Source organism: Miniopterus natalensis, chromosome X (genome assembly GCF_054644295.1).
Source record: "Miniopterus natalensis isolate mMinNat1 chromosome X, mMinNat1.hap1, whole genome shotgun sequence".
NCBI classification, from domain to species: domain Eukaryota; kingdom Metazoa; phylum Chordata; class Mammalia; order Chiroptera; family Miniopteridae; genus Miniopterus; species Miniopterus natalensis.
In genome coordinates this window covers 14,029,123-14,173,301 of record NC_142103.1, presented here as the reverse complement: position 1 = coordinate 14,173,301, position 144,179 = coordinate 14,029,123, and the positions used below count along the sequence as shown (strand labels likewise).

The following is a 144,179-nucleotide window of genomic DNA, read 5'->3' as shown; positions in this document are numbered from 1 at the left end:
AACCCCGATCGCCTGGATCCTAGGTCGACGCTCAACCGCTGAGCCACACCGGCCAGGCGATAGTGACATCTTTATGTTCCAGGGTAAGCACATTTTTTCTGAATGTTCGGCTCCAAATGGAACCTGAAATGGAATATGACACTATGAGTATAAATCAATTTTTTTTTCTTAAGCTCCATTTCAATTCTGTCATTTTACGAATATGTGTGACGATTTCAACATATGAATCTCAGGTAAAAGCTTTCCTTTCCTTCCTCCCAACCCCATAAGTTCTGTCTGTACTACCTGGGGGGCAGAGTTTCCTTTCACAGAAACCATTACTTGAAGCATTTCTAACGGGCTTCAGTTACCATCACTAAACTGGAATTTTACCGGAGTAAAATATCCAGAGAGTGGGTCAATTTTACTCTTATTTTGCTGATAGGAAACATTTTCCTATGGGAAACATTTTCCTTCAAGTGGAGTAAAAAACACACAAAGAGGACTTTTATCCTCCTTGACACACTGTATAGCTCTGCATGTTTCTCACTCTTAAGTGCAGAAAACTTGAAAAGTATCTACTTATATAACATTTTTGAAATGACAAACTTTAAGAAATGTAGGACAGATTAGTAGTTGCCAAGGATTGGGGAGGGGAGGGCAGAGGGAGGCAGGTGTGGTTATAAAAGGGCAACTCAAATCCTTGTGGTGTTCGAACTGCTCTATCTTGACTGGCAGCAGATACATAAAATCTACGAGAGTGACAAAATTGTATATAAATTAATATAGGCATACATGTGGGCCCACACATAAATCAGCACAATTAAACTGGGGGTGGGGTGTGAATAAAAGCAGTGCATTATATCAATGCCAAGATTCTGGTTGTGGTATAATACTATACTTTTGCAAGATGTTACCATTGGAGGAACCTGGGCAAAGTGTACAAGGGATCTCTCTGTATTATTTCTTAACAACTGTATGCAAATCGACAATTATTTCAGTTAACATTTTCAATTTTTAAAAAAGTTAACCAGGACTTTTCTAGGCCCCACTCAAATAGCACAGTTAAGGAGACAAGCTACCCATGGCTGAGACAAAGACAAGAAAGCTGGACCCTGAGAGGTGAGCTGTCCTCCGAGGATTGAGTGACCCAGAACCAAAGTTTGATAAATCAGAAAAGAAGGGGAAAAAAGGTTTTTGATTACAACTTAACATTCCATGTAAAGGATTTAGGTTACAAATTAGTTTAAAAAAAAAGAAAAAAAAGATTCTGGCCCTGGCAGATGTGGCTCAGTTGGCTGAGTGTCGTCCTGTGCACCCAAGGGTGGCTGGTTCGATTGGGTGCGATTCCCAATCAGGGCACATGCCTAGGTTATGGGTGCGAGTCCCAGTCAGGGTATGTGCAGGAGGCAACTGATCGGCGTTTCTCTCTCACATTGATGTTTTTCTCTCTCCCTCTCCCTTACTCTCTAGAATCTATTTTCTAAAAAGATACTGAGTTGTGCAATATTAATCTATTTTAAACATTGGTTTAAGAAATGAACTTTCAAAACAAATAATGGCACTCCCTAATGCCTATTTAATTATTTTATTATATAATTGTTTTATGAATAAGGGTGGAGAAATCATGTCAACTTTTGGCAGAAATTCGCCTTAAACCAGGTGTCATCACTGTAAAATGCCTGATGCAGATTCGTTTTGAGAAATAAAGAAATCTTATAAAGGTTAATTTTTTACACTAAAAGTATCAAGTTACAGCAAATTTTATAGATACAGACTTTTTTGAAAGTGAAGAAATATTAAGTCTAGGTTTAGAACATATATATTTGAACCAAAAAGGTAGTGAGAGGAGAAAGACTAGTTGTTGTAGCCATAGATATTCTGTTAGATAATTATTATCCTGAGGGAATAAATAAGAGAAACCAGTTCAGCCAATCTGTTTAAGTATTAAAACCTTCTTCAAATAAATTATTCTGCGTGAGTCAATAATGAGGTAATTCAGATAGAATCAAACTAACAAACACCATGATATAAAACTGAAAAGGATTCCAGGCCAAAGTCAAATCTCTGCCTAGTATCCTATTGGTATAATAAATAAGACTAGGTGTGACTAAACAATAATGAATAATGCATTTGCCGAAAGTCCAACTACTGTACAGATATTCCTGGCAAATAACAGCATTCTTGCAAACAACAGCCTGAAGGCTCAACAGGATGATATTTTCCAACTCTACAAAGACTTGAAGAATATCATCCAAGCAAGAAGGAAAATAATTTCCTGGAGGCTGAGTTAGGGATCTCAGTGCCAGGGTGGAATAGGAGAGAACCCATAACTTAGCAGGCACAGGCTCAACAGGACCGCATTGGGGGGAAACTTGAGAGAAAGGGGCCCGGCCGGGCGTGGCTCAGTGGTTAAGTGTCGACCTAGGATCCAGGCGATCAGGGTTCGATTCCCGGTCAGGGCACAGGCCCGGGTTGCGGGCTGCAGCCGATCAATGACTCTCTCCTCATTGATGTTTCTATCCCTCTTTCTCCCTCTCCTTTCCTCTCTCGGAAATCAATAAAGATATATTTAAAACAAACAAAACAAAAAAAACATGAGAGAAAGGGAAGGGCTGCCCTCCTAGAGGTTTTCAAAGACACGTGGGCAAAATGGAACTGTTAGCTAGATACCTTATAAAAGAATTAAAGGGCAATATGGTAATTTCTAATGAGCCAGTAGAAAGACTGGGTGGAGGGAATTGAAAAGAAATATTGAAAGCAAAAAAGAGAAAAGAAGCTGGTCGTGGCTCAGCAGCTGAGCATTGACCTAGGATCCAGGAGATCGGGGTTCGATTCCCGGTCAGGGCACAGGCCCGGGTTTCGGGCTCCATCCCCAGCAGGGGGCGCAGGAGGCAGCCGATCAATGACTCTCATCATTGATGTTTCTCTCTCTCTCTCCCTCTTCCTTCCTCTCTCGGAAATCAATGAAGACATATTAAAAAAAACAAAAAGAAGCAGCAATGAGAAGCTTCAGATCCAGAGGCTGCAAGTGTTAGCACAGACCTGATTCCAAGACTGCCAAGTGGCTGCGAAATTATACATGAATGAAAGAAATGTATAAAATATAGACCTCCTCCTACGCTGTGAGAAGGAAATCAAGGGACAGTAATTAATAAGAACTTAAAAATGAGGATTTCATAAAAGTATTCCATAGGAACTAAAAAGGGAATCTGGCCATATGTAGGTTGGCTTTTTTGGAACACAATTTACATCGACATTCAAGTATTCCAGGTGGTCTCTAACCAAAGCTGATTGTATCAAGCCAATAAGTTTCATGGCCACTTGAAAACCTGGGGTGTAATATTTCAGAAACAAATAAAGGATCTTGGTGGCAATTGTCTCTGTAAATACAGTATTGTCTAGATAATAATAATTATATGAAAACCTCCCTTTCTGGGATGAAGCATGCTGTATTGTCATTTCCTACTGCCTGTCAGTTTCACCAGATACACTATAAACTTCTAGAAGGTGGTTTACTTTTTCTGAATCCCAAGTGCCTGGCATATGCTAAGAATTCAATAAATGCTTGCTTCTTTAATAAATGAACAGCAAAGCAAACTTAGCAAAAATGGAAGGCACTGGACAGGCAGCTAAGTTCCGAAAATGCTTCCTAGCAATCTCCACGTGATGGCATTGAAGGAAACTAGATAATGACCTAATAATTTATTTGAGGAGGTTTGGGAGAAAACAGTTCACAGAGGAAAGGAACAGTACAAGAGAAGCCCAAGTCTTGTGTGACGTTGTAAGATGCGAGATAGTCAAAGCTCAGCATTAAATTACAACTGGTTGCAACACCTTTCCCTTCCAGACTTAGACCCAGCTTACCCTTCCATTAGCTGCCCCCTGCAGTGCGCCTTCTGTTTTTCCTTTAAGCACACAACACCACTTGCCCTTCCTGAGAGAGGCTGTGCACTCTCACTCCTCTGCGCCCTTGCTCACAATATCCACTGGGCCTGAACTCTACTTTCATCTATTATCTTCCTGGAGGACTCCTCCTCGCCTTGCCATTGCCAGCTTGTCTCACTTACCTATAGCTGCGTAACAAACTCCCCCAAAACTGAGTGGCTTAAAAACAAGTTGATTTATTATTTCCAAAGATTCAGTGAGTTGGCCTGATACTTCTACTGGTCTCACTTGGGCTCACTCCTGTGGCTGTCATCTGGGGACTGAGCTCAACTGGGACACGATCACACCTCGTTTTCTCTCTCCATGTGGTCTCTCATCTTCCAGGGCCTCACTCTCCACATGGCCTCTTTCCAGCAAGGTAGTCTGGACTTTTTTTCCATGGCAACTGGGTTCCAAGAGCTAAAGCTGAAACTTCTAGGTCTCTTAAGGCCTTCCTAGGCTCAGAAACCCCACAATATCACTTCTGTTGCATTTTGTTGGTCTAAGCAAATTACATAGCCCAGGTTCAAGGAGGGGGGAACTAGATAAGAGGAGCTGCAGAATCATATTGCAAAGGGACATGAGCCCAGGGAGGCATAGTTCATTGCGATCCATTTTTAATAATCATATAGCTGAAATGTCACCACTTCATTTGTGATATATATATATATATATATACACACACACACACGCACACACACATGCATATATATTCATGCATCATTTAACAATGGTAATACATTCTGAGAAATGCACTGCTAGGCAATTGCATCATGCAAACATCATAGGGTGCACTTACACAGACCTAGGCCATATGGGCTAGCCTATTGCTCCTTGGCTACAAACCTGTACAGCATGTTACTGTACCAAATACTGCAGGCAGTTGCAACACAATGGTAAGCATTTGTGTATCTAAACATATCTAAATATAGACTATGGAAAAGTTAAAAATGGTGCACCTGTATAGGGCACTTACCATGAATGGAGCTTGCGGGACTGACGTTGCTCCGGGTGAGTGAGTGAGTGGTGAGTGAGTGTGAAGCCCTCGGGCATTATTGTACAACACTCTAGGCTTTATAAACACTGTATACTTAGGCTACACTAAATTTATCTTAAAAACATTTTTCTTTCTTCAATAATAAATTAACCTTAGCTTACTGTAACCTTTTGACTTTATAAACTTTTAATTTTTTTTTTTACCTTTTCAACTCTTTTGTATTAATACTTCACTTAAAACGCAAACACATTGCACAGCTGTACACAAATATTTTCTTTCTTTGCGTCCTTCTTCTACAATGTTTATTATTATTATTTTTAAAACTTTATTGTTAAAAACTAAGATACAAACACAGACTTTAGCCTAGGCCTATACAGAGTCAGGACACCAATATCACTGTCTTCCATCTCTACATTGCGTTCCACTGAAAGGCCTTCAGGGGCAATAACACTATGGAGCTGTGATCCTGCGATAACAATGCCTCAGGAACACCATCTGAAGGACCTGCCCGAGGCTCTTCTTGAGGAGATGTCACTCTTTTCAGAAATATGTCCGTGGGGGTTTGTTTAGTTTGTTTCTGTTTTTTCATCATAGATTTGCTTGTAAGCAGATACTGCATCATGAACATTCCTCTCTATTCATGAAAACCCTTTGGTGTTGGAGTCTATCTTTTCAAATGTTTTAAGGAGCTTGTTGCGGTCTGCAAAAGCTCCTGCTAAAGCCTTCAGTGAATTTTCTTGGGGGTTCTTATTTCAGCTATGTTTTCCTGCTCCAGTTCCAACAATTCCTCATGAGTCAGTTCCATAGGATCTACCTCCAGGAGCTGCTCGATGTCATCGTCATCCACGCCCAGGTTCAGTTGTTTGCCAGCTCAGCCGCAGCCTCGTTGATTTAGGCAACCCATTCATCTTTGAGAAACCCTTTGAAGTTGTGGGTGAACCTCTTGTGTGTCTTCTTCCTCCTGCCATTCATGCACTCCTTGGTGACATCACCGCAAGCCTAAGCGAGGTTCCTGATGCACTCATACATGTTGTAATCCCTCCAGAATTGCATCAGTTACAGCGATAATCCACACAAAGGTTCTCCTTGAAAGCTGAGATAGCCCTGGCTGTTTTGGCTCAGTGGATAGAGCATCCTGCTGACTGAAGGGGCCTGGGTTTGGCTCACGTCAAGGCCACATTCCTTGGTTGCAGGCTTGATCCCTGGCCCTGGTCGGGTGTGTGCAGGAGGCAACCAATCGATGTGTCTCTCTCACATTGATCTCTTTCTCTCTCTCCTCCCCCTTCCACTCACTCTCTGAAAAGCAATGGAAAAAATATCCTCAGGTGATGATGAAAGAAAGACAGAGAGAGAGAGAGAAGGAAGGAAGGAAGGAAGGAAGGAAGGAAGGAAGGAAGGAAGGAAGGAAGGAAGGAAGGAAGGAAGGAAGGAAGGAAGGGGGGAGGGGAGGGGAGGGGAGGGGAGGGAGGGAGGGAGGGAGGGAGGGAGGGAGGAAGGAAGGAAGGAAGGAAGAAAGAAAGGAAAGAAAGAAAGAAAGAAAGAAAGAAAGAAAGAAAGAAAGAAAGAAAGAAAGAAAGAAAGAAAGAAAGAAAGAAAGGAAGGAAGGAAGGAAGGAAGAAAGAAGAAAGAAAGAAAGAAAGAAAGAAAGAAAGAAAGAAAGAAAGAAAGAAAGAAAGAAAGAAAGAAAGAAAGAAAGAAAGAAAGAAAGAAAGAAAGAAAGAAAGAAAGAACTGCTATAACTCCTTGATCCATTTATTTGTTGGATCAATGAGGCGGTGTTTGGAGGGAGGAATACCACTTTGATATTAGGATGCAGATCACCAGTAAAAGGAGAATGTCCGGAAGCCTTATCAACAATAAGCAAAATCTTGAGAGGTGTGTTATTTTCCAATTAACACTTCTCCATTTTGCTGGCAGAGCAAATCAGGACGGCATCTTGGAAGTGGAGCTGGGTCATCCATGACTCTCATTGCTCCTGTGGTACACTGACAGGGTGTGCTTACTGATATGCTCAAAGGCCCTGGGGTTCTCACTGTGTCAGATCACAAAGGGTGTCAATTTGCAGCCTGCAACATTGCCCCCAAGAAGGACTATTATCCTGTCCTTAAAAGCCTTGAAACCTGGCACTGACTTGGCCTCCTTACGGGTGAAAGTCCTTTAAGGCATCTGTTTCCAGAACAGGGAGGTTTCATCCATACTCAATATTTACTCTGGCAAGTAATTTTCTTCCACAATCAGTTTAGAGTTTCCCAAAATTCTTCAGCTGCCTTCACATCAGCGCTCACCAGTCACTTTCACTTGATGTCATGAATAACATTTCTTGAGTCATATCAGCCACCCAGGGCTAGCAGTAAATTCAATGTGGTAGGTGGGTCTGACCTTTTCTTTCAACGTTGCAAACAAACTTCTCGCTTTGGCCATGATCTCATGGTGTTGAGAGCAATGTGCTTCTGTGCACCCAGGTCATTAGAAGCTTCTCCATGTGGGATACAGGCCCTTCTTGAATTTTGGTCTGTCTCATTGACTTCCGTGAGGCAGGTCCTTCAGCAGCTCCCATCACTTTGTTCTTGCCCTTCGGGGTGGTAGCTGTGGTGGAGTGGGACAGGCCCGACCGGCGAGCAATCCCCATCACTGATTTTCCACCATCATAGCCTTAAGCAATTAAAAAAATTGATTGATTTTTGAGAGAGAGGAAGGGGGGAGAGAGAGAGAGAGAGAGAGAAACATTGATTTGTTGTCCCACTCATTTATGCATTCATTGGTTGCTCCTTGTATGTGCCCTGACTGGGGATCGAACCCAAAACCTTGGTGTATCAGGACACTCTAACCAAACTCAAAAACATCTTCCCTCCCCAAACTACGTCTCCTATATTTCCTATCCAGGTGAATGGCAGAAATGAGGACTCACATCTTCCACCTCCCTCATCCAAATGGCCTCCAAGTGCTGCTTATCACAACTCTCTCTTGACTCGGTTCCATCCTTCCATCTACACTGCCATAGCCTTAGTCAAGGGCCTCAGATTTCTCCTTTGACCTATTGTCACAGCCTATTCACAGGCTTTCCTAAAACTAGTCTTGCCTCCTTACCCATCCTCCATCCTTCCAGCCAAATCATCTGGTGATGTTAGCCCCCTCATTATTAATCTTCATGGGTTTCTACTGCTCTCAACATAAAGTTCAAAGTCTTTTGCTCTGACTTGGCCTCTGCCTAATCTCCCTCTACAGCCCTCTGCCCTTGCGCTTTATGCTTCAGCAATACCAAACTTTTTATAGCTCAATTCATGCCATGCTCCCTCTGTTCTTGATGCTTTTGACCATGCTAGATTCTGTGTCAAAAACAGTCGCCCCCTTCTCTGCTTGGGTAACTCCCTGCTTTCTCTCAAGACTCAATATCTGGGAGCACTGCCCTTTCCCATACCCTCCTCTCACTCTGGGCTACATGCTTCTCTTCTGTTTCGCCATAGCATGAAGTAGGCTCTCGTAGTGGCAGGTAGTAAATCCCAGTGGCAGCTAGGATTTGAACCCAGATGCCCGGCCCAAGTACCTACTGTTGAAACCACTATACTTCTTTCCTGCTCAGACACAGCACTCATCACACTGCATTGTAATTGTCAATTTGCCTGTAGGTCTCTTCAACCTATTGTGAATTTCTTGAGAGTAGAGATTATGTCACATTCATCTTTTGACCCTCAGAACCTAACACAGTGCCTGTCACGTAATAGATATTCTATATATATGTACTGAATGGATGGACAAATGGATGAATGAATGAATGAATGAATGACTCCTGAAATTTATGGATAATTCATCTTGCTCTGTTGTTTTAGCCATTTTTAAAACATAAAAATACCTATAGAGCCCGGCCGGGCGTGGCTCAGCGGTTAAGCATCGACCTGGGATCCAGGCGATCAGGGTTCGATTCCCGGTCAGGGCACAGGCCCGGGTTGCGGGCTGCAGCCGATCAATGACTCTCTCATCATTGATGTTTCTATCTCTCTCTCCCTCTCCTTTCCTCTCTCTGAAATCAATAAAGATATATTTTTTAAAAAAACTAAAAAAAAAAAAAAAAACCTATAGAACTAGATACTTCAATAAAGACCCAAGTTATATTAAAGAAAAGAACAGAGGACTACTCACAGGTGATAAATTTTCTGTTTACTGATGTTCTGTCAGCAGTTTAAAAATACAAGCAAAATAATTTTATTAAGAGAAAATATGCAACAGTGGAATGAAGAAGGCACTAGATAACTGCAAGAATTTAATTCTTCCTTCAGCTCCTCCCCATTAAGATAAGAAATGAAATGAAACCTACTATTAAGAGAAACTAGAGAGGGACACAAAGGCTGTCTAAAAAAGATATAAGCTTGACCGAATGAAGATATTAATTATACATAGAAATATAATAAACATAATACACTGACCGGTAGCTTGGTTGTAGTGGAAAGCACACAGATTTTACATCCTAATAGACCTGAGTTTGAATCCTGGTCCTGATACTCCCCTGTGCAAGTCACTTAAACTCTCCAAACCTCAGTTTTCTCACCTGTCATATGGGGATGATAATATCTACCTTAGAGGGATGTTATGAGGTTTACAGATAAGGTACCATGCTAGCCCAGCGTTTGACATGGAATAGATGGTCAGTCGATGGTAGTTTTAGTTATTATTTACTTGGCCCTTTATATGTCTCAAAGCACTTTCATATATTGTCACAAAGTGATTTGGGGATCGAGAAAGAGTTGTCATGAAAGACTGCAGTATGCTATGAAAAAGCACTGGACTAGAAACCAAGCAGACCTGGGACTGAATCTGGCTCAGCCATTTCAGAGCTTTGTGACCTGGGGCAAAGTCTCTGAACCTTTCTGAGCCTGTTTACATATCTATAAAATAGGGATAACAGTACCTAGTTGCACAATGAGGGATTTTGTTCACTTATATGCAGGCTTAAAAGCTAGCAGAATTCTGAAAAATCAAAGCCCATACTTATGAATGGCAACCAAATTGAAGAGTCACAGTCACCAAAAGGCTCAAACAATCTGGTGTGATCCCAAAGATTTTAAGAAGAGATTTTTATAAAAAGAATATGAAATACTCTGGAAAATACAAAATAAGAATTGCCCTGGCTGGTGTGGCTCAGTTGGTTGGGCATCATCGCTTGCACCAAAAAACTGTGGGTTCAATTGCTGGTCAGGGCACATGACCAGGTTTTGGGCTTGATCCCTGGTGGGGGGTGTGCAGGAGGCAGCCAATCCATGTACTGCTCTCACATTGATTTTTTTTCTCTCTCTCTCTCTGTCTCCCTTTCTCTCTCTCTAAAAATCAATAAAAATATTTTTAAAATAACAAAAAAATAAAATAAAATAAGAATTTACCTGAGGTGGCTCCAATAGTACCTGGATACTAGAAACAGGTTGTCTCAGTGGGTACGCTGACAAAAATTGGGTCCTGGATTTGCAGAAGTGGGTTTTGGACCCTGAATGGTTTCGATTCCCTCCCAAAGTATAGCCACAATGCAAAGCCTTGGTTGGATAGAGAGCTGGTTTCTTGCCATAAAATCTCTTTCTCAAGTATCTATCAAAAAGCAACAATTCACAAGATCACACACAAACCAAAAGACTAGCTTAAAACTTTACAACCAGTTTTCATTAAACTAGTTCTCTCCTATTGAAAAAATTACATATATTGCACATCTAGGTAGAGAAACACACCCATATGTGCACAAAGATGTTTACTATAGTACTGTCGTTGATAGTAACAAATAAAAGACAACCTCAAAAAGCAAAGAACCTCAATGTCTATCAGTAGGAGAAAGACTAAATAAAATACTATACAATAGTTAAAAGTCATGAACTAGGGTATGTGTCAACAGGGATAATTCTCAAAAATATAATGTTGAATAAAAACCACAAGCCACAAGAGGATATGTATGGTATGATACCATTTATGTCAATATACTACAATGCAATACTATGTATTTTTCTATACCTATTTAGATAAAAGTACTTAAAAGATTTATCTGGAAGAATGCTCATCAAACTCAAAAATGGTTATCTATGGGAAGAAGGGAGAGGAGCAAGTTGGAGAGGTGACCAAGGGCACTGTGATGATTAATTTTATTATTTTTTAAAATTTTAATTTATTGATTTTTAGAGAGAAAGAGGAAGAGGAGGGGGAGGGAGGGAGAGAGAGAGAGAAAGAGAGAGAGAGATTTGTTGTTCCACTCATTTATGCATCATCGGTTGATTCTTGTATGAGCCCTGACGGGATTGAACCTGCAACCTTGGCCCATTGGGATGATGCTCTAACCAACTGAGCTACCTGGTCAGGGCTTGTGGTGATTCATTTTATATGTCAGCTTGACTAGGCCACTGGGTTCCCAGATATTTGGTCAAACATTATTCTGGGCATGCCTATGAGGATGTTTTTGGGTGAGATTAACATCTGAATCAGTAGACTGAGTCTAGAAGACTGCCTTCCCTAAGGTAGGTGGGCTGCATCCAATCAGCTCAGGGCCTCAATAGAACAGAAAGGCTGACCCTCTCTCCTACCTGACTGCTTAGGCTGCTCAAACTGAAACATCAGCTCTTGTTGGGTCTCCACCCTGTTGACTCTTGGACTGGAACTAGTCCACTGACTCTCTGGAGTCTCCCTCCAGCTTGCTGACCGCAGATCTTGGGACATCTCAGCTTCCATAAGTGTGTTGATCCAATTCCTTATAATCAATCAGCCTCTCTACATATAGACATCAATATAGATGTAGATATAGTCATAGACAGAGATATCCTGTAGGTTTTCTTTCTCTGGAGAACCCTAATACAGGGATTTTAGCTTTCCCTTTTTAATGTTCCGATTTTTTAAAAAGGAGAATGGATTCACGTGTTATATTTATTATTAACTTTATCTTCAAAGAACCAAAGCATGTCAAGCCTGTATTGTTATTCGCAGTTAACAGATAATGAAACTGAAAGGGTAAATGACTGTGGCAGCCCTTCCCCTTAGTTCCCACATGCACAGTTGGCAGGGAAGTTGCCAAGACAAATGCAGCATAAAATCAAAGTATTTGGAGCTCCTTGTTAGGGTGCAGAAATTAAAAGTATTATCATTTTTTGCTTTTTCCTTCTCACCTTCTTTTTTCAGATCTTCCACACCAAAGGGATGAGCTCAGGCGCATGGAGAAGGAGAGAGGAGGCAACAAATGTCTCATAAACATGGTAATTAACTCGATGTTACTTTCAAGATTTGCAGATGTGCCAAAAGTTGTCTGACCCCCAGAGTGTGTAGTGAATACTGCTTTGGAAATCATTGAGAATCAATGCTTCAGAAACATAATTTATGGGCACAGTAGCTAGACAGAAACATTTGCAGTGGAAAATTCCTTTCACTCCCCAGTTAAAGGATGGGGATAATTCTTCTGGACAGGAAAAATGTGCTTTGAAATATGTAAGTAAGAGGAAGGCAGAAAAAAATTAAAAGGGGGAAAGCTACGTGAATATTTATAAAATCCTGATCTTTCTTGACTGTTTTGGGGAAAGATATATTGACATAAAATCTATTTGGGGGCTGTTCTGTTTTACTTAAAAAGAGAAAATAAGAGTAAAGGTGTTTGCTTCTGTTGTCAACAAACACAGAAACCCCCTTTCCATCAAATTAAGAAAAAGCTACTGAGGGACCTGGAGAGTATTGAGCTAAGCGAAATAAGCCGGTCAGAGAAAGTCAAGTAGCACATGATCTCACTCATATGTGGAATCTAATGAACAAAACAAACTGACAAACAAAATAAATCCAGAGACATGGAAGCATGCAACAGACAGGAATCTCAGAGGGAAGGGGGCGGGGCGGGAAGAGATTAACCGAAGAATTTATATGCATATATGCATAACCCATGGACAGACAATAACGAGGTGAAGGCCTGGGGGAGGGGCGGGAGTGAGGAAGAGGGGGTCAATGGGGGGGGAGGAGACATCTGTAACACTTTCAACAATAAAGATAAATTAAAAAGAAAAAGAAAAGCTACTGTATCTTAGATCTTGGGAGGTCTTGTGTAACTACTTGAATGTCTGTAAACATGGAGATAGAATACTTTCTCTTCTTCTATGCCTCGCTCCAATTCAATGGCTTGACCTTTAAATTAAAAATGTATTAGTTGTTACACAAATAAAATGCTCTGTTATTCAAATAGAATTATGTATCTTTTCAAACCTGATTGTTTATCAAGATATTTTTGGAAGCTATTTTCAGAATTCTTCCTTGATTAAGTACAAGTTTCTTTAAACAATGTAATTTATAAAACAACAATATTGCATTTAAGGAATTCCAAAATGGTTATGTTGACTTCTGATTTGAATTTGGATCTGGTCTTTCAAGAGACCATATACGTGGTGCTTATGTGAATGTATACTAATAATACTTTATTGTGAAGACTTCATTTTATCCGGAGAATCTAATTTTTTAGACTGTATCACTCAACTTTTATTAACTATCCGAGTACATTTCAACTGAAATCAAAAAGGGTTTCTGAATTTCCCAGAATCTTTATTTTGTGTCATTTGTATAAATATTTAAAATTATAATCAGAATTACTACATTTGGGATCCAAGACAAATATTCTATCTTTATATTATATCTTTTCATTTTTTTCTTATTCTTTATTGTTGAGGGTATTACAAATGCCCCCCTCCCCCCGCTTTTCCCCCTTTGCCCCCCCCAGTTCCTGTTCCACCCCAGGCCTTCACCACCCTATTGTCTGTGCTCACCGGCAATGCACATATGCATATAAGTTCTTTGGTTAATCTCTTTCCTCCTCCCCCTCCCTCTGAGATTCATCAGTCTGTCTGTTCTGTTTTTTAAATTATGAAATGTTTTAAACACATACAGAAAAATATAGAGACTACTATAATAAACTCCCATGTATCGATCACCCAGCATTGTCAAATCTTATGTTTCCCATATTTACTGAAGATATATTTTTAAAGATTTTTAAATTAAATTTATTGGGGTGACATTGATTAATAAAATTATATAAGTTTCAAATGTACAATTCTATAATACATCATCTGTGTATTGCATTGTGTGTTCACCACCCAAAGTCAGATCTCCTTCCGTCACCATATATTTGACCCCCTTTCTCCGTTACTACCCCCCACACCCCCCTTTCCCTCCGGCGACCTCCACACTGTCGTCTGTGTCTATGAGTTTTTGTCTGTCTTCTTTGTTCATTTGTTGCTTTCAGTTTTATATCCCACATGAGTGAAATCCTATGCTTCTTGACTTTTTCTGTCTCACTTATTTCTCTTCGCATGATATTCTCAAGACCCATCCATGATGAAACACTGCCCTCATTTTTTTTTTTTTTTTTTAAAGAAATAAGACTTTATGGCCCTAGCTGGTTTTGCTCTGTGGTTAGAGTGTTGGCCTGCGAACTGAAGGGTCCCGAGTTCGAGTCCAGCCAAGGGAACGTACCTCTGTTGTGGGAGGCAGCCAATCAATATGTCTCTCTCATCTCTGTCTCTCTCTCTCTCTCTGTCTCTGTCTCTCTCTCTCTGTCTCTCTCTCTCTCTCCCTTCCACTCTCTTTGAAAAGCAATGGAAAAAGAATTATTCTTGGGTGAAGATTAAAAAATAATAATAATAAAAAGAAAAGAAAAAAAAGAAATAAGACTTTATGGATACAGTTCAAGTTTCCTGCCCCCATTCATTTCCCCTGCCTCCCTTTCTCAGAAGTAGCCACAATAATGGATTTGATGCTTTTCATATCCATGCATGTTTTCACATTTTTACCACATACATGTCTATGCACAAACTGTATGGAACGTTGCTTTGCCAATTTGAAGGTTTATTAAATGACATCAATAGCACAGTGGATAAGCCCACAAACAGAGGCAGAGGCGGTCTGGAGTATCTGCTGTAGCTGTTACTAGCTTTGTTACCTTGGAAAAATCACTTAATCTCTCTGAACTTCATTTTCCTCGCTATAAAACAGAAAATCATAATAATACCTACCACATAAGGGTGCTTTGGGGGTTAAATGAGTTGATACATATGAAGCACTCAGAACATAATACACTAAGCATAATGTGTTAGCTGTTACTCTGCACCTTGCTTTTTTTACATAATATTTTTGAGATTTATTCACGTTGATACATGTAGCATTAGTTCACTTTCAAAGCTGCACAGTATCCTATCATACGGATATAATGTAATATATCTACTCTTCTGTGGTGGACATTTAACTTGTTTCCATTATAAAAACTGTTGCAATGAACATCCTTATACATGTCTCCTTGTGCACATATGAGAGCATTTCTCTCTAGTTCATCTTTAGTTAACTATTTCCAGAAAAATACATTCTTATAAAATATGGCCTTGGTTTCTTTTTCACAGCAATGGAACTATGTGTCCAATTTATTCCAATGTCTTCAAAATCAACAGTGTTTGTGATTTTCTAAATGTTTGCAGCCATCCTCTTGAGCGTCCAAATCACAGTTTGGTTGAAGTCATGATGTTAGGACAGCAAGCACTGGTCTTATGAATTAATTTTGATTGCCTCTTAATTTTCACCTACTGCTCTCTGCAAATTGCAGGATAGAACCTGACCTCCAATCAAACAGGATACCATTTTTATACCATGCATAAAAAAATCTGATTGGTCATTATACTTCAAAGGCTTCTGAGGTTTATGTCACAACGGCTGTAATGAATGGCTTTTCAAACTCTGACTGTTTTGTTATTTCTTCTTGGGAAAAGACTGAATTGGTCAAGTGGGTGTTTTATTGGTCTTAACTCGCTGAATGGTGGGCTGTAAACCTTAAGAATGTTTCAACAACTCATAAAGGGATAAAGACCCCAGTTAAAAAGTTCCTGATGATTGGGATCTTAGACTACTGACCTCATTAAGTTTCATCTGGTAGTCCTTTTGAAGACGTATTCAAATTTATAATTTTCTCATTCTGAAGATTGTAGGAAAGTGTTATTTTTTAAAAAGCAGGGATAAAGAACTTCTGACGGCCTTTCTTTTTTTAAGGCATTTTCTTGTGCGGCTAATTGGTGTACTTCTCCTTTAAGAATATCTAAATAGCTATACTGTTTTGCCCCATAAAGTGACTTCAAATTGATTCTCAAAGTATTCGATAAACTATATTTAAATCTGAAGGAATAAAACCTCAGTAAAGACTCCAAGGCTGATCTCATTTTATAATTTGGCACCTAGACATTTGGATGTCCCACCCTCTGTGAAACAAGTCATCTTCTTTCATTGTTGGTAGCTGGCTCTTCATTTACAACTCTAAGAAGGTACTCATCAGGTTTTATAGCTCCATAAATAAATCAAAAAGCACCTTTGAAAAAAAGACTATGTGAAAAGCATTCCAAACGAATGGAAATATCCAGTGTTTACTGAGTACCACGTTTTATTTATTGAGCATCTACTGTGCTAGACACATATTCCTGCTCTTGAAATGGGTAAGCGTATGCACTATGTTTGGCCAGGAAGCAGATTGTGATCTGGTGTCTGCAGCTGGTCTGGAAAGTGTGCTCTCTAATGGTGTAGAAGATAGCCCAGGGCTTGGTGATGAGAGGACTGGGGTGCTGCTCACAGCTGTCACTGGACATCGTGTGACAGTGAGGATCTTCGTCTCTTGACTCTTGAGTTTCTCTTCTGAAAAATAAGGGGATTGGTCCGGATGCTTTTCTATGGATCTTTCACACAGTCCTATGAACTCTGTGTAAGGAAGGAGCCAGTGCTGAATGTGAGACCTTGTGGAGAACATGAGGCCTCACAAAGCTCCGGGAAGGATTCAGGTGCTTGGGAGACTAGCAGGGTTTGCATCTAACTAAACTAGTCAGTCAGTTTAGTTAGATATGTGATCGCTTTTAGTTTAAAGTGTACGGTAACTAACAACAAAACTAGGATAATGTATATATTTACCTACTTTCTTGATAAAGTAAGTTTGAAAGATATCTTCAGGTGATTAGAGAATAACATTTAAAAATATATTACTACTGAATATTTAACAGCAGTAGGTGGTTTGGGATTTTGCATCAACTCAGGTTAAAAGCAAAATAGAGTCCAACCGGCGTGGCTCAGTGGTTGAGCATCGACCTATGATGCAGGAGATCGAATTCTGATTCCCGGTCAGGGCACAAGTCCGGGTTGTGGGTTCGATCCCCAGTCGGGGGTGTGCAGGAGGCAGCCGATCAATGACTCATCATTGATGTTTCTATCTCTCTCTCTCCCTCTCCCTTCCTCTCTCTGAAATCGATAAAAATATATTTAAAAAAAAAAGCAAAATAGAAGAACCTGTCAATTATAACAACACAAAAAAAATTTCATGAACCTGGACATGACCTTTGATTTTGATCCATGGCAAATGTTTTAACAACTGGCTCTCCAGATCTCCCTGGTCTATAGCATTTGGTGATTTTCATGGTGTAAATGCTCCCACGATGGTTCCCAATGTGAGGTAACTAAGTGGAGCTGGGAAGACATGTGCACAGTTAGCTCTTGTGAGCCGGTGCTAGCAGGGTCCAGCACACCGCCAAAATATATACTGTGTATATAAGCAATATATTTACCTTTCTCTCTGAACCAGCTGAGTATAAATTGCTGATGTAATGCCCCTTTTACCCTTAAATACTTTAGTGTGTATGTCTTAAGAATGAAGACATCCTCCTAATGACCGCAATATAATGATAAAAATCAGGAAATTAGCATTAATTCAGTACTATTATATAATCTACTAGACCTTACTCAATTTTTGCCAATTGTCCCAATAATGCTCTTTATAGCTTAAAGAAAGAACCTAATCCAGTATTGTCTATATTTGGGGAATAAAGTGTGTTTTCTCAGAAGTTTCTATCTCTAGCTTTCTTCCACTTTGCAAATCTCCCTTCAGCCTTTCCACAAGCAGTCCTAGCATTAATTTCTAGTGTCGAACGTTAGAAGTGCTATCAGCACATAACAGCAAACGTGCTGTGTTACCGATGATAGACATCAGAAGCTGACAGTGGGTCAAGTATTTGAATTTTACTTAATGTTGGTAGTAACTAGGAACAAATACTGCACTTAAGCTCAGGGAGTCGTCTTCGTTGTCAGTAATGTCCCTCTTAGTTATTAATACGACCTCTGCTTTATAAGCTTGCGTGCATGCCAATAAAAGAGAGTCTTATTGCAGGTTCTGGGCAATGCTAATTTTATTTATTTATTTTTGAGAATTTTTACAGGAGTTTATTTGAGCCAAACTGTGCTGGGGAGCAAGACCTCAAATGCTCCTGCTGGGCAATGCTAATTTTAACCAAATCACTTTCAGTAATACAGGGAAATAACTTAAAAATGTTTATTTTGGGGGGATGTGTGTGTCTGTTGTTCTGCTAACAATAATGTTTCTGCTTCCAAAAACTATTGCCATTTCTATAAAAACTAATACCCAGCAACAATGCCACAAAAGTGACAAACAAAATGAAGAATAATTTAATCATTAAATGTGCATGGGTTTAAAATGATAAATGTCTCCTGAAAGAAAATAGATCCAGAAACATGGAAGCATGCGACAGACTGAGGATTCTCACAGGGAAGGGGGGAGGCAGGAAGAGATTAACCAAAGGACTTATATGCATATATGCAAAGCCATGGACACAGACAATAGTGGGGGGAAGGCTGGGGGAGCAGAGTGGAGAGGAGGGGGGCAGTGGGGGGAGGAAGGGGGACATCTATAATAGTTTTAACAATAAAGGTACATTTTTAAAAAATGATAAATGTCTCCTGAACATATTGAAAAACCATATATCACAACAGGACCTTTAAAGTAACCCATAAGTCTGAGTTGATAGGTCTGCCTGTGCCTTGATCAGTCTTTTTTGTTATTGAATGCTGGCACTCAAAAAAGAATGCAAATGTCATGTGTCTACACAAACAAATCCTGTGACATGTTTAACTCCTTAATACAAATAACTAGACCAGTGCCAGCATTAAGGGATGAAAGAATTAGCTGCTGATAGGAATGAGTGACTTTGGCTCATATTTCTGAAATGACTTAAGCAGAAGGCAGAAGGTAGTTTTTTTCCTTGAAATTTCCAGAGATTCATACCAAGTGTCGACTTTTGCTTCCATGGAGATCTGGCCATTCAGTGAAGGCTGTGCCTCTACGTGCAAAAGGAAAAAAAAAAAAAAAAGCAGGAAAATCAAATGGATTATGAAATAAAGACAGAACAAAGACGGTCAGTGAAATGATCCTCCTCCTTCAGGCTGCAAAGCACATACACCCTGAGCCCTGACTGCAGTTCCACTGCCGGTGCTTAGCCCAAGCCCATCACCTCCCAGACTGTCTATGCCTTTCCACTCCGCCATCCAGAGACATCTTCCTAAAATGTCACACCGAGCATTGCCTGCAGGACACCGAGCTCCTTCCTTAGCACGGGACTCCAAGGGCCCTCTGTGCCTGGGCTCCTGCTTATGCCTCGAGCAGAAACATCTGCAGGTCTCTGCCCCCCACTTTCTAGGTGGTTCCTGAAGGGGCTGCAGGTAGTTCCAGGAGGAGAGGGGCTTTCTGTTTTGACTTGCCATGCCTTTGTTCACACTCCTCCCCCCGGCAAAGCTCTTTATCTTTTGTTTGCCTAATGAATACTATGTTATTTCAACTCTAACCTTCTTTATAAACCCTTTCTGACTCCTGCCCACGTTCACCTTTGTACCCACATTCTGCTTGGTCAATCTTCTATAATAGCACTGATAACACTGATTGGATTTGTTTGATCCTATCTTCTCTAAATGGGCTGCAAGCTCTTTGAGGTCAAGGACCATAAATTATTCATATTTCTATCACCAGCCCCTATCCCATTCTGTGTCTGGCACATAGAAGGCACTCAGTTTTTATTAACCAATGTCACCCCAATAAATTCAATAAAAATAAAAAAATAACATAAAAAGGCACTCAGTAAACACTGTAGAATGAGGAACTGTTGTAACTTGAATTATCTAAGATAGCCACTGTCCAATAGGAAGCCACTAGCCACATGTGGCTAATTACATTTAAATTTCAATTAATTAAAATTAAAAATTCAGTTCCTCAGTCACGCTAGCCACATTTCAAGTGCTCAATAGCTACTGCTGGCTACCATGCTGGACAACACAGATTACGGAAACTGCCATCATCGCCAAAAGCTCTAATACATAGTGCTGATCTAAATAATTCTTTTTTCTCTCATTTTAGTTTAATAAACATTGATTTCTACTATATGCCGACATTTCTGCTAGGCATGGTGGTTATAGCAAATGCTACTAAAACATTTATTATTATTATTATATTATTATTATTATTATTATTTGCAAGGCATTCCAAACCTGCTAGGGAGAAACCTTGCAAAATGAGATTATTTCTATATTGGAACATCGGGGAAGATTTTATAGAGATTTTCTCATTTAAATTGGGCATGATCTCACTCATATGTGGAATTTAATGAACAAAATAAACCGATGAACAAAATCGATCCAGAGACATAGAAGCATGGAACAGACTGAGGGATCTCAGAGGGAAGGTGGGTGGGGAGAGATTAACCCAAGAATTTATATGCATAGATGCATAGCCCATGGACACAGACAATAGCGTGGTGAAGGCCTGGGAGGGGTGGGTGGGTGTGGGGTGGATGGGGTCAATCGGGGAAAAATGGGGATATCTGTAATACTTTCAATAATAAAGATAAATTAAAAAAAATAAATTGAGCGTTTAAGAATGGAATTTGAATGGGGCAAAGCTTGGAAAAGAGAGAAAATAGCATGAGCAAATGTACAGGGGTGGGAAAGCATGAGGAAATTGGGAAGTAATTTAGTTTGCTTAGAATGTGTGGTATCTGAGCAGGGAGTAGTTGTTTAGATCATTCACTCATTCCTTCAACCATTGCATAAGTATTTCTGGAGTACCTCTCCTGTTTTAGGCTCTACACTAAGCGCTGGGGATACAACAGTGACCTATACAGACATTGCCCCAGCAGAGTTTACAGTTATGAGTGATGGTATTTGGATAAGATTGTGGAAGGCACTGAAAGCTACCCTACAGAGTTTGTACTTTGTTCCTCAGGCCCTGACACTCAAAGTGTGGACTTTAGAACAGCAACGTGGGCTGGGCATGACCGGGGAGTTCGTTAGAATTGCAGAATCTCAGGTCCCACCCGAAACTCAGACTTACTGAATCAGAATTTGCATTTTTAGCAAGATCCTTGAGTTGCTCTTAAGCACAGTCAAGTTTTAGGGGCATTGCCGTGGGCCAGCGGTTTTCAACTGCTGCGCCACAAGAATTTTTAAAACACGCAGTACCTGACTATTTAGTCAGGGGCACTGACCTCTTTTCCCTTAGCTTGGCAAGTATAAAAATGACAACAGGCCACACAACAAAAGCTGTCAAAATTACACCTGTGTTTTTGTCAGATCGGCAAAAAATATATTTTTGGGTGTGCCGCAGAATTTTGGTAATTAGTTTGTGTGCCACGAGATGCAAAAGGCTGAAAATAGCTGCTGTAGGCCAACTGAGCCAATTAGATAGCGAGTGAATTAAGAATAAATAAGGGAGGAGAGTGGCGAGTAAGTAAACATAAAAGTGAGTAAGGAAGGTAGTATTCTAATCAGTACTGGGTTGAATGCAAAAGAAACTGGTCATGGGGCAATTGCTGTAGCTCAGATGAGAAGTGGGAGGGCTTATATGTGAGAGACATCAACTCTTTTGTATATAGATATATTTTCAGTTCCATTAACTCATACTGGAAATACTGTATGTTATTCAGAGTAAAAAAAACAAACAAAAAACCCATCAAATTCTGTAGTATGGTACTTGAGATGTCTTGGAAAGGTGCGAGCTATTTGTTCTAGACAAGGCTTATTGGTACGTCTATTTCCTGTTGACGCCACAGGTCCATGGTCTACTCCCAGTATCGAGGTATCAGGCTCTCAACTGTGTAAGTTCATACAGGGGTAATGATAAGGGTCCCGGAAACTGAGTCATTATATCCGAGGTAACAAAAAGCTGATTTGTAAACTAGAAATTCAATTTCTTAATTTACAGCGGAGTAATTACTTTTCTGCTAACCAGAGATTTTTTTCTTTTATTAACAGCATTAAACTTTTTATTACAACTTTTTATTTTGAACTAGTTTAGGGCTCACAAGAAGTTGCAGCTGTCCCCAACGATAATAGTTGACATAACCATAGTATTTGACAAACCCAGGATATCGACATTGATAGAATGCTATTAATTCAAGTACAGACTTTATTTGGATTTCACCTTTTTCCGTGCACTCCTGTATGCGTCTGTGTAGCTCTATGAAATTTTATCACGTGTAGATTTAAGTAAACGCCACCACGATTAGGAAACACAACTGTTCCATCACCACAAAGATACTCCCTCCCATTACTGCTTAATAGCTACACCCTTTCCCCAACCTTAACCCTTGCCAACCACTGATTTGTTCTCTATCACTATAATTTTATCATTTTGAGACAATTATATAGTGCAATCACACAAGTGTGTAACTCTTTAAGATTGGCTTTCCCCACTAAGCATAATACCCCTGAGGGCCATCCAAGTTGTCCCATATATCAGTAGTTCCTTTTTATCGCTGAATAGTATTCCATTGTATGAATGTACCACAGTTTGTTTAAGCACTTACCAGTTGATGGGCATTTCGGTTGTTTCCTGTTCTGGGCTATCACAGGTAAATCTGCTCTGAGCATTTCTGTACAGGTTTCTGCGTAAACGTAAGTTTTCATTTCTCTAGGATAACTGCTCAGGAATAAAACTGCTAGGTCATATGGTAAGTATGTTTAACTACATAAGAAAGTGACAAATTGTCCACAGTAACCAGTATAAGATCTTAAAAATTACGTAATTTATGTAAAAATTACATGCTCACTGTAATAAATTAACACAAGGTAGCAATGTATAAACTGAAAAGCAAAATTATAAGCCCTGAAACCCTGCACCAACTCTTTCCTCAGAAGTAACCATTGTTTCCTGTATATTTTTCAAGAATGTTTTATGCATATGCAAGCGCATATATGTACATGTGAAAAATATATATATGTTCACAAATGGGATCACACTATACACGCTATCTGCAACTTGACTTTTTTTTACTTAACATCTCTTAGACCTATTTGCGTATCAGTAAATAAAGGTATACTTGTTTTAATGGTGGACACAGAATTCCATTATATGGATGTACTATAATTTCTTTAACCAGTCACCTAATGATGCTTTTTCTATTGGCTGTTTATTACAAAAATACTGTAATGAAAATCTTTCTATATATATCTTTGCGTAACTTGCACTAGCATATCTATATGATAGAAATGAAAATGCTAGGTTAATTTTACATGTTGAGATACTTTTTTTAAACAGTTTACACTCCCACCAATGGTATATGAGAATTCTTAGTTCTCCAACATTGAGTATTATCAAAATTTTAAACTTCTGCCAATCTTGTAGAATTTAATTTGCATGTCTTAGTGGCGAATGAAGTTGAGTGCTTTTTTATATATTTATTAACCATTTGCATTTCTTGTCTAATAAGTTAGTTAACTTTTACATCATTTGTCTGTTTTTCTATTAGAGTATTTTTATTTTATTGATTTGTGACAGTTCTTCATATATGAAGGAAATTAGCCTTTTTCATTCATGTAGCAAATATCTTCTCACAGCTTATAGTTTATCTTTGTTTATGGTATTTTGATATATAAAATTTCTGTGAACTCAAATTTATCCATTTTTAGGCTTCTGGATTTTATGTCATGTTCAGAATGGTGTTAGAAAATACAAACTATATGTGTATGCTACCTAGAGTAGGAGACTATCTGGAGAACCTAATTTATAATCAGAAGCTTGCTCTATTTGTATGGAGTCAGAGCAAAGAGAATTGTGGGATGGTTTTTTTCAGACTATGGTAAGGCTGGAGGATTATCTCTGCTACACTAGTGACCAGAATATTTTTGCATTAAATAGTGTCTTGCCCCTTACACAGTATCAAATGTTCTAACTATTCAACTTCCCTCTTTCAGCATTTATCAGGCACCAAAAGCTTCTGCCATTACAATATTATTTCATGAAGGACATGCTACAAATAATTAAGATTAAAACTTACTCTATGTCAGTTACATATTTCATTTGATGGCATTTTCTCACTTTGTTCTCAAATTATTAGGGTGCACTCTGGTCTTTCAGCACCCTAAGAGATAAATTTTACTTCTTAGGATAGGACTAGAGCACGTACCAGTGTGATCTGTACATACTCAAGGCTCAATAAATATTTTTTGAATGAGTTCTAGGAAAAAGAGGGGCTACTGTGAAACATTCAATATAAGTATCAATTTGCTATAAAATTTTTCTGATGTTATACCAGTTATTCTTCTTCAGCGGTATTTTTCTCAAAATGAAAGTAAGTTTGCTAACCGGAGAAACTTGTCAATTTCATTCAAAGTATAGAGTTGTTTCAAGTCTCAGCTGCCACATAGATAATCAGCCAAGAATGTAAATTTATAAAATAGATGAAAAACTGCACCATGTACTATAAATGTGATGTTTAGAGCAGAAAAATCAGTAGTTTTCAGCTAATACTAAAACAGGAAATCATTTCATATCAATTGATATTAAATTGGCACAATTGAACTAAATTAATGTAAAATGATTTGGTACAGAGCCCAATTTTTCTATTACTTTAAGTGGAATTTTGCATTAACTTATATAACTGTAAATTTTCCACTACTCTCTATTTAATGTTCTAGCTGCATCATTCTGTAACTTGAATCTATTAAAAACTGTATAACATTCTACCAAAGATGGTCTATAAAAGAAATGGAAATTTATTTTGAATAGTATTGCACTGCCCAAAGCTTTAGAGGTAAGTAAAAATGTCTCTGATTTTATTTCTTGTTATTGATATTTAGATGTTTCTGTTTAACTTTTATTGTTCACTTGATTAAATATACCATAACTCTTTTTAAAGTCGCAGGAAAAAAAAAACCCAGTAAGCGCACAGGATTGGAGAGAGACCAAGACACAGGCGTGGAAGGAATATAATTTGAGGGCCGAAAATAATCATTCTGTTGCATTAGGAATGCTTTAGACGTGATATCGGGTGAAATCTCCACCATTTACACGGGGCTTACATTATTTATCATTTGGAAAATCTGTCGTTATTAAAGACACTTATTCCTTTTCTTCTAATTGAAAAGTAATTCAACATTAAAGAAATATTTTAACTAAAATTGTAAAAAAAACAAACAAACGAAGAACTAACTAAACGACGACTGTATGAATCTGGAACTTCTATAACAGCAATGGAGACAGTGTAATAGGTCACTTCTTCCTGTCCTAGGAAAAGCGGCGCTTCGGAGGGGACAGGGCCTCCCCGACTTTATCTCCCGGAGTGGAGAGCTCCTGGCAGTCCAAGGGCCCGAGAAGCTGGATTGAAACAAACAAAAATACATACAAAGGGTGAAAAAGACCTAGATTGACCGGGGTCGAAGGATCGGAAGGGGTCCTTTCGCACTTCAAACATCTTGGGAAAGGGGGCAGGAGCCAGGATAAAAAGGAATCAAAATTCTGCAAGTCTGGAGGGCACCCCCGCCCACGTTTACTGGAAGACAGTGGGTGAGCGGGGGTGGTGGGGAAGACCCTGGAGGTCCCAGTCGGGTTCTTTGACCCAAATTTCGCTTTCCCTGCACTTCGCTCGGGCCCGTCCCCCACCCCCCTGGCCCAAGAGTCCAGAAGGAATTGGTCGGGCTCCCGGCCTAGCCTAGTAGCCCAGTTCCCTGGTCTCCCGAACCCGGGAGAGAGCAAGACCACGTTTTCTGGGAGACGGGAAGAGTGAGTTGTAAAGAAAAAAAAAAAATCTCCCCCCCCCCCCCCGCCCCGTGTTAGGTCTTCCTGGTAGAGAATGAGCTCGCTTTCTTCCCACACCCGAAACAAAAAGCACACAAAACAAAAACTCAAAACCAAACCCCCCTAAATCGCTTAGGATCAGGTGCCAGAGTTGGGCAAGTTGAGTGCTTCTGGTGGGAAGGAGCAGGGGCCGCGGGGAGGAGAGGGTGCGGGGACCGGGGCCACGGCCCCTCGCCGGGGCGTGTCACAGGAGGGGACGTCGCAGGCTGATGCCCGCTGAGCTGCTACCTCGGGCAGCGCGGGGGGCAAAGGGGCCCGGGGGCCGAGTCCCGAGCGAGCCCGCTCTTCCCTTTCCCACGGCCCGAGGCTCCGCCGGACGTCCCTACCGCCCCGCCGTCGACCCCTCCCCAGGAAAGAAATCGGAACGGCGGCCCCGGCGGGTCGGCGGCGGAAGCGCTGCCAAGCTCCGAGTAAGCGAGGCGCGGGCACGGCACCTTGTTTACCCCGCTCGGCGGCGCGCCCCTGCGGGCGCCTCGCTGGGAGGCGGCGTCCGAGACGCGGCACCGGGAGGCCGGCGGCCGCGATAGGCTGGCGGCTGGGAGGAGGACGCGAGGTGGGAGGGCTGGGAGCCGGGCGCTGCAGTGCCCGCGCGCGGCCGCTAGATGCCGCCCCCTCCCAACGGGAGCCGGGCGCGGGCTGCCGGCCGACAGATGGCGCCTGCGCGTTCCATTCGCCTCCAAGTCGCCGAAGAGCGAACACCCCAAACAATCCCGAAGCGCCACCAAAAAAAAAAAAAAAAAAAAAAAAAAAAAAGAGAGAGAAAGAAAAAAAAAAAAAACAGAAAAAAAAAAAAAAACCCCGCCGGATCCGACCGCCACTTTCAAAACCCCCCACCGTTCTAGAACCGCGGGAGCTTCCGTCCCCGAGTAGAATTCGAGGGTGTAAAGAAGAGGAAGGGAAAAATCTCTTGTACCAGCCCAGGGGTGAAGGAGCCCCCGGCCTGAGAAAGAAGGAAGGAGTGGGGGAGGCGAACAGTCTCGTTGCTGCCTCTGTGTACGCTGAGGGGGGAGGTAAGTTATAAAATGGCGGAGGCGAAGCTTCTAGAAGTTTGGAGGGGCACCCGGAGGGCGCGGGGCCCACCGTGAGGTGTGTATGGTTGCGATAGGGCGCGGGAGAGGAGTTGGGAGGGAAAGCGATTGGGCGCCCCGCTGCCATTTAACGTCCCCTCTTCTTCCTTTGCCCCCAGCGGGGCCGGCCGCGGAGTGGCTGCCAAGTCCAGGCGGGGGGGACTCCGCTTCGTCCCCGCGTAACCCCCAGCCCTCCTTTCTCCCTTGTTCCCCCCAAGTCCCTACCTCCACACTACCGAGGAACTTCCAGCCCCTTCCTGCCTACCTCCTCCTCCTAGAGTGGCTTCCTACCGCAGGACTTCTCTCCCACTACCCTGGCTGAGGATTTTCTCTTCCTCCCCTCGCCCCTCTCTCCCTCGGGGCCTCTACGGAGACCCCCCCAAGGGTGGCCCAAAATGGAGAACGCGGAGCAGCGCAAGATGGAGGCTCCGCTTCTCTGTGTAGCATTCGATTTAGGTGCCTTTTCTCCGGCAGGCTCCTAAGGCCCGGAGAGCCGAAACTGGAGGTGGGGTGGGGTGGGCTGCGAGCCTGGTCGGGGAGCCTAGCCGGGGAGGCCGTGAGTGGGGGGGGGGGGAGCGCGGATCGTGGTGAGGGGAAGGAAGAGAGCAAAATGGTGGTGCTGGGAACCTGGGGGGAGGGGAGGAGAGGAGGCTCAGTTGTGTATATTTGGGCCTCGGACCGAGGGAGGCGAGGGAAAATCTACTCTGATCACACCCCTCCCTCGTGCCCCCTCCCTTCTCCCTTCCCCTCCTTCCTTTCCTCCCTCCCTCCTCTCCCTCCCTCTCTTCCTCCCTTCCTAGAGAGGGAACAACATTCATGTGACGGGCCCCTCGGCTTCTCCCCCGCCCCATCATCTCCAGCGCGTGGTGGGGAAACTGCTGGGGAAAGCGATTGGCATCGATCTCTCCATCCCTTCCGAGGCCCGACTTCGGTCAGTTTTCTTCGGGCAACAATTTTATAAATAGGTTGGGGTCTGGCGGTGTTGGCCCCCTCGTGCAGCCCTTGCCCCGAAGGGGGCCCTGCCTGGCTGGCATGGGAGGAGGGGGGAAGGGCGGGAGTGGAAGGCTGTTTGTTGGGGGGTTTTGGCGCCACTTTTGTTTTAGTTTTAGTGCTGCTTTTCGTTCCCACCCCCACCCGCGCTGTCTTTCTCAAGACACGAACTGAGCTGATCCTTGCCCCAGGTAGGCAGCGTCTGCTTTTTCCCTCCACACTTTTATTCTGGCTAGGGGTTGACTTTCTTTTTCCTTCTTTCCCGTACCCGGTGATCTGGGGACGGCGATTTTTAGGGACGAAAAGGGTCGGATGGGCAATGGGAGAGAGAAGGTGTGGGAAACAGCATCAAGTAGTTCCGCAAAAACTTTGAGCCCCGTTCCCATTTTCTTCTGGCCTACATTCGTAAATGTATTGTTGATTTCTGTCCCCCTTTTTTTTTTGGTCGCGAGAATGTCTTGTTTTGCCTTCAGTGTTGTGTGTGTGTGTGTGTTTTTTTTTTAAATAAGCCGCTGTACTTTCGACATTTAGTTTTCACTCCCCCTTGTTGTATATGTCATTTTATTTTTAATCCCGAACTGTAATGGGCTTTATGGTTTGTGTTTTTTCGTGCTGCAGTGTTCAGCTTTAATTTTTAATATTGCATTAGTTTCATCCGGTTTGTGACTTTCTCCGTGGCCTAGAAATGTTTTATGTTGCCTACCCCCCCCTTACTTTCTTTTAGATGTAGTTTTTTAATTGAGGGTCCTGGTGTTTGATTAAATGGTTATTTACAGCTTACATGATATATCTATTAGAAACTTTTGATCTGTAGGATTAGGTTTAAGTAAAGGAAAAGCTTGCCGGTTTGAAATGGTTCCTTAAAATGCGCGGGCCGCCCCCCCTCCCGTGTAGCCCCATCTTCCCCCTCATACGGGGAGTGTAAATTCCATACCCCTCTTCTCCCACGGACCGCCGTATTTCACAGCAGCCACACCCTGTATTTGTCTCTGTGGATTGGACTCATTATCAGCTTAATTTAGTGACTCTTAAACCACCATGATGGGACTTGCTTAAGCACAAGCTTCTTTTCCTGTTTAGTCCTAGTGGTTAGTGTCGAAAGAGGAATAATCGGGGTTTCTTGATGAAACCTGGTGCAGTCCAACCTCTGCCTTTTTTTCTGTTGTCTTTTTTCCTACTCCGGGCTGTTGGCGGTGTCAGCACCGCTGCTGGGGGCGGGGGTGGAGGGGAGAAAGAGTCGGGTTACCGAAGTGCGTCATTCCTGGCTCTAGCTGGGCCTGCTCGGGAGCTGCTGGTGTTTGTTACTGTCCTCGCTGCACTTTCCTGCCAACCTTCTCTCTCTGCGTATTGGTTAGGAGCAAAAGCAGGAGGCGGTCTCCTAATTCTATCTGTAGCCTAGCGCGTTGCATTTAAGGGTATATGTGAACTTATTTTAAAAAAACAAAAAACCCCGTCTTGGAAAGTGGATACGTTTCTGTTTCATGACATACAATTCAGGTAGTTTAGACTTGCTTCTTTCATATGTTTTCCAATGACCGGTGGCGTTGATTTTGAACATTTTCAACCACTTAGGTTAAAATGCCTGGTTTTCTTTCTACATTGATATCAGCCTATAATTAGGGATCAGAAGGGCCAGTTAAGGCATAAGTGTTCAGCGGTTTTTCAAGTGGTTGAATTGTGATTTTATGACACATTACGTTAAATAGTGTCTTTATTTTCGTTTTGAGCCAAGGTGCTCCATAAATGCAAGCTAATTGTACATGTTTAAGTTTCATTTTCATCACATGTTCCTATTTATCCCTTTAGATATAATTTTAAATATGTCCTTTAGATCTTATGGACTTTATTAAAATTCTTAAAGATGGCCATTTCTTTGTTTTTAACTGAATTCTTAAATTTACCACCAAACAAGGAGTTGTGTATTTAACAGCTACCTTGTTAAATTCTTGTCTTCTTGCTGTACCCAATGTACTTACTGAGCACAGTGTCTTCCTCTTAATTCTTTTCTAAAGATAATAATTGTGGGAGGAAGCAGAGGAAGGTAGAGATCAAACAAAAGTGGCCTTGAGTTGATGATTGTAGCTGGATTGGGTGAGTACAGGAGAGCTGGTTGTACTGTTCTCTCTAGCTTTGTGTGTACTTAAATTTCCATAATTAAGCAAATTTGAAGAAAATTTTTCAAGTTGTCTTGCAATTTTGGTGTAATGGCTTAAATTTATATTAAAGTATCAAGTTATTTGCATGGGAAACTTGGCCTTGTGTATAGGTAATTATACAATGCCTAATATACCAACTTTCTAAAAAATATTCAAATTGATCCAGTATAGAATGAGCAACATAAATGCTTATAAATTGGTTGAACTTGAAATGTTTGTAACTTAGTTTGAATGTGCACTACTTTGTTTTTTTAATCCTCTGAAAATAGGAAAATTCCATTAACAAATTTTGTAAGTTTTGTTTTGGTGTCTATTTCATTAAGTTGGAGTTACAGTGAGTCAGTATGAAAGGATTTACTATTAATAGGAGGGGCTTTGGCAGTTGGAATAAGTGACAGTGGAAGGGATTCGGGTGCCCTGGGGAGCATTCCTGGTAGGAAGATCTGAGGTATCGGTTGAATTCAGTTTCAGCATTTGGTGTTTAATGAATGGGTAGAGAAAAGGATTGGAAAAGAAATGTACTTATTAGCCATTCTTTCCCACAATGAAATAACTATAGCATTCTAAGATTGGCATCAGAAATTGGCAGTGGGGGTGGGGTGTGCTCTTTAAAAAAAACACAAAACAGCATATGAAAATGTACACATATAAAATGTATTGCACCTCCCTCCTCAAGGATCTGGTACTATAAATAGTTAAAAGTTGATATGTAAAATACTGTGATGTTTTCTATTACAAAAATTCTGACTCTTGCCCATCAACTGTAAAATAAAAGTGCAACGCAGTTAAAACTCTGTCTCCTCAATTAGTGTATTTGTGAATTGCTCCTAAATTCTTTGAAGGTAAGTGCCTTATTTTCTGAAGTTTTGTGGCGGTCAGTGTTAGCCCCCCCCCATGAGATATATTTTTGAATATATGTCAGAGTTCTAAAGGGAATCCAAAATAATGGATATTTAATTTTGGTAAGGTGTGTTTCATAATAGTTATGAAAACAATTCCATCATCATCTGGGTACAGACATTTTATAACTTAATATTAGTCTGTATATTTCATATTCCACATTTTAACTTTAGAAGGATGTTAAGAGAAGACAAATTACATATTTTGAATTCTTGTTCATATGCAAATAATCATAAGCAGATGAGGATTGTGACTTCAGATTTATTTTATTGTGGTGAGGCAACAGCTAAACTACTAAACCAATTATGAGTTTGGTAACTTTGAAGTCTATTTAGTTAGGGTTTTTTTTTAAAGCCCAAACACTCAAGATTTTAATGAAATTAAATTCTACATTCCTTTTTCATTGTTTTCTTTTTCGACCTTACTGACTTTGCTTTCTCGCCTGAGGACCCATGGATTAAAATTGGTGGGATTGGGTGGCTAACAGGTTTCAGGCTCAGATTATCCTTTGGGAATATAGGGTTAGATGTGAAAATACGCATTGGACAGCTTAGTAATGCTTAATATTCTGCATGTTTAACTGATGCCACCCACAGTCATGTGTGGGAAGGGAGTAAACAGTGAATAGCTCATTCTTTTTGCTTTGGGTTCTTTATAATAGATGGAAGACTTAAGTTTTTGATGCTGCAAGTTAGCTTTTGAGCTTAAATTTTACATAAAATGGACACAGTGATCTGTCATACATCTCATTGGGATAACATTTATATCTCTTTAATGTTGTGACTTTTTTGCGTCTCACGTGTTTTTTTAAAAAGATCCCGTACTTGTGTTCCCGCTTTGAAATCGATATTAGTAGATTGTTCAGGGACTGGAGCACGGTGGTTTACTTGCTGTGCAGCGGAGTATGATAGTATCCCTATTTGAGGAGTTGGGAAGCATAGCAAAGGACAGGGATGAGTCCCAGTTAGCTGTGGGTATCAGTATATGGAAATGTAATTAATCATTGGAGAATAAAGAAAAAACTTTAAAGATACAGGTCACTTTAAAAGTTTTTTACATTTTTCCCTTGTAATCTCCTTTCGATATACATTTAGGACTTTCAATTTGTGGTTCAATGCTGTCCCGGTATAATAATTTTCTGTATCTCTGGATATCTTGAGCTGTGGTTATTGCATGTTCTGTTTGGCAAAGATACGTGAGAAAACAAAATTGTCAGTTTGATTTTTTTTCCCCCCCAGTCTCTTGAATTGCCCGCTTTGCATTTAATTTAACCAAATTTTATATATCATCAGTGTAAGTGGTGTTGCTTGGTGGGCTGAGTCTTAATTTTTGTATATGTGCATTTAAAAAAACTACATCTTTTTAGCAGTTGTAATCTGCCTGAATTGTGTTTTTAACGTTTGCTTGCTATAGTTCCATATTTGATAGTGACCAGAAGTTTTTACATATGGTTAGTCTAGCCAAGAGATTGGTGAATTGTTTTAAACTTCCCTCCCCCAAAGGAAGGGAGGGTGAGTAATGTCAGTGGTCAGTTCATTTTTATTATTTTAATTGTATAACACATGACTAAAGCTTTATGAGACAAATGAGAGATTTCTATAAACTGTAATCTAATGTACAACTCAAAGGTAAAATTCCTTTAAAAATAGTTTAAATTCTGTTGAATGTTGCTACAGGCTGGGAAGTAAGTCCTGCTTTTACACTTGCTTGGGTAACCTTCGTTGTAATGGGATTTGACCTATAACTTGTTGAATCCTGAGATACTCCAAGAAAGTCTTAATTTAGTTGCCATTTGAGTTCCTTTTGAACTAATACCTGTGTTATGTGTTTTAATATGTGTTGTTTAATCTCAGCTACCTTGCAGGATAAGGTAGTTATTATCATTTTACAGATGGGGAAATTGAGGCTCTCAGGATAAATGGCTTGTCACATGATAATAATTGACAGCCTGACTTCACACACAAATTAGTTTGGCCTTGAAAACTTTGTGCTTTTTTGTTAAGCTCAGTAGATTCCCTTAACTGGTTTAGGTCTTGGGTTATCTATAACCAGAAAGCATGTATCATTTTAATGTACACAATGAAGATTTTTTTTTTTCATGTGTAGTGCAAGATAAATGCAGATTTTTAGACAGGGTTAGATGAGTTGCAGCCTGGTGAAAGGTCTAAATTGTGTTTTATACTAATAGTCAAAATAGTTGAAATAAATCCGAGCTTTGTTTCTGAGTATGCTCATTATACAAAAGTTTGTGGAATAATATGTTGAATTGTGTTTATTTTTGGTCATACTATGGTAGATAGAATAGTTTCACTGTTTTTTTCCTTTGTCATTTATGCTCTATACTGAATGGAGGCTAAGTGTGTCTGAGAATAGTTCCCTAATCATTCAGTTTGTTTATTGAGTGGTTGGATTTGAAATAAAAATTTAGGTGATCTTTTTATAATTCGCTGCTCTGATTGGTTCTGTAGGGGGATTTTTTTGTTTTGTTACTTAATGGTACTTTAAAAACATTCTCTTCTAAGTGTTAGTATCTTCTCTGTTTATACTTTGTATTCTAGGTCATCTTTTTACTTTATTAAATTTTCTTGTTTTTATCAGGTAATAGATAATATTGGTGCCTTGGATTATTAGATTCATTAGCGATCAGAATCTTGATCTCTCTTTGCTTTTCCTCTTTTTCTATACTGTGTTTCATAAACTAAAATTTTCCTTATCTGAAGAAATGCTAGATGTTGGATATCTGGCCTAAGATAAATTAGTGGAGATGAAGTAAAACTGAATATATTAGTGCTTTTCATAGCCATGAGTCAGATTTATATATTTTATGTTAATCATTCCCGTAGGCTTCATTCTGTAAGAAATAATTTTTGTAGGTGATGCAGCCTTCTACCCACACTCTGTTCAATATTGAGGCTTTTCATCCATATTTCCCCCTTTGTTCTCCAAGAATACCAAGACCTTGGTATTCTGCAACAGAATTATGCCCCAAGGCATCCCTTGTATGTAATACTTTCTCTGCTGTGCATCTAGAAAGATACCAGTTATGTACCGTTCTTGGGAGAATTCAGGAAATTGTCACTCAAATCATTTTCTGATCCTATAGTTAATAGGAGGAACACTGGTTGAGAAAGGCTGCTAGAATATTCAGGGACTTGGTTTGGCACTAACCAGAGTTTTACTTTCCACAGTTAATTTCCACAGTAACCCTAATATGGCCTGTACTAAAACTTATTTATGATAAAATGTGAATGCAATTGATAGTATTGCCATCTCTGTGGGATAAATTGGTTAGTGTTGATGTCAACCAGTTAGTGCTTAGTTGTTTTAAAGAATTGAATGTAGGAAGGTAAATGCATAATTTTATTTGTAAAAAGTGTTTTAGGAGCTCTGTTCATTACACAAAACTTTTTTACAAGAAGTCTTTGACAGTGACTATAACATTAGCAATAGCTAACAGTAACTGAACTCTTACCATATTTCAGACATGTTAGAAATGTCATAGGCGTATTAGCTTACTCAGTCATAACCTTATGAGGTAAGATGACCAGCCATGCGATTTATTCAAACCAGGATACTTATGAGAGTGAAAGGGGGCACTAGCCGTATGGCATGATAGGATAATAGTATAAACTGGGACTGTCTCGAGAGAAACTAGGATGTATGATGACCCTAATTAATACCCACTTTTTCAGAATAGGAAACCAAAGTATAGGGAGGCCATGTAACTTGCCCAATTAGTAAGTGGCAGGAAGGGATTTGAAGCCCCTACAGAGGTTTCTTTGGGTTTGTGATTTAACTTTCTGTAAATTGCCATATTCTGAGAGTTTGTTTACTTTTACTGTTTTGGAGGAGTTTTTATAGGTATGGGGTCGATAGTAAAAGACAAGATATAGTGTTTTTTAAAAGCCGGTAGAATTTCCAGTTGGCTTTTTTCAAGTGACTGTTAAGACTTCAGTAATTATATGTCTTAATGCTAAAAGCAACTTCTCTGAGGTCCGCCTAAATAAAAGAGAAAATTCCAGGATAATTACTTTTACTGTTTACATCTGTGTTTCTTTTCCTTACCTATTATTCAGACCCTTTTACCATTTTTTAAAAAAAGAAATATGAATTGTGTGATATTTCACAAGGGTTCTTACGTGGAAAATTTATTCTGAGAAGAAAGCTGAAAGAAATAATTTTGTGACTAGGGAGATGTGGTCTTAGAAAAGAAAGAAAAAGTTCCAGTTTAGAGACTTATCTGAAGTTAAACTGATTTGATAACATAATTTGAGAGTTAAGTCTTACAGAGATTGGTGTGCCATTTCATAAAATTAATAGTGCTCTTTTATTTTGCGTGACTTTTGTAGTTGCTTTGTGTTCCTGGCCTATTTATGTTTGTGGTACCTCCCACCCCCCAGAAATGATTACTGTAGGCCAACTCAAACATTTGGAGAAATGATTTCAGTATAATCACAGATTTACTGTATTGTAAACTAAGATTTTTAAAAATTTTTATTAATCCTCACCTAAGGATATTTTTCCATTGATTTTATTTTTTATTATTATTTTTTAAACATATCTTTATTGATTTCAGAGAGAGGAAAGGAGAGGGAAAGAAACATCAGTGATGAGAGAGTCATTGATGGGCTGCCTCCTGCAAGCCCCCAACCGAGGATCGAGCCTGCAGCCTGGGCATGTGGCCCGACTGGGAATCGAACCCTGATCGCCTGAATCCTAGGTCGATGATGCTCAACCACGGAGCCAAGCCCGGCAGAGACAGACATCATGTGAGAGAGACACATTGGTTGCTTCCCGCAGGAGCCCCTACCAGAGCCTGGGATCAGACCTGCAACCCAGGCACTTTTTCTTGACCAGGAATTGAACCCTTTGGTGCTGGCTGTTGCTCTAACCAATGAACCACACTAGCCAGGGCTTAAACTAAGAATCCTCCCCCTTTTTTTCTTTCAGTGGGGGTGAGTGGTGTAGAGGTTTGATCTTAAGAGGACTTTGACTTTTGTTTTCATACTTGGGTATTTTAATATTTCCTTGAGGAATTCGTGATTTTCTCCCCTAGCTAGTTTACTTTTGGAGGTTTTGTTGGTGTCACTATTTTACAAACAACTGAGAGGTCATTAAGTAGGTCTATTCAATTTTTTAAAAGTCTTATTTAGTTCATTAAAGCCGTCATGAAGTTGGAAGGGGCGTAGAGAACCGCATTTCTGACCAGATGAAGGAATTTGAGTGATTGGTAGGCAAAGTTTATATCTTGTGGATTTGATTTATTATATGAAATTAATGCAGTTGGTTTATTAAAAAGCTATAGCTGGCCCTGCCCTGCCCTAGTGGCTCAGTTGGAGCATCATCCTGTTCACCAAAAAGTTCAATTCCTGGTCAGGGCACATACCTAGGTTGTGGGTTTGATCCCTGGTCAGTACTGGAGGCTACTCATTGATGTCTCTCACATCTCTCCCCCCCTCTCCCCCCCTCTCCCCCCTCCCCCTCTCCCCCTCCCCCTCTCCCTCTCCCTCTCCGTCCCCCCTTCCTCCCTCCCTCCCTCCCCCCTTCCTCCCTCCCTTCAAAATCAATAAGCATATTGATTAAAACAAAACAAAACTATTGGTGGTTTTAATCGGGCCCATGGATAGTGTAGAGGCGTGAGAACCTTATGAAATTACGTGCAAAATGTGTGTGTGGTTTTTTTTTCAGGTTCTCAAAAAGGCTCATTCATTGTTATATTAGCTGGTACTGAAAAGTGCCTACAGAGATGGGGATATACAATGGCGAACTCTAGATTATATAATCTCTGCCCTCAGGTAACATTGCCAATTGGACTTGATCACTCCAAAAATATTAAAAATAATTCTTTTTTGCCCAGCCGAAGTGGCTCAGTTGGTTGAGCATTGTCCTGTGCACCGAAGGGTTGCCAGTTTGATTCTTAGTCAGGGCACATATCTGCGTTGCATGTTCCATCCCCAGTTGGGGCATGAAGGCAACTAAATGATCAATGTTTCTCTCTCACATTGATGTTTCTCTCTCTCTCTCCCTATCCCTCGTGTCCTTCAGTGAGAGTTAAAAAAAAATTAAAAATAATTCTTTTTTAAAACATTATGTACTGGGATCACTATACATCAAAGAATATTAGGCTAAAATCAATAGTCAATACAATTTGATAGTGTCCTTAATTTGAGATTAGTGACAAGTATTTAACAATAAGGACCTCTCTGGAAAGCTTTAGGGGAAAAAATAACAATTGAGAACTGTTTATATAGCCTTGGCATGCTTCAGTCTTTGGTGGTGGTTAATAAACTAAGTTAAAAGGACCCATCATCATCCCCTGTAACCAGTTACTGTATCCAAAGGTTCAAACCTTCTAAATGATATTCTGGTTCTGTGTAAAAGAGGCAATCAGCAATCACTCGGTTATAGGACTTTTGTGTCTTTTTTATTTATCTTTATTGATGAAAGTATTCTAGATATCCCCCTTTTTCTCCCACATTGATCCCTTCCACCCAGACCCACCCCACCCCAGACCTTCTCCACACTATTTTTTAAAAAATGTCTTTATTGATTTCAGAGAGAGGAAGGGAGAGGGGGAGAGAGAGAGAGAAAGAAACAGTGATGAGAGTCATTGATCAGCGGCCTCCTGCATGCCCCTTGCTGGGGATGGAGCCCGCAACCCCGGCCCCTGGGATGTCCTCTGACCTGGAATCGAACCGCAATCTCCTGGATCCTAGGTCCATGCTCAACCGCTGAGCCATGCCGGCCGGGCCTCCACACTGTTGTCTGTGTCCATGGGTTATGCATATATGCATGAAAGTTCTTTGATTAATCTCTACCCCCTTCACGTTCTAAATACTTGCTTTTAAATAGGAATTTAAATTTATATATACTTTACTTTTGGATTCTTTGTTGGAGTGTTAGTTTGAAATGTCTTTGTAGCCCTATATGATGCTCATTAAATTCATTATATAAGATTTGTATGATGATTTAGGTTTGGTATATTTGAAGTATTTCCATTTCAGAATTGGGATGTATAATATCATCTTTTCTTGGATTTCTAACCTTTTCCTCTTTTCAAAAGCAAAGAGAAGTTTTCTGTACTCACCAGTATATCTACTGCCTTATACTTAATTTGCAAATTTTATGGTGACGAAAATGTTATTACAAAGAACACGTTTAATATCCTCTTACTAAAAAAGGCCTTTTTGTGGTTTAAAGAAGTAGTTTTAAAGATAGGAACATGAACCTTAGAGAATTTCCCTTCTACACTAAAGAAGTAGAGAAAATGTAGGAAATATTAGCAAAGCCATAATATTTTCCCTTTGGGATATGTCCCTCCCTGTTTCCATCTCTCAATTGAGACCAAAAGCCATTCCTCAGATTTTATCCCTGGCAGGAGAATTGAGGAAGTGGTGGTAGTCATGGCTGGCAGGGAAGCAGAAGCATGAAGGTATGTTTTTGAAAAGCAAAATTGTCAATGACAAATGGATTTTTCCAGCACTTAGTATATGTACTTTTTTGAGTTCTGATTAAATATCAATGCATAATGTGCTACTATTCATTGAGGACTATTCAGTAGTTTCATTCATATTTGGGTGTTCTAGATATATTTGAAAAACTTCAGAAGGATTATCTGGACAATACAGGATTATATTAGAAAAGATCTTTTAGTAGGGAATTAGTTCCTAAACCTTTGGAGTAGACTGACACAGCTATCCAGGTTGCTGAAGAAAAATAGCAAACCTAACTTGAGAGTAATTATTTGTGTGTATGTGTGTATAAATATGTAGTGTTTAAATGTATGATATTGGTGAATATCCAATTTATCTCATAATCAAATTGTTAACTTTTTCAGAGTAGGGATTACATTTTTATCTGATTTTGTTTGAATCCTTGTCTTACTGTGTAGTACATATTATAAAGATTACCAGATAATTTTTTTCCAGATAATTGAATTGAAACCTTAGGTTTTCTAGAAATATAACTCTGCATTATAATCACATGATTAATATTCATATTAAAGAACTGTATGTTGGAAGAGTAAATTAGTCAATTTATTTCCTTTAGTTGGCTTTGCATTAATGATAAACTTTAAGTTTGTATCTACAGGATATTATGTAGTAGTTGTACTAGGCTCCCTAACATTTAATTTTTATTTTTTTTTACAACCATGTGAGGTAGCTGATGGTATTCTCATTTACTGAGGTTCAGAATTGGTTAAGTGACTTGCCCAAGATAACTCAGCTAGTAAGTGGCAGAGCTTTCTTTTTAATCCAATTCTAGCATACTTCTTTACATGGGGATGCACTGCCTCCCAGTGGGATGATTTATAGATTTTGTAGTGATAACGTGAAAAAAAAAGTTTTCGTTCGTTTTACAGAGAGGGAAAGTGAGAGGGAGAGAGAGAGAGAGAGAGAAACACATCGATTGGCTGCCTCACGCACATACCCCAATGGGGGATGGAACTCTTAACCTGGGCATGTGCCCTGACCGGGAATTGAACCAGCAACCTTTTGGTACATAGGCTAATGCTCATCCAACTGAGCCACGCTGGCCAGGGCCATAGTGATAACTTTTTTTGGGGTAGAGAATTAGAGACAAGAATCCTCAATTGATGAGACATACTGAGGAGGAAGTTAAACTCAAAGCAGTCAGAAAATTTTTGAAGGGTAGGAGAAATGTTTATTTTCTACCAAGAGCTGATAGAGGCTAAATTATTCTCAGTCTGAAGTTACATGTGATATGTTTCATATTTTGTAATAAACACCAGATAACAAGTAGAAGAGGGTTGGATGGAGGGAAGATGATAAAGTTTGTGATATTGTACTTGTTTTAATCCTCAGTAAAGTGACACTTGAATTAATTTTAAGGAATTAAACTTGTTATAAATTAGGAAACAAATGTTAGCTAAAGCATTGTTGGCATATGTCTCACAAGCAGTGTTCTTACTAAAGGGCAATAATACTTATAGGAACAATCTGTTCAGGTAAATTGGCCTAAATAAATGTAGGCAACATTATGATGCCACTTTACATTATTCTGTTCTCTTTTAATTTTCTTTATTTTATTTATTGACTTTAGACAGAGAAAGCGAGGGAGGGAATGGAGGGGGGGGAGAGTGTTGTTCCACTTATTTGTACATTCATGGGTTGATCCTTGTATGTGCCCTGACCAGGGATTGAACCCGAAACCTCGACATGTGGGGATGGTGCTCTAACCACCTGAGCTACTTGGCCAGGGCCTGTTTTCATCTTCTCCAGCCTTTTTCTGCTGCTTTTCCACCTCTAGTGTTTTAACAATTGCTATAATTCTCCATGAAAAATAGAAATGTTTTGATGGTAATTTCCTTTCTTTTATGCTATCACTACTAATGTTAGATAACTAACTCTATATGCTAGGCACTTCGATATGCTAGGCGCTGAAATAGAAGTGATTTAAAAAATTAACCCATTTAATCCTCTCAGTTACCCTGTGAGGTAGTTGCTATTATTATTTCCTATTTACAGGTGAGGAAACAGGTGCCGAGTGAAAACATAAAATTGCCCAAGGACATGTACAATAAGTCCTCACTTAATGTCATCGGTAGGTCCTTGGAAACTGTGACTTTAAGCAAAATGATATGACAAAACCAGTTTTACCGTAGGCTAATTGATATAAACAAGAGTTAAGTTCCTACAATGTATTTCTGGTCACAAAACCAACCAAATTTCTAAATAAAGACTCAAAGCATTTCTAGCATTAAACATTGAGATGAATGTGAGCTATACATACATTTAAGGAATATTAAGAAAAGCAAGCCCTGGCCCGTGTGGCTCACTTGGTTGGAGCATTGTCCTAACACCAAAGGGTGGTCGGTTCGATTCCTGGTCAGGGCACATATCTAGGTTTTGGGTTCTGGATCCCTGGTCGGATCCCTGTGTGGGAGACAACTGATAGATGTTTCTCTCCCATTGATCTCCTCCCTTTCCCCCCTCTTCTTCTAAGATTAATTAAAAAAAGAAAACAACATTTTTTTCCAACCCACTCTTGGCAGCTCAGGGTGCAAAGCGGGACCCACCCTGGACAGGATGCCCTCCCATCACAGGGTGCACTCACACCCACACTCACTGGGACTGGAACAGGGACAGGGACAGGGACAGTGTAGATGTGCCAGTTCACCTTGTAGACACATCTTTAGGACGTGGGAGGAAACCGGAGTCCCTGGAGAAAACCCAACACGGCCATGGGGAGAACACGCAGGCTCCATAGTCAGTGGTTCTGCCTGGGAATTGAATTTTTTCATCAACATTCTAACAAAATGATGTTGAATGAAATGGCATTATTTGAGGACCTGCTGTACCTACGAAGTGGTGGAGCCTTGATGTGAACCCAGGCAATCTGGCAATGGGGGCCATGTTCTTAATGTTACAACACCATACTGCTGATTAGTTGACATTAACGTGAATGGTTTCCTTATCCTGGCAATATATTTGTCCTCTCTTTAATTGTGGAATTATATTTGTTCATTCTTATAGGAATTTTAAAGGTCAGCAGAGGATTAGGCAAATTTCTGATCCTCAGGTTTCCCAAGCATAACAGGTATAATCCCATTTGCCTTATATATTATTATGGGAATTAGCTAACAGTGTTTTCTGTGTATCGGCCAATATGCTTTGCATGGCATGATAGGCCTCCAGGTAATGAATATTCTCATTTATTGAGTACATTTAATGTGTCAGATACCTGGGGATATTATACCCAATTTTTTTATTCCTCACCGGAGAATATGGTCATTGATTTTAGAGAGAGAAAGAGGAAGGGGGGCGAGAAGCATTGATTGGTTTCCTCCTGTATGTGCACCGACTGAGGATAGAATCTGCAACCTAGGTATCTGCCCTGACCTGGAATTGAGCCTGCAGCCTTTTTGGTGTATGGGATGATGCTCCAACCAACTGAGCCACCCGGCCAGGTAGATATTATACCCATTTTACAGATGAGAAAACCGAGGCCTAAAGGAATTCAGTAATTTGTGGAAATAGGTTCCTACCTCAGAGCCTTTTGTACTTGCTGGTCCCTCTGCCTGGCTTGGTTCCTTGTTTCTTCTGGACATTTTGTTTAAGTAATTGACCTTTCAGTGAAGTATCCCTTGGCCATGCCATGTGAAATAATGCCCTTTGCACCCCTAGCATTCCCTTTCGTCTTCCTCTGCTTTATTTCTTGGCAAGGCTCTTTTCACCATCAGACAGTTTTACATAAGCTGTCTCTTTACCCACACTAGAATGTAAACTCAATGAGGGCAAGAATATTTGTCTTGTTCATTGCCTTAACCCCAGCACCTGGAACAGTTAGTGCTTGGGACATGGTATAGATTGTGTAATATTGAGTGGCTGCATTGTGTGGTATCCTGAGTCACTCACTAGACTTTTTTGCAAGCTGATCTTGAATTAAACTGATTTAGTTTTACTGGACCAAGATAGGTATTCCCTGGAACACAGAAGTGCTGTGGCATGTGCTTGTACCTGTTTTAGGGTGGGAGTGGGGAGGCAGTTGAGTCTTGCATTGTAGTTTTTAGAATCCTATTCTCATGAATTGCCTTTGAATTCCAGGAGGAAGGAGTATGTGCCTTCAGCTCAGCTTCTAGATTCTGTAAAGCTTTTTATCTCTTACTAGAAATCTGCCATTCAGCTTTTTCTTACTGCTTAAATTGCAATCCCACATTTTGCCTAAAGATGCATTTATTGACCAATTATAGTGTATTTGTGATATGCACAGTTTGGAGATAGATGTGAAACAGGGAATTAGTTGGCTTCAAACAGGATTCCTAGTTTTGCCATTTATAAGTTAGTAGGAAATAATATACATACAACATGTGTACAACATATATGTGTGAACATATGTTGTATGTGTTTAAAACTGCCATTATTGAAACTTAATTACATTTTAGTTAATATTTTCATAACACATAAGTCATTTTTTGATATCCTGGGATGCATACCTCTTTGTTTCTACTCAATGTCTTATGGAATGCAGACTGATACAGCCACTGTGAAAAACAGTATGGAGTTTCCTCAAAAAATTAAAAGTGGAACTGTTTTTTGACCCTGTGATCCCACTTCTGGGGATGTATCTATCCTATGAATCTCGAAAGATCAATCGGAAAGAATATATGCATCCCTATGTTCATGGCAGCATTATTTACAATAGCCAATATCTGGAAACAGTGCAGGTGCCCATCAGTAGATGAGTGGCTAAAAAAGGTGTGGGACATTTACACCATGGAATACTACGTGGGTGTAAAAAGGAAGGAACTCTTACCTTTTGTGACAGCATGGATGGACCCGGAGAGTATTATGCTAAGTGAAATAAGCCCTTTAGAGAAAGACAAGTACCATATGATCTCACTCATAATGTGGAACCTAATGAACAAAATAAACTGATGAACAAAATAGAAACAGGGGCATGGACACATGGAACAGACTGACAGCTGTCATAGGGGAGTGGAGTGGGTAGGACTGGATGAAAGAAGGTGAAGGGATTAGCCAAAGAGCATATATGCATAACCCATAGACAGACAACAGTGTGGTGATGGCCAGAGGGAAGGGGGGGCAGAGGCTAGATGGAGGGAGCAAAGGGAGGATCCCTGTTGTACAGATGTGGAGCTGAATCCCACAGAAGACACATCGCTTGCAGGGACCACAGCTTCAGATCTGAACCTACATCTGATTGACCCTAAAGCCTATCTTTTCCTAACGTCTCTGTTACACCCACCACTTACCAGAGGCCACTTCCAGGATCAGAGATGTGGCTTCACCATGCCATTCTAGTCACACACTCCCTCCTTCTCAACTAAGATTAAAAAAATTCATTGCCATGAAGAAAGAAAGGGAGGGGAAAAATTTCTTGCAATGTATGTAGCTGGAACACAGTAGTGAAACAATATTGTACTACTATGCTCTTGAATTTATTTCTTTTTAATCTTATTGATTTTAGATGGGGGGAAGAGAAGGGGGAGAGAGAGAAACAAACCGATTTGTTCAACTTATTTATGCTTTCATTGGTTGATTCTTGTATGTGCCCTGACCTGGGATTGAACCCACAACCTTGGCTTATTGGAATGACGCTCTAACCAACTGAGCTACTCAGCCAGATCTATGCTCTTGCATTTAAATGGTAACTGATTTTGGAAAGAAAGCGACAAATATTATTTTGGATACTTCAATCTTAATCTGATATTATGCAGCTGGAATTCAGCAGACATAAGAGCAGGAGCTATTAGGGATCCCTCTGCATAGCGTACATTGACTGTTAGGAGGGGACTTACAAATAAAGAACAGAGGGTCAGGTGAAAGCCTTGTTTCTTTTCATTGAACTTACTGAGGTGACACTGGTTAACAAAATTATACAGGTTTCAGGTGCACAATCCCACAGCACATCATCTGCGCACTGTATGGTGTGTTCACCACCCCAGGTCAAGTCTCCTTCCCTCACCATTTATCCCCCCTATGCCCTCCTTCATCCCCTCCTCTCCCCAGTAATCACCAGAAAACATTGTTAATTGGGCAGGAGGAAGTAGGACCATTGATGGACTGACTGGTCAGGGAGTTAGGAGAAAATCTAGGAAAATGTAACATAAAATCCATAAACATTTCAAATTTGAAAAGAATCCAGATGGCATGTTCTCCATCTGAGAGATGCTTTTAAATTGTATAGATATAAAAGCTGTTCCATTAAGTCAAGTTGAAATTATCTTTAAAGCTGATATAATCAATGATTATTTGAAAAGGAAAACCTTTTTTTCCCCTCTGTACTTCCATGTGAAATAAATGTGTAGACAACCACTTAGAGTTTTTTTCAAGTTTTGTGGAAAAGCTTACCTTGGGTGGAAATAATGCCAGACATGAGTATTATTATTTTATGAGTACAAAATCTTTTCTGCTGCTTGGGAAAATGTTTCAGAGAAATTGTTGTTATCTGAAAAAACTGCTCATAAATTCTGTCTTCATTCCAGAAGTACTTAATTTTTTATTTTGGTAAAATATACATAAATTTTACCATTTTAACTATTTTAAGTGTACAGTTCATGACATTAAGAACATTCACATTGTTGTGCAGAGGTCACCACCATCCATCTCCAGACCTTTTTCATCACCCTATAATGAAACTGTACCCATTAAGCAACTCCCAGTCTCCTCCACTCTGTTCTCAGACAGTCCCTGGTAACCAGCATTCTGCTTTGTCTATGTATTTGACTGTTCTAGGTATTTCATATATAGGAGGAAGCATAGAATAATTGTTCTTTGGTGACTGGCTTATTTCACTTGGCATAATGTTTTCAACATTCATCCATGTTTTGTAGCAGGTGTCAGAATTTTCTTCCCTTTTAAGCTTCAATAGTATTCCATTGTATGTATATGCCACATTTTGTTCACTCATCCATGATGGACACTGGGTTGCTTCCATCTTTTTTGCTGTTGTGAAAATGCTGCTGGGTACAAATATCTGTTCAAGTCCCTATTTTAAATTCTTTTGTGTATATACCCAGAAGTAGAATTGGTTCACAAATATTTGAGTGACTAGTATTGGCAGGCACTGTGCTAAGCACTGGGGACTTAGTAACGAACAAGACAGGCCTGGTCCTTGCCCTCATAGAATTTATAATCTAATGGGGGGGAGATTAAAAAGCAGTTACAATTGAGTATGTTAAGTTTTCCAAAAGGGCAAGTACTGAATGCCATGTGTATGTTCTTTATGGCTGTAATAATGTATATATTGTTAAGTGAAAAGAATACAAAACGTTAAATGCTTTTCCATATTCCATCATAATTCCCTTCAGCAGCACTCCATTTCCTTACCACATGAAAATCTCTTCTGCTTTTTCCCCACATTTAAAATTTTAACGCATCAGGAATTAATTTTTGACTGATGTCAGGTAGGGCTGTTGTGATACTGTGATTTATAAGAAATACATATTTGGTCTTCCTCCTGTTTCTGGTACAGAGCTCCCCAAGTGCTGAGAGTGAAAAGGTGTCCTTTATATTAATGAAGTGGCTTTTGGAATGCACCTCAAGATGGGGGTTGGTTGGTTACCAGTGGAGCCAACCCTGTGATTAGAGGGTTGGAACTTTCAGTCACATCCCCTGACCTCCAGGGAGGGGAGAGGGGCTGGAGATGGAGCTCAGTCACCAATGGCCAATGTTTTAATCAACCACAGCTGTGCAATGAAGCCTTCATAAGGACGGAAAAGGACAGTGTTCAGGTAGCTTCCCTCTTGGTGAACATGTGGCGATTTGGGGAGAGTGGTGCCATCTGAGAGGGATGGAAGCTCCAAGCCCCATACCTTGCCCTATGCACCTCTTCCATCTGGTTGTTCCTAAGTTATCCTTAAAACTGCTGATCTAGTAAGTAACATTTCTCTTGAGTTCTGTGAACCACCCTAACAAATTAAGGAGAGGAGGTTGTTGGAACCTTGCCAGTCTGTCAGGAGCACAGGTAACAACCTGGACTCTGAAATGAGGAAGAGGAGGCAGTTTTGTAGGATTTAACCCTTAACCTGTGGAGTCTGGTACTGTATCTGGGTAGATAGTGTCAGAATTGAGTTGCATTGTAGGACACCCAGCTGGTGTCTGGAGAATTACTTGGTGCTGTGTGGGAAATCCCCCAACACACATTGGAATTGGTTCCCAGAACCAATTTAGCCATACACACTTTGGTATTTTTTTGGTGCCATACCATGAAATACCTAATTATTTTTCTTGCAGTATATTTTTTCCCTTTCCCCTCTGAGTTTTAAATTTTTTTAATTCTTTTAATTTTTTCTTTTCTCCCTCTGATTTTGATGGCACTATTTCTGTGTGTAGCTCTGTTTTTGTTTTGTTTTGTTTTTTAAAATATGTCTTTATTGACTTCAGAGAGATAGGAAGGGAGAGGGAGAGAGAGAGAAACATCAGTGATAAGAGAGTCACTGATCGGCTGCCTCCTACAGGCTCCATGACTGGGGATTGAGCCCGCAACCCGGGCATGTGCCCTGACCAGGAATTGAACTGCGATCTCCTGGATCCTAGGTCAATGCTCAACTGCTAAGCCACACCTGGCTGGGCGTTTTTTTTGTGTTTTTTTTTTAAATATATCTTTATTGACTTCAGAGAGGAAGGGAGAGAGAGACACACATCAATGATGAGAGAGTCATTGATGGGCTGCAGCCGGCAGCCCGGGCGTGTGCCCTGACCGGGAATTGAACCCCGATCTCCTGGATCCTAGATTGATGCTCAACCACTGAGCCATGCCTGGCTGGACTGTAGCTCTGTTTTTTGTTTTTGTTTTTCTCTCTCTACGTCCAGCATTGTGAACTTTTAAAGCTCTTGGTAAATGAAAATATGTTGTTTCCCAATAGTGTTGTATTCATATTATAGAGGTATGGTTGCTGTGATATATGGCAGCCACATCATCCCTGCTTCTGGAAATGTTATTTTGTGTTTGCCAGTAGTAGTTCAGGTTCTTTAATTTGTGTTTCTTTGATTACTAGCTAGAATGAATATTTCCCCTTATTTTCGAGCAAGGTATTTTGAATGTGACAGACAACACTTAAGTTTAACCTCGGGCGTCTTTTAATTATGAGTATACAGTAGTAGTTTTCTGGTTAATCACTGGTAGTGATGGTTTTTAGTATTAAGTAGATGTATCTAATTATTTTAAATTGGGTCTGTGTATTATTTTGTAATGTCTGTTCACCTTATTTGTAGTTTCAGCTTATTTCAATTTACAAACAGCAGATGCCTAGGAAACCTACAATAATCTATGCATCCTCTTGTCTAGCCCAGTAGTGCTAAGTTGCATTCAGTGGACAGCTTGTAGATAAGCTGTGTTCAAAGTGTTTTGTAAATTGTAAATAGTATATGAGAGAACCAGTGGGAAAAGCCCAGATTTTTTTTCTCACTGCAGTGTAATCTTTTTAACAATGAAGCCTAGAGTGAAATTAAAATTTTATTAGTAGTTCAGCCTGTTTCTTGGTAGTAATGATAATTTTTAGTCATGAGCAGGGTAGAGAAAGTAAAATTGGGTGTTAGACATTCTTTTTTTTTTTTTTTATTCTCACCTGAGGATATTTTTTCCATTGCTTTTCAGAGAGTAGAAGGGAGAGAGAGACAGAGAGAAACATTGATGTGAGAGAGATGCATCTATTGGTTGCCTCCTGCACATGCCCTGACTGGGGCAAGGGATCAAGCCTGCAACCGAGGTACGTGCCCTTGGCTGGAATCTAACCCGGGATTCTTCAGTCCGCGGGCCGATGCTCTAATCACTGAGCAGGATTACCTAGGGCAAGACATCATTCTTAAAATATTATTATATGTTTGCATTCATGGTTATGCCAGGTAGTAGTTCATAGACTTCCCCTACTGAAAATTTGTTAGTGCCAGGCATTGTGAAACCTATGGGAAAAGGTACCTTTTAGGATATTAGAGAATGTTCTGGACTGTCTAATTTTAGAGTGATTAAAGATACACTAGCAAATTTGCAGTGAAAAAAGGTTCAGGTTTGGGGAGAGAAGTTCAGGGCAAATGGAAATATAGAATAGTTAATTTTCAAACACACTATAAAGACTTATTTTAGTTAGGAATGTCACATGTATTATTTATAGCTTTAGTTAAAATGATCGTGTATGTTGTATTATGTTTAAATGTAGTGAATGGAGCCCTGCTCCCCTCTCAGCACAATCACCTTGTTTTATTTTCATGGTAGTTTTTATCACTGCTGGTATTTTCTTGTTTCTTTGTGGTCTCTCTTCCTCCTACTAGAATTAAGCGCTATGGGAGCAGGGGCTTTGCTGTTTATTGCTGTAACCTCGGTGCTACTCAAGAAATATTTGTTGAATGAATGATTTAATAATTTAACTAGATACTGATTAAAGTATTTAGAAATAAATTCAATCCTAGTTGTGAGTGTAACTAAATGTCTGAAGTTTTTGAAATTGTGCAGGGTTGTTTTTTTTTTTAAAATCAGTTTAAGGTGGAATAAGTTTTGAGATCTGAGGTGCTTGTCAGTATTACTGTAGGTACAAGAAATGAGAGGTAAAGCTAAAAAAAGACATAAGTCTCCAAAAGTGTGGTAAATAAATCTTTTGCTGTATGTAACTGGCTGAGCTCATTATCTGAGCTATGACTGTGAGCAGGGCTTCTTCTGATGAGGTTTATCTCCACACGTTAGGACAGGGTTTTATTCCTTAGCATCTGATTTGGTGTACACTAAGTCTTCACTTAATGTCATAAGTGAAATTTATGCAAATTTATGTAACTTTTAGCAAAATGATGTATAACGAAACCAGTTTTACCTGCCATAGGTTAATTGATATAAACAAGAATTAAATTCCTACGGCATTCTCAATGTTATAACAAAATAATGCTGAATGAAATGACACTATTCAAGGACCTGCTGTATTTCCAAATGTAGACAAGTTTCTTTTGCTAATTGCAGAAGTTAAGAAATTTGAAGCAGGTAAAAAAAGAATAGTTAGTGAAGCTACAGTTGACCCTTGCACAATGCAGGGGATAGGGGAGCTGACCCCCCTGAAAATATGAGTATAACTTTTGACTCCCCCCAAACTTAACTATAATAGCCTAGTATTGACTGGAAGCCTTACTGATAAGCACATTTAATTAACACTTACTTTGTATGTTATATGTATTATACAGGGTGTCCCAAAAGGTGTACACATACTTTAACTGCTGTTAGGTCAGTTTTGAAAATGAAATGTATTTTATTTTATTTATTTTTTTATCTTCATCCAAGGATATTTTCCCCCCATTGCTTTTCAAAGAGAATGGGAGAGAGAGATAGAAACATCGATGGGAAAGAGACACATTGATTGGTTGCCTCCCACATGTGCCCTGACTGGGGCCAGGGACTGAGCCTGCAATCGAGGTATATGCCCCTGGCCGGAATTGAACCTGGGACCCTACAGCCTGCAGGCCAACGCTCTGACCACTGAATCAAACCGGCTAGGGCATGAAATGTATTTTTTAATAAACACTGTCTTTATAATTATTCAAAGTGTGTGTATACATTTTTTGGGACACCCTGTACACCGTATTCTTACAATAAAGCAAGCAGAGAAAAGAAAATGCTTTTAAGAAAATCATAAGGAAAATATGTTTGTTTATTGAAAAAGATCTGCATGTTAAGGGGATCTGTTTAGTTCAAACTTGTGTAGTTTAAGGGTCAGTTGTAGATTGCTTTTTTTGCCACCATCTTGTAGGAAGATTGGGGGAGGGTTTGTTAGCACTGTTCTCCAAGGTTGAATGTATTACCTAATAGCAAATTCTGGGTGTGCTGCTCACTATGTGTGTTAAAGGTAGTGGTGAGGATCCCACCATACTTTTAGTGCATTGTAGAGTTTACATAGCAGTTTTCACTTTGTCCTCATGATAGTCCTTTAGAGAGGGAGGTCTTGTGGTATTCATGCTGTTTTACAAATGAAGAATTACCCTTTCAGACAAGCCAAACATGGCCCAAGGTCACGCAACTAGAATTGGTAACAGAAACAGCAGCATACACATCTTGTTTTCTGATTCTGGTTCTTTGTTCTTTAGAACCATAGAGTTTTAGATCAGGAAGAAGCCTTAACTCTATAAATTCCTTTATATATGTACGGGAAATAATTTAACATTACAAAGCTAATATGTAAGGATTCTAACCCAGGTCTGCTCAGATTGGTTCTGTATTTCTAATCTTCCATGTGTTTGATCTTGGAGATGTGCATGCTACTGGATGAATTGGCTGGCAGGTAACAAAGGTATTAGGGTTTCATAATAGTTTTCTGGTTCATGTTTATACTTGTAATGGTGAGTAGCTTCCAAAAACATTTGAATGTATTTTGAGGTAACTTGGAATACTGGAAAGAAGGTAGTAAGCCTTCTAGTCAAGCAGATTTAAGTTGGAATCCTATGACTCCTCTCATTAACTGTTTGGCCTTGTGGAAATTAATTTCTTTTGTTTTCTCATCTGTAGAATGGGCAGGGTATCACCTGGAAATAATTAAAGATAGTGTATTATGTTAAATTTATGCAACATGGAATGTGTTTGATAATGTTAGGTTTATTTTACAAAATGCCAGAGAGATGAAACTCATGTCTTTATGGTACAGAAAGGAACAACTAAGATGACAACAAATTTGGGAAAGCATTTGTAGCAAATATGAGCAAAGGTTTTATGTTATTCAGCATTCAGGTACATTGATGTGAACAACCGTTCTGATTTTAAATGTTAGTGGACATGATTTAATACTATTGCTACCACTTATTCAGTGCCAGGCACTATGCTAAGTGTCATTTTAAATCCTTAGGCAGTAAACGTGAAGAATTGGTGCAAATCTCCCCATTCTACAAATAACAAAAAATTGTAGACATACACCTTGTCTCTAATCAAGAGCCCTAAAATAAATGTTGATCTACTTGAATCTAATGATAAGAAAATAGGAAATAATTCCACATAAAATCTATACACAGGAAGCAGTGTTAGTTATTATAGTGAAATATTGGGGTCAATCTTAATGTCTAATAAGAAATAAGTAGGTTATGATACAGCATTTCTGGTGGAATTTCATTAAACTATTAGTTTTTATTACTATTATAAAAATGGTAGAAATGCATATAGAGATTAAAATTATGCACAATAAATATTTATTCTTTGGTTATAGTTTTGAAAAACCAACACCTAGGCATCCATGCACGTACATACGGATAAAGCCTGGGGAGAAAAATGAAAAATAAGTGATTTATCAGGGTAATGGATGCTGTGTGATTGTTCTGAGTTCTTTAAAGGTAATTTTGCATGTAATTTGGTGGGAGCCAAGGTCATCTGTTTCCTGTGTAGCGTTCACTGAAGAACATTGCTTTACAAATGCTCAGAGGGTTTGACCTAGATGATATCCAGTATATTGTTTCTTACACTTTGGGGGGACTTTAATAGTCTCAACTACTGACTCTTTATTCTTTTAGTAAACTCTGAGCACACACTACCATTCAATCGTTGCATTTTACCATGGAATTTTAGTGTTATTCTTTTCTTCTTGTTCTTGAAAATTATAGCCACTGTAAGTAGACTTATATCTTATATAACTATTTTTGTACCTTAATGGATTTATTTGAGAATCTTCAACTTCTTGATGAAATGAAGGAAGCATGCTTTAATCCAGCAATTTTCAACTGCTGTGCCGCAAGAATTTTTAAAACATGCAACACCTGACTATTTAGTCAGGGACACTGACCTCTTTTAAAAGAGCCCTTAGGTTGGCAAATTAAAAAATGACAACAGGCAACACAACAATAGCCGTCCAGTGTGAATGAATCAAAATTATGCCTATGTTTTAATCAGATGGGCAAAAAATATATTTTTTGGTGTGCTGCAGAATTTTAGTAATTTGTGTGTTCCATGAGATGAAAAAGGCTGAAAACAGCTGCTGTAGGCCGTCCATTGTAATCTCTATGCCCATTGCTTTTTGTGTAGCTTGTCTTGTCAATCAGCAAAGCAAATACTTTACTGCTCTCTGCCTTCTGAATTACTTCATATATTTTATGGTTGATATATTTTATGGTATGTGTGTTCTTTTCTGTTTCATTGCTTCCATTAAAAAAGACTGGTTGAGGTGTTAGTTTGATTCCTTCTCTTTTTTCATTCATCTGTGAGTACTACAAGACACAGTGCGCCATTGATTCTTGAATTTCTCATTTATATTCTGATTTTAAAGGAAGCTTGTTAGAATTTGCCTGGAGAAATGGTGTGACGGTTTAGGTGGTTTGAAAACTTACCAGAGTGCTTTTTCAGTTGTTTCCAGTTGTGTTTCAGTTAAGGACATTGTTAAATTGGTTCATTCTCTCTCAGTCAGTCAGTCTCTCCCTCCTTCCTCCCTTTCCCTCTCTTCCCTTTTTTTTCTCTCTCCTCTTCCTCTCTCCTCTCTCCCCTCTCTCCTCCCCTGTATCTCTCTCCTCTTTCTTATCTAGCTATCCTAGCTATCTGCTTATCTAATTTCTATTTTATTTGTTTTAAATTAATCTTCAGGGAGTATGTCTGCAAGTGAAACCATTGAGAGTTCCCTGTATTATAATTCTTTGGAATGTTTGCCTTTCTTGGTGGTTGTATATTTTATAGAAGCAGCATCTGGGAAAACTTGCTGGTTCTGTAGCATGGTTCTCATGTATTCAAAGGATTTTTTAAATGTTCGGTGCAGGCTGCTTCAAAAGGAGGAAGAACTCTTATTATTACTTGTATAAAAATAATGATTCCTGTCGATGGTAAAAATTGAGTACAAAAGGGGGTGTAGAGTGAAAAATTTCAATCCCTCCATTCCCAGTTTTCAGAGGTAACCACTGCTGATAATTTGTTTGTATCCTTCTAGAAAATTTGTAAGCATAAACAAATTGCATTAAATTTATATGTATTGGTCTATAACTTGTTCTTTTCACTTGATGATACTGTCTTACATTTTATAATATCGGCACATTTTTAGCAGTATATACTCTGTATTTATGAATCTAATCATTCCCATGGCCTTTTATTTTATTTTATTATTTTATTTTATTTTATTTAGGACACAAAGTTTTCTTTAATTACTTTTTGGGGGAAGGGATACCACACTTCTACCCAATTAAGAGAAACATTTTTATCAGTACGGAGGTCTTTTTTTTTTTTTAACACTTATCATGCCATGAATTCATAGGGAATGGGTTCCAGCAGCTCAGGCTCCTTTCCATGGGTTCTCACAAAGTGTGCTTCCCTGGGTGGAGCAGGCTGATGCTTCAGTTGAACCCAGGCACCTTTCTCTTTGGCTTCCTTCTTTTTCTGTTCATTTTCTTTCACACATTTCATTAAGCTATCTTGGCTCTTAAAGTGCGTAATATGCTCAATACACACATTAATTCTCTTGGCAAGAATCTTGCCCTTAACTTGTTTGTTCACAACAGTGCCCACCGCATGCTGGGGGACACTGTAGAGACTTCCAGTTTTGCCATGGGAACATTTGTGGGGCATTCCTTTTTGAACAGTGCCCATTCCCTTGATGTCTACAATATCACCTTTCTTGCAGATGCGCATGTATGTGGCCAAAGGAACAACTCCATGTTTTCTAAAAGATCTAGAGAACATACAGCGGGTGCCTCTCCTCTTTCCCTTTGTGTTGGTCATTTTGGCTAATTACTGGCAGATGGCAGTTCTGGCTGAACGGCCCCATGGCCTTTTAAAAAATTAATTTTTCAATCCTCACCCGAGGACATGCTAAGAGACAGAGACAGAGACAGAGACAGAGGGAGGAACATTGATGTGAGAGAGAAACATTGATCGGTTGCCTTCTGTACCTGCCCCAATGGGATCAAACTGCCTCAAACCCAGGCTGTGTCCTGATGGGAATCTAACCAGCAACCCTCAATGCACAGGACGATGCTCAGCCAACTGAGCTATTCCAGCTGGGCCCGTGGCTTTTTAAAATGCCTACTTTTCTGGGCATACGTGTAATTTAATCTGTTTTTCTTACAGAAAAAGTGGTATTATAATTATATCTCTACACTAAATTAGCCCAGACAGTTTTTAAAAATATGTTTTTATTGATTTTTTTTTTGTGTGTGAGAGAGGAAGGGAGAGGGAGAGAGAGATAGAAACATCCATGAGAGAGAAACATTGATGGGCTGCTTCCTGCATGCCCCCTATTGGAGATTGAGCCCACAACCTGGGCTTGTGCCCTGACTGGGAATTGAACCAGTGACGACGTGGTGCATGGGTTGGTGCTTAACCACTGAGCCACACTGGCTGGGCAGCCTAGATATTTTTTGTTGGGTGGGAAGTTCATGGGGATGTGATTTAGGTCATACTTTATGTCAAAAGAATAAACTTTATTGTGTGTATAAGATGCAGTTTTTATCTTTGAAGAGTCTGTAGTCTTAATACAGAAGGCACCTAAGGAAACAAAAGCATTAAAATACAGGATCATTATTGTAAGTATAGAAGCTTGTGTATAGCTACAGAAAGAGGTGGTGATTATCTGGGAGAGTTCAGGGAGTGTGCCTTACAGAGAGGAGGTAGTGATTGAGGTTCAGTAGGAGTTTATCAGGGAATTCCAAAGCAACCAACCTCCCTCCCTCCCTTTCCTCACATATTGTAGTAGTACCCAACTACTTTTAGTTATGTTAACATACCATGCTGTTTGAAGCCCACTTGTTTCTTTGCTTGAGCTGTTTCTAGTGTCTAAAACACTCATACACCCACTTGCCGGTATAACTTCATGTCCTTCAGATTTAGATAGGGGTCACCTGGAAACCATATCTGAGCTCCCCTTTCCCAGTTAAGAGCCACTTTTCTGTGCCCTGGGGCTTCCTATGCATATTTATGCCAGTGTACTTTCATGGCACTCAATTGTAATTGCTTACAGTACAGTGACACCTTCACTGTACTGTAAGCTCACTTGGGGGGGGCACTACTCTATTTTATTCATTTTCCCCAACATTTTATTATTTTTTTATTTTTAACTTTATTATTATTTTTTGTTAATCTTCGCCCAAGGATATTTTTTCCATTGATTTTTTTAGAGAGAGTGGAAGGGAGGGAGGGAGGGAGAAAGAGAGAGAGAGAGAAAAACATTGATGAGAGAGACACATCGAGTGGTTGCCTTCCACACGTGCCCCCAACCAGGGGCTGGAGACGGAGTCTGCAACCTAGGTACATGTCCTTGACCGAGAATAGAACCCACAACCCTTTGTTGCTCGGGCTGACACTTTAACCTCTGACCAGGGCTCTCCCATCATTTTATGTATGTATGTATGTATGTATGTATGTATTTAATCCTCACCAGAGGATATTTTCTCCATTGCTTTTCAGAGAGAGTGAAAGGGAGAGAGAGAGAAACATCGATGTGAGACACATCGATTGGTTGCCTCCGCATGTGCCCGAACCAGGGCTGGGGATAGAGCCTGCAACCGAGGTCAGAATCGAACATGCCTTTGGTCAGAGTCGAACCCAGGACCCTTCAGTCCATGGGCCGACGCTTTAACCACTGAGCCAAACTGGTTAAAGCTCCCCAACATTTTATTAGAAAAATTTCCAGTATACATAATTATACTGATCACCCATATACCCATGTTTCTGGGTTGAGTAGAAGGGGGAGTCGGTTATGGTTACAGACTGGGGAAACAGAAATGGGAATGAACACTTTTCATGGAATAATGAGACAAACATTGTACTTCGGAGCTGTAGGTTTAACTTCATTAATTAAAAAAACAATGGTTTTTGGTCTCTGGAGAATCTCATTGGGATTGCCAAGGGGCTTGGTGATGTTAAATTATAACAAGTGCCTCCAAAAGGTTATCGTATATTCTTCTAAAACTCATAGTTTTAAAAATACTCTTTTTTATCTGATTCTTTTTCCCAGTTGAGTAAACTTTTGTCTTGGTTTATTCATATTTTCTAGAAACTGGCGGCTCTTGATGTTTCTGTAGAAGATAGAAATTAGAAAGAGGAAGATCCCAGTGGCAAGTTGAAGTCTACATGGAATAAACTTCCTGGAGATTTTCAGTCTTGGTTAGCTTAAACTTGAGCAATATCTTTTAGGAAAGAGATACTTTTTTCTTGTGGAAGGAAGAGTAGTGTGGTCACTATTGGTGGTTTAGGCTCTGGGAAGCTTCTTAAGGACATTCTGGGGAAATAATCATTGAGCTGTGGGTTTCTGGCGTTTGAGAGAATGAGGTTCAGATGATTAAGTGGCCTAAGTCAGGCAGGGGGGGAGTGTGTTTGCTTCTCTTCCCTAACTGCTCATCCCTTTTCTGTCCCTAAAACTGGGTCATCCTGTATATTGGAGGTTCCTGATTCCATGGCTTACAGCAACTTTTCTTAAAGTGAGATATGGACCCACCAATATAAGGGATTTGAGAGTAATACAGATACCAAGACTTGTATACAGATCTGAGTGCTTCCCTAGGTGTGGGTTTTATAACCTGCATTTTATCAAGCATTTTATATGATTCTTAAGCACACTGGAATTTAAGAGAACTACTCTCTTATAGATGGAATTTTCCATTATTGATTAAGTGATCCCCCGCATGTATTATAGTGGAGCTACTACTGCTCCCCTTCAGCGAAGCACAATTACAGGCAACAAATGCCTATTTGCTTTATAATAAGATTGCTGGTAAAGTGCAGCTGTTGGGGGTTTTCGGCTGCTCAGGATTCTACTAGAGATCATTTCGTGTACACAATTGTAAGGGAACTGTTTTTATGTATTGAACAGGGTGTGTATGATATTTCAGGGGTTTCTATGTGATCATTTTAGACATTTACTTAAATATAGATGAAGGAAACTAACACCTCTCTTATATTTGATTTTGACTGATTCAGAAGACTTTAAGGGCAAAATTTCATTTATGTTCTGAAGAGCCGATATGAATTATCCCAACAAGACACCTATTTGTGAAGCACATATGCCTAAAACAAGTTCAAACTGAGATTTTTGCCTCTTACTAGCTTGTGTGACCTTGGGCAAGACTCTTAACTGTTTAAAAAGTATTCAGTGTTGATGAGTGTTTAGAGGAAGTCCATGTGTTGTGGAAACCGTTTTATGACATTACTTGCGTAAGCATTAGCAATATCAGACTTCTGGTCTTACCTAGATAATGTGTGGACATTTTTCTTCTCAGGTGTAATACAGAAATAACAAGGTGAACAGGAAAAAACCCCTCTGTGAACTCTTTTTTTTTTTTTAAAGCATACTTGGAGACAGATGACAAGTGCAGATTACAAAAAATGTGTAAGAGAGGGTAGGCAGTACATGAGAGAAACATGGAGTGTAGTAAGCTAGCCTAGGGATAGCTCATCTCAGAAATCTCAACTGTAAAAGATAATAATATCCTTTGTATGTGGCAATGGGAGCAGATGAAAAGGTTGAGCAGGTTGAAAAAGCCCCTGAGGACAAGGTTTAGTCAGACTAGGAGGGAGAGTAGGGCTGAATGTAACAACTGCCGCACAAAGACGCCATGTTAGCAGGAAGTGATCTGTCTTGGTGGAAGAAGTGGAGAGAATTTTTGACTTATCAAGCTTGAAAGACTATACTAATACATAAAGAGTGTTTTGAAGTCAGCAAGAAAGAGATCAGCCTGTTAGGAAGAAAGGGCAAATGACATGAGCAGAGAGAATTTATGGAAAAGGTACTAAGAATGGCCTGTAAACGTAAGGAAATAAGAGAAGAGCAAATTAAAACTATAGGTATCCCTTCTTAGCCAGACATGTTTGGTTCCTGATTTTCATCAGCAAGAGTTCAGATAATTATGAATACTGCATTATCCAAATCTTGGTTTGAGTTTTGAATAACAGGACTTATTGAAAATGTTTGTTTGGTTCCTAAGTTTGTGAAGGTGGGACTTCATGTAGGGAGATTCAATATACCCTGAATTAACCCTTTTTCACCTTAGCAGATTAGCAAAAATTTGAAAGTCTTGACAACGCTGTTAGTGAATGTACAGAAACAAATCCATACATAGGTTGCTGGTGGAAGTACAATTTGTTATAACCTTTGTCTATGGAGGCCAATTTTGCTATTATTTGTTAAAATTACAAATTCATATAGCCATTGGTCACAATCTTCAATCATATGTCAGTTGGTATGAAGGATGCTTACGTGCTAATTGATTAAAATGGCTAGAGCAGCCCCAGCTGGTTTGGTTCAGTGGTTAGAGCCATCGGCACTCGGACTTGAAGGTTCCCAGGTTCTATTCTGGCCAAGGGCACATACCTCGGTTGCAGGCTTAGTCCCCAGCCCTGGTCGGGGTGCATTCGGGAGGTAACCAACCGATGTGTCTCTCTCACATCGATGTTTCCCCCCCCCCCCGAAAAGCAATGGAAAAAATATCCTCAGGTGAGGACTGAAAAAAAAAAAAAGAGCAGAACAAAGTGGAATTAAATGTTCAAGTGGCTAAAACAGGTAATTTGGGGGTTTCAGTGTAGATATCAAAGAAACTAATTAGAAGATGGACACAGACTTTAAGTTTTATTAAGGTATTATTTACATAAAGTCCAATTCACTCTTTAGTATACAGTTCTGTGAGTTTTGGCAAAGAGGTGAATAAAATCATCACAATCAAGATACATTTCAGTTCCAGTATCTCAAAATCCCTCCAAAACAGCAAACCCTTGATTTTGCAGACCTTGATTTAATGGACTTTGGATTTAATGGACAAAGTTTTCAGTCTATATGTCACGTGAAAGTTAACACTCTTAATTTAAAAATGCTTTTAACCAAGATTTGCTTTTACTTAAATTAGCAGGTTATTGTTTGTTATTAATCTACTTTTAAAAAAAATACATTTTTGTTGATTGCAGAAAGAGGAAGGGAGAGGGAGAGAGAGAGAGAAACATCAATGATGAGAGTCATTGATTGGCTGCCTCCTGCACGCCCCCTACTGGGGATCAAACCCACAGCCTGGGCAAGTGCCCTGACCAGGAATCGAATCGTGATCTCCTGGTTCATGGGTCGATGCTCAACCACTGAGCAACACCAGCCAGGCTTCACTTATTTTTAACAAATTTTAGCAAATAGCCATATGTTGGAAAAAACACTGTAGTGATTTCGCCAACACAAATAAATATCACACATCTACAACTGTAGTCTACATATTTAAATCCAAGAGTCACCACTTGTAAACATTGTGTGAATGATTAGCCTGTGATCATACTGCAGTGCTCGGTCGTTGGTTCTGTTGTCTCGTGGCATGACTTTCTGCAGCAGTTTTCGCATGTGCCCACTGATGTTCCCATGTGCACCAAGCTGCACCCCAGCCGTATGCATTTGTTTACTCAAGGTGACTGGTGAATGCACACATTTACTAGACCTATTCAGTATAAATTTAAAATTACAGTAATACATACAGAAAACACTTCTGTGAAATTAAACTTTTCATACATACTTAATTTTAATTACACTAACTTGTCTACATAAGTAAAAAAAAACCCTTATTTGTCAATTTTTAACATACACGTTCAGAAATCCCACTTTATTATATAATGGATTTTTGGCCTTAGTGGGCACCCCGTTACCCGAATTAGTCCGTTTTATTGAGGTTTTACTGTACTCCTTGGTACAGTCAGTCTTTCTCCCCAACCTGAGCTCCTGGCAACCATTGATCTGTTTTTCATCCATAGGTTTTTTTTTGCCTTTCGACTGTCAGATAAATGGAATCGTACAATAAGTAGCCTATTGAATCTGGCTACTTTCACTTAGCATAATACGTTTAAGATTCAGCCTAGTATGTACATACTGATATGCAAAATAGAATCCATGCCTTCAAAATGGGTAATTACAAATTGTGATAAGTACAAGAAGTATAGCAAGTTGCTGAGAGAACTTACAGTAATACTATCTTTTTCACCTAATTTTTTTATTTTATTGCAGTTTACATTCGGTATTGCTCTGTCTTGGTTTCAGATGTACAGCATGGTGGTGGAAAATCATGCACTCTGCACAGTGGTCCACACAATCTGTTATCTTTAGATGAGAGCAGAGTTTGGCAGCCTTCAGCCTTGGCCTGCTGACTGTTTTGGGACACTCACATACAAAAATATTCATTTAATAAATTAATTATGTATTTATAAAAAAAGATTCAGCCTAGTCATATATGTATCAGATGTTTGTTCCTTTTTATTATTGAGTAGTATTCCATTGTATGGATGTAACAAATTTGCATATCCATTCACCAGTCGAGGGACATTTGGGTTGTTTTTCACCTTTTGGTGATTACAGATAAAGCCGCCCAGAAGTTTTAAAGTTTTTACATTTTAGTCTGGCATTCTTTCTGACTTAATTTTTCCATAGATACAAGGTATGGGTTAAGGAACTTTTTTTGGCTTATAGATATCTAATTGTTTGAAAAGACTGTCTTTCGTTATTGAAGTGACTTGGTGCCTTTGCAAAAATCAGGTGACCATATGTGTGTGGGTCTACTTCAGGTTTCTATTCAGTTGATCTGTCTTGATTACACTCTTTATTATGGTAACTTTATAGTAAGCCTTGGTATAGTGTGAGTCCTCCAAACTTTTTCTTTTTCAAAATTGTTTTGGCTGTTCTAATTCCTCTGCCTTTTCACCTAATAATCAGCTTGGTGAGTAAAAAAGAAAACCTTGCTAGAATTCTGATTAGACATTTTGAAGTTTTACTTTGGTATAATACTATATTCACAGGACGTAGTAAAGTAAATGTAAAGAGGATCATGTATACCCTTCATGTAATTTCCCTCATTGGTAATATGTTGCATGACTATAGTACAATATCAAGACCAGGAAATTGATATTGATGTCATTTACAAAGTTTATTCAGATTTTGCAGTTATATGTGCACTCATTTATGTGGCTTTGTTTATGTATTTATAATTCTGTGCAGTTTCATCACGTGTAGATGATTTAACCATCGCCACCATCAAGATACAGAACTGTTCCATCATCACAGAGACCCCTCATACTACTCGTTTATAGTTATACTCCTTCCCCTCCCTCACCTTCCTCTATTCTGTTTCTAATCCCTGGCAAACACTAACGTGTTCTCCATAATTTTGTCCTTTTGGAGACTGTTATATAAATGGAAACCATGCAGTATATAATCTGTGGAGATTGGCTTTTCCCCCCATTCAAATAATTCCCTTGAGGTACATCTGAGTTTTTACATTCCAACAGTTAATTCCTTCCTATTGCTGTGTTGTAGTCCATGGTATGGATGTGCCACAGTTTATTTACTATTCACTCATTGAAGGATATTTGGGTTTGTATTAGTTTGGAAAGGCTGCCATAACAAAATACCACAAACTGGGTGGCTTAAACAACAAGAATTTATTGTTCCACAGTTGTGGAGGCTAGAAATCCAAGATCAAGGTGTCAGCAGGGTTGCTACCTTCTGTGGGCTATGGCAGAGATCTGTTCCATGCCTCTTCCCTAGCTTCTGGTGGTTTGCTGGCAGTCTTTGGTATTCTTGGTTTGTAGAATTGCCTTGGTCTCTGCCTTTATTTTCACATGATGTTCTTACTTTGTGCATGTCTGTCGTCAAATTTCCTCTTTTTTGTTGTTGTTAATCCTCACCCGAGGATATATTTTCCATTGATTTTTAGAGAGTGGGAGGGAGGAAGGGAGGGGGATAGAAACATCAAGGTGAGAGAGACACACCAATTGGCTGCCTATTGCCCGCGCCCCTAGTAGGGGCGGGGATGAGCCTGCAATTCAGGTAACGTGCCCTTGACCAGGAATCAAATCTGTTGGACCTTCAGTGCATGGGCTGATGTTCTAAACACTGAGCTACACTGGCCAGGGCCAAATTTCCTCTCTTCATGAGGATACTAGTCCTATTGGATTAGGGCCCACACTAATGACCTCATTCGAACTTGATAATTTCTATAAAGACCCTAACTCCAAGTAAGATCACATTCCAAGGTACTTGTGGCTAAACTTCAAAATATGAATTTTGGGATGACACAATTCAACCTGTAACCAAGTTATTTGCAAATTCTGGCTATTACAAGTAAAGCTTCATGAACATTCTTATACATGTTTTTGTGTGGACATAGATTTTCATTTTTCTGGGATAAGTTCTCAGGAGTAAGATTGGTTGTTTTTAATGGTAAATATGTATATGGTTTTTAAATTTAAAATTTTAAAATTTATTGAGATATAATTTACATATAAGTTGTACAATGTGTTGATTTGGTACATTTACATATTACAGTATGATTACCGCCATAGCTTTAGCTAATGTTCTATACTGTCACATAATTATCACTTCTTTTTCTGTGGTGAGCGTGTGTGGTTTTTAGAAAAAACTCCTAAACTCTTTACCAGAGTGGCTGTACCATTTTACATTTCCATCAGCAATAATGTGTGAGAATCAGTTTCTTTGCATCTTTGCTATGATTTGGATTTGTCACTACATTTTATTGTTACCATTTTGACAGGTGTAGTGATATCTCATTGTGGTTTTTATTTTGCATTTCCTTCAATTGAATTTTAGCATTATTAACGTTATTAATGTTTTTAAGATAATTACCTTTTTTCTCTTACATTTAAACTCTTGATTCTTAATATCATTAACATGATTACTTGCTTGCTATTATTTTTTCTTGTTTGCTATTATATAGTAAAAAGAAAATAACTTCAAAAGAACATAATCAGCAGTGCAACAGAACTATTAAGTAAAGTTTAATTTTTATTTATATTTCTTAAAATTCATCTCACTGTAGATAAAGTCTTAATTTTTAAACTCTTACTGTAAATGCTTTTTTTGTATGCTCATGGTATTTATTTGATGTACACCATAGATTAGGTTTATTTTTTCTAATTTTTTACAACCTTATGAATTTAAAAAATTCAGTTTCATTTTTTTGAACAGGTAATTTATTTTCCTAAATCAAAACGTAAAGTTATATAAAAAGGTGTACACAGAAGTCTCCAGAGTCCTGCCTCCTTACTCCTTTCACCCCTTCCTCTATATAGTCATCTTTTTTTTTTAATATGCCTTTATTCATTTCAGAGAGAGGAAGGGGGAGGGGGGGAGAGAGAGAAACATCAGTGGTTCCTTGATCTACTGCCTCCTGCACGCCCCCTACTGGGGATTGAGCCCAAAAACTGGGTATGTGTCCTGACTAGGAATCCGAAGGGTGATCTCCTGCATCATAGGTCAATGCTCAACCGCTGAGCCATGGCCGGCTGGGCTATATAGGCATCTTTAAAGAAATGTTTATTTTATTTTATTATTTTTAGTTAATCCTCGCTTGAGGATATTTTTTCCATTGATTTTTAGAGAGAGTGGAAGGGAGGGAGGTAGAGAGAGAGAAACATTGATGCCCTCGGGCTGACACACTATTCATTTAGCCACACTGGCAAGGGCTAAAAAAATGTTTCTTGTTAATACTTCCAGTATTTCTTTTTTGTCCAGAGAAGCAAATGCATCCATATGTACATTTTTATTTTACACTTATTTCTTCGAAGTAGCATACTGATCAACACGATTTGTTGCAAACATTGATATTAAGTGCCAGGCATAGTAGAAATATTAAGAGTTGTGTTGATGTATTTCATGGTGTGAGAGTTGAATCTGCCACGCTGAATGCTGAACCATTTCATGATGTGTAAGTTTGATCAATATGAGTTAGTGAGGTAGGTTCACTAGTAACTATGTTAATCATTATATAGCCACTTCAGCAGCAGAGAAACTACTTGTTGCTCTGTGACTTCGGACAGAAAAAGAGACAGGTGAAATACCATTGAATACCTACTGAGTTGTTATTGCTGGCCAAAGCAGTTCATACAGGACGGATGTGGGGGTAGGGGCACATGATGAAGTAAAACATTCAAGTAAAATGATATGAGTGGAATAATTGGCAAACATTAGCAGAATAATTTACAAGAAGCAGTTGGAGAAGAAAACCTTTTCCCTTTTTTGTTTGGAATATATTAATCAGGAATGCTAAGCATAATTGCTAATGGTAGAGAGAGAGAGATTGTTTTTCTTGATGAAAAGAGCATTTTGAGCATTTTTGCCAAAGTAATCATAGAATAAGATGGCAAATATTTCTTTTTAAAAATGTTTTTATTGATTTTAGAGAAAGAGGAGGGGGGCAGAGAAACATCAATGAGAGAGAAACATTGTGTGGCTGCCTCCTGCACTCCCCCTACTGGGGATCAAGCCGGCAACCCAGGCATGTGTCCTGACCAGGAATCAAACCAGCGACCTCTTGCATAGGACAACGCTCAGTCAGCTGAGCCACACCAGCCGGGCAATAGAGTAAGATGGGAGACGCTTGCATATAAATAATCTCTTTATACATGTTCTCAGATTTTGCTACATTATTTGGCAGAAACCTTTTTGTGAAGTGGATCTTTACAACAAATGGTTTTCTGTAGAAGAATTTGCTAATTGACAAGTTTCTTTCCTGATTAATGGCTTAGCAGATAAATCATTGGTACAACAAATTATGTCTTAAAAGTAAAGTTGCAATAACTATAAATTTAAGATAGTAGTTTTAAGTTCTCTACAGTATACTTTCAAGTATACCGACCACGTGTAAACATTAGTTCTACTATATGCTGTATTTGCCTTTAATAATGTACAGGGTGGGGCAGAAGTAAGTTTACAGTTGTGACTATGAGAAACAGTTTATTGTATTTTTATTTATTGTATTATTTTCCATATGAACAACTGTAAACCTGCTCATTTCCTTTCTTAGCATTTAGATAATCCTTTTGGGGATATTTTGCAGGATGCATTAATATATTTGTTGTGGTTTAGAAAAAAGGTAGTTTTTTTGGTCTTAGTGCTCTAGGAAAGTTTTAAAATTTCCCTTCATAGAGCTTGGCTTGAGAGTTGTCTGTTGTCTCTTTCACCATTGGATGGCATATATGGAAAGTGGATGAAATACACCTATGGGTTTATAAAAGCACTTAAAATGGAATAGGATACAGGGCAAAATGTGGGGCCCCTTGTAATAATCTAGTACCAGTAATCTAGCTACATATATATAACATTTAGATAATCTCTTAGTGGATTATCTTTATTATGTATGAAAATAATAAGCTCTCTTCCCCAAGTTGGATGGAATCACATGCTGCATTTGAGGGATTGGTGACTCCTAATTCTTAGTATCATCACACGATGCCATTTGAGCATGCTAGCCCTTTACTGCAGCTTGCCTGAATGCTGGTAGAAGGTTGGAATTGCTTTTTTCTGGCTTTAAGTTGTGTGCTGTTTATGGGTAACTTTGAGACTTGTACCATCAAATTTTGAACAAGGGAGAGAAATGTTGAACATTGATTAAGTGGGTTTCAATGATTATTTTCATAACCCTGTGACTGTTAGCTTGCATTGTTCAGGTGGTTCCATGATTTTTTGGTTTTTTTGGAAAAGCTGTATATCTCTTTGGATCCTTTGTCATAAAGTTACATAAGCTTTGGTTCATTTTCACCAGTTTAAATAGGAGACCAAAAAAAATCTGTCAAAATAAAGTATTCTGAGTGTAGGTACCAGTTGTCTGCCTCTTATTTTATAGATTTATATTTCAAAAGATACCAATAGTTAATGGTGTGTAGTATCCTTTTTCAGTAGACAGGTGTTGTCCAGTCATTGGTGATTGGTAAAATCTTGTGAGTCTGTGTGACATGAGGGAAGCTTGTTTGATAAAGGGGTTTAAATTTAATTTATTGCACCCCCCCCCAAAAAAAAAATCACATTTGCCATTTGAATCATTTTTAAGTGGGCAGTTCAGCAGTGTTAAGTAAATTGACGTTTTTGTGAAACAAATTTATGGAACTTTTTTCTTGAAAATGTGAAACTTTATACCCATTAAACGACAACTCCCCCCCTTTTACCTCCCTTATTCCCTGGAAACCACCATTCTACTTGCTGTTTCTATGAATTGGACTATTACTTTAGATATCTCATGCAAGTAGAATCATAGTACAGGGGTGGGCAAAAGTAGGTGTGTGGTTGTTGAGTACACAAAGCTATTGTAATAATCATAACCTGCATGTCTTTTTCCATATGAACAACTGTAAACCTACTTTTGCCAACCCTTGTATTTGTCTCTCTCTGACTGACTGGCTTATTTCATTTATTATAATGCCCTGAAGCTTCATTCAGGTTATAGCATGTGACAGGATTTCCTTCCTTCTTAAGGATGAATAATATTCCATTGTATGTATATACCACATTTTGTTTCTGTATGAAGCTGTTGATGGGCACATGTGGTCTGCTTCCACCTCTTGGCTGTTATAAATAGTGCTGCTGTGTATATGGGTGTGCAACTATTTCTTTGAGGCCCAGCTTTCAGTTGTTTTGGATATATACCTGGAAGTGAGGATTGCTGGGTTATACAGCAGTTTTATTGAAAAAGTTTTGAGGAACTTTCGTGTTTTACGTAGTAGTTGCATAGTTTTACAATCCTTCCGACAATACAAGGATGTTAAAATTTTCCACATCCTTGCAGGCACTTATTATGTGTTGTTGTTTTTTAATTTTAACCATCTCAGACGGTGTGGAATGATATATCATTGTGGTTTTGCTCCAAGTCCTTTGCCCATTTAAAAAATTTGAGTTATTTGATATTTGTTGTTGTTGAGTTGTAGGAATTCTTTATATATTCTAGATATTAAGTTCCTATCAGGTATATGGTTTGCAAATATTTTCTCCCATTCTGTAGATTGCCTTTTCGATTGTATCTTTTAATGTGTAAAAGTTTTGATGTAGCCTGTTTATTTTTCCTTTTATTACCCTGTTCTTTTGGTGTCATATCTAAGAGATTATTGCCAGGTTCAATGTTATGAAGCTTTTCCCCCATTTCTCCCCCCCCCCCCAGGAGTTTTATAGTTTTAGGTCTTACATTTAGATCTTTAATCCTTTTTGAATTAATTTTTTGTATGGTGTGAGATAAGGAACGGCCCAGTTTCATTCTTTTGCATGTGGACATCCGGTTTTCCCACCACCATTTGTTGAAGAGACTGTCCTTTCCCCATTGAGTGGTCTGGGTACCTTTTTCAAAAATTATTTAAATATTTATGCCAGGATTTATTTCTGGTCTTTCCATTGTATTCCATTGGTCTCTATGTCTGTCTTTATGCCAGTCCTACATTGTTTTGATTACTGTAGCTTGGTGATATGTTTTGAAATCAGGAAGTGTGATTGCCCCAACTTTGTTCCTTTTTTCTAAATTGTTTTAGTTATTTGGAGTCCTTTGAATTTTACGATGAATTTTTGTATTTCTGTAAGAAAGTGCTTTTGGGATTTTGCTGGGGATTGTTTTGAACCTGTATATTGCTTTGGGTAGTATGGACATTCTTACAATATTAAGTCTTCCAATCCATGAAAGGGGTGTCTTTCCATTTATTTGTGCTTTAATTTCACTCAGCAATGTGTTGTAACTTTCAGTGTATAAGTCTTTCACCTTCTTGGTTAGGTTTATTCGAAGTAAGTATTTTATTCTGGTGCTATTGTAAATGGAAATTGTTTTCTTAATTACCTCTTTGGATTGTTCATTGTTAGTATATGGAAACACAACTGTTTTTTGTGTGTTGATTTGTACCCTGCAACTTTGCTGCTGTTTGTTCTAATAGGGGGGTGTGTGTGTGTGTGTGTGTGTGTGTGTGTGTGTGTGTGTGTGTGTGAAATCTTTAGGGTGTTTTACATATAAGAACATGTAATCTGTGAATGTAGATAATTTTACTTTTTCCTTTCTAATTTGGATGCCTTTTATTTCTGTTTCTTGCCTAATGGTTTTGGGTAGGACTTCCAATACTGTGTTGAACAGAAGTGACGAGAGTGGGCATTCTTGCCTCATTTCTGATACTGGCTGTGAGCTTTTCCTAAGTGGCCTTTATTATGTTGGGGTACTTTCCTTCTATTACTACTTTTTTGAGTATTTTTATCATGAAAAGGTGTTGAATCTTATCAAATGTTTTTTCTGCATCAATTGAGATGATTGTGAGGTTTATTTGTCATTCTATTTTCTTAAGGCATCATTGTTTAATACAGTGATTCCCAACCCCTTTCATCTCATGGCACACATAAACTAATTCTAAAGTTCTGTGACACACCCAAAAAATATTTTTTGCTGATCTGACAAAAATACAGGTATAATTTTGATTCATTCTCACTGGACAGCTATTGTCATTTTTTAAAGTTCAACAATCTAAGGGAAAAGAGGTCAGTGTCCCTGACTAAGTAGTCAGGTATTACATATTTTAAAATTTTTTCTGGCACATCGATTGAAAATTGCTGGTTAAATATATAATATCCCATGAACACACAATTGATTTTTTTGGGTCCGTCATTCTCTTAATGTAGTGCATTGTAATGATTGATTTTCATGTGTTGAACCAGCATTGCATTCTGGGAATAAATCCCAGTTGGTCATGGTATATTGTACTTTTAATGTGCTGTTGAATGGTTCGCTAGTAGTTAAGGGTTTTTGTATTGATATTCATCGGGGATATTGGTCTATAGGTTTTTTTGGTAGTGTCTTTATCTGGCTTAAAATTAAATTTTTTTGTAAAGGTCTTTTTATTACAGCGTATAGTTATAATTGTTCTATTTGCATTATCTTTGTTGTTTAAAGTATTGCAGATGCCCCCCTACTTTTCCCCCATTGACCCCCTCCTCCCCCTCCCACCCCCTCCTCAGACCTTTACCCCACTATTATCTGTGTCCATGGGTTATGCATATATGCATATAAGTTCTTTGGTTAATCTCTTCTCGCACCCCCCCCCCCCGAGATTCGTCAGTCTGTTGCCCGTTTCCATGCCTCTCTATTTTGTTTGTCAGTTTATTTTGTTCATTAGATTCCACACATAAGTGAGATCATGTGATACTTTCTCTGACTTGCTTATTTTGCTCAGCATAACACTCTCCAGGCCCCTCCATGCTATCTCAAAGGGTGATAATAGTTCCTTCTTTCTTACAGCTGCATAGTATTCCACAGAGCCATGCCGGCCAGGGCTGAATTTGTTGGCTTTTAGCAGTTGAAAATTTTTGTAATTTTAGGGGAGAAAGTAACACACCAGCTGCTTTAAATGCTCAACCTTGTTTAGTGATGGTTGTTTTTTGTAGTTTTTCTTATTTTCTGTCTTGAGACCATTTGGTTTGAATTAAAAGAACTTTGAAACGATTATTTTATGAAAAAAAATCAACAGATTTTACAGAAGTGGAAGAAGAAATTTTTTTTGTTATTAATTTAACTTGGAATCTAAACTTTGAGTAACAGGCTATAAACATATATTCATTATATATAGATAACTTGAAAAGTTATGGTGATCATGTTTCAGCTTTTAGATCTGTTTATAACAAAAGCAGTACCTGTGAGAGTGTTTACTTGAATTTAACATATAGACTTAATCCATTATGACCTATTACTTTTTAATCCAGTAATTATATACGAATGTATTTAATAAACCTTTAATGGCTGTATACTATACACTTGAGCCTAAGGAAGTGATTTTACAGTATATTATGCAACCCATCTACAAAATGTGTTCGCTTACTTTTCAGTAAGGAGAGACAGAAGCTATTTGTTATTGGATATATCTTTTCCCCAAAAGGAAAATAGTGATTGAGAGTTAGAGCTAGTTTCATTTCTATGCTTTACCCTCCAAAGCTGTGGGAATGTTACAGTAGTTACAGAGAATTGGTACATGGGATAAAAATCTCAAAAGTTTTTCCTTGGCACTAGGTGAGAGCTCCACCTTGTGATCTTTGAGCATATTTAAAAAAATTAATAACCTACAGTAAGCCAGAAATAGTGTGGTAAGTTTGCCTGTTTAACTTGTACTTTTATTGAGCATTACATATTCTTACAGTTTGGGGTTTCTCAACTTTGGTCAGATGGTATTAAGTACACTTTTAAATACTTTATTTGTGAATTTTTTAATGTAATAAGTCTTTGGAGGAAGCAAACTGTATTTATATACAGCTGTAGACATTTAAAATAAAAAGGGAAAAATTCTCAGCTCTTCCTGCAGAAGAAGCTTATATTCTTAACCCTTCTTCCATCCCCCAAAAACAGCAGTGTTCACTTACCCATTGTTTCGGCCCCTTAAACTACAAAGCAATTTTAATGTATAATTTTGAGCAATCTCGAAGAACTGTTTTGGTGGCAAATTCGTTATTTAGAGAATGATTAAAATAGTAAAAATTCAGATACATGGAATATAGTGTTCTTATGTTAATTAATTATTATTATTTAATTTTTAAATTTAATTTAAAAAAATATTACAGATGTCCCTTTTTCTCCCCAATGACCCGTTCCACCCCATCCCATCCCCCTCCCCAGTCCCTCTCCCCACCATTGTCTGTGTCCTTGGGTTGTACATATACGCATATAAATTCCTTGGTTACTTAACATTAGGTGGCTGTAAGGGTATGTGCCTTATAGAAAAGAAAAAAAATAAAATAAAATAAATAAATAAATATATATATATATATATATATATATATATATATATATATATAAATTTAATCCTCACCCAAGGTTATGCTTATTGATTTTTTTTTTTAGAGAGGGGGAAGGGGAGAGAGAGAGAGAGAGAGAGACAGAGACAGACACAGTTGTGAGAGAGAACATCTGTTAACCAGTTTCGACCTGGTGATGGAATCCACAACCTAGGTATGTGCCCTGACTGGGAATAAAACCCGTGACCTTTCGTTATATCTGAAGATGCTCCAACCAACTGAACCACACTGGTCAGGGTGGAATAAATACATTTTCTCATTTATTGTTCCAGGTAATTCCATAAGGGCAAGGATCATTACTCTCCTTTTTCTCCACTGTGTGCCCAGTGCCCTGCACTGCATTTGGCACATGGTAGATATTTTTAATTGGTTGGATGGATTTTTAATATTTAGAAACTCTTAAAAACAAGTATTTTACTGGGAATAGAGAGTTGGCCAATTTAATATTTTTTTCTAAATCTGTCAGATGGTATTTCTTTTTAAAAAATAGGCTCCTTGTCTGGGAGACTCGCATCTTTATAAATTCCATTTTTCTTTTGTGTTTGCTTTGGTTTCTAGTTTCCAAGCACAAATTAGTATAACCCTATACTGAGCAAAATAATTTGACCTGACAAGACTTCTTGTACATTAGAAATTAATTTTGTGCTATGTAGAGGAATGTAGTGTATATCACACTACTTATTTTTTATTTAGTGCTCTCTAGTTTTCAGAACTGAGATATTCTTTTGGTCCTTAGGAGAACATATTATGAACTATCTTTAAAGTCTGCTTAAAAACTGTATATTTAAGGAATGCAGCAAGTTTGGTTTTATAAAATGCTCAGAGAGAGTAGTTGGCAGGTAGGCAGACAGACAAAGCAAGCACTTTCCATCTTTTTTTTTTCTTTCTTTTTCTTTTGGAGAGCCTTTATTGCAGGCTGCCATGATCAGTTACAGACAAATATTTGATGTACAGATGATTCTTTAGGGCTTTCAGTTTTGCTCTGTTTGCTCTCTTTAGCAGGTACACACCTCTGACATTCCTAACCAATTTGAGTGCCTAAAAGTAACTTAATTTTCCCTTTTCTGTAGAAGCTCAGATAATTTTAATTTTTTTAATTATTTCTTTATTGTTGCAAGTATTACAGATGTCCCCCTGCCTTTTTCCCCCATTGAATTCCCCCTCCTCCCACCCATGCACCCCAGGCCTCCACCACACTATTGTCTGTGTCCATGCATATATTAATATAAGTTCATTGATTAAGCTCTCCCCAACCACTCCCCCACCCCCCCTTCCCCCTGAGATTTGTCAATCTGTTCCATGCTTCTGTGTCTCTGGATCTATTTTGTTCATCAGTTTATTTTGTTCATTAGATTCCACATATGCGTGAGATCATGTGATACTTGTCTTTCTCTGCCTGGCTTATTTCGCTTAGCATAACACTCTCTAGGTCCCTCCATGCTGTCTCAAAGAGTAAGAGATCCTTCTTTACAGCTGCGTAGTATTCCATGGGGTAAATGTCCCACAGCTTTTTTATCCGCTCTCCCTACTGATGGGCACTTGGGCTCTTTCTAGATCTTGGCTATTGTAAACTGCGCTGCTATGAACATCGAGGTGCATATATTCTTTCTTACTTTGTGTTTTGAGTTTCTTAGGATATATTCCTAGAAGTGGGTTCACTGGGTCAAAAGGCAATTCCATTTTTAATTTTTTGAGGAAACTCCACACTGTTTTCCATAGTGGCTGCACCAGTCTGCATTCCCACCAGCAGTGTACTAGCGTGCCCTTTTCTCCACACCCTCGCCAGCACTTTCCACCTTGCCATTCAGATGACCTGACATGTTGGTTAGAACTTATTTACCTCTATACCTCTCCAGTTCTCTTTAAAAAACAAAATTGCTAACTTTCTTAAAAAATACTTTTTAAAATAAGTTTGAAATTTTAGGAAGCTAGCTGTGTCCTACATGTGATGGCAAGCCTCAGAATTCTGGTGTACTATTAGATAACTTCTTGGGTTACAAGAATAAAACCAGATTAACAATTAGTGGTCTTGGAGGAGAACAATCCTGGGACCATGATTTATTGCAAGGAGAAGACCAGGCTCACAGTCATATCTAAAGATTTTACAATGTGACGATTCTTTAGAATAAAAAGATAAGCTCAAAGTGGTGGTACAGAGAAGCCTCAATTATTCAGGGCTTACTCTGTGGATTACTCATTCTCATTTCTCTTATTACTTCATTATTTTGCTATTAATAGTAGCTTAATTAGAGTAAGCTAGGAAATGCTGTGTTTTGTCTAGCCATTTATGATGTTTTTAAAGATTTAGAATTAATGGAAACACTGAATTATCAGTTTCTTGTATAACGTCTGCTCTATTCGAAGAGATCATTAGAAGTTTATTAGTATGTGATATTTGAACATTTATTTATTTATTTTAAATATATCTTTATTGATTTCAGAGAGAGGAAAGGACAGGGAGAGAGAGAGAGAGATAGAAACATCAATGATGAGAGTCATTGATTGGCTGCCTAGCCTGCAACCCAGGCATGTGCCCTGATCCGGAATCGAACCCCGATCTCCTGGATCCTCGACACTCAACCCCTGAGCCACGCCCGGCTGGGCTGAACATTTATTATTAATTGGACATGTTAAGTCTTATCTGCTTTTTCTTTAGGTGGCCACCAAGTACTAGATGCACTTGGAAAGAAAAGCATAAGAAAATTATAAAAGAAAGATTAAAAGCTCTAGACCCAGCCTATTTTCTCTTTCTTTTTTTGTTGCAGACTTTCATTTGCTCTTAGGTCATTCTTTCATTTAGGAACCGCATCTTTGACCTTCAAAACTAGAAGTCCTACCCTTCCTATGGCCAAACTCACACTGTTGTCCATATGAGATTATTGGTATTAAACTTGAGGGTCAGGGACTAGATCAGAGCTAGCATTTTCTCCCCTTCCCTATTCCACACAATGTGGTATTATCATGAAATGGTTATTTATTAATAAGCCAGGGTTTGCACTGTATGTTTCTTCTACAGTAGAAGAACCTGCTTTTATAGTATTTTAAAATGATATCTTAGGTTTTTTGTTTGCTACTTTTAACTGTACTGTACACTATCAGCAAAAAGTTAAAGAATTTTCAGACATCTTGTATTGTGTTTTAATCTTGTCATAAGGATTTTGGGGCCGATAAAGAGTCGTACCCTGTTCCTGGTTAGGGTATATGTTTTTTAAATCCAGGCTAGAGAATCATAACAAAATTTTAAAATAATTATCTGTAATACAGGCTTCTTTCTTTGTGTCTGTTGTTACTATTGTGGGGCTACAATAGTTGTAACTAATCCATATCTAGAAAGAGCAGTCAAATGCAAGGGACAGAAATCCTTATTTACTGAAACACACTAACAGGCACAGGGGAATTTAGTTTTTGAGTGTAGATGCCCTTCCCAGTATTTTTGGTGTGTTTATAATAGATTTGGCATTCCTCCCCTTTAAAGGAATTGTCTGTCTTAGAAGAAAGAAGTGAACCATTGTTTTACCCACGTAAATATATGAATATATTTCTGATATTGGGGCGTTCCAGAAGATGATAAAGAAATGATAGCAGCTCCAGAAATACCAACTGATTTTAATCTACTACAGTAAGTATATTACGATTATTTTTAAATACTTGTTATTCCACAAAATAGGAAATGTATTAACTTCAGTTAAAATTACTTCTACTTGAGCAGATCTAATACTTAAGATAGAGCATAGTATGTATACTTTGAAACAGTTTATATTAATGCTCATTGGACCCTGTAACTAATTATTCCATGCTTTTTGTACTACATTTTAAATTTATTTTTTAAATTTAGATACTGCACAATTTATTATTTTTGCTGTGCAGTTGAATCCCCAGTTGGTTTTACAATAGCAGTTGTTTTGAGGGAGTGTCATGAAATTCTTAAAAAGTTAAGTGTTCTCATTAGTAAGGACTACATATCATGCAGCAGTACTTAGGATGTAATCTCAGCTTTCTATTATAAAATCAAATGATGATATGCTAAAACAAATCTAGAAAGGTGGGACATGCTCTCCATATTTTTGCAGAAATAATTATATGCTTATTGATTCATGAAGTGACTTCAACATAGTTATTTTCTTTACCCTTGTCTTAAAAGCTGCCTATATTCCTTGTTCAACTTTTATTCTAATTACTCTTTGGTGATGTTGGAAAGAATTTGAACTAGTATATGTAATAGTGGTTTTCATACTACATCTTAGTTTCACAAGATGCCTCAGTGGAAGTGAATCTTTAAAGTGCTTGTGGGTCCCTTTAACTTTACACATACAATTACCACACCATATTTGCTATAAGGGTCTTTATAAGACTTGAATTGAAAACAGTCTGGTTGCTAAAAATTTTGAAAACAACAGGTAGACATCCTTGTACATAATGGTAGTCAGTGTTTGCTTTTGATGGTGTATAGATTTTTATTTTAAAAATAATTGTATTTTCAGTGGACACTCAAGGATATACTGGGATATTGCCAATATTTCAAAGTATGATTTTCATGCGATTTTAATCCCAGTGTATATTGACTCTGTATTAAGATTTTTGAGGAAAATTTCTTGGTTTTGTTTGTTTGAGGGAGGATATGGGATAGTCTGAGAAAATAATTTTTTGTTTGACTATCGTAAAATTATGAATTTCCTATGAATTAAGTGTTAGAGATGATTAAAAAGGTTAACTAGACCATTGACTGTTAGAATATCTTGAGTAAGTAAGGCCTGAAATAGGCTAATGGATAAGAGAGAATTGATTTGTGGAGGCAGAATAGATAGTATTTGTGAGGTAGGGGCCAGGGTAAAGAGAAAAGAATGGAAGATTCAGCCATGTAATAGCTGACTCATGAAATTTCAGCCACTCAAAGGGTAAGCAGTATGTTTCTTAAACATACCTACTTCACCTAGGATAGGTTTTTGTTTTGATCTTAAAAGGAGAGGAAAGCACTGGAGAAAGACAGACTCGAGAATGTTTCTTCTCTGTTTGGATATTTTAGACTCCTATACCGATCACTCACTTCAGCCTTCTTCAGAAGGGTTCCCCAGTGAGTAATCAAACCTCTAGTGCCTCATTCTTCATTTGGGATAGCCTGGAGATGGATTAAGAGTGTAACTTAGCTTTTGATTACTCCGTGGCCATTGGAATATCGTGAAGACTAATGTTTGTTTGCAGACTTACAGTAGTTACTGAGCTAAGAGAGCTGGTGTCCCACAAATGTCTTGGAAAGAAAGAAGTATTACTGTACACCAAGATATTTAAAAACATTTTCAGTTTTTTTGCAAGGCCATATAGGTATATGAGAAGAATATTGATGACAGCAATCTTCTTAAGATGTAACAGGCAAGAGTCTCAGGGTTAATATTACAGTAGTCATTCGGTTTTTTAGTGCATTAACTCTTGGAAATGGTATTTATTACAGGCCCTTTCCTCACAACCTTATAGGACATAGTTAGGATTGCCACTATCTTCAATACATTGTTTAAATTACTTTTGTAGATAAGTGCTATAAATAGTAACCCCTCCCCCATCTTAACCATGACTTTAGATTTATAAAGTATTCCTCCTACCTCACAGCCTCTGGACAACTGGTTATTGTAGCAATAAAAATGGAAATAGAAGAAATGTAGTTAGAGAAGACTAGCTTTAGAAGGATAGCCTTTCACTTTGATCCATATATTTTAAGCAAACCTGGTACTAGGTTTCCATATTTAGAGTGGCAAAACCTTTATCTTTTATGGGTGTGGCTTGATTCTAAAATCCATTGTGACCCAAAAACCAAGTATGCCTTGCCTTACTTAAAGCATTTAAATGAGGGCAGCTTACCATTATTTAGACACATGTCAACATGTAGGAAGCATCACACATATTTAAATTAGCCTGCTTCTGTATGTGTAAGAATATCCAGGTTATACAAAAAACACTCCTTCTACTCCAAAGTAAGGCACAATTCTTTGAACTAGAGGTTTATATCATGGAGACTGAAGAGACTTTAGAGATTTCATTTTTTTCTACATATGCATTGTTTATAGATGAGAAGATTGAAAGGTTGTCACTTGTCCAATACCACATAGTTTCTTAGTACTAGAGCCAGTTCTCCTAACTATAGCTCACCACCTCTTTATTTCTTCATGAAGTATTTTGGTCAGTTAGCATACTTCCCTCCTGTGTTTCGAATGATTTAGTTTGTAAAAATGTTTTATATATATTCTTTCAGAAAAACCTGTTTTGTATAATTACAGGTAGACTTATAAATATTTCTGAGTGAGGTAGTATAGGACAGAGAATCTTTAATATAGTTAAAATTCTCTGGTAAAATTCATCCAATGCCTGGTGTTAAAATAGTTTTCCCTGAGCACCGTGGTCTTTGAATTAGAGTGAAACCAGCCATTACAACAGAACACCATAGTTCCTAGGGTTAAAGTTTTGAGAGCCACTGGTTTCATTTTTATGTTTTGGTTAAAAATTAACAAACTAAAGAAATATTTAGACATTTGTGTTTCAGATTATTGTTTTTGGAGTTGGTTATGTAATTTTATATATTTGGTAATTTGTTAAAGTATGATCTGGAAAATCATCTTAATTACATTTAATGCTGATAAGGAGTTTTGTTAATGAGTTAACCAAACCTTTATTTTAGAAAATATGGCAAAAGTTACAAACTCCATCTATATTTATAAGGAAGGTTTTAAATAATTGCTTATCTTTCTGTCACAGGGAGTCAGAAACACACTTTTCTTCTGACACAGATTTTGAAGATATTGAAGGAAAAAACCAAAAGCAAGGCAAAGGAAAAGTATGTACAGAATGTGACTTTTATTTTGATTTGCAAGGTCTTTCATATATGTATATGCATATATATATAATTATGTATATAATATATATGTATATATATGTAGTTGTTTTAGTTATATCTCAGATGTTATTGTCTCTTAAAAATGCCCTTTTTTCTGATTGGTATGGTAAGCCTTCTGAACATGTGGTTTCTGGGCTTCTAGATCAGGTATCTTTTGATTATTGTCACTGCTGTAAAGTTGAAATTAATAATACATTGTTTCTAGTAGTTTATTTTGTAAAGCACAGTATACTAAGCAAAATGTGATACTCTATTGGCTTTATTTTTATTTACACATGAGTAGTCATATATAAAGCAAAGTAATAAAAATTTCTTCTTCTTAAAGCACCTTAAAAATGTAACCTACAATCAGTTTACATCTAATGGGTTATGATGGACAGTAGTTTTACTCTTTGTAAGTAATTCCAAGTGAAGTTTTCTGAGTCAATAGAATGCAAATTTAGAATATGAGTCGGTACCCTGAGGGCTCTGGATACCCTGGCTAATGGTCAAATCATTTTGCTGTTTGGAAAGTACATTTGACTCTGTGCATGTGTGTAAATACATTGGGCAAAATACGACTTGTTTTTGTTTAGCATTTTCTTAACCAAGATGAATTTTGGATTTGTATTTCCTCATGACATATTTACTTTTAAAAAGTTTAATACAGAAAGGTACAATGAACAAAACAAAAATTTCCCCTAAGCCTATCACCCAGAGGTAATTTATTCTTTAAGCATTTTGGAGAACCTGTGTATAAACATGAACATAGAATTTTACTTAAATGAAATCATACTATGCTGTTTAATTTGCTTTGAAAACTTAATGGTCTGTTGTCAGCAGCTTTCTGTAATTTTTAATGGTGTCATACCATCCCATTTTATCTATGGAACATAATTTATTTAACTAGTTCATGGAATACTATTTTAGAGTGTACATAATTCATTTGATTCATAATTTCATATGCTGTCTTAGTCTTTTAAAAAGTAGATTTGAGAGAGAGAGAGAAAAGTGTGAATGAATAAAAATATTAACTCATGACTGTCCAAAGACAGCCGTAATTCTAGTGGGTATTATGGTAATTCATTAGAAAAAAAATTTTTTTGTTTGGAACCATCTTGCAAAACTGAAACTCTAGTTTTGACTTTGATTTAATTTGCAAATTGGGACAAAACTCAGAGTGGCAACTGCATAGAGGACCCCCCAGAGTTTTTGTGCTAGAGTTTGGTTAACTTTGTATACCCATTGCTATGAGGGAGGTGTTAGGGATCAGATCAGGTATTATAATAATAAGAGCTATCATGATATTTGACACTATATTATGTATGTTCCATACACTGTGGTAATACATTTACATGTTATCTAATTTAATATTTGAACAACCTTGTGGATTAGAAAACTTCCTTATTTTGTAGATAGGAAATTAAGGTCCAGAGAACTCAGTGGCTAAAGTATTCAAACCCACATCTGTTGAAAGATGGTACTTTAAATCCACTATAGCAGTGATTTTCAGTCGGTGTGCCACAGAAATTTTAAAACATGCAATACCTGACTATTTGGTCAGGAGCACTGTCCTCTTTGCCCTTAGATTGTCAAATAAAAAAATGACAGCAGCCAGCACACTAGCTGTCTGGTGTGAATGCCCTGTCTTGAACCGTAAATATATATAGGTAATATAATAGAGTTGCATCTTACTGGTCACATAGTGTAATAAGGTTATGTATGATTGGTTAATTCTTGGTACCAGAAATCCTTATATGCAAGTATAGGCACCTGATTTTTGAAAAAGACATTATGGAGCAGAAAGAACAGATAATAATAATAATAAGTAGTAGTAGTAAATCAATCAAAATTGTACCTATTTTTGTCAGATCGGCAAAAAATACGATATAGTTTGTGGTGTGCCACAGAATTTTAGTAACGAGTCTGTGTGTGTCACGAGATGAAAAAGGTTGAAAATCACTGCACTATGGTATACTACCTCATAGTCTTCTTTAAGATATTTTTTCCCCCTCTACATGATTGAATCCGGGTTAGCATGTTTACTTCTTGTACTTCCCTGTATTATCACTCCTTACACATTGTTTTTTCTAGCACAGCATATCCACTGAGCCATTTCAATTGTACTAATTAGTTTCTCATACCAACAGGGAATATTGAAGCATATGATAGATAAATTGCAAATATATAGCTCCATGTTAATTAACATTAACATTTTATACTTTTCTAGTGTACTCTTTGTAGTTGATCTTTTCTTTCACCCTTATCTCTGGAATTCCTTTTACTGGGGACAAAAGTCTTTCATCCTACAATTAAGAATTAATGACTTAGGTTCACAAAGACTGAATATCATTAACAAAATAATGTAAATTAACCAGTAATATCTTCCAGTTAGGAAGGGATTTGGAGTAGTTAGAGTAGGGTGGTTTTGGACTCTCAGAGGAGGTGGAAGGACCCTTTACGGAGCCAAGTATGGAAGCATACAGGCTGTCTGGGAATAAATTTGTAGACCTGGCTGTAGATCAGGGGTCTGCAAACTATGGCCTGTTTTTGTACTGCTCACAAGCTAAGAATTATTTTTACATTTTGAAAGGTTTGTAAAAATAAACAAAGAATATATGACAGACCAGTTATGTGGCCGGCAAAGCCTAAAATATTTTCTATTTGATACTTAACAGATAGTTTGCCAAACCTTGCTATAGGTCATAGAATGTGTTGGTCTAAAAGAGACCTTAGAAATCATCTATTCCAATCTGTAAAGATTTTAGTACAACTCTGGCATTTTAGAAATGAGAACTCTGACTTGGGGGATGACTTGTTTTCTGTGACAAGGTATAGAAGCTGTGGGAGGTATTTTATAACTCAGGCATATAGGCAGCCCTTTCACTGATTTATGGAGCCCCCACCTCTAATATTGACAACTTTCTTACAAGGGGGCTTCCTTTCCATAGTGTTCACATAAATTGAATTTTCATGATTTAATAAAGATCAGAGGGAGCGCCCAGACAAGAATGAGGTTGATACACCTGTTTATGCTGTTTAGAATTCCTTTGTCAGTGCACTGCATGATTTATAAGGACTAACAATAGGTATCAAGCTAAAATGTTAAACTAAGTATGAGTTACTTATTTGATAAAGCAGCAACCCTGTGAAGTAGGCACAGCTTTATTCTCATTTTACAAATTAGAAATCTCTATGAAGCACAGTGTGGTTAAGTAACTTGCCTAAAATCATGCAGCTAATAGGAGTAGAAGTTTGGCCTTGTGAAGTCTGTCAGTCTGCAGAGGCTGTGTTCCTGACTACAATGTCATGTGAGACGCATGATAGTATAAATGAAAAAAAAATGATACTACAAAGAGCCTGTCACAACTGTAGTTTTTGTTTTTGTTTTGCTTTTTTATATATTTTATTTATTTTTATTTTCAAAAATTTTAACTTTATCTTTGTTGTTGAAACTATTACAGATGTCCTCCCCCCATTGATTCCCTCCACCTGGCATCTACACCACTCTCAGGCCTTTCCCATACTAATGTCTGTGTCCATAGGGTATGCATATAAGTTCTTTGATTAATCTCTCCCCACCAACTCCCCTACCCCTGCCTTCCCTCTGAGATCCCTCAGTCTGTTCCATGCTTCTATGTCTCTGGATCTATTTTGTTCCTCCGTCTATTTTGTTCATTATATTCCACATACGAGTGAGATCATGGGATGCTTGTCTTTCTCTGACTGGTTTATTTCACTTAGCACAATACTCTCCAGATCCCTCCATGCTGTCCCATAAAAATCCTAGAAGAAAACGTAGGCAGCAAAATCTCAGACATCTCTCGTAGCAATATGTTTGCTGATACATCTCCTAGGGCAAGAGAAACAAAGGAGAAAATAAACAAATGGGACTACATCAAAATGAAAAGCTTCTGCACAGCAAAAGAAACCATCAACACAATAAAAAGGGAGCCCACATTATGGGAGAACATATTTGCCAATGACACATCTGATAAAAGGTTATATCCAAAATATATAAGGAACTCATACAATCGTATCGTTTTATATGAAGTGTATGGCACTCCCCTTTAGGTTTCAGCATGATTATGTATCCCATCAGCTGCTTCTCTAGTTTTAATTTGAACTCTCAAAGGTAACGATATAACTTAACCAACTTATGTTTTTATGCAGACTTGTAAAAAAGGCAAAAAGGGCCCAGGAGAAAAGGGCAAAAGTGGAAATGGAGGAGGAAAACCTCCTTCTGGTCCAAACCGAATGAATGGTCATCACCAACAGAATGGAGTGGAAAACATGATGTTGTTTGAAGTTGTTAAAATGGGCAAGAGTGCTATGCAGGTAATGTTTATCATGCTCTTTTCAGCTTATTTGTACATTTTGAACTTTAGTGAGTGATATAAAATATATCCCTGGTTTTTGAAATTGTGTTTAAAAAATTTCTTATACCGATTATTAGAAAAAAGCAACAGATTAGTCAGAAAACTAGGGATGTGTATTCAGACATAAGACCTTTAAGCTGTGTGTTGAATCAATTTCTGCTGCATTATTTTCTTTTACTGGCATATAATAAAAAATTATTTGGTCAAAAATATGCTGATGTAAACCTTGATTATGAGGTTTCAGTTTCCCCTGAATTTATATAGCTGCTATTAAAATATGAAGTACTTTGCCCATGTAGAATTCTAGGTTGAGTGATGTAATAGGATCACCATCCACTTTAGTGAATTGAATTATTTTGATCACTTGTCTTTTACAAACTTGATTACTTGTATTGTTTCTTAACAGAAGAGTAAAAAGTTACATCCATGTTAAATCATCCTAATTTTGTTTCTTCGTAATCTTAGGACAGTAGCATTTAGGTTTTATAATGGAGGCAAAACCCATATGGTTTTTAAGTATTGAATAAACGCTGTATTCAAATAATATACATGCTTAATAAAGTTATTGTTTAATTTATAAAAGCTATAGGGAATAGTTTTTTTCCTTCATAGAGTTAACTTAAATCAATAAAAGGCACACATGGACAGGTTATGGAGAACTAGCCATTTAAGCTTTTTGTTAATGAATAACTGAAATGTAAATCTTGTTTATAAATACGGACTTACCTAAATGTGTGTTGTGTAAATACAATTTTAAATTATTAATTGGGACTAATAAAGATAATTTTTACTTGCAAAACAATAAAGAATTGTTAGTTTCTGAGCTGTCACCAGTTGTGCAGAACATTGTGTTTTCTTACATTTGAATTCACCTTTATTTATTTACATATGGTTTGCTTTCTTACATTGTGATTGGGTGTGGATTTTATTTATTGTTTAATGTTTTGGATGATTATTTTGTGTGCACATTTGATATTTTAAAAAATTATATCTATGTTACTATACTATAGTTTATTTAGTCATTCCCTAATTTAAAAAATTATCCCTTTTTCTTTAGTTCCCATTTTGGGTTAATTTTATCAAAGGGATAAATTATCTTATTTATATTATATCATTTAATTTAATTACTTTCCTTTTTATTTTTATATTACACTTTTTCTCTATTTATTCTGAGTAATATGCATTAATCTTTTTTCTGACATCTTTCATTTTTGTTAATATGCGCATTCTCAACTTTATGTTAATTACACTATTCTATTTTTGTTTAGTCTTAGGGTTTTTGTTTAACTTTTTGTCTCATCTAAAAGTTTTAGTATGAAGTGAGAGGGTTTAGCTTTATATTTAATTATTTTTGTTAATGGTATCTTAGTAGTTAAAGAATGAACATTTTTCTTATTTTTGTGTTGCTTATGGGTTGTTATATATTAAGATTGTACCTCTAAGCCATTTGTTTTTCTGTTTCTAAATGTGATTTCTCTCTTAAAAGCAAAATGTCCATAGTATCTCTGCATTGATTCCCCTGAATTCTCTGTGCACTTCCATTTTATTTTGTGTAATTATTTTTTGTACCTTCTACTTGCGTTATCGAGATTTGATCAGGAAGTCTCCTGTTTACAAACTGTTAAGAGTTCTTCCTTATCTAAAGATTCCCCACTCAGATTTCCTTGGGGAAACTAGCTATTCTCCAACCACTGCATGTATTCTGCCCCCAGGCCTTTTTTTTTGTTTTTCTCTCTGCCTGGAAAAGCCTTTTTTCCTCCTTTCTGTATCTCAGAGGATTGACTAAACCAAATGTCACTCTTCTTTGAGAAGCATTCTTGGGCTCTGTCTCCTCCCATTGAATGTGTTGCACTCTTCATTTTTTGTATCCCCAAGATATATCTATTTCCGTAATTATAAGTGAGAGCGAATAAGTACAAGATAGGCTGTTGGTTTTAAAATAGTTCTTGCATTTTAAGAAAGGAGAAACTATGCATATGCCCCTAGTTATGTTGAATTTTATTTATAGATATTGAATTTTAATGAATAAGTTCTTAACGTACTATTTGATGATTAAAAATTTTAAATATATTTCCATCTGATAGCTTGTATTTTGATTACAGCGGCCTTGTATTTCTAGTATAAACCCTACTTGATCTTCATGAATAACTTTTTAATGTTGATGTGGTGATCTTTTGATAAGATTTCATTAACTATTTTTGTGGCTTTATCGATGAAAATAACCCATTCCATTTTTTTATTGCTGCATAACAAACTACCCCAAACTTAGTGATATAAAAGAACAACCATTTTATTATGCTTAATGATTCTGTGGTTCTAGAATACAGACAGAACTAAGTAAGGATGGCTCATCTGTGTTTCTGTCCACGGTGGCTGGGGCCTTAGCTGAAACAGCTTGACTGCCTGGAGGTGACATAAACAGATAGGGACTATAATCATCTGGAGGCTTCTTTATTCATGTTTCATGCCTAGTCTGCAGCGACTTGAAGGCTGGGCTAAGCTGGACCTGTACCTGAAAGGACTACAACTGGTCCTTCCATGTGGCTGCTGGGTTTGGAGAGAGTATCCCCCCCTGTGCAGGGAGGAGTCTAGTTCTCTAGTGCTCCAAGAACCCAGTGCAGTAGTTGAATGGCCTTCTGTGACCTAATCTTGAAAGCACTGTTATTTCTACTGCACTGTTTATCTCTAGTCAGTTTCTCTGGGTCAGATAAATCTTAGATAATATTTTCTTTTTCTTTTCTGTATTGTGTAATCATACTTGTTTTTGTACATCAAATTGTACATATTTTATTCATTTTTTACCCAGTTTTCATATTTACTGGTATATAACTTTAAACATTTCCCCCTTCTGACTTTTTTGTTCTTTATATTAGCTGTTATCGATCATCCTAATTTTTATTTTTTTAAATATATCTGTATTGATTTTAGAGAGAGGAAGGGAAAAGGAGAGAGAGAGAGAGAGACAGAAGCATTAATGATGAATCATCATTGATCAGCTGCCTCCTGCATGCCCCCCGACTGGGGATCAAGCCCACAACCCAGGCATGTGCCCTGACCAGGAATCGAACCATGATCTCCTGGATCCTAGGGCGATGCTCAACCTCTGAGCCACACTGGGCCGGGCTCACCCTAATTTTTAAAATTTGGTTTCTTTAAAAATTGTTTTTATCTGTTTTGTGGTTTACTTTTCTGTCCACAAAGGAATAAAGTACTACTTTTATTTTTTAGTTCTGTCCTTATTTTATTTTATTTTTTATTTTTAAATATATCTTTATTGATTTCAGAGAGGAAAGGAGAGGGGGAGAGAGAGAGAGAAACATCAATGAGAGAATCATTGATCGGCTGCAGCCCACAACCGGGCATGTGCCCTGACCGGGAATCGAACCCCGTTCTCCTGGATCCTAGGTCGACAACCGCTGAGCCACGCCCGGCCGGGCTGTCCTAATTTTAAAAAATTACTATATTGAGATATACTTCACATACCATAAAATTCACCCTTTTAAAGTGTAAATTCAGTGGTTTTTAGTATATTCAGAGTTCCCCTATCACCAAAATCTAATTTTGGAATATTTTTCTGTATCTCAGAAAAAAAGCTCTTGCCTATTAGCAGTCACTTTCTCCTCATCTGCTACAGGTCTAAGCAACCACTAATCTACTTCCTATAAATTTGCCTGTTCTGGAGTGTTCATATAAAGGGATCATGTAATAAATGGTCCTTTTTGAGTAGTTTCTTTCCTTAGCATAATGTTTTCAAGGTTCATCCATGCTGTGGTATGTATTATAAATTTGTTCTTTTTTATTGTCAATTAATATTCTTTTGTATGAATTATCTATCATATGTTGTTTTATTCATTCATTCCTTGATGCACATTTGGTTTGCTTCTACTTTTTGGCTATTAAGACTGAATAATGCTGTTAAGAGTATTCTCCTACAAGTTTTTGTTTTGACATATGTTTTCATTTCTCTTGGACAATATGTACCCTAGGATTTGAGTTGGAGGGTCGGTATGATAACTATTTAAGTTTTTGAGGAGTTGCCAAACTGTTTTCCCAAAGTGGCAGCAGCATTTTATGTTCTCACCAGCCGTGTTTTAGCATACTGTTTTTTCACATCCTTGCCAACATTTGTTATTGCCTTTATTTTTTATTATAACTATTATAGTGGGTGTGAAGTAGTATCTTACTAAGTTTTTTGTTTTTGTTTTTTTTGTTTGTTTTTTTTTTTTTTTAACATTCTCACCGGAGACATGCTGCGAGAGAGAGAGAGAGAGAGAGAGAGAGAAACATTGATCAGTTGCCTTTCACACACTCCCAACCACACAACCCCAGGCATGTGCCCTGACTGGGAATCGAACTGGCAACCTTTCAGTACACAGGATGACGCTCAGTCGGCTGAGCCATTCCAGCTCGGCAGTATCTTATGGTTTTGATTTTCATTTCCTTGACGGCCAGTTACGTTGAGCATCTTTTCAAGTTCTAATAGCCATTCGTATATCTTCTATATAGAACTGTCTGTTTAGATCCCTTGCCTATGTTTTTAATTGGGTTATTTGCTTTTTTAAAAGGATTGAATTTTAAGTTTTTACGTATTTTGGGTACAAATACCTTATCAGACATATGATTTGCAAACATTTTCTTTTTAATATTTTATTTTTTATTGACTTTATTGGGGTAACATTGGTTAATAAAATTACAGGTTTCGGATGTACAGTCCTACAATACATCATCTGTATATTGTACGGTGTGTTCACCACCCCAAGTCAAGTCTCCTTCCATCATCATCTATCCTCACCTTTACCCTCTTCTACCTCTCCCCGCCCCCCACCCCTGATTTGCAAATATTTTTCCCCCATTCTGTAGATTGTCTTTCCACTTCCTTCATATGGAGTCCTTTGAAGCACAAAAATTAATTACAAATAAATTAATTTTTATTGTGTCTCTTGTGCTTTTGGTCTAATATCTAAGAAGTCTTTCCTTAATACACAGTTATGAAGATTTACTTCTATGTTTTATGGTTTTAGCTCTTACATTTATATCTTTGATTCATTTTGAGTTAAGTGTTGTTTATGGTGTGAAATAAGGTCAGGCAGGCTTCATTCTTTTGCATATAGATATCCAGTTATCCCAGCAGCATTGTTGAAAAGACTACTTTTTCTCCATTGATTTGTCTTGGCATCTTTGTCAAAAATCAAATGACCAACAATGTAAGGGTTTATTTCTGGACTCAATTTTATTCCATTGGATCTATTTATTTGTCTTTACGTTAGTACTATATTGTCTTGATTACTGTAGCTTTGTAGTAAGTTTTCAAATCATAAAGTGTGAGTCTTCTAATTTTGTTCTTCTTTTTCAAGATTGTTTTGGTGGTTCTGCATCTCTTGCATTACCATAAGAATTTTAGGATCAGCTTTCTATTTTGTACTATGAAACCGGCTGGGATTTTGATAGGGATTGTGTTGAGTTTTTAGATCAATTTGGAGAGCATTGTCATCTAGCAATATTAAGTCTCCAGACCCGTGAACTGTCTGTCCTTTCTTTAGTCTGTTGTTAGTCTTCAGTTTGTTTTTCTTATTAATACAAGACTACCAGGTCTCACTGTTGAAAGAAATTATTTTGTTTATTTTCTCACTGATACGGGCATTCACTTCTTTAAGAAATTATTGTCATTCCATTGAAGTGTTAATATTTAAATACTGTTTATTACAATATTTTAGTCAAAAAGGAATATGGGTGTTACTTTTAATATTTTTCTAGGATATCTTTAATAATGTCACTAAGACATAAAAAGTATGCTTTATCAGGTGATAATTTTACCGAATTTGATTATTTTATGATTCAAACTTTACTTTAAATTTTTGTATACAAGTATATATATTATTAATTTGAAGTAATGTGATACCACTTAATGTTGAATTTTAATGACTTTAATCCAGCTTAATTCTTAGAACATTAGAAAAAGCTAATGGTTTTTTTCCCCTTTTACTGTAGTCGGTGGTAGATGATTGGATAGAATCATACAAGCATGACCGAGATATAGCACTTCTTGACCTCATCAACTTTTTTATTCAGTGTTCAGGCTGTAAAGGTAAGATATATTTATTTTTGGAAGCAGAACGTTTTTGAATGGTCTCTTTTTTTTGGTTCCACCTAAAGCTATATTAGCACTTTACATGGAAAACAATGCCAACATATTGAATTGTTTGCTTTATAACCATACACAATGTATAAGGAAAAAGAGCAAAGAACAAAGTAAGAAACTGTTGAGAGAGTTGTTTTCATATGTGAAGTTAACTAAAAACTTAGCAATTTATAATTGTTGTTACTTTTATTAGATATATTTTCCACTTTCAGCATCTGGTTTTAGGAACAAAGAAATGGATTAAGAAGGGAGGAGGAAGATAATGAAGAGATACAGGTTCAAATGGCAGGGAATTGTACAGTTTAGGGAATTAAAAAGTACCATGAATAACAGTAAGTAAGTAGGTAAGTAGGTAAGTAAGTAAGTAAGTGAGTTAAATAAGGTATTGGTGAAGTTTCCAGTTTTTCTTTTCAAAGGTAGAAAAACTGGATTGGGGTGTAGTGGGGTCTTGTTTAAAATATTTTTACTTTGTGTAAAAATATTTTGAAGTAGGAGTGGGGAAAATATAAAATACAGAAATATCTTCCCTGGGACAAAATTATTTAGCACAGACATTGGGCAGGGGGATAAAGTTCTATAAGTTGAGGAGTCTTACATCCTGATCTGGATTATTACATGAGTCAGTCAAGATCATGGGCAGGTTCTGATTTGTCCCGTGTTTCCCTAATACTTGTCCATCCTTGAAATTTTAGAAGATGCCCAGACAAATAAATGTTACATAGTTTTAGAAGGGTGTTGCATTTTTTTAAAGAAAATGGAACCAAAAACCATGGGCATTAGAAGTTAGGAGGAGGGAAGGTTGCTTAAAAATAGATGTAAAAAGTTAAGATGCTAAAGAATGACTGACATATCTGAAGAAAGAATCCCAAGAAACAATTTACTTAGATTTACTCCTTTCATTCTGTTATAGTCCTTAAAAAATACTGTCATTGGAATTGGAAAACAAGTAATATTGTAAGAACTGATGCATTTTATTTGAGGTTGATCACAACATTCAGTGCAGCATGCATATTAAATGTTACGTATGAGGCCTGATAAATATATTAACTTCTTGAGTCTGTGATCTTCATGCCATTAATGTAGTCAGTTTTGAGAAATTCTATAAATTGTCTCAACTTTAGAGTACAGAAAGTTGCCCAGTTGACTTGACTTCTTAGTTAAAAATAGCTACAAATCAATATTAGAAAATTCTACTGACTGCTAATTAAAAGTGTTATAATGACAATATGATTAACCAGATTAATTCTTTAAAAATGGGATGTATTAATATTTTTATTTTGTCTATGTTTAGTCCACCTCTCTGCAGTAGAAGTGTATAAGTACCTGTTTGTTGTGTTATGTAATCAAGGACCATGTCCTTCCCTTTTTATATTCTTTGAAAATAGAAGGTTGATTGCAGAACTACCGAATAGGTGCCAGAAATATTCGATGAGTTGAAATTCTAATATTTTATCTTCAGTATTCCTTCTATACCATAGCTTGGTCAGTTTTAGTTTCCTAATGAGGCTTCTGAATTGTAGTTTTAAAACAAGGTCATAGTTGAAGCATTTTTCCTTTATCAGATTCATTCCTTTCCTGGCATCAGTGTGATTATAAATCAGGAGCTTGCCAACTCAACATTTGGATATACCTTGTCATAAACCAGGTTGTGAAGATTTGTAAATATTCAAAGTGTTGAAAACTTAAATTACCAGGTAGATTTAAAATATTGCGCATATAAAATCAAGGAAGCTCCCTTAAAGAAAATTTACCATATAATCAGAGCTTAAAGTCATTAAGTACTTTCCAAACACATTCAACATTATTTTGATAGGCTTCTTTTATAAATGAGTTAGAAACTTCTTTAAGTATATTCAGTGTATTTTAACCTTTTCCTGTGGACTCAGGATTGTTGTTATGAGCATCAGTTATTTTACTTTAGTTGTGCCTTCTGTGGCTATTGAGGTGTGGAGGGAATTTGCCGTATACCGAATGGCTCTAACTGCTCGGTGGTTGGTGATTCTGTTGTTTACTTTCTTCTTTTCCTGGTCAACTGTCACTTTTCAGTTTACTAGTTTTTAGCAGTCTCACTTCATGCCCCCCACACTTTTAAGACAGTGGGCTCTGGCCTGGTGGTCTGGGGTTATATGCAGTGGGGTTTGTGACAGCTGCTTTCTCTTCTGCTATTTTTGGGTATGGGGCTGTTACATGGCCTATGAGATGAGAGAAAGAGCTTCAGAATTTGGACATTTGTCAAAACGTATTCAGTACGATTGCTTTGAGATTTGTTTACATATAAACATTTATTTCATAGGAATTGTTTCAGGGATTGAGTTACTTGTGCTTCTTTAGCATTGCCAAGTTGATAGCACCTGGGCATAAATTATGGGAAGGTTCTGAAGATATATCCATGACTCGATTAAAATTTAAAAACCCTTCAAAAGATATTTGAGGATGTGCTTCTTTAGCCAAGCAAATCGTGGTTTCTTCCAGATGTTTTAGTATTTTTAAACAGTCATTTGGTTCTTTGATGTTGTGTTAAGTATCGGCTGTTTCACAGCACCACTAGAAATTGATCTCACTTGCAGGTGAGCAGCAGGATGTAGATGAATGTCAGACAAATTATCTAACTTCTTTTTGCCTCAGCCTTATTTTCCTCATCTGTAAAGTCCGGATTCTGTAGTACCTGCTTCATGGGCATGTTACTAGGGCTAATTATATGTGAAGTGGATGGTGCATAGGAAGCTTAATGGATGTTAGTTGCTGGTCTACCCCTGCTGGCTTTGTTGTGCTACTGGAAGGTCTTAAATTGCATGCCCATAGAGAAGGAAGCGCAGGCATCAATTGTTCTTTTCAGGTTTGGGGTTGGCAAGAGTATGATGTTTATTGTTTTAAAATTTATACACACATACAAGTGCATGAATATACAGAATATAGCTTTGCCAATTGAAATAAATATTAATTATATCTAATTTTTATAATAAATTTCATCTTCCTATGCTAAGACATTCTTCTTTTAGAAGTTACTATATTTATGGTATTCCTAGTGATAAAACTGGCAAGGAATAAATAATCCATCAATAGAAATACGGTTTTGAAAACCCAGTTTTTTCATTTTTAAAAACCTGACACCCACCCAGTGGAAATTCATGTACATGTTCCCCCTGCAGTGTCTCCTACTTAAAACTTTTCCCTAGGAACCCCTTTCTGAGCCCGGCCGCGTGGCTTGGAGGGAGTAGCGCGCTTACACCGAAAGCTGCCGGGTTCGGTTCCCAGTCCGGGCGCGTGCCCCTGCCCCTGCCCCTGCCCCTGCCCCTGCCCCTGCCCCTGCCCCTGCCCCGGGTGCTGGTTCCCTCCCTGGTCGGCGTGCACAGGAGGCAGCTCGTCAATATTTTCTCTCTCACGTTGATGTTCTCTTTCCCTCTCCCTCTCTCCCCCCCTCCCCCTCTCCCCCTCCCCCCCCCCCCAAGACAGTTAAGAAAAATCTAAACATGTCCTCGGGTGAGGATTAAAGAGCAGCCCCTTCCTTTCTGATGCTCGAGCTCTGCCTGCTAACCTTTATTCCTCCTCGTAATTCTCCTTTAAAATTCTGAATGTCCTTAACAGATTTCGATCTTTTTTTTTGGGTCTGAGTTATAGCCTTTCTTGGCATTGCCATTCATTAGGGCATTTATTATATACTACCTTAATATTTTATTTTCCTTGCTTCCTTTGTTTTTAAGTCATTCATTCATTCATTCATTTATTCATTTATATCCTTGCCCAAGGACATGTTTATTGATTTTAGAGAGAGCAGAAGTTGGGGAGAAACATTGACGTGAGAGAGAGAGAAACATCCACCGGTTGCCTTCTGTACACACTCCAACCGGGGATGGAACCTGAAACCTAGGTATGTGCCCTCACTGGGTTTGAACCCACAACCTTTTGCTGTATGGGATGATGCCCCAACCAACAGAGCCACCCAGCTAGGACTAGGTTATTCTTTATTTAAACTCCCAACTAGATTATGGGCTTCCAGGGAGGCAGGAACTATAACTTAGGTTTATTTGAAGCTCCTTTAGAAAATGATGGGATGTAGTGGACTTCAGTGGAGTAGCTCTTACTGAAGAAGCCTGGCTGAAGTGAACTCTACCTATTATTAATCTTTCCCTTTAGGTTCACCCTTGAGGTTTTAAATGTTATCCTGGATGCTGCTTCATTCTTGATGATACATGTTTTGTATTAAAGAAACTAAACCAGTGTACATATAGATATGAGTAAAGTAAGTCAGGCAGAAATGGCCCGGGTTAGGAAGAAAGATATCTGTCAGAAGTATATGGTTGCTTTCTTCTGCACATTGAGATTGGGATTTGTGCTTTATTTATAGGGTTGAGTATCATAGTAAAGGTCACGTGATGAAGAAGTACACCTTACTATGTGATTGTAGACATTTTAGGACTGACAAGTTCTCTTAGGTTTTTTTTTTTTTACCATGTATTAACTTCTCACACTTGCAAATTTCAGGAGTTGTCACAGCAGAAATGTTTAGACATATGCAGAACTCTGAAATAATTCGAAAAATGACTGAAGAATTTGATGAGGTAACACTACTCTAAATGTTTTGATAATTTTATACATGTTGAACTTGATTTACTCTTGAAAGTATTCTTAAATCCTTATTATTAATGTTATGAATAAGAACTTTGGCACCAGCCTCAATCAGATGATGGCTATGTGACCTTGGGCAAGTTGTTGTCTTAGCATCAGTTTCATCATCTGTAAAGTGGGCTGTTACGAAGATTGAATTTAGTAATGTTTGAAAAATTCTTTAGCATTTTATAATGCCTGGCACATAGAACTTAATAAATGGTAGTTGTTGTTATTGTCAAAAAATTAAAATTTCAAGGAAGAATGAAATTTAGAGCCTAAGAACATATCTTGACTTCTTGTAAAAGGAAGATTTGGTCAATATCTGGGGAACCGGTAGCTTAGGCAAAGGAATATATATATGTACATAGACACACATATAAATAATTACATTGTTTAAAATCTCCTTTATGTTTCAAATATGAGTAATACGAACAATACAAATAAAAAATAAATAGTAGCTTAGACTTGAGTTTATCCTTTATCAAAATGATGCCTTTGAAGTATTGTTACTATTAAAGACATACTTAGATTTACTATAATGTAAGCCTCAGGACAGGGATTTTTGTTTTGTTCACAGCTGTATTCCAGCACCAGTAGTTTTTGCTCTTCAAAACTTTTCACAGTGAATTTTCAAGTAGAAAGTCTTGTCTCATTTGAATTTTATTTGATCACTTTTACTTACTCTGATGAAGGAGCTTTCAACTATCATTTTAAAAGATACACAAGAATTGTTAAAATGGCCTTTTTGTTGATCACTAAGTGCTATTAATCAATATCCAAGTAGTTAAGAGGTAATTATGAGTAATGGTATTATTTTAGCCTTCTAATATTAAATGTTTTAGTGAGAACCTTCTTACTAAAAGGAAACAGCTATTTGAGGTAAGAATCCTGAAATGTGATTTGAAAATAATTAGCAAACCAAATTGCTAACAATTAAGATGATACATTTTAATATAGTCACTTAGATGAGCCAATCAGAAAATACAGAAGAAAACCTTTTTGTGAAGTAGTACTAGCACCTTGTTCTCAGATGAGAAATAGGAAAACTTATATATGGCACAGTTTAAAATTTTAAAATATTGTTCTAATGACAAAATTTAATTGTTAAAAATTTTTACTAACCTACTGATAAAATGATCTTAAGTCTCTAGGATATTCTTGTCAGAAATTCTTTTAGAAGTTCTATGTGATGTTGGTCTCTGCTTTTTATTTTTAAGGACTTTTAATTATTTATGGAGAATCTCACTGTAACTACATTGAAGAATACTCCCCCTTTGTATGGAATAGTACTCATTACCATTCTTTCTAGGCTATACTAGCTATGTTTCCTTTCTTTAAAAAAGTATCTGGCTGTTTGTGTCTGTTGACTGTTGGATATCCTGAAGCTAATGAAAACATGCATTGTAATCTTTTGATTATTTATAAAGCATACATTGAATCTGTTAGATTGGCTGAGAATATAAGTTCATCATTTTGAATTCATTAAATAATATAACTGGTTTGCTTTTGTTTTAAAGAAATTTAATAAATATATCTTTGCTTATCAGAATAGTGTTTTGCTTTGATGGGATAGGCTTTTTATTTTTAATCTTTGAGTAATTGGCATATATTTCCATTGGTTAAAGTGAATTACGAATATGCATTTTGGTCTTAAATAAAAGCAGAGGTGTTCAAAGGTACTTACTTCTGCCTTTTGCATATTGTTCCCCTGCGTACTTTGAGAATTTCATTGGGAAAGAAAGGTGAGATAGGGGAGTCATTTTAGCTTCTGCCTAGGGAATTGCAAAACGAAGTAAAATTTTATTGTCATGTGTTTTATATGAAACGGTTGTTTAAATTTTTTATTTTAGGATAGTGGAGATTATCCACTTACCATGGCCGGTCCTCAGTGGAAGAAGTTCAAATCCAGTTTTTGTGAATTCATTGGTGTATTAGTACGGCAGTGTCAATACAGTATCATATACGATGAATACATGATGGATACGGTCATTTCACTTCTTACAGGATTGTCTGACTCACAAGTCAGAGCATTTCGACATACAAGCACCCTGGCAGGTCAGTATTTAGAAATATTTTCTGTGTATTTCCTAAGATTAGAGATGAAAAAGATTTCCATTAAAAGAAATTAAGTAATGGTGACATAAGTTAATTAATTTTGTTTATAAAGTAACCACTAGGAGGACACTCACCTCTCCTTCAACCCCCATGAATTACTGGGAACAAGATGGTATTTTCAGTTTGGTTTTATGAAGGCATTCTATATTAGTATATAGAGATTTTCTTGTGGTAAACCTACTTGAATGTTATGTGTTAGGTAGAGCTGCTGTGTCTCCTGCCCTTGGTAGAGTGTCCTAATGTAGTAGCTATTCTGTAGGGTCCAGTGGCACAGCCTCCTCACTCACCCAAGATGGGCACTCCAGGTGTGTCCTGACCCTGTTGGCTGTGTATACCCTCCTGTTGTAGTTAAGCCTTGGTTGTTGTTGGCACATCAATGCGAGGGATTTACCCCCAGGCTGATCTGCAGCAAGGACTGGCTGTGACCAGGGGCCACCGTGGAGGATCAGGTTTGCAGGGGCCCGCGCCATGGAGCAGGAGGTACTTTAGCGGGGCTCTGGTGCTGCTGAGTCCACTCCTTGAGTGCGAGGCTTTTGGAAGTGGTTGGGTGGTGCTTTGACACGGTCTGAAGCTGTCCACTGGGTGCGCTGGCTCTGGGCCTCCCAGGAGGTTCAGACCAAGGTCAGCCACCAGCTGTGTTCTGCCCAGGGCCTCCTGGCATGTGCTACAAAGCAGTCTGCAGATGGCTGCTACTTGTGCTGGGCTTGGAAGTGCCCAGGAAAGGCCAAGCTGCGAACCAAGACCCGGTTTGCTAGTGTCAGGCCTGGGGCTAGAGTTCTGCGGCACACAGAGGCCAGATGCCGCTTGTTTGACAGATTTTAAGAAAGTCTGAAGTGTGAGCCAAGACAGGCCATTTGTATGGAAATCTACTGGAAACCTTTCTTATGTTTCTGAGTAACTTTAGGCTGATTCTTTGATCTTTAATTGTAGTGAAACGAGTTGCACAATTCTAGAACAGTGATTTTTGGTGGTGATGTTGATAAAGTCTTTTGGTTTCTCCTTTATGCTAAAGGTAAAATTGTTGATACACTATTATAAGTTATGTGCTTTTTTTTGTTTTGTTTTGTTTTTTAATCATGACCCAAGGATATATTTTTTTTCTGTTGCTTTTCAGAGAGAGTGGAAGGTGGGGGGGGAGAGAAAGAAACATTGATGTGAGAGAGACACATCGACTGGTTGCCTCCTGCTCATGCTCCAACCGGGGCCGGGGATTGAGCCTGCAGCCGAGGTACGTGCCCCTGGCTGGAATTGAACCCAGGACCCTTCAATCCACGGGCCGATGTTCTAACCACTGAGCCAAACCGGCCAGGGCTAAGATATGTGCTTTTTGAGTTGAGTTTGAATGAATCAAATAGGTGTTAATTACGTGTTACTATCTACAATTCCATATAGTATCTGTAAAAATTTTTCATTCTCTAAGTGTGGGGATATTTTTTCCCTTTAGAGTATTTTCCCAAATAATTAAAGCTGTGATTAAAGATGTACTTCTGCTGAGTGCTCTATTTATAAGAATAAAATGCAGTCTCTCTGTAGGTTTTTTGTTTTTAGATTCAAAGTCACAAAATATGAATGTGATTTTATGCTATGGATTTAAGTAGTATTTCATGTTAAGAACATGACGGGTCGAGTAAATTAAAACAGATATGGTGGTATAAGTCGAATACATTTAGATCAGAATGGCAAACTGGTTTGCTGAGAATGTGAAATAGCTCAGAGCACAAAATTCAGAAGAGAGTCAGTAGCCACAAATTAGGATGGCTTTGTGTTGTTCTGTCGTGCAGTGAACCAGATCTGAGAAACAGTCTGGAATGAGCTAAAGAAAGCATAAAATGGTCAGATACTTCATTTAGTAAGTTTTAAATCACAGGCACTGAGTCTTGTCTCTGGAGCAAGAGTTCAGTTACAGAAGGTGGGGATCTGGAGGAGGTCTGCTGTCAGTTTATTATTAAAATATCATTAAAATATTATTAAAATATCACTTCATTGAGTGATAACTTTTTGTACTTTTGACTTTTCATCTAGATGCTCTTCATAATTTCACCATTGTCTTTATAAAATGTAACGGAGTAGAATGAAAGGAAATCAAATATGGATAAAATTCTCTAACATTTTTATGTACTGTAGGTTGATATAAAGCCCCCAGGCTTTCTCTCTTTTTGGCTACTGAGATAGCTAATTGACTGCTGTATGAACCACAGTTTACTTAGAAGGTGAATCGTGATCTCTGAAAAAGGTCATTGGAGGGGACATACAGCCTGGAGACAGATTACTAAATTTTGAATCCTACTTACATGAACTGTGTAATCTGAGGCAAATTTCGTAATCTCCTTGATCTCAGTTTCCTCATAAATTAAATGGGGATAATAGTACTTAATTTTGAGTGTTGTTGTAAGGATTAGGAGATAGTCTATGAAAAGTACTTGGCATAGGTAACTGACTGACATACAGTAAGTATTTAATACTCATTAGCTGTTGTTTTATTGTCATTTGTGGCAGCTCTACTTTAACTTTCAGAAGCAGAACAGCCCACTTTGTTTTTAATTTCTTTTAATTTGTAAAATTTTTTGTATCTGTGAGGCTAATATCAACGTGTTTTTTTTTTCCCTTTAAAAATAGCTATGAAGTTGATGACAGCTTTGGTGAATGTGGCACTAAATCTTAGCATTAATATGGATAATACACAAAGACAGTATGAGGCAGAACGGAATAAAATGATTGGAAAACGAGCCAATGAGAGGCTAGAACTCCTGCTACAGAAGCGGAAAGAGGTAAACTCATGTATTAACTATTTACACTGTTAATATGTAACCAACTTGCTTACCATTAATGATATAACTTTGCTAGTTCATTAGATAAAATTTTTTGAAAGATTTAAATTTAAATAATACATTTCAGGTTGTTTATATGTCTAACTTAGTTTTGTTGACTGTCTCTGCCAGCAAGACCTTTTGCGTATATTTTCTTTCTGTGTGGACTAGGATTAAGAGTTCAAGGCTTCAAGTAAGGATTCCTGGGCAAGTCAGACAAATTGTTTTAAGCCTTAGTATTATTCATCTCTACTGTGAACATATCTCAGCTTCCTCCTTCAGCTTTTCAGGATGAAATAAGGTTTTCACTTATGTGAAATCACTTTGAAAAATAACTTCTAAGCTATTTATGGTGTCTCAGTTGGTGGCTTTTTTTTGTGTAGTGTAGAAACACTTGTTCAACATTAACGACTGACCGCTAAATTCAGATTTGAATGAGGAAAATGTTTTTAGCCTTATGCTAAATAGTGAATACAATCTTTTGTTGTTGTGTTTGTGAATTAAATTCCTCCTTCGTCGATGATACAATATTTTGCTGATACTAGGGATGTTTATTTTTATTTCTAATAGGCAAAGTCTGATGTTTCAAAAATATTAGTAGTGCTGTCTAGTTACAATACTTGCCATGGTAATCCATAAATTACTGATTTGACTTTGACATGGAGGATGGAGCTATAATTTAAAGTTGGTTATTTCTGAGATATACAACAGCTCTTAATTTTTCTGTGTTCACTGAGATATACAACAGCTCTTAATTTTTCTGTGTTCACTGAGATAGTAACTTTTAACATTGCCTTGACTCAAGAGAAGCCAGAAAAAATTTGCCCGTATTTCCCTGATGCCTAAATACCTCATCGTTTTCATATAGTTTGAAATGAAGAATTGAAGTTTTTACCCTTTAATTTAATTTATTTCATCAGATGGCTTATTAGGTGAACATACTCTTTGAAATTATCGTCTAATTCTTGGGCATAAATGTAAGATTGCGAACATAGAATGAGTGAATTTATTATTTATTTAAAAAATTTTTTAAATTGGCTTTTAGAGAGGGAGGAAGGGAGAGAGGGAGAGATAGAAACATCGATGTGAGAGCGACACATGGATTGGATGCCTTCTCTATGCTCCTTACCAGGGACCGAGCCCGATACCGGGGCATGTGCCCTGACTGGAAATTGAATGAACTGGCCACTCCCTCGGTGTACGGGAGGATGCCCAACCAACTGAGCCACACGGCCAGCGCCAGAATGAGTGGATAAAATTCCTGTACACATACAGGATATTAATACTTCTAGGTTAGGGTTAAATTTTTATTTTTATTATTATTATTATTATTTTTTAATAGATCTTTATTGATTTTAGAGAGAGGAAGGGAGAGGGAGGGAGAGATAGATAGAAACATCAATGATGAGAGAGAGTGTCATTGATCTGCTGCCTCCTGCACGCCCCCTACTGGGGATCAAGCTCGCAACCCGCATGTGCCCTGACCAGGAATCGAACCTCTATCGCCTGGGTCCCTGGTTGACGCTCAACCGCTGGGCGACACCCGGCCAAGCAGGGTTAAATTTTTAAACACGTTGAAAGACCACTTGTACCTTTGACTGTCTGTGCTAATGAACATAAGTTAGCATTATTTGGAAATGCAGGATTATATTCATGAAAAGAAAAAAAAAACCATAAAAGCACAGAACATAATCTAAAAGCTAATTGATGCTTACATTGTGAAAGATTTTTCTCGTAACTCTCAAGCTCTGAAATAATTTTCTCAACTCTCAAGCTCTGAATTGAAAATAAATGGCAATAGGTAAGTCAGCCAAGATTGGAAATGTTTACTTGATTTTTTTTTCAGGTGAGCCTTGTTTCCCTCAAAAGAATTTAGCAGGGAGGCAATTTTTTTTTTTACCAAGTTATCTTCAAATCCCTTTTGTTTTTTGAACAAACACTAATTAATATGACTCTTCTTTTTCAGAAGACAAAGACCAAGATAATAAAATATTATGCTTTTTTGTTATGAACATATGTTATATAATAGATAATCTGAATGATAATAAACTACTTAACGGATTTCTTTACATGTCTTTATATGGTGGAAATTGGTGAGCATTAGAAAAATTAATCTACCAGCCAAACATTAAAAGCCAAGTCAAGTATTCCAGTTATCAAGGGACTTGAACCGATATACAACAGCTCTTAATTTTTCTGTGTTCACTGTTGTCTAGTGGAATTAAAATTTAGATGCCACCACCAAAACACTGGAGAAACCTGCATTTGTACTATAACAAATTTTAGATGTTCTTTCGGTTGTCTTCCATTACCATTGAAAAGAAACGTTTGTTTTTCAGCTTCAAGAAAATCAGGATGAAATAGAAAATATGATGAATGCAATATTTAAGGGAGTGTTTGTACATAGATACCGGTAAGTCAGGACAATTTTTTTTCTATGTAATTTTAACTCTGTTCAAGTTTGGAAGTGGTTTAGACTGCATAAAAGTTAGTGGAAGGAATGTTGGCGTAAGATCAATGGTAGAATATAAGCTCTTTCATGGAATGAGACACTCAGTGCAAGTTATTTAACTGCTCTGAACTTGATGTGTTCTCTCTGAAAAATGGGTTAGTGTTCTTGACTTGTAGCTGCCCAGTAAGTGGAAGCTACTGCTATTATTAGGAGTCAGGGTATAGAACATTTCATTGCTTTTAGATGTATTATGTTAGTAGAGCCTATACACGCTGACTCCTGACTCTCTCCTCTTCCATTTGGGTATCAGTGGGAAAATTTGGATAGATGTGAGATATTTTCTTTTGCTATTTTGCATGAGTAGAGGAAAGACACTGGCAATCTCACCACCATTTCTGCTGTAAGCTGTTCTTTAGATGTTGGTGGCATTCTTACTCAACTTTGTCCTCATTTCCTCAACTTAGCGGTCACTGAATCAGGTTAATGCTTCCTTTGTGATGGTCCTTTGTCCATTCTTTTTATTTTTATTGTCATCATTACCTTTGTCTATTCACTCATCATTCTCATGCCTAGAGATTTCTGATTTTCCTAAAATGTCCTTTTGTTGCATTATTTTTCTGCTAAAAAGCCTTCAATGACTCATCAGTACCTCCAGGATGAATTAAAATAATTTAGTCTGACATTCAAATCCAAATTGAGGTTGGCCTCAGTGTTATGTGTAACTAATTATGCTCTAACTAGACTATTGTGGAAAATTATGCTCGAACTAGACTATTGTGCCTGCTGTCTTCTGAACACACCATGCCCAGCAGGTTCATATGGCATGGTGTGAAAGGTGGGGATCAGCTTTTTTTGTAATTTTATTTAAGTTTAAATATTTATGTGGTGATAATTATGCTTTGCCAACTAAATTGGAAACTTGGCACTCAGAGGCCATGTTTCAGTTCTACTTTGAAATCACCAGTAATACTTAACATAGCGGTATATTTATAGTAGGTTTGAATTATTTGTCATCTCTTGAATAAACAAGTCCTGTGGTATAGTGGCACTAACATGCATCATTTTTTCTTCCTTCCTTCAGTGATGCAATAGCTGAAATTCGAGCTATTTGTATTGAAGAAATTGGCATTTGGATGAAAATGTATAGTGATGCCTTTCTTAATGACAGTTATTTAAAATATGTTGGTTGGACTATGCATGATAAGGTAAGATATGCCTTACAGACTGTCTGCCTAGACATAGCTGCCTGCAGCTCTCATTCAAAAAGAATTATCTGAATGTAGGTATACCTGGGACCACATTCCTATAGGCCTGTCTCCTTCATTCTGTTCTGTCTGGTCCAGGAAAACATCATCTTTATCACGTAAAGTCCTGTTTATTTTTGAATCTTGGCCACTGATTATTTTTATTAATCTACCTTTCTCTGAAGCTGCTTCTTCATTGACCTTGAATTGAAGTTCCTTGTATGTACCCTTTACAAATACTACTTTCTGTAAAGGAAGACTTAGTATGAAATATGCTACTATTACCTTTCATAATATTTTCTCAGATTTTTAAAATTTTTTATTTGATCTACAAAAATGATAACACCGAAGGTATTTAGTCTGACATATATTTATTCCTATTTTTACATTATCAAAGGTGAGTTTCTGAAGAAATGCTACTGTATAGAACATTTAAAATTTTTAAGTAGAAATATGGTATATGTCTTGACTATTCAGATTGAGAGCATGAAAAGTTTTAATGCCTTTTCTCCTCTTGTTTCACTTAGCAAGGTGAAGTAAGACTCAAATGTCTCACTGCTCTACAAGGGCTTTATTATAACAAAGAGCTTAATTCTAAACTGGAGCTTTTTACCAGTCGGTTCAAGGTTAGTATACTTTAAGTATTTACAAATCACCTGTCATTTTAAAATATTTTTCTTTTGCTTTCCCTATAAAAATCTTTATTTTTTTGTCCTTAGGATAGAATTGTGTCTATGACCCTTGACAAAGAATATGATGTTGCAGTACAAGCAATAAAATTACTTACTCTTGTTTTACAGTAAGTATGTATTTATTGCATATTACTTATGTCCAGACATTTAAATTATACATTAGAGAACTTGGTTTCATTTATCTAGATCTAAATTTTAATAACTTAAAGTCATGGGGTTTTATAGCTACAAGCTTTTTTCTTGTAAACTTGAGAAAATAGGAAAAGGAAACCATGGGGCTAATAAAATTCTGAGCTAGGAATTCATGTGTTCTCATTCTCTTGGTCAGTTTCCTTTCCATTTCACTGTCTTAGATGCTCTCGAAATAAAGTTAAAGACCTGAGTGTAATAAATGTGCTTATTGTATTTTGTCACACTTTTAGTAATTAGTATTTACTGAAACTAAACTTCTCTATGAACAATCTGAATTTAAACATATTATGTTAAAATGTAATAGTGATGCAAATAATTTTTTTTAAAAAAAAGTGTGGTACCATATACATAAAACATAACGGCTACCATTGTAAATGCGCACGCCAGGAGCATAATGTACACATTGTGCAGCCTTCACCATTATCCGTCTGCGGAGCTCTTTTATCCTTCATATTGAAACTCTGTATCCATTAAACGTTAACTCATCCTTCCTCTTCCCCCCACCCCTCAATCCCCGGTGACTACTGTTCTACTTTCTATCTTTATGAATTTGACTATTTTAGGTACCTCACATAAGTGGAATCGTACAATAGTAGCCCTTTTGTATCCGGCTTGGTTTCCTTTAGCGTATTGTCTTCAGTGTTTGTCCATGTTGTAGCACATACGAGAATTTGATTCGTTTTTGAGGTCCAGTAATATTCCATTGTATGTTTATACCACATTTTATTTATGCATTTATCTGTCAGTGGACATTTAGGCTGTTAACATGATCCAAATAATCGCAAAAGGGTCCTTTCTAATCAAAGCATCTTAATTCTGACACTCGTGGAAAATTCATCATCTAAGAGTAGCCAACAAATTTCGATAAAAACTAATGAGAGATGACTGTCCAATATGACTTTAAATCATATTGTAAAGCCATAGTAATTTTTAAATTTTGGTCCTGGGCAGAGAGATTGGAGGCACAGAATAAAGAATACTGTAGAGACAAACGCAGTGCATCCAGGAGCCTAGTATAGGGTGAGGGTGGCGTTTCCTATCAGAAAATAAATGGTTTTGTGACTAGATTATATTTTGGGGAAAATAAATTAGATCCCTATCTAATTTCTTATACAAAAATAATTAAATTTGGGAAGATTAAACTTTTTTATTTTGTATGTAAAATGACTGAGCAATATCTTTCTGAGCATGACATAAAACCTAGACATAAAAAAATCATTGGATTAATAACTACATTAAAAATAAAAATGTCTATTAATATATAAAGCACCATAAACTCATAAATCGCAGATTGGGCAAAATATTTGTATCATAGGAATCAGTTTCCATAAATCTATAAAATAAACAGAAACCTAATAGGAAAACAATCAAAAGTTAGTAACCAGATCATTGACAGAAAGTAAAATAAAAACTTAAACATATGAAAAGGTGTTTAGCCACACTTTAGAGAAGTGTATATTAAAATTTGATTATTAGTTTACCTTTTGCTTGACAGAGGTACAAGTGTTTGGTAATGTCCTATGTTGTTGGGACTATAATTTGGTATAACCTCCTTGGAGAAAAGTTTTGCAATGTCTTTTTAAAAATTTAAATACATTCTTCTAGCATAGCATTGTTTGTAATAGAATTTTGGAAATAGCCTGCATGATTATCAATAGAGGAGGAATTAAATTTGTATAAGATAATAGCTTATGTAAACACCTTATATGGCTTATTGAATGCCACAGCAGCCCTGTGGGATGGTGGTGGTGGTTATCCACATTTATATGAAATGGACCACATTGTAGTCATTAACAGGGAGGCGCTTCTAGATATATTGACATTTTCTGAAAATTTACCTAACGGGGGGTATTTTGAACAGTCTTAACTATTATATTTTTCTTTAATTTTTTAATTGGATTTAAAAATTATAAATATATATACATATAATTAGAATATTTAAAAAATCTTGAAATAAATAAGAAAGTAATAGTTTTATTCTCTCTATATTTCTGTAGTTTCTCATCTCCATCCATAATACCTTATAGACATTTTTTCCCCTTGTTTCTGATACTGATATTTTTATAAAGGGTGATAGCCATTTATGTTGGTTCAGCCATGTATATAACTAATAACTGAAACTTAGAAGGAACATTCCTTCTCAAATAGTTAAAATGAGTGAACTGATTTGATTCAGTGTATGTTTTTTTTTAATCATAAACAAGTGATTTTTCAAAAAATGATCTGATATTATACATAGAGTAATTTACATCAAAGGGCTTTTGAAACTTGAATTTTAACATTTTGGTTTTGTTTTTCTCCAAAAGAAGTAACATTTCCTTAAGACTTCAGACTTTTGGAAACCTTGAGCACAGAAAAACCCCCAAAAGGATCTGAGATTCTAAACTAACCACCTAATGTACTTATTAGGCTTTTCTCTCTGAGGTGGTGCTCTGATTCTTAATTTACATATAATGGTAAAAACCTAGATTATTTATCTCACAGTAGACTAAAAGCATATAAGGTTTTTGGCACTTAAATTTTAATTAATTCGGAAATCCATTTCTGTTGCCTTAGATGGTATTCAGTACATGATGGATGAAGTATTCTTCATCATTGTGTGATAACTGGGGTGGTATTATATTTTAATGTTGCGGTATTGTCTCTTAATATTACTGTGAAATATATGCAGTGTCCTTTGTGATTATTAACCAAGCTCTTTGCATGCCACCACTACACTTTATTTTCTACATTAGTTTATATTATTTTCTCTTCATTTTCCTTTATCGTCCTTGTCTCACATTATTACTTCTCTTTACCATATAATATGTCTTCACTTGCATTATTGACTCTAATTTTACCTCCCATTGATTTTAGATGTTCACAAAATACTCAGCTCTCTTCTCAGGGCAAGCTTTTACTGATAGATGATAATCAAATAAAGTTGATGTCTTCTTTTTAATTTTTCTTAACACAATTTAGCGAAAGTCTGAGCATGGATTTTTGTACTCAATATGCTTAAAATTATGCCATTGCTGAAAAGACTGCTACTGCTTATTTCTTTATAGGAGTAGCGAAGAAGTTCTCACTGCAGAAGATTGTGAAAATGTCTATCATTTGGTGTATTCAGCTCACCGGCCAGTAGCAGTAGCAGCTGGAGAATTTCTCTACAAAAAGTAAATCTGTATTTCTGTTAATTCATTTTCAAATATACTTTTAAGACAGTAATTTATTGTGTTATAATTTATATGAAAATATATGTGACTTATTTTTTAAAAATTACTCAGTACATATGTACTTTCACATTTTACTATTTCCTTTAAAAGTTTTGATTTCCCTTCAGTTCCTTTGATTTATTTGTTAAGTCTTTAAAGGGAAAATGTACTACCCATATCTTTTAATGGATATGCTTTAATGTACCTGACTGTATCACAATGTTAAGACCTTTTCCTAATTTTTCACTTTTTCTCTGATACCACTTTCCAAAAAAAACAAACAAAAAAACACGCTTATTTGGGGTGAAGCATTTATTAAAAGGAGTATATGATGTAAAACATTCACACTACAGTTTTCTATTCATTACTATCCAGTGTTCTCTTTTTTATTTATAAAGAAAAACAACCATGATACCCACTGAAAGAGGCCACAAAGTCCAGACTTTGGGATACTTGTGTAAGGGATAGAAGAAAAATATATGTTCAGTTTAAGAGTAATTTATCGTAGTTTTATATGCATAAGTGGTATAGGTTAGTCATTATGATGCTTTTATTAAAGGAAATTGTTGTATACAATGCATGAGTTATAAAAAAATAATTCGCAACTCTGAGTTAAAAATGCTTGGCAGCACCGTCAAGTGTGAGATTATTTACTGGAGCATAGTGTTGGGCAGCATTACACCTACCTCGCCCCCGTTTACTCCTTCATTAGTGCTGAAGTATGGAATCGAGACTGTTTTCTTTTAATTAGGAAAGAATAGTTTTTTGTTTTAAAAGTAAATGTTCTGTGTTGATTCAGGCTCTTCAGTCGTAGAGACCCGGAGGAGGATGGGATGATGAAGAGAAGAGGACGGCAGGGCCCAAATGCCAACCTTGTGAAGACCTTAGTTTTCTTCTTCCTGGAAAGTGAGGTTAGTTGATGCTCATTTTCTGCTTATGCCAATTTCTTGAGGATATTTCCCCTGTTCATGCAGGGGAATATATATTTATTTGTAATGTTTTTGACAGGTTTTGGTATCAGTAATGCTGAACCCCTAAAGTGAGCTGGGGAGCTCTAGGGCTATTTAAACTTCACAGGATGAAGAGAAATAATTCATTTATATATTGGATTGACAAGTAAACGTGTATTTTGTTTTATGTAACCATAATTACTCCCATTCAGTTAAAGTAAATTTGTAGTACATTTTCTTAATTGAGACTATAGGTAACTCATATAATATTGATTTCAGATAGGCTGTAAATATGCATGCATATAATCTTTTCAAAAATAATTTTCATGTTAATGATTATTGCAAGAAATGTTTAATGATACTACCTTAGAATGTGTACTTCTGCAGAGCAAGCTAAGGCAGTTTTTCTCTGTCCTTTCTTCCATTTGACCTCAAAAAACAGATTGCTGTTTGAGTTTGTACATGGTGTCCGAAAAGCTCCCATTCTTTTGAGTTAAGGCTTGTATGCTATTTGTTTAAGAGCACATTGCTCTTTTTTAATTTTAGTTACATGAGCATGCAGCATACCTTGTGGATAGCATGTGGGACTGTGCTACTGAGCTGCTGAAAGACTGGGAATGTATGAATAGCTTGTTGCTGGAAGAGCCACTTAGTGGAGAGGAAGGTAAGAATGTTAATTATGGTATTTTTGTTGTCTAGACAGTTTTGAAAATTCCATTTGTTTTTGTGTTAAAATAATTGAGTGAAAACCTTACTTTGTGAATAATTTTGTTTTCATACACATGAATTTTATGCTGTGTAGACAGATGTAGTTGCCATCAACATTCTTGAAATTTTTTTGTATCTGTGTTCACATTTTTTTTTGCTCAAATTGTGGATCAGTGGTATACAGATTTGTAATGTTTAGGAAGGTTTAACTTGTTTTGATCCTTTCTGTGATACAGTAATGGAATTTTTTTTTGTATATTATAAAAGGAAATGGCCAGGTTCTATCATAGGCAGAAGGAACTCTTATGTAATAATTATAAATGGCATATAGGGAAAAGAAATAGATTAATTCTTTCTGGGTTTTTTTTTTTTTTTTCCAGCACTGACAGACAGACAAGAGAGTGCTCTGATTGAAATAATGCTTTGTACCATTAGACAAGCAGCTGAATGTCATCCTCCTGTGGGAAGAGGGACAGGAAAAAGGGTATGCCAATATATTTTTAGTATTCTAAACTTTGTTTTTCTTTTTTCAATATCTTTTCTAAAGTTATACTTGGAACTATAGAACCAAATTTTTGAATCTTACGTTTTATTTTTCAAGTGATCTTTGCTTGTAAATATGTGTTAGATGTAAATTTTCAAGCATTAGCAGTTTGGGAAATTTCTTCCATAACTTCGTTAGTTACTACAGAGATACAGTGATTGACAGTTCTTGCCTTCAAGACTGAATGTAGTGCACTATTTTAGAATGGTGCATTTGTCTGTTCTGGTTTATTTTTAGATTTGCTTTAAGTTTTTTTATTGATTGATTTGAGAGAGAGATTGATTTGTTGTTCAGCTCATTCATTCATTGGTTGATTCTTGTATGTGCCCTGACCCAGGGATCGAACCCCCAACCTTGGCATATTGGGACGATGCTCTAACCAATTTAGATACCTGGCCAGTGCTTTAGATTTGCTTTTAATAAATAAAACATAATTATTCATTAAAATGGGAAATTCCTGCTCTGGCTAGTATAGCTTAGTTGGTTGCATGTCATCCCATGCACTGAAAGGTGGCGGGTTCAAGTACCCATCAGGGCACATGCCTGGGTTGTGGGCTCGATCTCCAGTAGGGGGCGTGCAGGAGGCAGCCAATCATTGTCTTGATCTCACATCAGTGTTTCTCTCTCCCTTTCTTTGTTAAAATCAATTTAAAAATGACTTAAAATGGGGAAATTCCTATTTCCTGGGATTAGATTTTAATGCATTATTGCAAAGTTCACATATATTTGTATTGTAGACCAACAATTCCATAGGCTTTCAAACTTTTGATTATGAAGCACAAAAATACAATTTTATTTTGTTAACCTAGTACATATCTATATATGTGTTTTTGTGTGTAACTAAACGAAATTTCATCAAATACTGAAACTTACAATATGTGATGCATTCTAGTTTGCTTTCTTTCTGTTTTTTAATTACTGGTAGCAACTTATTATATTGATTTCATAACCCATGGATCACGGCATGCAGTGTAGAGTAGGCTGAAGTGCTGCTCAATCCCATGATTATATAAGCTTATAAACTGGATTTCCTGTTCCTGACTGCTGCTTCTTGGTTAGTCTAATTGGGTATTGATTTTGCCTCCAGAACTATTTAAAGTTTTTTTGTTATTTCAGGTGACTTTTTTTCCTTATAATGTGCAAGTTATTCTTTGTCACTTTTGGGTTTCAAGTTTTGTAGTAATTTTTGTATCCATCATCTAAACTGTAGTGTTATTATTTATTTTGTATATCTTAAACTTGAGCACCTCACAGTGTCTTGGCTTAGTAAGTACTTATAAATGTTGTGTTACTTTAGGTGCTGACAGCGAAGGAGAAGAAGACCCAGTTGGATGACAGGACAAAAATCACTGAACTTTTTGCTGTGGCACTTCCTCAGTTATTAGCTAAAGTAAGTTTGTGTCAGTATCAGAATGTTACTAGAAAATGACAGGTTTTGTTCAGAAGTGTCACACAGAATTTTATTGTAACATTTACTTACCATTATTGTGATGTTTGACTTTTTTTTTTTAATTTCAAAGTACTCTATAGATGCAGAAAAGGTGACTAACTTGTTGCAGTTGCCTCAATACTTTGATTTGGAAATATATACCACTGGGCGATTAGAAAAGGTATGCTGTTTCCTGTGTATTAAAAAACCTTGAAAAATAATTAGATCATCCCGTCATACTGTTTTTTAACAATTTTTAAGATATATTTTTGTAACTTCTAATGTGAAAGGAAACATGGCTTACATGTCTTCTGTATTTTAGATGAGTTGCATTTAGAGAATGGCACTAACGGAGCTTCCCTTCGATTCATATTCACGGTCATCCTCTCATTCCTGCCCGTTATGTGACTATCACTGATTATTTGTGGAGATTGGGGGTGGGTAACAGGACAATAACAGTTACAGAATGAAAGCAGCTAATATCCATTGAATACTTTTACTGTGTTCCAGGAACTGTTGTAAGTTCTTTATATATATTAAAATTCTCACCAAAGCCCCATGACATAGGTGATGCTACTCCTGTTAATGTTAAGGAAATAAGCAGGGATGGGTCAGTGTATTTATTTACCATGACTAGAAAAACACCTTAAAATCCATGTCCTATTTGTTGTAGAGTTACCTTATTTTAAGCTTTTCACCATGGTGGTGTAGTCTTCTTGTGCCTATCACGTATACATTAGTTTTAATGAAAAAAACTGTTGATTTTGCAGCATTTGGATGCCTTATTACGACAGATCCGGAATATTGTAGAGAAGCACACAGATACAGATGTTTTGGAAGCCTGTTCTAAAACTTATCATGCGCTCTGTAATGAAGAGTTTACAATCTTCAACAGAGTAGACATTTCAAGAAGTCAGCTGATAGACGAGTTGGCGGATAAATTTAACCGGCTTCTTGAAGATTTTCTGCAAGAGGTATATATTACAAGTTTTTTGTCAGTTGGGCCCCCTCCCCTTCAGTAACCGAATTATTCACCAGTCCTGGTGATAGTCCCTGGCAGTATGTTGAAAAGATGTTCAGACTTTTTGTTCTGTGATTCATCTGCTACTATTACTCGTCCACCAACAAAGGAAGGTGGTAAAAATCTGTGACTTGGGGAGGTGAACACAAAACTTAACATCTTTTAAAAATTTTTTTATTTTAAAGAAATGATCTGGGAAGTGCCAGGGTTTAGTTGAATATGAGGCTGTTAGGGAACAGAGTGTTAGTGGAACAGAAAAGTAGAGCTAGCCTCTGGCCATGTAGTCTCAAAAAGTAGGGTATTTCTTAGTGTTTGGTCTTTGATATTGTAAAGCCTTGAGAAACCACTGTTATACCCATTGTTGATTTTTGGGTTTCACGTGTTGTTCCTATCATATTTCTAAAGAGGCTTAAAGCGAGGCGCTCAAATGCACTTGTATTTTTATTATGATTTTTATCATTTCTGGAAATACATTTAACAGTTAAGTTGATTTGCATAAAATAAAAATTGGTACTTCTCAAATTAATGTATTTAGCCTTTTCCACATCACTTTTTATCATTATTGCTGCAAAAATCATATGGACTTTGTAATTTTCAGGTTTCTTTTTAAGAATTACTTCTTTAACTTTCTTTTTGTATGTGTGTAACATTGCATGCTCACTAATTTTTGCTTAGTTGGCAGTTCAAATATATTGGTGTACAATGATCACATTATTAGTTAAAATTTTTAATGGCTCTACTCTTGGCTTGATATGATTGTTATTAGGACAAGTTAATTTAAAATCAAGCAGTGTTTTGTTAATTAAATTTAATTACTTTGTAGAAAAAATTAAAGTTTAAAAACAACTAAGCATTATTTGAGAGACCTAGGGTTTGATACAGTAAGTTGGATAGTATTTAACAAGCTTTATAAGTTTCATGTATTAAGACTCATAAAATTTTCAAAACCTTAAGTTACTCTAAATTGGACAGTTGCTATCCAGAAAAGACTGGCATGCCTCGTACTTCCTCAGAGGTTTTTTCCAGATTAATTGTGATTGGCCTGATTCACCTTTTTTTGTGTGTAGGTTTGTCCTTTAGGTGTTGTCTTTATGATGTCTTGCCTGCTCTCTAGTATTTTTCTTTATTGTCTTAATGTATTTATTAATGTGAAAGAGCAGATGTCTTCGTAGTTTTTGTGTCTGGGCTACATAAAGGAAAAAGGGAGAATGTCATTCACTTTCTCTCTCGGGTATAATGTACCTGTGGTAACAACTGTATCGATTCATCACTCCAGCCATACTGCTTTAAATTTGGCCAGATTTTAGGTATTGAATGGTACGGTTAACGTTTTTTATTAGGTTATTCTTTCTTTTCAAGGCAGTATTGCCAGTGTGATAGCCTGAAGTGTTCTACTTTTGTGGTTATTAATGTTCAATATTGTATAATTGATGCTCATAGGGTGAAGAACCTGATGAAGACGATGCATACCAGGTATTGTCAACGTTGAAGAGAATCACTGCTTTTCATAAGTAAGTTGAATCTTAAAGTTTCTGCTAATTTCTTAAAGCTGTAGCAAAACCAGTTTATATGTTTTGGTTATTATGTCAGATTCTTTGCTAGATTTCTTGTGCTTTTGGGGGAAACGTACTTGAATTGGATAATCACTGAAAAATTAACTAACATACTTTTAAAGAAATACACATTTTTTGTTGTGCATGTTAAAAAGTTCACTATATTTTAACAGCATTCTATTAACACTCAAGTCCAAAACAAATGTGATTAAGCTTAACTTTTTAATATAACTTAATTCTTTTTTACAGTGCCCATGACCTTTCAAAGTGGGATTTGTTTGCTTGTAATTACAAACTATTGAAAACCGGAATTGAAAATGGAGACATGCCTGAGCAGGTTTTTATTATTTACAAGTTTCATACTTAACTTTGAGAAGGAAGACTTGTGACTTGTTAATTGTAACTTGATTTTCTCGGTTCTTTTTGCAGATCGTTATTCACGCACTGCAGTGTACCCACTACGTAATCCTTTGGCAGCTTGCAAAGATCACTGAAAGCAGCTCGACGAAGGTTTGTGGTAGTTCAGTGGGGTTTTTATTAGACTAATATCATTAACTGTTGTCAGCCAGCTTATACATTTAATAGAACCAATTTATTTCAATTAAATCTTGCTTACTTCTAATCTACTTTTTAGGCATGTGTACTTTTAAAAACAGTCACATTTGCAGTTTGATGTGTATTTATTGAAAACCTATTTTTGCTTCGGGGTATGATTTAAAATTAAAAATTCTTCACATTTGAAGGTGGCACAACTTATGGATTCCCATATTATTCTCAAAAGTATTGAGTACATAACAGAAATATAGATTTTGTAAATGATGACCAAGAGCCTTTGAAACAAGCAGATGCAGCTATTGGATTACAGAAACTGATGATAATAAGCCAGTTGCCTTGGTGGTGTTTTAGGATCACCTTGTTCACTCAGGATGTCTCTGCTGGTTTTCCAAATTGATAAATCACTTTCTGGTTAAGTGTAATGTTCCAGCTATCATGTCTTAGAACTTCCATATTTTATCTGTAATGGTAGTCCTTGATGTGGTGTTTAATAACTGAACTAAATAAAATAGTACTGCCTTTCCATTTGTAAATTAGAAGCTTGAAACATTGTACTTACAGTAGTGGATGTTGCCTTAAATATTATTCCGGCACATTTTTATAAATACTAAGCAGTATCTGGAAGTTACAGAATTAGTTGCTTATAGGAATTTTCCTCATAAAGGAATTCTCTCTAAAAAAAAATCCAATTGGCTTTATTCAACAGTAAATGAATCGGGCAGTATCCCATCTAGTAAATAGGAAGCTAGCCTGGCTGGTGTGCGCAGTGGTTGAGCACCGACCCATGCACCAAGAGGTCACCTGTTCAGTTCCTGGTCGGGGCACACGCCCAGGTTGCAGCTCAATCCCCAGTAGGGGGTGTGCAGGAGGCAGCCGATTGATGTTTCTCTCTCGTCGATATTTCTGTCTTTCCCTCTCCCTTCCTCTCTCTAAAATCAATAAAAATTTTTTTTTCTTTTAAAAAAGGTGCTCCCAGGAATTCTGATAATAAGTTTGTTTTGTATAAAATCACAGAAAAATTTAAATGCTTAGAATTCCTCTGAGATTTTTTTAAGAACAAGATGCTGTATGTTTCCCCCTTGAAAAAGTAATGCAGTTTTGTTGTTAAAATAGAGTACTTTTTGTCAAACACCCAAGAATTATCAAGCTGATAGTAGAAATTGATCATATTAGTAAATATTTACTTAAATTGAAAGTACTGAGTTAAAAATTTAAATGGGAAAAAAAGGTAATACTTTTAGTAGAGGAAAAGGGGTAACATGAATGTTATTGAATATAAAATTATGTTGAAGCTTGGTTGAGTTTTCACCAAAGTGATGTTCAAGTTAAACTGGGTTTTATTTAACTTGTCTATTACAAATACCAAATATGTACTGATATTCTGTCATTTTGCATTCGGTATCAGAAGATAGGTCAAAGATTATGCCTTAAATAAATTAGTGTGGATGAACTTTACTGAATGGTTTTCTATTTTAAATATTTAGAAATAGAGAAAACACAAGAAAAAGATTCATTTTTTTTTAAATGTAAGTTTGTGAGACATTTAAAATTGTTTTAAGTGGAGTAATACCACAAAGCTGATTTTTGTTTCTGTTTTTAAAAAGTACAACCAGTATCCTTCACATAAGAAATGAAAGATGCAGTTCTTTTTTAAATTAATTTCTTCCATTCATAAGTTGGCCACTTTTCAAATTACAAAGTGAGGATGGAATATAAATCTTTACTCTTTAAGCATTCTGAGGTAATGGATTTATTAAAGAAAGCCGTATAGAGAGTTAGATAAGTTTCTTATTCTGAAGGGCCCAGACCACTTAGGGTATTATCCATTAATATACCTGATAGTTTGAAGGCTGCGATTTTTTGCAATTTTTAAGAAACATGGTCTCGTGTTTTCCTTTCTGATACATAATAAAAAGAATTTAAATCTAATGTATAAGCAGAGTTAATATATTTAAATGTATGACAATGTTTATGTAATTTAAAATATTTTAAGTACTGAGTTTTTTATACAGTATTTTTAAATGTGAAATTTTTTTTCAAGGAGGACTTGCTGCGTTTAAAGAAACAGATGAGGGTATTCTGTCAGATATGTCAGCATTACCTGACCAACGTGAATACTACTGTTAAGGAACAGGTTCGTAACTACTGTAGATAGCAATCTTTTAAAGGAATGTTAATAAATATTTGAACTGATGTAATACTGAGATTGAGCAAAGTAGAAATAACATATCCATCCACGTATACCATGCTCAAAAAATAGCTTAATATATTAATTTCATATGGAGTTTATAAATTGCATTACAGATTACCCTCATGGTATTCTGTGTTATTGTTTCTTTATGACACTCTTGGTAAACAGACCCATATATACAAATTAAATATCTGAAATTACAAATGTTATTCTTGAAAGCAACAAGTATAACAAGTATGCCTCAAGGAGGAAAGGTCCGTACAGTTTTCTCATCTCTGAGAATATTATCAGATACTGACATTCCTGCTTGTCCTGATTGTATGTTATTTTTTCTTATGTGGACTTTGTCAGACAATCATTTTCCTGTCTTCAAAGTATTACCTTCTCACCCCATATACCCTTGTGATTCCAATACTGCCAACTTTCTCATTCTGGAAATATATTGTTACCTGGTACCATAGGTAGTTTTCCCATCTGTAAAAAAAATTCTGATCCTGGGCCTAAAAGCCTATTGAGCTCTAATTTCCTAATAGAGGATTAATCTTTTTTGGACACATGCTTTTTAAATGCTTTTATGGGATAGATGTTTTTATAATCATTTCATAAGAAATATTAATAATGATATAGTCAAAATGCTTATGGTGATTTTTAAGGTTTTATGAACATTTCATTTTGCTTAGCCTTTGTGTATTGGGGTCGGCCCCATTCATCTTTATCAGTGCTATTTTCAGCAGCTCTTGTTATGTTGGGTGCTGTTTATTCTAGTTTAGGGTATATTTACTTCTTAAAGCTACCAAGAAAGTTGTTCAAATATAATAGTCCAACTACGAAGCTACCAAGTTGTTCAACCCTTTCCTTTTGTTTGTCACTTGTCTTTATTTCATTTTAAAAAATGAATATTAAACTAACATTAAAGAAATACATTTGGATTGTTACAGCTAAAACTTACATTTAATACCTCACTATTGGGCCCATTTTTCTTCTTATTTCCAACTCCCTTTTGTCTCTCCAATGTGTACGTGCTTGGGCACAAATAAATTAGAATATATTAATGGCCAACACCCAATTACTGGATTTTGCGTTTTCTTGCAAAAGTGTAAGGTATATTGCCACAATTATTACATTGCTGAATTCTTTTCAGTTTTAAGTATATAATTTTCTACTCTAGCAATAAAGAAATTTGGAAATTCAGTTTTCATCTCTATAAATCAGATGAAAGGAATGACATTTCTAAAGGTAGTAAACTGAGTTTAGAGTTGAACTCTTAAGAGTAGGATTTTAATGAAATATGCACTAATATAAGCTTAACACAATATTTTCAAATGCCACCAAGATATTCAGCTGATTCCCTGTTTGTTTTTTTGTGTTTTTGTTTTTTGTTTTTTTTTTACAGTGTTAACATATTTCCTTACATAATTTGTTGTTCAGGTCTTGGAGATGGTTTGGTCATTAAATAGCTTGTGTGTAGTCTTCCTAACAAGCTTCTAGAACTATGTCCTGGGCAGCTCCCTTGACCTTCCAGTTCACCTAATTAGTAAATATCACCATACTTAGCACTTTGTATTGTTACTGCGTACGTTGCAAAAGTTTCTGTAAACTCATATTCAGAAAGGTATAAAGTAGTAGTGTAGTAGTAAAATAAGGAGAGGAGACTGACAGAAGAGGTAAATTCATAAAGAGAAAAAAGTAAATGTCATTAGTTCCAAAAAGGTAAAACGGTGTTTTCATTTGTATTTCTGGCAGTAGTCTTTCTTTAAATGTAATTTACCGTTGACTTTGTGACCCCCAGATTCTATTTTCATTAACCTTCCCAACAGGTAACTTTTTCCAGTTAACTTCTGACTAATTTTACCAGTGTTTGACTGCATTTAAAACTACTGGTAGAGTTTCGTTAAGCTCCTTGAGATAGAACTTCAGCCTTAAGTTTATGACACCTACCAGGTTTGCCTGATTTGTAGTAAGCAGCCCATACTTGGTTATGTGTTTTCTACTTAAGCACCACATATATTGACAATGAGAGTAGTTAAAAAGTACCATAGACTTTGTGATCCCTCTTCTAAGAAATCATCTATGAGATACTCATCTCCTTGATATCATATTTTTCCATAGAAAAAAAGAATGGTACCAAGTTCATGCATTATTTCATGTTTGAGAATGTATACCACGGGGTATTTTGGTATAGTATATAGAGTGTAGGATTTGGAGTCAGAAAACCTGAGGTTGCACCCTGGCTTCATGTTTTGGTAGTGTTAGCATATTACACAAGTCATTTAAAGTTTCTAAAAATAGCCCTGGCCAGTGTGGCTCAGTGGCTAGATGGTTGATGCTCACACCAAAGGGTCTGGGGTTCAATTCCCGGTCAAGGGCACGTACCAGGTTCCATCCCAGGCACCAGCCTGGTCGGGGCGCATGCAGGAGGCAGTCAGTCAATGTCTCTCATCGAGATGTCTCTTTCTCCCCCCCTTCCCTCCCTGCCTCCCTTCCACTCTCCAAAAAGCAATGGAAAAAATATCCTGAGGTGAGGATTAACAACAAAGTTGCTAAAAATAAAAAAGAATATTTGCCAAATTACCTTGCTGTTAGTAAAGCGTGATGTAAATATTATTAGTAGTCATTATTACAGAAATTACACTGATCAGCTTTAAAATCTTAGGAAAATACTATACAGTATATTGATTTTTCTTAATAGTTCCAAATATAGAAAGTTGGATTCTATTTCTGTGGTAATGTATGGCAGTTGATGAGAAATCTTGATTTATAGCTTTTTTTTTTTTTTTTAAATAGGCCTTCACTATTCTATGTGATATTTTGATGATCTTCAGCCATCAGATTATGTCAGGAGGGCGTGACATGTTAGAGCCGTTAGTTTACACCCCGGATTCTTCGTTGCAGTCTGAGTTGCTCAGCTTTATTCTGGATCATGTCTTCATTGAACAAGATGATGATAACAACAGTGCAGGTAATTTTATGGCCAGCATCTTGTTAAATCTGTGTACCTACCATAAAGCAAATTGAAGTAACAATGATGTCAAGTGTTGTAGTACTATTTCATATTTTATTCCTAAAACTTGAAACACAGGTACGTGTTCTAGAACATTTGTGCTCATTTCTTACAACTTTGTAAAGATAATGTGATGATATGGAGCATAGGTTTTGGAGCCAGATCTTTCCTTCTCACTGGCCTTGAGCCAGCTTTTCTAATTTATAGCTACCTTACAGAATAGTGCGAATTAAATAAATTGATCAAAGTGACTAGTACAGTGCCTGGGCATATAGGTACTCAATGAAATTTACACCCCCTTTCCCTTAATCATTGGTAATACCGGTATTCAGGTAATTTGAGTAGAATGAAGTGTTTAAGTTTTTGTTACATACTTTCACAAAATAGGTTTTTATATTTTAGTGTGGGATATTAGACTATATCTAATTTCTTAATGCTAGAAAGTTTGAAAGGATTTTATAAAAGTCTGGGGTGGTACAGAATGTTCACAGGAAAAATACAGAACTAGCCTTGCCTAGGGTTAAGTTACTCTTTACACCCTTATTGCATACCCAGTGCCTTAAGGCAAGCAAAGGTCATGCAAAAACAAATACTATTTGGTGGCTTATTTCTGTTTGTTTTTTAAAAAGTCAAATTCTAAATGACACTTTTTTTTTGCCTCGAAATGCCTTTTAATGTCCTTTATCCATTTTTCTTGTGTGTGTGTTGTGTATATAATTATTTTTTTTAACATTTTTAATTTTTTAAAAATGTTTTCAGTTACACTTTACATTTAGTATTATTTTGCATCAGTTTCAAGTGCACAGCATAGTGGTTGGACAATCGTATACTTTAAAAAGCGTTCCCCCAATATTTCCAGTACCCATCTGGCATCATACATAGTTATTACAATATTATTGACTATATTCCCTATGCTGTACTTTACATCCTCATGACTGTTTTGTAACTACCAACCTGTACTTCTCAATCTCCACCATTTTTTATTTCTGGGTTTGTTTTTAACCTGAAGGTATACTCGAAGGATAATGTCTCATGAGTATATGGATATACATATATATATCCATACAGAAATGGACACCTCACTGTAAAACAGCATTTAAATAAATACATGTAATTCTAGACAGGGTTCAAAATTCTTAATGTCTTGGTAATTCAGTCTCTAGGGGGGAAAAGTCTATAAATCTCTAGGTCCAGAGGCAGTATTAAACAGCATTGTTTAGAAATCCATTGTAATCACAGTATCATTAAGGAAAAGCTAGCCTATATATTCAGTGTAATCTTTTTAAAAAATAAACAATATGTTTTAGGTTTCTAAGCAAATGCTTTGTTGTTCTGGAATATGCATGGTGATAACTTTCTGATGGTCCGTCTTAAATTCTTTATAATAAAATTTTGTTTTAACTTATTAGCAGTTATCACAGATTATCAAAGACAGGGCTAAATAAATACTTGTTTAAAAGAGCATTCTTTCTTTACACACAATTTTTTTTTATATTGGGAGTCTTAAATTGAAGACCTGACAGGATATGCACCCACTCTTCACCAAAGAGGAAATCTAAATGGCTAAATAAAGGCAAGAAAACCTTACTGATAACCAATGAAATGTAAATCAATATAAGGTGGTGTGTTTTTTGTTTGTTTTTTAATATATCTTTATTGATTTGAGAGAGAGGAAGGGAGGGGGGAGAGAGAGAGAGATATCAATGATGAGAGTCATTGATCGGCTGCCTTCTGCACGCCCCCTGCTGGGGACAAGCCTGAAACCCGGGCCTGTGCCCTGACCAGGAATCGAACCACAACCTCCTGGATTCTGGGCCGATGCGCAACCCCTGAGCCATGCTGGCCAGGTTTTACATAGCTTTTTATGTAAAAGGCTTTATCACAATTTTATTTTCAGTATCAAATAATTAGAAATAGTCCTTTCGTGGTACGTGGAGGCTGTAGTCTGTCCACTTGATAACCAAATGTCAAGATCTCACATAATGGATCAGGGCAGAAATATGTGAAGTCTTACAATGACAGAATGGTTCCTAGGCCAGTCTGAGTATGTGTAATATGGATAAAGGAAGTATGTGTCGATAAGATCTGGGATAGGATTAATTTTGGAAGAGATTGGAGAATTTCTGAGATTGGCTGCCCCCAGGGAACAAAGGGCCTTAACCAACATATTGAATATGTAGATCTCATTGACAAACTATCCTATTAGGGCAGTAGATTAATGTATTCGGCAAGTCTAGCCAGACTTCACCAAACGTCAGTTCCTCTTATTCAACTCCTCTTGTTCCTGTGCCATGTTCACCTAGCAGCCTTCTGACTGTTTATTTGACTTAACAAAAATTTTGCTTATTGGAATGAATGAGCTGGCCATTCGTGAAGATATTGAGAGTGATTTTAATTTTTATTTCATTTAAATGTGTTTTTTGTCTTATTTTGTAAATTCTCCAAAATAAAGATATTTCTGTAGTGAGAATTAAAAACACATATATGGCTGAATTAAAATGCTAACGGTCTAATTTTTGGAACTGCTCCCTCCCTCAGATGGCCAGCAGGAGGATGAGGCCAGTAAAATTGAAGCTCTGCACAAGAGGAGGAATTTACTTGCAGCATTTTGTAAGCTAATCGTGTATACTGTTGTGGAGATGAACACAGCTGCAGACATCTTCAAGCAGTACATGAAGGTAAAGTTTGAGAAATGGGTCACAAGACATTGTTACAATGCTTAACAGATAGCGTAACATTGGCTTTTATGCTTGCCGTTGAATGTTTTAATAGTAAATTACTTTCCTAGTATAAAAAGAAATCTTTTAAAGTATTTAACATTTTCAGTAGCATTTGTCTCATGCCTCTACTCCTCTGTTATAATGGACAATGTGAGTTTGTTAAGTTAGTTTGCATTTGGAATATTGGAAACAGCTTGTCTTACGTTACCTGTTACTATTAGAAGTTGTATTTGTGATTTAGTTTAATACAACAGGATGTTGTCCTTCCCCTTGCTTGATATAGCATTAAAAGTATTATTTTAGAAGTCAGGAGACCTAGATGGTATAGTTTTGGCTTAGTGATTATACAACTTGTGGCCTTGAGCAACTCATTTGTGTCCTGCCTTCACCTGTTCCACTGTGACAGCTAAGGTTCCTTTGCAGGGGTGGGGAACCTTTTTTCTGCCAAGGGCCATTTGGGTATTTATAACATCATTCGTAGGCCATATAAAATTATCAAGTTAAAAGTTAGCTATGAAAAAAGCTCCTAGATTTATTGAATTTCAAGTCCCGCTTGCAGTTGCCTTGGCAGGGCCAGACCAAACGATTATGGCCCGCGGGCCGGACGTTCCCCACCGCTGCTTTAGGGTCTCAAAATCTGATTTGATTCAGAGTAGATTATTCACAGGTTTCATAAATACACAGCAAATTCTCTAATTTTTAAGTAGTAGTAGAAAGGATATGGTTAATTGTACTAATGGAATATGACTAAATATGGTAAGGTAGTTTTTCTTTAATTCTCTCTCAAGCAAAATCTAATTATAAATGTAAACTTTTTAAAGTCTTTCACGAAATAAAATTATAATAAATTTGCCAAAACCTGGTTAATTCTCTTTGGAATACTTCCCTACATGATAGAACTCTAGCACCATTATAACTTACTTTGGAACCTAAGCTATTTGGCATGATAATTGAATTTTTTCAAACTAAGGTTGTTTGTGAAGTCATTTTGCAAGTTTTAAACTTTGAGACTTTAGACTTAGGTATTCTAGTTAGTTAAAGTCAGTTCTATCAGTCATAGGAGCATGGTTATCCTGTTATTTCTAGTAGTTATCCTGTATGCATTTTGAAACGATCTTAAATTAGAAAAAAATTTTCATGTGCAATGCGTGATGTAAATATCACCCACAATAAGTTTTCTCTTAAATGTTAACAGACTATTAGCTTGCATAAGCCAAATTAATAAAGTGGGAAACTGCACATGGACTGCATGCCAGTAGCAATGGATAAGTTATGAGAGTAACTGATTATATTCATTGTCTTAGTTGAACACAAGAAGTTTGTTTATATCCTTTGTGTTTTTCTGAAAATCTGTATAACCTAATTATTGTTTTGTACCATACCTCCTTAAAACCAAGTTTAGAGCTTAATGTGATTAGATCTTAACTGTCTGATATTTCTGAATTTACTTAAGTTAGGAATTGTGTGCTTAGAAATTATCTTAAAGTTTCGGTAACATTCTTTTGTGTCCTTGAAGACATAATTTTAGCCAAATACATACTTACATGATTAACCTAAAATTAGTCTTATTGCCCAATAGTTTTAAAAGATAAAGCTCTAATTTGTGCAAATTTCTTTTCTAGTATTATAATGACTATGGAGACATCATCAAAGAAACAATGAGTAAAACAAGGCAGATAGACAAAATCCAATGTGCAAAGACCCTTATTCTCAGTTTGCAACAGGTAAGACATTTAAGAGTACTAGCTTTAGGCTTACACAATTAACAATAATTTTCAAGGTAACTTTGGGTCAAGCATAATAGACAATTCATAAAAGTAGAAATATAAGATATTCAACTTCACTAGTAGACATTGTGCAAGTGAGATTATTTTTTGCTTTCTGTCTGGCAAGTTTGGCAAAGCCTATAGCTATCTAAGGTATGGGGGAAATAGGGACTATCATCAGTATATATTGGTACAACCTTCCTGGTAGGCAGTTTGGCAATATATGTCAGAATTTATAATGTGTATGCCATTTGAGGCAGCAAATCTACTTTGAAAAATTTATCCAAGGTAATAATGACACGTTTGCAAAAATGGGTGTACAAGATTGTACACCACAACATTGTGTACAACAACAAGGAATTAGAAATAATCCTAATGTTCATCAGTAGGATATTAGATGAATATATTACGTAGTACATCTCTGCATTGGCTGTTATATAGCATTTAAAATTAGTTTTAAGTAGGTCTGTATTCATTAATGTGTAAAGATTTCCACAATGTGTATAGTTTGAAAATACAGTAAAAAAGATTACATTCAGCATCCCTATAAAATTGTACATATCTCTATGTCTATCTGGAAAAAGTAGTCACTAAAATGTTAGCTGTGGTTAACTTGCTTTGGTAGGTTTTAGGTGAATTTTACTTTTTTCTTTGTATATTTCCATATTTAATGAGTATCAGTGTTAATAATCAGAATTCAATAGTCATTTTCATTTTGGCAGTGGCAAGGCAGGTTTAATTAGGTAAAAAATCATTTGCTTAGTATACTTTTGTGTCTAGAGACCAAATGCATGCAAAATATAACCCCTTTCAATTTGATAAACTTTGTTCTTTTCAGAAACCTAGGTATGAAAGTTCTTGATCTTATTTGCATATTCTATATTAAAATTAATAGAATTTAAAAGGTTTTAAAGGTAGAATTTAAATAACTTCTTTTGTTATAAAATAATAGCTGCTTGCTGTAGAAAGCTTAGAAAATACAGCAACTAGAAAAACGCAATTTATCATTAATTTTTTTACTTAATAACGCTTTGTTTTTATAGTCCCCTTAGTTTTTTGTGTTTTTTTTATGACTATATGAAATCTTATTTTTACAACATTAGGTCATTGTGCATTCTATTTTTCAAGGCTGAGCTTTTCACATTAATGAATTCTGAATACTTTCATGCCATTAAACACTTTCCTCAGCATTTAAAATGACTATATAGTATTCCATTCTATAGAGGGACCATAATTTAACCATGATCTCTTCTTGTTTCATGTTGTGCTTTTTGTTTTGTTTTTACAATCTTTCCCATTATAAATGGCATTAAAACATTTTTGTACTTATGTATTGTGCACAAATAATAATATTTCTTTTCGATAAAGCCTGATCACTAGAATCACTTCGTCAAAGGACATCTAAACTTTCACTACATTTTGCCAGATTGCTCTGTAGAAAGGAAGGTTATCTCAATTTATGTTCCCAACAGATCAGAGTGCTCATCGCACTGTGTTCTTATCAGCGGTCCATTATCTGTTTAAAAGCTTGGCAGTTTGGTAGTTGAAAAATTACATATTGTTTTGTTTACTTTACAATGAAAGTTTGGATGTGAGATTCATCATTTAAATGTAAATACCAGGTCATAGTAGCCTCTAATTTAATGGGCTTCCTTTTTCTTTACATTTTTATATGCTACCTCAGTAACCAGTTAATTCCAGCAGAATGGAATTCTGCTGTGACTAATGTAAAGAGTTCCTAATCTCAGTAACTATCTCTAGTGTGAATATCGGAAGTGCTACAATTTTCGTCACTTGTATCATGTGTTTTAAATTTCCATGTATTTGAATAAAATACATTACCTCATTTATGGATCGTCTATTCTAAGTATATTTTAAGTAAAAAATATGTTATTTTAAAAGATGTTAATAATCCATAGTTATCAAAAAAACTTTTAACGTGCTTGCTTTCTTTTTTTCCAAACAGCTTTTTAATGAAATGATTCAGGAAAATGGCTATAATTTTGATAGATCATCCTCAACATTCAGCGGCATAAAAGAACTTGCTCGACGTTTTGCTTTAACTTTTGGACTCGATCAATTGAAAACGAGAGAGGCCATTGCTATGCTGCACAAGTAATCTCCAAATATTTTATTCAGCTTTCCTGCTTTTTAATAATGATTTTTTTTTTACTCTAGCTCTTTTGTTTAGAATAATCAAATTCAATTAATGCTTAATTATTTGTTTACAAATCTGTAGCATATCTCTCTTCTTAAGAACTATAGTACTATCTTTAGTAACATGAGTTGCCACTAAATCTCCTTTCATAGAAAGTCTTTGCTTTAATTAAAACCATACATAAAATCTTTATAAATTATGTGAAGAAAAGCAACATATTTTCATCAGGTATTAGAATATCTCTTAGCAGCTTTTGTCATAATTTCACTTCTAGTTAGAGAAATTTTTGAGATTTGATTCCTTTATTTCGAATTTTCTCTTTCTGGTTCTGTCTTCTACATTGTAGTGACCTTCCCCCTTGTTTTGAGCCACAACCTTTCTATCTGCATATTTTCTTTGCGTTACAAAAATTTATGGCATGTAATTTAGTGATCAATTTACTTTTAAGTGTGAGTGCATTTTAGACCTTTAACATGACCAACACCTGGATATTAATACCCTTGATCTTTTATTTGGGAAAATCGAGAGGCTTGGATTCTTTCATTGAAAGCTTTGTTTTACTCGTGCCTCTTACTAGTCTGGCTTAGTTATGAGCATTAATGTCTCTCCGCAGAAATGTGTTTGCTCTTTCGCGTTAATCCCATACCTTCCCCAACTTTAAAGTCTCAAATTCCTTTTTATGCCTTTTAATGGATTGGATGATACTTTCAGGTAATGAGAAGTAATATGATATTTCCTTCATGTAATAGTCTTCCTTCTTGCCTCCCATTTTCATCTGGATTATTTTTTACACAGTTACATTTTGATGCAGTATAATGTTGGGTTGTTGTCTTGATTAATAGAGGTATTTATTGTTAAATAAATATAGTTAAAATGGGCCCTGCATAGAGTTTAATTTTTAAACTTTACTCTTAAATAGGTCATTACAAATCCCCCCCCCTTCTCTCTCTTTCTCTTTTGGTTATTCTCACCCAAGAATGTTTTTTTCCATTGATATTTAGAGGGAAGGGAAAGGGAGTGGGGAGAGAAAGAAACATTGGTTGCCTCCTGCACACACCCTTACCGGGGCGGGGGATCGAACCTGCAACCCAGGTGCATGCCCTTGACCAGAAATCGAACCTGAGACCCTTTGGTGCTCACCCGAAGCTCTAACCACTGAGCAACACCAGTCGGGGCTGTTTTATCCTTACTTTTAAGTTAGTCCTGTCCTGGCCGGACTAACTTGGCTAGAGCATCATCCAGTGCACCAAAAGGTGGTGGGTTCGATTCCAGATTGGGACACCACTCCTAGGTTGCGGGTTTGATCCCTGGTCAGTGCGCATATAGGAGGCAACCGATCAAATGTTTCTCTCGCTCTCCCTCCCTCCCTCCCTCTCTCCCCCTCCCTAAAAAAAAAAATCAATAAAAACATATCCTTGGGTGAGGATTTAAAACATAAAGCTTAAGTTAGTCCTGTGTGGTATAGTTCTCCTTTATGTCTTAAAAAATACAAAAACTGTATTGATCATGATGTGCAAGCATTGGGGTCATTCTCTGTGGGAGAGAACTGAGGAAAGAATGTCGATGAACCAAACCACATTCTATCTAGGGGCTAGCTGGCGGGCTTGTGTGCCTGTGTGTGTTGTTATTTTGTTTCAAAAAATGTAACAGTGGCATAAAATACAAACATATTTGCTTATTCTCACATTATAGCCTCTTTATTCTCTCTATTCTTCAGGTTAAATGCATGACAAAACATTTAGTAGTGGAGTGAAAGTATAGAGAGAACTTTCCTAAGTTACTAAGTTTTGTATTTTTGTCCCTTAAATATTTGTCTTTTTTTCTTGCAGAGATGGCATAGAATTTGCTTTTAAAGAACCTAATCCACAAGGAGAGAGCCATCCACCTTTAAATTTGGCATTTCTTGACATACTGAGTGAATTTTCTTCTAAACTGCTCCGACAAGACAAAAGAACAGTGTATGTGTTAGAAATATTCTATTTAATTTTGTTTTGGAATTCTTAAAGATCAGTAATTACACTTGATTTCGCCCTTCTGTGCACAGAGATTAGAATTGTAACCTAACAAAAGACAGAACATTTAATAGACCCTGATATAGGTGATCCATCAGGAACATCTTAGTCTGTGTCCAGAGTTATAACTACACTGGGAAGTTGAATTCTCCTTTTTATCTTTTCTTACTTGAACTACTAGTGCTGTTCTCAACAGATCATTTAAACAGGATACTTTTCTGGTATAGTCTCCTAAAATGGTGAATTATATTCTAAGAGGATTCAACAAATGGAATTAAATTTAAAAATACTATTCTACCCTTCCCATCTTGGCTTGTGGTATAAAAGGGCAGAAGAATATGAATAACTTACAGTAGATATAGCCTCTTCTAAAAGTCCACCAGTATTTTGCATTGGAAGATTATATAGATTTTATATAAAATTCTAATGCACACAAAACTAATCTATGGTGATAGAAATGACAGTGGTTACTTCTAGGGTTGGGGAGATTGAATGGGGGAAAGGACCCAGGGTACTTTTTAGGATCATGGGAATGTCCTGTATCTTAAAAGATGTATTGGTTACATGGGTGCTTTCATTTGCAAAACTGATCCAACTGGACTCTTAATTTCTGTGTATTTTATTATATATAAATTTATTCTAATTAAAAATTTCAGCCCTGGCTAGGTAGCTTGGTTAGAACATTGTCCCAATATACCAAAGTTGCAGGTTCGATCCTCCATCAGGGCACATAAAAGAATCAGCCAATGAATGCATAAATGAGTGGAACAACAAATTGATGTTTCTCTCTCTCTCTCTCTCTCTCTCTCTCTCTCTCATCAATAAAATTAAACAAATTTCACTGACACAATCAGAGAAATACAGATTAAAGCAATGAAAAACCATTTCTCATTTAGATTAGAAAAAATTAAAAGAAATCTGATAGTGTCAAGTCTTGCTGAGGATATGGAGCAATAGAGACTTTCAGGCATTTCTGATGACAGCATTAATTGGTACAAGACAACTTCGTGGAGGAGCTATTTGGCAGTATCTAGTAAAGTCTAACCTACCTTATGATCCAGTAATTCTGTTCATATGTAGGTACCCTAGAGAGACTCTTGCACGCGTGTATAAGAACTGTAAAAGAATTTGACTTGTATTGTTTGAACAGGGAAACACTAAATATCAACTAGAAAATGGAATACCATACAGCAGTCAAAATGGTTAGATTTTTTAAAAAGTAGACATAATTCCTTAATTTTATTAAAAACTCCAGCCATTGTTCAAATTTTCAGTAGTCTCAGATGTCATTAATTACTTTATTTTTATAGTTTATTTGATTGAATTGGGATTGAAATAATACACATTCCAGTTGATTGTCTTTCTGAAACCTTAAAAAAATTTCAGCTTTATTGAGGTATAATTGACAAATAAAAATGTAATATATTTAAAATATATAACATGTTGGTTTTATATATGTATATATTTTGAAAGGATTTCCATAATCAAGTTAATTAACACATCCATCACCTCACATATTTTCTTTCTTAAATAACACTTAAGTTCTATTTTTTAATTATATAGTATTATATTATACAATATTATCGACTATAGTCACCATGTTATAATTAGATCCTCAGATCTCATTCATCTTTTTGAAAAAAAATTTCCAACTTCATTGAGATATAGTTGACATATCATGTGTAAGTTTCAGGTGTACACCATGTTGATTCACCACTGTAACATTAGCTGATGCCCCTCTTCCAGAATGATTAGAGTTTAAAAACATAATATTGACTGCAAAAAGCAAAGTACCAAATGTGCAATGATGTTTACAAACAAATCTGTATTAAAAGTACAAAAATGTGCATGGGGATGATAAATAGCAAATTCAGGTTAGTGGTTACCTCTGTGGCCAGGAAATAGCATCAGTAGATACACAGTTGTAAAGCTCTCTATCAGTTAGTATATTTTGGTTCAAGTTCCATATGTTGTTGCAAGCTGGTAACAGTTCTGAGACGGACAGCTAGTTCACAGGCCACACTTTGAGGAGTGCTGTACTACTGTGTATAGATGAAATATATTGCAATTAAGAAGAAATACTGGCTCTGGCTGGTGTGGCTCAGTTGGTTGAGTGTCAGCCCATGCACCGAGAGGTGACTGGTTCAGTTCCCGGTCAGGGCACATGCCCAGGTTGCAGGCTCAATCCCCAGTGGGGGGCATGCAGGAGGCAGCCGCTCGATGACTCTTATTGATGATTCACTCTCTCCCTCTTCCTTTCTCTCTCTCTCTCAAAAATCAATAAACACATTTAAAAAAAAAAATAAGGAATACTAGACAAATAATACCAAGCAGTATGTTTGTAACTAGTATCTCCTGTCGTCTCTTTTAATGGTCTTCAAAACTGGTAATTTTGAATTGATTGGAATTAGTCATTATTATGACAAAGTATTTGAATTGCACCTTACAGCTGACAAAAATTGTGTTCATGTATTTGAAGCATAATTTAGACAATAAAACAGACTCTTATTGTCGGAAGCTGGGATTTGAATTGTGGTTATACTGCCTTTTCATTTGTATGACCATGAATATGTTACTTATCCTTTCTCTCCTCATCTGTCAACTGGGGAGAATGTCTTCCTTATAAGATTGTAAGAATTAAGCTAAAGCACCCAAGAGAAAACTGTCTACCACACAATCACACAAATGTTAGTTGAATTTTGATTGCTATATTACACATAAGCCATAGAATCCTTGCAATACTTTGGATCCCAGGGTAGGTAGATGCCTGACTTCCATTAAGCTGAAACATTTTTGCAGGTAGGGACTGGCCATATCACATTCATCTTTATATCTATCCCTAGTGCTTGGGGCATAGTAGATGCTCAACAGATACTAAGCTGAAATGCCCTGAATTGTTTGTTTTAATGTGAAAGTCTTGAGAGACGAACTTGCTCGTCAGTGTACTGATGAAGCTGAGATTGAGTAGTAAAGTAATATGCATGTGCTTGCATAGTTAGGGGTTGATAGAACTGGGACTAGAACCCAAGTTGTGTGATTTTAAATTCAGTTTGTTTTCCAGAAATATTAGTTGAGTTTGTTCTAGCAGAGGACCTGTGAAAAGTGAGGATAGAAAGAGACATCTTGACAAAGAAAACGTTAATGTCCTTTAATTATTACTCTACGTTTTGAGGAAATGTGAACTATCAACCATCATTTTGTTTCATTCTAATGTATTTTGCTTTTTATTTTCTTAGTAAATCATTGACTGTTCTACATGGTGTGTGAGCCTTGAGATTATTGGGAGGAATAACCAAATGGGGGGAAAAGCTGTTGCACTTTTATGTATCAAAACTCATGGTTTCTGCTTCTTTTTAAGGTATGTTTACTTGGAAAAGTTTATGACATTTCAGATGTCACTCCGAAGAGAAGATGTGTGGCTTCCACTGATGTCTTACCGAAATTCTTTGCTAGCTGGTGGTGATGATGACACCATGTCAGTCATTAGTGGAATCAGCAGTCGGGGGTCAACTGTGCGGAGTAAAAAATCAAAACCATCTACGGGAAAACGGAAAGTGGTTGAAGGCATGCAGCTCACGCTCAGTAAGAATGTAGTTTATTCTCTCTCTTTCTCCCTTAGTTTACCAGCTGAAGTGTCATTAAGGTTCACCTTATTTTTTTATTTGAGATTTGTGTTGTTAAATAGTATCTTGCACAGTGTGTTCATTCTATGTAAATATACTGTTTTAAGCATTCTTTTATATATAAACTCAGTTCTCACAACTCTCATCCTCATTTTTCAAATGAGAAAACTAGAACAGAGAGGTTAAGTAACTTACCTAAGTTCACACAGGTATTAAGTAGTAGAACCAGGCAGTCTCATTCTAGAGTGCCTGCTTTTTTTTTTTTTTTTTTTAAATGTATCTTTATTGATTTCAGGAAGAGGGAGAGAGAGAGATAGAAACATCAATGATGAGAGAGTCATTGATTGGCTGCCTTCTGCACGTTCCCAACTGGGGATCGAGCCCGCAACCCGGCATGTGCCCTGACCAGGAATCGAACCCCGATCTCCTGGATTCTAGGCCCAAGCTCAACCGATGAGCCACGCCGGGCTGGGCAGTGGAGTGCCTGCTTTTTAATCACTGCGCTGTACTGTATTCTTAGGGATATGGACTCAGTATTATAGAGCTAATTAGTACCTACGAGATCACATCCATCTAGTTTAAATGGAGCAACAGGTTCACAGAGGTTGCAGCTTTTGGATTTCTTTGAAGAGGTCATTAATCATGAAGAACTTGCTAGAAATACAAATTGCTGTCTATAATCTTAGAGGTAATAATGCATTATGACACGAGTCTCTTGGACTCCTAGCACTCCAGGGTTGGTTCAAAATGGGCCTGGGGACTTCCGTCCTTTCCTTAGGAATCTCTAAACAAATTGGCATAGTTGTCTACATTTGTTCCTGTTATTATTGCTGAGTAACAAACTACCCCAAAACTTGACATAGCAGGACATAGTGCCTGGTGCTTCAGTCAGGAAGCCTCAAAGGCTGATAATTGTATGGCAGCATCTTCACTTACAGATATATCTGATGCTGGCTGCCAGCTGGGACCTCAGCGGGATTGTCTCCCACAACACCTACATGTGACCTCTTCTTATGGCTGTTTGGCTTCCTCACAGCATGTGACTGGACTTTAAGAGTAAATGTCTGAAGAGAAAGGAGGTGGAAGCTTCCAGTTTCTTAAGGCCAGAAACTGGCGAAGCATAATATCCACCGTATTCCATTGATCAGTCACAGGGCCCAGATCCAAGGGGATGGGACATAATCACCCACCTCTTAATGTGAGGAGTGTTAAAGTGTTGGAGACCATATTTTTAAATTGCCAAGTAATTTTTTAACCGTTATCAGGTTTATAGTGTTTAAAACTTGTCCCATGGATTAATGGTTTATACCACTATAGCTCTTTAAAAAGTTTTTCACATTTGAACAAATAGTTAATAGTTATAAGTTTCTGCTGGGTCATCAAAACTCCTTTTCCTTAGACTTTATGGAACGTGTATGAATTGGTGTTTATGTAACATCTTGAAGATAGATTATCATAGAGTCAGTACTTTCTTTGGTTAGGTTTTTGGAGAGAGCCATAGAAATTGAGGCATTAGTAAATTTGAAGGCAGAATAAATAATAATAGGTTGGCCCTGGCCAGGCAGCTCAGTTGATTGGAGTGTTGTCCCAAACACCAAAGAGGTTTCGGGTTTGAGTTCTGGTCAGGGCACATACCTACATTGAGGGTTTGATCCCTGGTCAGAGCACTTAGGGGAGGCAGCCGATTGATTTTTCTCTTTCCCCCTCTTTCGCCCTTCCTCTGTCTCTGAAATAAACATGTCCTTGGGTGAGGGTTAAAAATGAAAAACAAACAAACACAAAACACCAAAAAACTGATAGGTTGGCCAGATCAGTGCAAATTGGAAGACAAAAATTGGAGCCTAAACACAGTAGAACTTGAATGTTGGTGTAATTATATTGCCAATTGTGCAATTTATGTCTAATCCATCTATTACTAGGATATTAGCTACTAACACATTTTTCTTTGCACTCTGCCTTTAAAAACTTGCCTGTATATATCACATATGTAATCATCTAATAAAATGTTTTCAGTCAAGTGCTATGAATTCAGTAACACTTGCACGTGGGTTTGTCTTTTATTGATCATGACAGCATCTACAGACATTTGAAAATAAGTAGATTTTGCAGGTTTGAAACCTGGTCTTTTTAGTCCAGTGCTTCATGCGTATGGATTTGTGCTCCCCTTGAAGTTGTTCTTCGGGCTGCTCAGCGATGCACATTCTTTAGACTGGAACCGTTCTCTTCCTGTCTCCTTTCCCACCTCTCACTCACTGTACAGTTAGCCTCCTAACTGGCTGGTTTGCTCACTAGTCTTCATGTTCTTAAGTCCACCTTCTTTACTGCCGTCACATACTTTGACTAAAACCTGTAACTCACCGCACTGATTCCTTAAAACCTCCAGCAGTAGTTCCTGTCACCTTAGCACAGCTTACAAAACTTTCCATAAATTGATTCCTGCCACTTCATTCATTCAGCATTACCTTTTGCTGCTAACCCCAGGAGTACCAAACTCTTCGTTTGAATCATATGAAATTGCCATTTTTGTGGGTCGAAAATGGCTAAATACCAGCAAATTCGTATGGTTCCGTCGGTGCGCGCGTCAGCGCTGCTGCGTCTGCTCTTCCCGCCTGGCTCACCCAGGGTCTCCTCCGGTCAGAGTCCCTTCCTGGTGGCTGGCCCCGATGCCCGGCGGTTCCCATCCCACCCGCGCTTCCCGCCCCTTCGGCACCTGCCTCACTGTGCTGTAATTGCCTGTATTTTCTTTGTTCACAACTAGACTGAGGTCAGGGTAGGGGCTGCCCCTTCCATGCCTTTCAGCCCCCGTTCCGGGCCTGAGCTTGTGAAAAGCAGGTGAGCGCTGACCGGACGGGTCGTGTTAGGCATCTGATCAGGCAGAATTGGTGGCTGAACTTCATGCTGTTGATTGTCTTTTCCAGCTGAAGAAAGCAGTAGTAGTGACAGCATGTGGCTAAGCAGAGAGCAAACGCTGCACACCCCAGTTATGATGCAGACTCCACAGCTCACCTCCACAATTATGAGAGAGCCCAAAAGGTTGCGACCCGAGGACAGCTTCATGGGCGTCTATCCAATGCAGACGGAGCATCATCAAACGCCTCTTGATTATAAGTAAGTACACTGGATTATTGTCTGTACTGTAACTTTATTAATTACATAGAAAAAAGTTAAGTTAAAAGAGGAATAAAATTCTCCTTGAAGCACGCAGGTAACATGGATGTTAGCTCAAAGACAGCAAGAGGAAGCAAGGCAACAGCAGGAGAGAGCAGCAATGAGCTATGTTAAACTACGAGCTAATCTTCAGCATGCCATGTAAGTGAGAGTGCCTTATTGTCTGAGTCTAGGAAGTTCACTAATTCATTTGAACATATTTTAATGTGTGCCGTATCTAAAAATTTCAGCAAACTCTCTAGAGTAAGCTGAAATAATCAAGGAACTAAAAATTGGTTTTTCCAACAGAAAAAAAAAAGAACTTTTTAAAGTTAAAATATTAACTAGTTAGCTAAAGGACTATTAGTTTGATCTGTTGGAAAAGTTTAAATCTGAATCCTTGTTTACTTTGGTACACAGAATTATAGTAAAAATCCAGTTTTGTTACATCTGAATTGATTTCCCACCTTAGTTCAGGCCCTCATCTCTCACCTGAACTATTATATTAGCTTTCTAACTCGTTTTCTTCCCTCAAATCTCCCATTTATCTTCTCACCACACCCTCCTCTCACTCGTCCACCACCACTCCATCATTCACACCACCATCCAGGATTACTACTCTAGAATAAAAATCTGATCATGTAACTCTTACTTAAAACCTTTCCATGGCTCCCCACTACCTACAGGATAAAGTTCAAACTCCTTAGCTCATGGCATGCAAGATCTTCAAAATAATTACATTTTAGTATCATATACCATTCACTAGAAACTGGTAAAATCATCGTAAAAGAACAAGCTCAGGTATCACCTTACAAGAAGCTGCGGTCATCTATGTTCTTACAGCATTATATTTATATTTCTTATAGCATGTACCACATTGTATTACAGTTATTTGTTTATTAAGTTTCCCTTTCTCTAGACTGTGAGCTCCTCAAGGGCAGGGACCACTTTCATTGCCTGTCAGTGCTTGGCACATAAAAAGTGCTAAGTAAATGTTCATTGAATGAGTAAATGTCCAGTGCAAAAAAATTTGTAGTTCACCTTTTATGTACTTTATTTTTACTGGAATCTGTATGAGAGCTTTACAAATCTTTATTAGCTTTGGCTCCAAAAGAAATGTCAGACAGTCTACATGATTGGCACAAAGGGAAAGACATGATTCTGATTATTTATGGTTTTGGGTTTGAAACTTGTATTTGTAACATAATGTAGTATATGTATTAGTACTGGGAGATGGTAATTGTTATCTTTTTAAGTTTTAGTTTGTTTTGTTGGTTTTTAAATGATGAGAATTTTGCCTGTTTTTCTTAAGAAATTATCATTTACCACATGAGCAGCATCCTATCTAAATTCAGTTATCTGTGGCGATCTTAAGAACCTCTACAAAAGTATACTCCATCACATGTGTAGATTCTGATCCCAGCTTGTCTAATATGGTCAGAATCTATACTATCGCTGGTTCTGTTTCCTACTCCTGTTTCTTTGGCTACATTCCCCTTAATATATGCTCTTATTTCATGGTGGATTCAACAACTAATTTCTTAGCTTCCAACCAGTCAACATTCACCGGTCCAAACGTTCTGGAATTCTGCCTGCAATCATTTGGTCCGTATTTCTCCCCTGAAAACTTTCCACCAATCCCCAAGATCTTCCACAGCATCTCATTACTCAGTACCATTTATCATTATTCTTGTTTGTAGTTCGTTTTAATTTCCCTTAGAGAAAAACTTCCCTGGTGACTATAAGAGATCATCCCAGTTAAATAATTATTACTGGAAGAATCTTTTGGTTGTTGTACCATAAGTGGTCAGTCACCTGATGATTTAAAATATTTTTGTTTTACAATAGTTTTTTCTGTAATGATATCTGCCCTATAACTGAAAATACTTCCAAATTGTCTGTGTGGTATTTTTTAAATAGTTTATATTATATAATCTTCCTTCATTCCAAATGAAATACAGATGGATTTCTGGTTTTCTGTAACATGATCCACAAAGCACACATTTTCCCTTCACAGTTGCCTCCACTAGGATTCAATATAGTATTGTGTAAATTGTAAGCAAGCGTTCAGTAAATAATTGACTGGGGGCGGGGGATTAAGATCTTTCAGTGAGTGAGAGAAGAAGGAAACATTGGCCAAACTGGGGAACAAGAAGTCACCCTCAATTTCACTATTACATTGACTCATTTACGCTGATCTGGGCTAATTTGTGAACTTGAAATTTGAGTTTATTCCTTATAATTACGTGATAACATACAGAATTTTTGGTCTTAATTATGTTTTAGTTTAGAGTTTATTAGGACACAGAATCTAAGTTTCATCATAAATGTTGCTCATTTTTTCCTGAAGCAGAATTAATCTCTTTCAGTATATCATTATAGCACTTGATTCATATTTCTCTTGAAATATTTGTCACATTTTGTCATAATTATCTGTTTTCCATAGTAGACTGTGAGCTCCTTGAGGGCAGGAACCATGTCTTAATTCACCTTTTTTTAATTTGCATCTGTAGGACAAAGTAGAAGCCTGGCATATAGTAGGCATTGTGTGAATGAGTGAGCGCCTGATACATTAGGTACTGAGTGAATGAGTGAGAGTGATGGGTAAAATTAACATTGTATATTAATGAAAATATATGTATTCTGAAAATGTTATTTCTCTGGTCTCTGTTTTATATTTGTTTATTAATTTGTACCCTGCCTGCTATGAAAAAGGATTTGAGGTATCTTGTCTGTTCCCATGTGGGATATTCTCATTGAACTTTTATATGGGATATCAGCACTATCAAGCTAAATGTACTGAAGTAATGTAGAATAAACATAACTCCTTAGCATTTTTAGACAAGCGAACATTGGGGTTTTGACATCATTGATAACATGATCAATGCCTAATCATTTTCCCTGACCTCTAATTCCATCATTTTCCATTATGCTTGAATATAGAGAGCCACATAGTTGATGCCAACATATTAATAGTCACAACATTGGTTCAGATCTTGACCTTGTTTTATATTTCTCTAGTCGGCGTGGTACAAGCCTAATGGAAGATGATGAAGAGCCAATTGTTGAAGATGTTATGATGTCCTCAGAAGGGAGGATTGAAGATCTTAACGAGGGAATGGATTTCGACACCATGGATATAGACTTGGTAAGAAACTTAGTGATTTCTTTAAGATTTTCCAAAGTTTAGGTCCTTTGGAAATTAAGCTGGATATTTATTAGAGAAGAGAAATACTTGCCATGAGAAGTAAGTTTTGCAAAATTATTAAATAAAAATAGTTGCTAAGTCTTTAGTTTATATGAGAAGGGATTCGGGAGAGGGTGAGATTGGTGAGGATATCAGATACTAGTTTAAGATAATTACTCTTCAGGTTAATTTAGGAATATATTGATTTTAAAAGTACATTTTGTTTAATATTATACTAAGTATCATATCACCATATAATTTTCCATTTATTTATCATTATTAAAACAATATATTATTAACTTGCTACTACCCTGTCATTGAGGCAGATCTTCGTATCAGATAATAAAATTACTTAACTTGGAAGTTAAATATATGTAAGGGTATATTTTTTATTAATTGTTACATCATATTTATGATTAGGGTTTTGTCATATACAAAATGCTTCTACGTACTCCATTTTGCCACATGTCTCATTCAGCTTTGTGAGGCAGATTGAAAGGATTGAGGATACTGAAGCTCAGACAATCAGCCTACCCAAGGGGACAGAACTAGTAAGCAGTGAAGCTGAGACTTACAGCCTAGTCTTCTGATCCTACTTCTCAGTGTACCAGAAGTAATCTCCTTAACAGGAAGAACAATGAAATAGTCTCTCTTCAGAGTAGTGTAATCTGGTGCCTTTAAAGGAAAATGATTTGAGGAATTTTTAAAGTAAAAAAATGAGTTTTCCAGTTTTCATTATTTAGGATAATTTTTCATGAATGAATTGCTTTTGTTTTTATTTAAACGTTTTGTAGTTTGAATGTACAGTATTTAAAGTATTGTAAGGTACACTTGCAACTACATGGGCTATGTGAACATTTAATGCTAATTAATTTCAATATTTTCTGGCTTATAGATAAGGCAATTGTCAACTTCCTTCCTTTTTTTCCCTTTAGCCACCATCAAAGAACAGACGAGAGAGAACAGAACTGAAGCCTGATTTCTTTGATCCAGCTTCAATTATGGATGAATCAGTAGGTTTCCTTTAGATGTACTCCAGGATTGCAAAATCAAAAGTATAGGCAACCCCTAAGATTGAGGATGGAGAGCTGAGAGAGCGCATCAAGAACGGATTAAAACAACTGGACAGGAGAAAAGAGGCAGGCAGGAGGGATTTCCAGGGAAGGGGAGAAGGGTGATGCAGTAGTGGTGACAGATTAAAAGTGCCTTTGAATCCCTGGCCAAATGGGACTTGAGTTAAGGAACCTAGACTTTTCCTTTAGGCTTGAGTTACCCATTGAAGGATTTCAAATGAGGGAGCGGCATGATCAGAATTTCGTTTCAGAAAGATTTCCTTGGCATTTATGGTTGGATAGGATGAATGAGAGGAATAATAATCATATGAAGGCACGGTGAAAAATGGAACTTCTGATAAAGAGAAGGGGATTGAGATATAATTGGTTATCGTTAAGTACTGTCAATTCTATTTCTTAAATACCTCATATCTGTCCCCGCTGCCATATTTTCGCTGACGATGCCTTGATTCATTCAAATCCTTAGTTTTCACTTGGACCATTGCAGTAGCCTTTAAATTGATGCTGTGCCCCTCCTTTATCTCTCTTTTGCAAATAGGATTCTCTCATTTATCATTTTAGATCTTTCATTGACACCCTCCCCCCCCCAATTGACACTAAGAAAAATATTTTGGCTCCTTATCCCGGCAAACAGAGCTTTTTGTGATCTGGCTCCTTCGCCAGCTTAACCTTGGCCTTTTCCTTACACGTATTCTGTGCTACAGCCGTACCAAATCTCGTAGTTCCTCAGACACATTTTGCTCTTTTATGACTCCATGATTTTGTGTAAGTTTTTCTCTGTTAGGACTGCCCTCAGTACCCCTTCTAGTGAATTCCATCTTCAATATTCAGTTCTGACATTACCTGAGTTTTTGCTGACTTCTCCAGATAGGCACTTTATTGTTAGTTTCTGTAACACATTGCATACATTTTATTTTGATAATTACCAGATTGGTGTAGTGAAATAGGATATAACACTTAGTAGGCTGAACTCCAGGCAGGGATGATTTTATTCATTTTGAACTCTACCTTGCATAGTAGGTGTTTAGTTTTGTCAAATGAATAAGTCAGTTAAGTACCCTTTCAGCTCAGTATTTATGCTCCTTCCTAACATCTACTACCTCAGGTAACCTCATCCTCTGAGGCCTTCCTTCTATGTCCCAGTTTTTGCAATTCTCTTCTTGCTCTCACCTCATAATCTGCTTTCAGATAGCTCTTGGAAGAATTTTGACGAATTCACACTAACATTGTATTAGTAAGACCAGCTATTTGAACCAAAAGACAGTTTCATACAGCAACAGGTATAGAAATCTTTGGACAAGCCACCTGGGATCCTTTTTAAATTAGTGTTTTCAGTCTCTAATGTGCATGTAAATTATCCAGAGGTCTTATTAAAATGTAGATTCTGTTTCAATAGGTCTGGAGTGTGGCCTGAGATTCTGCATCTCTAGCAAGTGCTGTCAGTGCTTCAGGTCTGCAGACCATATTGTGTAGTATATGTGACCTAGGCTTACCCATAAGTCTATAGTTTAAATGCATTTTAAAGTATTTGGTTCCCTGATAATCTAGGAGGATGTATCTTCACAATCTGTTAAATAAAACATGAAGGTAGTGATTCTAATGAGGAGTAAAAGAGATTCTTTCCAAGCAGATGTGATACAACGCATTAATTCAACAATTTGTTGAGCTAGAGGTTGGTGCTGAAGTGAAGGATACTCTCCCTGCCCTCAAGGAGCTTATATTATGGTTCACCTTGACTATCACTTGGAAACAAAAAGGCTAGAAGCTCTTATTTGAGAGCTTATGTGCTTGACACTATGCTGGGCATGATTTATTTTGATCCTCAGCAACCTTGTAAGAAAGGTGGTGGGATCCCGGTTTTACACCCAAGCAGACTTGGACTGAAGAGGTGATTCAGTGACTTGCTCAGAATTACACAACTTTAGTGTCAGGATAGTAATTCAATCTGAGTTCCTTTGGATTTAAAAATCTCGTGCTGTCTCTACTGTTGTACTTCCCAGAACTAATTTCAGACCTCATTTGAAAGAAACACCAAGAAAAGTAATTTAGAAATTGAAATGATTAACTATAGTCAGAATTGATATGGGCAGTTGGAGATTTCCTTATTTTTTCATGTATTTATCTAAATACAGGAAAACTTGAGGCATTTGTTTTCTTAGTCACTAGATTTGCTAAAAGGTGCTCTTTAGTTCAGATTTCTTAAGTAATGAAATAGCATTATAAATTATGTCTACATATTTTTGTCATTTAACATTTAGAAAAAAACTACAATCTGAGTAAGGCCAAAGATATGAATCTAATAATTTATAGAAAACTTTTGGCGTTCTTGTTTTTATTGGATATATTATAACTAAGGAGATAGTTGCTTCTACTACAATTTGGAAAAGGAGCACATGCACCCATGCCTGTAGTTTTATAGCATTGCCACATGATGGCAGCAGTCACATAACTGAGTGCTCAGTCTGTAAAGGTTAATGTATCTTGAGAAGTCTTTGACCAGACATATATATTTAGGTTAATACTAGTTTATTTTAAAATATACATTAAACTTGACCTCATATTGTCTCAATAATAACTTAAGAAATGGAATAATGGAAATTTTTAATGCAAAAATCTGTGTTTGCCCGTATACAATAGTCTACATCTGTTTTTACTTAAGCCTGTGATAAGTGAGTCATTAAAACAATAGTAAAGTTGGACCTTAACTCCTTTTATACCCAGTTCTAAGATTCTCTAATTCTAAGTGAAACAACCCAAAGTAGACTAGTATAGATACTTTAGGCTATGACTAAATAAACCCTAAGTAATATCTTTTGTAACATGATATCCACGTAATTAAAAAATGGTAAAATAAAAACTGTGAGCTGATCAGTTTGGAGTTGCATATACATAAGATTCTGGATTTATGACTTAGTTAGTTTATATCTGGAAACATTAGTTTACCCATTGTGCCGCTGGTTGCTTTCTGCTACCAGTGGGCCAGTATTGCCACAACACACCAAAGCTTGCTATTTGTACTTTTAAATATATGTTTAAGTGTTTATTAGTGTTAACACAGAAACAGGTGCAGTTTAGGTCATCACAAAAAGAGAACATGTCACTAATGTCATTCTCCAATGTTGAGATTCTCTTATTACAAATGTCTGTAGTATAAAGTTGGTAAAAGAATGGTTCGATATGATGGAGCTAATTTAATGTTCTAGTAGAATCTACTTGTAACCCAGTCTGTGCCAGAAAGCCTGTCCTGGTGGTTTCGAGTTAGGCATTCTGTTGGGGAGGCACTTGAGTTCATCTTCATGCCCCACTCTATGCTAAGAATTGCTCATTAAGCTTTTATACTTTCATTTATCAGACCTTCCCTTACCCAGAGTCATGACTGTAGCTAGAAGGGAGCTGTAAACATTTAGGCCTCTTTGGTGGAAACATTCTCACCACCCCAACTCTGACTCTAACCAAGAAAGGAGAACCTTGAACCTTGGTGGAGGGGAGGGGAGGGGAGGAGAGGGTTAGGGTGAGTAGTAGTGGTGGTGGTTTTGATGGATGACAGGTAAGAAGTGTGCCCCATTAATCCTCTTTGTTCTCAACACTGGGGATTCCAAACACTTTACACTCACTGCAGGGGGGTTGCAATCAGATAGATACTAGTTTCCTGGTCTGAAAATACACAATTCCTTCAGATCAAAACAATTCATGAGTTCTATGACTTTTGCTAAAGTGAGATTTAATTTAGAAGTAAGAGCCCTCTGTAATCCCAGTCTTAACTCATTACCTCTGGCTTTTAATATCAATTTTTATTAGCTTATTATAGTATTCAAAAATATTACTTAATTATCATAGTAAGTGCTGGAGTTATAATTGAATAGCCTAACTTTTAGTATATACAGTTCAAAGGTACATCTTGTTCTTATTTCATGAACGAGGGGGAGTAGCTCCATTCATCTTCTGCTTTTACTTTTCTTTTAGTTAGTGACAAGTAATTATTAGATTTTATCTAAATTCTTTTCCCAACTGGAATGTAAAGAAAAGAAAGCATCAATATAAGTATGTTTGCCCAGATTTCACCTTACCTTACTTCACTTCTTAAAATTTGTAGTTCTGTCCTTTCACTCAGGTCAGATTTTCTAAAGGAAACTTCCTGTTTTCTACATATTTGTATTAGTCTTGGAAATATTTGGTCTGCATGTTTAAATGCTTTTTTTAAAGAATGGAGTTTATAAGACATTCTTAAGCTCTTTTCAGCAAACCCTGTGCCAGAAGTATATTCAAGAAGCACATTTGTTTGTTCATTCAAGTGTTGAGTGCCAATGTTCAGGGCATTATCTAGGCGTTGGGGTGTGTATAAACATATCACTGAGCCATGCTTCCTGCTCCTAGTTATATTTGTCCGGTAAGTAGCATCTTGATTAGGCTTGTTAGTCCATTGTATATTTATGGTCATTTTAATTTTAGAATTGCATATCTAAAGAGGGGGATTTTTTTAAAGTAGTTTTATTAGCATGTTATTAAAATTGATGTTAATCAAGTATTGTAATAATTTACAGATTAATTTACAAAAAAATGAATGACAATTTTAACAAGATTTTTTTTTCCTCTCTCTCATTAGGTTCTTGGGGTGTCAATGTTTTAATACCCGTACACAGTTAAATCTCTGGTGAAGTCATTTTCTAAGTGGAAGAGGAAATTTTAAAATAAAGTGTGGTAGATACAGTGAAATTCTGTACAGATTTTTCTCTAAGGAGAATATGACATGCTTACGCTTACCAAGATCACGTGCATTGAGGGGCAGTTTTGTTTGCCTGAGAAAAGTAAAGGACAAGTAAACAATTTGATGATAAGCTACAGTTTTTCTTAGAAAGTAAATATTTTATTTATGCGCTGTTAGTTGGCTTTTGAATCAATTATTTCATGCTTTTTTAAAAGAAAATATAACAATCTGAAGAGACATTTGGTACAGACATGAGTTCTCACATTTATTTACTGGGTGTACTAAGTAATGATGACCTCTGCTGGATTTCTGTTTACATCTAAGAAATAAAGTTAAGGATGGATTTGTTGCCCTACCCTGAAATTATAGGATAGAATTGTTTTTAGCATTCTAAATTTAAATGCTTAAAACATCAATCAACAAAGTTTTCTTTTAAATATTGTAATTGTGGAGAAAAGTAAACTTATAAGCAGAACTTTTACAATTTTTTCATCTAAAATGTATTTTAAGATATTTTTAAAATCCAAGAGCTTCTCTATACTTTTCAGAAATATCCAGATGCAGTGAACTGCCAGGAGGTAACCAGTCTCAAACGCGCTTGTCCCATTATCAACCCTGAAAGTTTGCTTGTCCTTTAAGATAAAAACGTAATGTTGTGATATTCCTTCCAGTAGTGCCACTGTATTTTGTCTCCAAATAAAAGAAGCTTATTGTAGTATGTTTGCAGAAAAATTCTAAACAAAAATTATACAGCTTATTAGAGTGTGGGAATAGGGATCTAAATTTTAAATAAAATTATATATATATATAAATTGGTGCTGATTTTATAATTGCGCAGTTTGTTTAGTTTTTTCTTACTTTTAAATTCCAACTTAAAATTATGAGGTTTCAGAAATATATTGAAAGTTTAACAATGTTTAAAAATAGAAAAGCATGAGTGTTCATGCTTTAAAATGATTTTTAAATTTGTATTTTATATTGTTTTATCTATCTGTCTTTGCAAGCAGTCTTCAGGTTAAAGATACTTCTAACAGGTTACAGTACATTTCCTCTGTATGTAAATTAGATGGGATAATAGAATTCATAACCCATAATATTCTTTGAAAGCTAAGCTTTAAACTTCATTTTATGTCCTTTCACAAATAAATTAGTTTAAAACAGAAAGTGGCCACTTGCCATTTTGACATCAACTCATTTTGCGAGGCTTAGGCAGCTAGACATCGTTTAAAACAAAATATTAACTTATATTACATGTGTATCTATCTTTTGTCAGTCGTCTCTCAGTTCTTGAGGTATATTATTTTAATCATTCCATGCCTTAATATGCTTGCAATACAAGAATATCCTGAGATGGGTGAATACCAAAAGGCTTCCAGTTCTTAGAATCAGAGATCAACAAGCATTGGGCTGTGGTAGCCAAAAACCATAGGTTTAGCTAAAGGATCATGGTGAAATTCAATTATTTTATTAAATCATGGCTAACAACAAATGAAACCAGGCTTGTCTAACAGATTTTCCATCAACAAATAATGTTATGTGCAAAAGTATTGCCTATGTTGTTTTCACACCACTGCATTTACTAGAACTGCTGAGAGGACTGTATATATGATTTTAAACCTAAGTTGATTTTTTTCCTCACTCTTGAAAGGAGTGCTTCTTTGTGAAAGCAGTTCTTACAGCTTTGTTTTCAACCAGCTAAAAATGTTTTATATATTACTCTAACCTGTTGTCCTCCACATTCTATTGTCCTAATTGTACTGTTTTCTGATTTGTATTTATGTCTTGAGACAGTAACTTTTTGAATAAAAATAAACCTACAGTGTGTTGTATGTTTTATCTTTTGTAATTGAAAGAGGAGGGTGGCTGTAAATGGTTTAGAAAGTATATCTTTTAGGACACCTTTTGACATGTTTGGGTAGAAATAACTTATAGAAAACATTGCCATTTGATTTTATAATTATTATTTATAATCCTCACCCGAGGATATTTTCTCCATTGCTTTTCCGAGAGGGTGGAAGGCAGAGAGAGGGAGAGAAGCATCGATGTGAGAGAGACACATCGACTGGTTGCCTCCCGCACTCGCCCTCCCCGTGGCCGGGATTGGACCCGGAACCTTCAGCCTGCGGGCCGACGCTCAGCCACAGCCGCGCCAGCTAGGGCACCGTTGCCGTTTTATATTTTTAATCATGTATTTTAAAATGAGACTAAATCCCTGATTGGGTTATTACTTTGAAGTAGAAACCCATGACCATTATTACTTAAATTTTTAT

At 36.9% G+C, this 144,179-nt stretch overlaps 1 protein-coding gene and 1 pseudogene across 4 annotated transcripts; one reads left to right on the top strand and one right to left on the bottom strand.

The window, feature by feature from the left end:
* Positions 1 to 26,664: 26,664 nt before the first annotated feature.
* Positions 26,665 to 142,410, top strand: STAG2 (STAG2 cohesin complex component). Of its 4 annotated transcripts, none has more exons than XM_016197056.2 (33): positions 26,665 to 26,830; positions 74,361 to 74,504; positions 77,627 to 77,705; positions 81,918 to 82,082; positions 88,112 to 88,208; positions 92,745 to 92,821; positions 94,721 to 94,925; positions 97,602 to 97,753; positions 100,132 to 100,205; positions 101,326 to 101,449; positions 102,016 to 102,114; positions 102,208 to 102,287; positions 105,420 to 105,527; positions 106,366 to 106,477; positions 107,063 to 107,180; positions 107,605 to 107,708; positions 109,066 to 109,158; positions 109,289 to 109,378; positions 109,968 to 110,171; positions 111,659 to 111,729; positions 112,021 to 112,108; positions 112,201 to 112,281; positions 114,368 to 114,460; positions 117,302 to 117,476; positions 120,057 to 120,196; positions 121,861 to 121,962; positions 123,971 to 124,119; positions 125,992 to 126,120; positions 129,533 to 129,756; positions 132,716 to 132,905; positions 135,966 to 136,092; positions 137,067 to 137,144; positions 141,808 to 142,410. In XM_016197056.2, exons 2-33 carry the CDS (start codon positions 74,461 to 74,463, stop codon positions 141,829 to 141,831), a joined length of 3,696 nt encoding a protein of 1,231 aa, XP_016052542.1. In that variant the 5' UTR covers positions 26,665 to 26,830; positions 74,361 to 74,460; the 3' UTR covers positions 141,832 to 142,410. The 4 variants fall into 4 exon arrangements, with proteins under 4 accessions (XP_016052542.1, XP_016052540.1, XP_016052543.1 ...); XM_016197054.2 differs by lacking the exon at positions 26,665 to 26,830 and adding an exon at positions 27,691 to 27,818; XM_016197057.2 differs by lacking the exon at positions 26,665 to 26,830 and adding an exon at positions 28,052 to 28,068.
* Positions 53,503 to 54,082, bottom strand: LOC107524983 (large ribosomal subunit protein eL21 pseudogene; annotated as a pseudogene).
* Positions 142,411 to 144,179: the final 1,769 nt, after the last annotated feature.

What these genes read in the sequence shown, in the direction of transcription:
- STAG2 (XM_016197056.2), top strand. Translation starts at nt 74,461, where the DNA reads ATGATAGCAGCTCCAGAAATACCAACTGATTTTAATCTACTACA. An exon ending in TGACTGAAGAATTTGATGAG is followed by an intron (nt 92,822 to 94,720) that starts GTAACACTACTC and finishes TTTTTATTTTAG; the next exon opens with GATAGTGGAGATTATCCACT. An exon ending in GTTGGACTATGCATGATAAG is followed by an intron (nt 101,450 to 102,015) that starts GTAAGATATGCC and finishes TGTTTCACTTAG; the next exon opens with CAAGGTGAAGTAAGACTCAA.